Source organism: Prionailurus viverrinus, unplaced genomic scaffold (assembly GCF_022837055.1).
Source record: "Prionailurus viverrinus isolate Anna unplaced genomic scaffold, UM_Priviv_1.0 scaffold_60, whole genome shotgun sequence".
NCBI lineage: Eukaryota > Metazoa > Chordata > Mammalia > Carnivora > Felidae > Prionailurus > Prionailurus viverrinus.
This window is the reverse complement of record NW_025927622.1, coordinates 921,009-1,052,500: the sequence shown is the minus strand read 5'-3', so window position 1 is coordinate 1,052,500 and position 131,492 is coordinate 921,009. Positions and strand designations below refer to the sequence as shown.

Genomic DNA, 131,492 nt, shown 5'->3' with positions numbered 1-131,492 from the left:
TAAACTTTGATGCACCCAACATGCGATCACCAAGTATATAAAACATTTAACAACAACTATAAAGGAACTCATCTATAATAATATAACGATAGTAGAGGACTTTAACACATCACTCACATCAATGGACACAACCTGTAAACAGAAAATCAACAAGGAAAAAATGGCTTTGAATGACACACTGGACCAGATGGATTTAACAGATATATTCAGAACACTCCATACTAAAATGGCAGAGTACACATTCTTTTCAAGCGCACATGGGGCATTCCCCAGAATTGATCACATTCTAGGTCACAAATCAGGCCTCAAGAGGTACCCAAAACAGAGGTCAGACCAAGCATCTTTCCTGACTTGAAGTCAACCACAAAAAAGCAGGGGCGGGGTGGGTGGGGAAGGCCACAAATAAAGGGAGGTTAAATAACATGCTACCAAATGAATGGGTCAAACAGGAAATCAATGAGAAAATACACTGAAACAAATGAAAATGAAAATACACTGGTAAAAACCTTTGGAATGTGACAAAAGCAGTCTATGATGGAAGTATATAGCCATACAAGCCTACCTTAAAGAGCAAGAAAAATCTCAAACAATCCTAACTTACAACTAAAGGAATGAGAAAAAGAACAGCAGAAGGAAGGAAATAATAGAGATTAAGGCAGAAATAAGGAATATAGAAACCAAAAAGACACTAGACCAAATCAATGAAACCAGGGGCTGGTTCTTTGAAAGCAGTAATCAACTTTCGGGGCGCCTGGGTGGTGCAGTCGGTTAAGCGTCCGACTTCAGCCAGGTCACGATCTCGCGGTCCATGAGTTCAAGCCCCGCGTCAGGCTCTGGGCTGATGGCTCGGAGCCTGGAGCCTGTTTCCGATTCTGTGTCTCCCTCTCTCTCTGCCCCTCCCCCATTCATGCTCTGTCTCTCTCTGTCCCAGAAAAAATAAATAAACGTTGAAAGCAGTAATCAACTTGAAAACCTCCTAGGCAGAGTTTTCACAAAGAAGACAAAAAGGACTCAAATAAATAAAATCACAAATAAGAAAGGAGAAATAACAGTCAACACCACAAAAATACAATTAGAAGATAATATTATGAAAAACTATATGCAACAAATTGGACACTCTGAGAAAAATGGACAAATTCCTAGAAACAAACTACCAAAACTGAAACAGGAAGATACCTAAAATCTGAAAACAGAAAGAAATCAAATCAGTAATTTAAAAAATCTCCCCCCAACACAAGAGTTCAGGGCCAGATGGCTTCATTGATGAATTCTACCATACATTTAAGGAAGAGGTAATATGTATTCTCCTCGAATTATTACAAAAAATAAAAAAGAAGGAAAACTTACAAATTCATCTTATGAGACCATCATTACCCTAATACCAAAACCAGATAAAGCCTCCACTAAAACCGAAAACTGCAGCAGAGCCTGTGTGGCTCGGTCAGTTTACTATCCAACTCTTAATTTCGGATTAGGACATTACCTTGCAGTGTGTGGGTTCGAGTCCCACGTTGGACCCTGCCATGACAGTGTGGAGCATGGCCAGGATTCTTTCTCCCCCTGTCTCTCTGCCCCTCCCTCACTTTTATGTACTCTTTCTAAGTAAAGAAATAAACATTTATAAATGTTAAAAATTTTTAAATAAAATTGCAGACCAATAGCCTGATGACTATGTGTGCCGAAATTCTCATTAAAATACCTTCAAATTAAAGTCAACAATACATTAATAGAATCATTTACCATAATCAAGTGGGATATATCCCTGGACTGCAAGGGTGGTTCCACATTCACAGATCAATCAACATGATGCACCACACTAATAGAAGAAAGGATAAGAACAATATGATGCTTTCAACAGATGCAGGAAAACCATTTGACAAAATGGCACATCCATTCATGATAAAAACCCTTAGCAAAGTACATTGAGACTCAACCTACCTGCACATAATAAAGGTCGTCTATGAAAATCCCACAGCTCATCTCATCCTCAATGGGTAAAAATTGAAAGTTTTTCTTCCAAAGTCAGGGACAAGCTAGGAATGACCCCTCTCACCAATGTTATCCCACATAGTACGGGAAACCCTAACCACAGCACTCAGACAACAAAAAGAAATAAGAGGCATCCAAATCGGCAAGGAAGAAGTAGCACTTTCGCTGTTTGGAACTGACATGATAGGTTCTATAAAAAACATGAAAGGCTCCCTTAAAAATTGCTAGAATCGATATATGAATTCGACAGGTCACAATCTACAGAAATCAAGGAACATAGATGTATTGAATTTCTAACACAAATCATGAATTAACACAGAGAGAAAGTAAGGGATCAATCCCATTGACAGGCTCGCAAATACCACAAGAAACCAGGAATCAACCTAACCAAAGAGGTGAAAGACCTGTACTCTAAAGACTATGAAACACTGATGAAATAAATGGAAGAGGACACAACGAAATGGACATACGTTTCATGTTCATGGATGGGAAGCACAAAATACTGTTAAAATGTCTACACTCCTCAAAACAATCTACACATGTAATGAAATCCCTATCACACTAACAAAAGCATTTGTCACAGAACTAGAACAAATAATCTCAAAATTTGTATGGAATGACAAAAGTCCCCAAACAGCCAAAACAAACTTGAAGAAGAGAAGCAAAGCTGGAGACATCACAATTCCAGACTTTAGGTTATATTACAAAGCTGTACTGATCACAACAGTATGGTACTAGCAAAACAACAACAACAAACACAGAGGCATAGATGAATAGAATGGAAACCCAGACATGAACTCACACCTATATGGTCAATTGATTCTCAACAAAGCAGGAAAGAATATCCAATGGAAAAAAAAGATAGTCTTGGGACACATGGATGGCTCAGTCACCAAAGCGTGTGATTGTGGATTCAACTCAGGTCATGATCTCAGGGCAGTGCAGAGCATGCGTGGGATTCTCTCTCTCCATTTCTCTCTGCCCCTCTTTTGCATGCTCTCTTGCTCTCTCTCTCTAAAATACATACATAAACTTAAAAAAAAGTCTCCTCAACATATGGTTTTGGACAAACTGGACAGCAACCTGCAAAACAAAACAAGACCAACAACGGACCACTTTCTTACAACGTACACAAAAATAAATCCAACATGGATAAAGACCTATGTGTGAAACCTGAAACCATAAAAATCCCAGAGGATAATTAACACAGGCAGTATCTTGTTTGACACTGGCTGTACAAAACGTCTTTGTAGATATATCTCCTGAGGTAAGGGAAACACAAGCAAAAATAATGGGACTTCGTAAAAATATAAAGCTTCCGTCACCAAGGAAATAATCAACAAAACTAAAACACCTACAAAATGATATTTGCAAATGACATCTGATAAAGGGTTAATGTCCAAAATATATACAGTCATACAGCACCCAAAACAGGAGAAATCCGATTAAAAATGGGCAGAAGACACAAATAGACATTTTCCCAAGGAAGACATACCCATGGCCAAGAGACACATGAAAAGATGCTCAACAATACTGATCTCCAGGGAAATACAATTCAAAAGTACAATGAGATAACTCATCACATCTGTCAGAATGACGAAAATCAATGAATGATGAAACAGCAGGTGTTGCCAAGGATGTGGGGAAGGAAGAACCCTCTTGCACTGTGGGTAGGAATGCAAACTGGTGCAGCCACTCTGGAAAACATCATGGAGATTTGTCAAAAAAAAAAACCTGGAAATAGAACTACTTACGATCCAGCAATTTCACTACGAGGTATTTACACAAATAATACAAAAATAATTCTTCAAAGGGATACATGCACTGTGATGTTTACAGCAGCATTTTCTACAACAGCCAAATTACGGAAACTGCCCAAGCATCCATCAACTGATGAATAAACTGAGATGTAGTGTGTGGAATGTAATATTATTTACCCATAAAAACATGAAATCTTGTCATTTGCCAGGAGGCGCATGGAGAGAGAGAATGTTATGCTGGGTGAAATAAGCCTGTCAGAGAAGGACAAATACCCGATGATTTCACTAGCACATGGAAATGAAACAAAACAAAGGGGGGCAGGGGAGGAGACAGTGACAAACAGACTCTTAACTAGGAAACAAACTGAGGGCTTCCACAGCGAGGCGAGGGAATGGGTGAAACAGCTGCTGGGGATTAGGAAGCGCACTTGGGATGAGCACCGGGTGACGTGTGGAAGGGTTGCTCTATATTGGACGCCTGAAACTAATAGTACACTGTGTCTTCACTCAGTGGAATTTAAATTAAAAGGTAACATAAGGTTAATGACAGGTACCTACCAGGTTTTCTGTAGTTTTCAATCACTTCACTAGGGTGGAAAAATAACCATGAAATTTTTTAAAAAGCATGTATGATGTGGGGGACAGTTTGTGCCCTTACCTCGGTCTCTGGTTCCAGCAGGACTCGGAACGTGGGTCCCAGCTCATTTTCTAGAAGGTCCTGAGACGAGCATTTCATATATCCACGTGCTAACTGAATGCAGCTCCCGTTCTTCTGAATTTCTGTCAGGGTTTCTTCCCGGAAACAAGCCTGAATCTGGAACAAACCATCGACTGCATCGATGAGGTGATGTCGTGGGACCCCGCAATCCACGAGTACTTTAGTAACATACGTCGTGTTCAAATACTGTCCGGGAAGGGGAGGAATGAAACACGGGAAAAGCCCAGAAAATACAAGGGCCTGTGCTGCTCAGCAACCAGCTTGCCCAGGGAAGCCACCCGGCGCCCCCTCCTCAGCACTCAGTACTTACAAGGCAGCTTCTCTCTGGCGACTCAGGAGACGCCAAGTTGCTGCAAAGCTCCCAAGGTCTCCCCTGGGTCGGGCGGCAGAACCCACTGGAAAAGCAGCTCTGCTCTCTGTCCTGAGGCAGCAGCAGAGGCCCTGCGTCCTCTGGGAGCAACAGAAGCCCTTCCTGCTCTCAGGTGCCCTGGGTCAGAAAAGCCGATGGTGCGCCCTCTGCTGGCCATCACTGCCGGGCAGAGGAACCCGCCCCTCCGGGTCTGTGGTGCTCGAGCTCTCTCTGCTGGCCACCATGGGAATTCCTGCAATGTGGAAGGCCCTGGTGCTCTGGGCACCTAAGCCTGTTCTCCACATTGGGAAGGGTTTTAGTGACAGGGCCTGGGACACAAAGAAATCTTTTCCTTCTCCCTTCTTGTGAGTGAAGAATGAAACCGGATTTATTAACGTAATGACATAATTTGTAATGTTTTAAGCAATGTTCACAGAAAAATAGACTGCCAATTTACACATGCTGAACAAGAGGTAATTGTGTTTACCACCAATATACTTAGGTTAGATAAAGAATGGACACCTTTGAGAGAGAGATACCGGCGTCCAGCTATGGAATGAATGAGTCCTAGGGATACAAGGGACAGCCAATGGAATGGAGTCAATCCTGTAATAATACTGTTGCATGCTTTCACAGGATAACCTACACTTGTGCTGAAGTACAACATAATTTATAGACATATGGAATGACTGCAATGCATGCCTAAAACTAATACAACAAATGTGTGAACAATATTTCAATTAAAAATAGACATCCTTGGGGCGCCTGGGTGGCTCAGTCGGTTGAGCGTCCGACTTCAGCTCAGGTCACAATTTCGCGGTCCGTGAGTTCAAGCCCCACATCGGGCTCTGGGCTGATGGCTCAGAGCCTGGAGCTTGCTTCCGATTCTGTCTCCCTCTCTCTCTGCTCCTCCCCCGTTCATGCTCTGTCACTCTCTATCTCAAAAATAAATAAATGTTAAAATAAATTTTTTTTCAAATTAGACATCCTTTACACTATCTTTAATTTCTCCTTCTTTGCCAATAAACTATCATTCCTGGGGCGCGTGGGTGGCTTAGTCGGTTAAGCGTCCGACTTCAACTCAAGTCATGATCTTGCAGTCCATGAGTTTGAGCCCCATGTCAGGCTGTCCTGAGAGCTCAGAGCCTGGAGCCTGCCTCAGATTTGGTGTCTCCCACTCTCTCCCCACTCCCCAGCTCGGGCTCTCTCAAAAAAAAGGAAAAAAGAAAACATTAAAAATGAAAAATCATTCCTCATTTAGAATCTGTGAAATTCCATTTATACCAGATTCTCTAACATGACCATCTTGATGTTGAGAGCTTATCTGAAAAGTCACTAATAATACCTTTGATGACACATATGTGACAAGGTCAGAATGCAACTTACAGGGAGCTACACATCTGTTGCGAATTTACAGTATGTATCCTTGGCTAATATTTCCAACGAAATGTGCTTTAGGGATATGGATGGATGAAATAATGTCCATCAGTCATATAGGTCAAATTCCAATAGGACCATTATGCCTTCAATTACTAATTGTCATCTCTTCAAAATTAAAGCTGGGACAAGAAAATGTCTTTGAATTTGATGTAAGAGAAGACTATGGTGTTTTAAAGGGTCCACCTACCTTCTGGAATCCTCAGATTGGTTGTGGACAGGAGGATAGCAACCCACGATTTGGATGCACACCGCTAGTCCCAGAGGGAGGATATGGAACTTCTTGTCAAATATTTTTTTATCAATATCAGCAGTCCACCTCTGCCAGGTCCAGACTGCAGCACCTGGGGGCAACACAATGCCTGATGCCTGGCTTCAGAACATGAGGAAGGCCAGCTGGTGGGGGGAGGGGGGGAAATCCAACAGGGCCTGGGGCAGTGAGGAAGATGGCCCCGGGACACCTCCCCACAGGGAGTTTACCTGCCAAAGAGGAGCACACTCTCCCTCAAGACATCCCTCCCCATGACAGAACATGAGGCTGAGCCTCACAATTCCAGAAGAAATGAGGGATACCCATCTTTTTCAATTGCAATGGCTTCTGCAGAGCTTGGACCCAGGGATGTTGGAGTCTTGGGGTCATGGAACTCTGTTGCCCATGATACAAGCCCTTTCTGCCCCAGCACTCAGAGCCACGTCATACATCCCCTCTCCCCTGGCCCATCTCACCCCATCCACATACCTGGACCAGGTCTCTACTTTCCTCCTTGTACTTCCTCTTTGTCTCTGTTTCTCTCTAACCACATCTCTGTTTCTTCCTTTCACTCTCTAGGGAGTGGTGTAACATACGGTGCTAAGCTTTATTCTTATACATGTGAATATCCAATTTTCCCAGCACCAGTTATTCAAGAGACTATTCTTCTCCACTGTGTATTCTTGACTCCTTTGTCAAATACTAGTTGACTGTGCATGCATGGGTTTAGTTTGGGCTCTCAATTTCTGTTCCATTGTCTTGTGTGTGTGCTTATGCCAGTGACATAACTGATTTCTTTCTGTTAGAATGAAGCTTGAAGTCAAGAAGTGTGATGCCTCCTGTTTTGTTCTTTCTTGCGTTGGCTACTTGGGGTCTTTTTGTGGTTCCAAATACATTTTAGGATATGATTTTCTAATTGCATAAAAATTGCATCGGAGTCTTCATAGAGATTGCACTGAATCTCTAGATGACTTTGGGTAGTATGGACATTGTATCTATATTAATTCCTCCGAAATGGACATGGGATGGCTTTTCACTGACTTGTGTGTTCTCCTGTTTCTTTCATCCAAATTGGATTTCTTCCATTTCTGCACACAGGTTTTATAGTTTTATGTAGAGAGATATTTCACCTCCTTGGTTTAATTTATTCTTATAAATTTTATTGTTTTTGATGCTATTGTAAGTGGGATTGTTTTCATTACTTCTTCTTAGATAATTGGGTTAGTGTATAGGAATGCTACAGAATTTGATATGGTGACTTTCTATTTTGGAACTTCACTGCATTTCTTGATTAGATATTAACAGGTTCTTTTACATTAAACTTTTTATTTCAGTCCTTTACCTTGTTTAAAAAAAAAACATGTTATTTGGGAATAGCTGACACACTACGTTACATTAGTTTCAGATGAACAACATAGTCATTGGACAAATGTATACATTCTGCTACCCTAACACAGGTGTAGCTATCATCTGTCACCATGCATCACTACTCCAGTACCATTCTCTATGTCCCCTATGCTATATCTTCTATCTGTGATTCATTCATTCCATAACCAGAAGTCTGCATCACCCAATCCCCTTCACATATGTAGGGCATCCTTGTCTTGTGCCTGATCTTAGTGGAAAATCTTTCACAATTTCACTACTGAGTATGATATTAGCTGTGGGCTTCATATACATGGCCTGTCTTATGTTGAGATATGTTCCTTCTACATTGAATTTTTAAAGAAGTTTTTAGCACAAATGAATATCAAATTTTCTCATAACTTTTTTTCTGTGTCTATTGACATCATCACATGAGTTTTCTTTTTTTTTTTTAATGTATTGATTTTAGTTTAAATTTATTTATGTATTTCTTTAGTATTTATTTTTTCAAGTTTTTATTTAAATTCCAGTTGGTTAACATACAGTGTAATGTTAGTTTCAGGTATAGAATGTAGTCATTCATCACTTACATACAACACCCAGTTTTCCTCACTACTGGCGCCCTCCTTAGCCCATCACCCATTTAACCCATCCCCCTGCCCACCTCCCTTCTAGTAATCCTCCGTTTGTATTTATAGTTAAGAGTCTGGTTCTGGTTGATTTTTATTTAGTTCAATTATGTGAGGGGTCACTTTGATTGATTTCCATTTCTGAAACATCCTGCCTTTACAGGAAGAAAACCCTTCATCACGTCAATGATCCTTTTAAGGTGATGCTGAATTTGGTTTGCCTGTATATTACTGGGAATTATTCATCTATATTCATCACGGGGATACTGGCCTATAGATTTCTGTTCAGGTAGTATCCTTTTCTGGCTTCCTACCAGGGTAATTCCAGTCTCAGGAAATGAATTTGGTGGTGTTCATTCCTTTTGAATCAGTGAGACGACTGCTGTTAGTTCTTCTACAAACGTTTGGTCAAATTCACCATTGAATCCACCTGGTCCTGGGCTTTTCTTCCCTGGGAGAACTTCGATTACTGATTCAATTTACTTGCATTGGTTATCTTCTTGTATTGATACAGTCTTCCTTTAATGGGTCTGTGCAAACCTTCTATATCTTCCTGATACAGTCTTGGTAGGTTGTGTGTTTCTAAGAACCTATCCATTTCTTCCAGGTAGGCGGTTTGCTGGCATCTAATTTGGCCGTAGTCACCTCTTTGCCTGCTTTATGTTTCTTTGGTATAAGGTGTAATGTCTTCTCTTTTATTTATAATTCTTTTGAATTGGGTCCTCCCTCTGTCTTAGCATAGTCTAGGTATAGTCTTGACAATTTTGTTTCACTCTTCTGAAAACCCACTGTTGGTCTTCTTCATATTTTCTATTGATTTCATGGTCTCAGTTTCATTGGTTTGCACTCTCATATGGATTACTTTCTCCCTTTTGAGAACATTGGATGTACATTGTTGTTTTTTTTCTAGTTCTTTGAAGTTAAAGGTAGGTTGTTCATTTGAGTCCCAAATCTATCTTCCACGCATGCAAATCCAGTGACTCATCAGAGAACCTTCAGTAGGTCTTTTCTGTCCTATTTCTCATTCTCAGAACTCTGAGAAATAGAACCAGAAAATTTATTTGAAGACACTATAGATGGAAACTTCCCTAATGCAGGGAAGGAAAAAAATCCAGAAGCAGGAGGCACAAAGAACCCCCAATATATTCAACAGAAGCAGATCCACACCAAGTCATATAGTAATCAAACGCAAAATGTCGTGATAAAGAAAAATTTTCACAGCAGGAAAACAAAAGATGACATTTTCCTACAAGGGAAACCCCATAAGGTTATCACTGGATGTTTTTCAGAAGAAACTTTGAAACTGTAAGTGACCAGCATGGTATGGTAAAGGTGCTGAATGGAAAACATCTGCAGCCAAAGAGAGTCTATCCAGCAAACTATCATGCAGATGGAAGGAGAGATCAAGAGGTTCCCAAATAAATACTAAGCGAGTTCACAACCAACAAACCACCCCTGCAAGAAATGTTAAAGGGGACTCTTTAAGTGGGAAAGAAACACCTAAAGTGACAATATTAAAGTGCAAAACGCAAAAGCAATAAAAGTGAGTATATCTGTAAAACATCAGTCAAGGTATTCACGATATGAAAGGTTTTGAAATAGGAACACTACATAGCTACAACACGGGGAGGAGAGGACTAAAGAACTAGTTCAAACTTAAATAACTATCAACTTAATATAGACTTCTACATGCAGAAGTGGTTAGGTACAAACCTAATAATAACCACAAACCAAACACCACTAATACATATGCAGAGTATAAAGGCAAGCAATTTCACCTGTGAAATTATGAAGAAACCCAGCAAACCAAAAAAAGAGAAAGAGAAGAAAGGATCAGAAAAATTCAGAAACAACCAACATCAAGTAATAATAAGACAAGTACATGTCTATCAATTACTTTGAATGGAAACAGAATAAATGCTCAAATCAAAGGCACTGGGTGACAGATAGGGGCAACTGGATGGCTCAATCGCTTGAGATTTCGACTCTTGATTTCGGCTCAGGCTATGATCCCAGGATCATGGGATTGAGCCCCAACTGGGCTCTGCACTGAGCATGGAACTTGGTGAGGATTCATTCTCATTCTCATTCTCTCTCTCCCTCTCTCTCTGTCTCCCTCTTCCCCCTTTCCCCCCACCCTGCCCTCCCATGCCTGTGCTCTCTCTCTTCATAATAAAAGGCACTGGGTGATAGAATGAATAAAATATAGGACCCATCTATTTTCTACCTACAAAAGACTAATTATAGAACTAAAGTATCAAAAGAAAACTGCAGTAGCCATACCTATATCAGACAAAATAGATTTAAAAATAAAACTGTAACAAGAAACAAAGAAGGACACTATACTAATAAAAGGTACAATCCAACAAAAAGATAGAACAATTGTAAACATACATGCGCTCAACCTGAGAGCATCCAAATACACAAAACAGTCCAGAACTAAAGAATTAATAGTCACACAATCATAGTAGGGCACTTTAACACCCCAATGACATCAATGGAAAGATCATTCCATCAGAAAATCAACAAGGAAGTAGTGGCTTTGAATGATAGAGTAAACCAGATGGACTTAACCCATATATTTTAGACATTCCATCCTAAAACAGCACAATACACATTCTTTTCACGTGCACATGGAACATTCTCCACACTCTATAAAATATTACGTCATAAAACAAAGCCAAACCAAAATCAAACTGATCAATGTCATACCATGTGTCTTTTCAAACCACAATGCTATGAAAGTAGAAGTCTACAACAAGAAAAAAACATCTGGAAAAGGCAAAAAACCATGGAAGTTAAATAACATGCTACTAAACAATCAATGGCTCAACCAAGAAATCAAAGACAAAATCCAAAATGAAATGGAAACAAATGAAAATGAAAACACAACAATCCAAACTTCTGTAAAGCAGGAAAACTGGTTCTAACAGGGAAGTTTATAGCAATACAGGTCTGCCTCAGGAAAAAAAAAAAAAAAAAAAAAAAAAAAAAACCAGAAGTAAACTCCATAACATTATGACTATAAAAGCCAGACAAAGGACAAAAAACAAAATCCCCAAAGAGCAGAATGAAGAAAATACTTAAAATCAGAGGAGAAATAAATGATAAAGAGAAGAGATTAAAACTATGCACCTGATGCACTAAAAACAGATGAGACAGTACGTGAAATCCTACCAAACCGAGAGACGGCAGGCTGACGGTGTGAAACACTCCAGAGCCAAACTGGAATGGGGCAAGGCAACCTCCAGCGCAAAGAGACAGGGGCGATAAAATGAACGCAATACCTACAGATGGAGGGCGGTGTCCACACATGAACATCCTCCCGCTCAAAGTGGGAGTGCAAGCATGACCTACTTCTTTCCGTAGCCCTAATCCTAACGCTAACCCAAATCCCAACACCTACACCTAACAGCGAAACCCTCACCAAAACACTAATACTATACCCTGCCCCTGTCCCTATGCGTAAACCCAACCCCAACCCTACCGAACCATAAAGTTAAACATAACACAAATTAACACTAAATTGACCCTAACCCTATAACTCTAACCATAAACTCTTAACCCTACTGCTCTAACTCTACCCACTACCCCTAAAATTATAAAAACCAAAACTAACCCTAACCCTAACCATAAAACTCTAACACGGACCCTAATCAAATCCCCTAACACATAACCCTAACCCTAGTCCTAGACCTAGACCTCACCTTATCCCTAAACCTAACGCAAACCCTAACATTAACGCTAACACCTAAACCTAACCTTACCATCTAACCATAACCCTAACTCTCAAACCCAAACCATAACCCTAACACTAAGCCTAACCCAAGCCCAAACCTAACGCCTAAACCTAACTCTAACTCCAAACCCTAACCCCTAACCGTAACCCTAAACACTAACCATAACCCTAAACCAAATCCTAATGCATAAACCTAACTCTAACCCCTAACTCTAATCCCTAACACCAACCCTAACCCTAACCCTAACCCCTAACACCAAACCCAATCCCAAGCCCTAACTCAACGCACAAGACACACAGGAATGGTGTCACATCGGCATTGGTGAAGTCCCCGGACAGAACATTAACCCTAGTTAAGGACCTCTCTGGATGGGGACCCAATTCCTATCTCTGAGAACACCACAAACAAAGGGCCCAAAGCAGTGCAGAATTACTCGGCATGGAACATGGAACATCATCATGACATTTCCAATGCCCACATGGAGCTGCACAAGGGGGTTGATGAGGCCCAACTGAAGATGGCACACACACGAGGCTGGCCCTGGCACACAAAAACTAAGCCTGAACAGCCTGCTTTGATGAGGTCTACACTCAATCCTCTGGGGAGACCACTACCCTGCTGGAGTTTCAGCGCTTGGAGCTTCCTGGGACCTAACCCTAACCTTAACTGTGACACTCACATACCGCTCAAACTAAACTTCACCCTAACTCTAAACCTAACCCTACACATGACCCGCAACCACGCATGGACCCTCATTCAGTCCTCCAGGGTGATCACGGCACTGGTGTCGCTTTGGCCCTGGCAATGTCCATGGAACGAACCTTAACCTTGGCTAAAGCTTTCTCCTAATGGGGACCCAATTCCTAAGTCTGAGGACATGACAGACATGGGGCCCAGAAGTGGAGGAGGATTACTCGGTATGGAACCTGGAACATCACCATGTCATTTCCAAAGACCAGAAGGAGCTCCACAGGGGACTTCTTGAGGTCTAACCGAGGAGTGGCCATGGCACCCAAAACTCAGCCTGACTGGGACCCTCCTTAGACCCCTCTACTCAGCCCTGCGGGGAGACAACTGCCCTACTGGGGGTATAGCGCCAGGAACCTCCTGTGACCAAGCCCTAATCTTAACGGTGACCCACAGTATACACGTGAACCTAAACCTCACCTCACTTTAACACTCACCCTACACCTGGCTTGCACCATGCATGTACCCTCACGTCATCAATACAGGGAGATCACAGGACTGGTGTCTCTTCGGGCCTGGAGATTTCCCTGGCCCAAACCCTAACTGTAGCTAAGGCTTTCTCCACATGGGGACCGAATTCCACACTCTGACAACAGCACGCACAATGGGTTGAGAAGTAGTGCAGGATAATTCTGTGTGAAACGTGGAACATCACCATGTCATTTCCAAAGCACGGCTTCCGATGCAGAGGAGGATTCCTGAGGCCTACCAAAGTGTGCGGATATAGATGTCTGGCTTGGAACGCAAAGACTAAGGCTAACAGGTACCCTCCCTTCTGCACTCCAGTCAGCCCTTTGGGGAGACAACTGCACTGCTGTAGGTTCAGGGCCTGGAACCTCCTGGGAACTAATCTTAACCCCAAACAGAACCGTAACACTACCCCTAAACCTAAACCTAACATGATCTCTCAACTAACTCTACACGAGACCCACACCCACCCATGTGCCCAAATTTCAGCCTTCCATGGAATTCATAAGAATGGTGTCGCATCGGCCCTGGCGACGACCCTGGACCGAACCCTAACCCTAGCTAAGGCTCTCTCCCCATGGGAACCCAATTCCAAGTCTGACAACAGCATGAACATGGGTTCGAGAATCTCTGCAGAAATACTCAGCATGGAACGTGGAACATCACCATGCCATTTCCAAAGCGCGACTGCAGCTGCACGAGAGGATTCCTGAGGCCTACACGAAGGATGGGCCACACATTTGTCTAACCTTGGAACCCAAAACTAATCCTGACCGGCACCCTCCGTTGTGTACTCCACTCAACGCTTCGGGGAGACAACTCCTCTGCTGTGTGGTCAGTGCCTTGAGCCTCCTGGGACCTAACCCTACCCCTAACCAGAACCCTCAACTGAAACCTAACCCTCTCTCCAACCCTACAATTCACCCCTCGAGGGAGATCACGGGTTACAACCCTAAACCTACACTTCAGCCGCACCGTTGCGTGGGCCCTCACTTCAGCCCTCGAGGGAGATCACGAAACTGGAGTCGCTTCAGCTCTGGCGACGTCCGTGGACTAAACCATAACACTAGCTAAGGCTATCTCCCCATGGGGACCCAATACCAAAGTCTGACAACACCACACGCCTGGGTCAAGAAGCGGTGCAGGATCCCTCCACATAGAACCTGGAACACCATGTGGTTTCCAAGGCCCGGCTACAGCTGCCCGAGAGGATTCCTGAGGCCTACCCGACCAGTGGCCCATACACTTGTCTGGCCTTGGAACCCAAAGACTAATCCTGACCGGCACCCTCCCTGGTGCACTCCACTCAGCCCTTAGGGGAGACAACTGCACTGCTGTGGGTTCAGCGCCTGGAGTCTCCTGGGACCTAACCCTAATCCTAACCCTAACCTTAACCCTAACCCTAGTCTTCTGCAGAGGGTCAAGGGTCAGTTCCCAGGTCTGAACCAGGTGGCCTCAGGGATGCGGCTCTGGCCTTGGAGTTGCTGCTGTTGCTGCTACATCGCAGCTGAATGTGGCGTGGCTATTTGTCTCTGACGCTGTGAGAGGGAGAAGTTCCTCTGGCAGCTAGGAGTGAGACATGAGAGGAAAGAGCTGTGTGCCTGTACAGAGCAGCTGCCTGTGGTCAGCAATTCTGGCCTTTTACCGATTGGAGATTCCCATCCAAAGTCCTGGATTCACCCAAAATTGGGCTATTAAGTATATAAACTGGGCCACTTCATTCTACAAGTCTCAACGGTTAAAAAATAAGGCTAACAGAAAAACCGGGGAGCGTGTTTATGTCTGACACAGAAGGCGTCCATGGGCTGGTAGAGAAGCCCTAGGAGCTGTCCAGGTGCTGAAAATGTGTTGAAAGAGGGTTATAGTTTTTTTAGTCACAGCTCCGTATCTCCTGCCCTCTCCATCTAAATCCAAGTGTTCAGAGTGATAAGGGCATAGATGTGTCACCACTGCTACTAATGAGTGGGGAAAAACTGCCCTCTTATATCAGGGTGGTAACCAACACTAAGAATTATAATAATCTTGTTTTTCAATTAGGATTTTATGTTGTTGCAGCTTAAAAAGGGACTCATTTGGGAAATGAATGGATACTGTTGACTTAGGAAAATTCACTCGAGCAGAATTTTCCTTTTTTGAATATGAAAATTCTCAAAATATACTACAGAGAGTGACATAATGAATACCTACACACAAACACAGACTTTGCAATTATTATAAATTTGCCATGTTTGCTTGACATCTTCTATTGTGAAAGATTGTAGGTTATAGACATCACAAGATTTCACTCCTAATTAATTCAGTATTCACCTATACCAAAGGAGACATGATCTCCTACAAAACCACACTAGCATTTGCGCATAAAAAACTTTAAAAAAAAAATTCCTGCATATCTTCTAATAGTCAGTTAGGAAGGGTTTTTCAAAAGACAATTAACATCAGAAAGTGGGGGAAATATCGAGCATTGAGAACAGGCCATGAGAAATGATACTTCCATGGCTAAGAATTTAGGAGTTTCAAAGAATCAACAGAAAAATCCCCTTTGTAAAAAGAAAAGAGAAACTACTGTTTTTCCATGAAACTATAAGGATAACCCTACAATTATGTGTGTGAGAGCTTGCCTGTGTCTCTGCCTGGTGTACCAATATGTCCTAACTTTCCTAACCTGTAAGAACCACTGGGCCCAAGAAACTGTATCTCTGCTTTCTCATTGATGCATACCAGCATGCCAAGTGTCTGGGTGGTGGTTACTCAAACAGTAAGCAGACTGTGACTTTTATGCCTTTTGAGGACTCTGGACACAGGTCTGGGCAATATAGCACTCTATTTTCACGGCTGTGGTCCTGGGGTCTTCAGGAAGCACCGAGGCACTCTCCCACTCAGAGCCAGCAACAGGGCCCTCAGCTACATGCTGCTCAACTCCCCCACCTTACAGTTCATCGGCCGTCCCGACACAGCCACCCACATGCTCCAGCAAACCGCATTTGGAGTGGTTTTTATTGTGGCTGTTTCCACTGTTACGGCCCAAACCATCACTGTGGCCTTGGTCTTCAGGGTCACTGCACCAGGGAAGAGAGGGTGGCTCCCTGAGCCCCAGCTCCCTGTGGGCTCCGGCTGGGAACCTCGCCCCGTTCCCTGACACAGACACAGTCCGAGCCTGGGTATGTCCTCCTCCTGTGCAGCAAGGGCTCCGCCATTGTCCTCTACTGTGTCCTGGGATGCCTCGGCTCTGGGCCCGGGGCTCCATCACTGCCCTCTACTGTGTCCTGTGATGCCTCAGCTCCCGCGCCCCGGGGCAGTTTCATGGTGGCTTTCCTGACGCCTCCAGCAAGTTCCTGACATCCAGCACGCTGGCGTTCTGTGGCATCCAGGCCACCCTCCTGCCTGTCTCTCATAGCACCAAGGGCAAGGTCACGGAGGCCAGAGAGATGGTCTCCATCCGGGGCTTCAAGGCTGCATCTGTGCCCCCAGGTGCTACATTATCCCCCTGAGGCCTGGCCAGAACACCCCAAGAGGGGTGTGGCATAAAGACATCTTCTATGGGCAAATAAAACATTAACAGTTAACAGTAAGTCACCCATTTTGCAAATATTTAATGTTTTTTAATGTTTCTTCTCATTTTTGAGAGAGAGAACGAGAGAGAGAGGGGGGCAGGGGCAGAGAGAGAGGGAGATGCAGAATCTGAAGCAGGCTCCAGGCTCCAAACTGTCAGCACAGAGCCCAACGCAAGGCTCCCAACCCACGAACCCTGAGACCATGACCTGAACCAAAGTCAGACGCTTAACCGACTGAGCCCCCCAGCACCCCTGCACTTGTTCAGTACAAAAGTCAAACTCACGGGTCACCTGGGTGGCTCAGTTGGTTGAGCGTCCGACTTCGGCTCAGGTCGTGATCTCGCGGTCTGTGAGTTCAAGCCCCGCATGGGGCTCTGTGCTGACAGTTGGGAGCCTGGAGCCTGCTTCGGATTCTGTGTCTCCCTCTCTCTCTGCCCCTCCCACGCTCACGCTCTGTCTCTCTCTCTCTCTCTCTCTGTCAAAAATAAACATTTAAAACATTAAGAAAAAGTCAAACTCACTGCTGACAATGTCACTGAAAAGGTGAGCTCTAGATGCTCTGCATCATTTGAAGGCGCCAGCCTCTTGGACGCACGCAGGATCCGCCACTCGCGGTGCGTGCCGCTTCGTGAGCCACTGCTCTGGCCCAGGCCCCAGGTTTGCCTCAACTTCATTTTCTGTTTTCCCCAATTACAAAAGCCTTCCCTACACTAAGATTTTGATCATGTCTCCTTTTTAAAAGCATGCACTTCTCACGGTTAGTCTCCATCTATTTTACGTCTATTTCACTTTGGTGAACGGTGGGGAGTCGCCATTCCCGGACCGAGTAGGAGCTGGTTCCGAAGCCCCAGGTGAGTGACCACAGGGGAAGAGTCAGGACAAAGGAGCTGCAGCTTTGTGAGCCCTCCAGGAACACAGTATGTGGGCAGACTCGGAGCCCCAGGAACCCCAGGTATGTCGGTTAAAGGGGGGGACGTCCGAGATGGGAAGATTTAAGGGCAGGGTCCCAGTCAGTTGGAGGGGATCACCAAGCAGAAAGGGGGATAAGGAGCCCAGTGCCAGGCCCATGCCCCATGTGTGACCTTTCCGGCTCCACCATAGGAGGCCTGGGGTACAGCTCTGCAGATTCCGGCCCCTCTGACTATACCTTAGCCATATGTGAATTTCTTCCCAGGAGTTTCCGTTTGGGGACCTCTACTGGGGGAGCAGGATGGGGGAGGGGTGCTTTCAGGAGAGGCCTCCCTATTGTGAGGGGAGAGCCATGAAGACACCTTTCTCCACTGACTCGGCACTTGGTCCTAGCCCTCCGCCTGGGCCCAGACACCTGCAGGAGCCTCGTGCTGCTGCACCCGACCCCTGACCCAAGCGCCGTGCCGTGGGGAAAGTGCACCGGGCAGCTGGTGCATTCTCCAGCTTTCCCCTTGCTGATAGGACCAGAGGAAGCCAGTAAAGGCCTGGCTGTTACTTTCATTTGTCTTCTTGACTAGATGGATTCATAGACAATTCTTTCAGTTTCTGGACCCAATTTCAACGTCCAGGAAGTGCCCCTCCTCAAAAAAAAAAAAAACCACAAAGCAATTCTTGGACACCACTGGGGTATCCAAGAACTCAGTTCTGACACCTTCTACCTCAAGACAGCATCAGGTTCTACAGGTTAAGGACTCGGTCCCACCCCCCACTTCAGATGCCAGTCACAAGCCCCAGGCTGTTACCTGTGCTTCTAACCCACTGCCTAGACCGGAAGGTCCCAATGACCTCCTCCTTAGGGTCTCTATTTGCTGGAGTGGCTCACAGAAATCAGGGAACACTTAGGTTTACCAGTTTATTAAAGGGTGTGATAATTATGAATCGACAGCCAGATGAAGAGATACACAGGGTGAGGCCAGGGAAAGAGTGTACCACTCTCCCCGCATCTCCAAAGGGCAACATTGCCACCAGCCACTTTGACTCCTGAGCTCAGCTGAGCCCGAAGCAAGGAAGTGTCTCCCCCTCTGCTGTACGAACAGTGCTCAGAATGGCCATAAGGAATAGAGGCTATCATCAGTTGTCGAGCAAACACTCTATTTTACTCAAAGTCCACATATACATTACACTTTACAAAAACAGCATCTAGCTGGGTCTCTTGGTCCCCCTCTAATCCAACAAAAGGGAGAAAAGAGGACAAAGTCCCTCTTTTAAACGCTGGGGCTGCCCTGTGCACCCCCAGACCCCTGGTCCAGTGCACAGCAGGCAGGGTTAGTGGAACGCCCACCAGCGGCCAGCACAGGGCACCCGGAGCCCTCACCACCAGGCTAGCGGAGGTCCCTGCCAGGACCATGAACACGCAGATGCACAGAAGGACCCCGCCTCAAGAGGAGGAGACCGGGTACCCATAGTGGTTGCGGTCAGCTTCACCCAGGGTCAGCGTCAGTGACAGGCTGGGCTTCCGTCCCAGCTCCTCCTCCTCCAGGCAGCGCTGTGGGGGCCGGGACTTAAAGAAATCCGAGACGTAGCGAACCTAGGAGACAAGACAAGGGCTGATGGGGGCAGGGGAACGGGAAGGTCGTGGGGGGCGAGGGATGGGCTCTGAGGGGGAAGAGTGGAGTAGGGAGGGCAAGAGGATCCCCCCACCCAGGGTGGGTCTCCTGACCCAGGAGCTCACCGTGAGGCCGGCCACCAGTGCCCCCTGCAGGAGGCCAACAAGGACATCACTCCAGTGGTGCTTGTGGTCAGACACTCGGGTGTAGCCGACGTAGAGAGCAAAGGCCAGCAGGAAAAACTGCACTGTGGGCCGCAGAAGCCGCGCCCACTTCCAGCAAAGCCGTGCCTGCACGTAGAGCTGGGGGCCGGAGGGCAGCCATCAGCCCAGGAGCCCGCTGGGCTCACCCCACACCCAGGGCGCAGACGGGAGTGGAGGCCAGGAACACAAAGCCAGCAGGCCGGGAGCCTCCAGTTTCTAAGAACAAACCAGTCACCTCGACCCATCACCACCTCCCCTTCCCCCTTTTGCAGAAGGAGAAACTGAGGCCCAGTCCCACAAGCCAATCCTGGGAAACAGACTTACCGCCAAGAACATCATGCAGTACATCCCAAAGGAGGAGTGTCCAGAATAGAAAGACAGTCTAAGAAAGGAGAGCACAGGTGTCAGGAGGGGCTGCACAGGGAACAGAGCCCAGGGCCCAGGCTCAGAGACCGGGAAGCTCACTGACATCTCTGCCTTCGAAGTCCCCGGGCCCCTGGCCCCCAGCCCCCTGTGTATCCCACAGTCTGGGGCCCAGCATAGGGAGGGTTTTATGGGGAAACGTGGCCCCTTTTCATTTCCCTGACCACACAAAGCAAAGTCTCCAACTGGGGCTCACAGTCTTTAACAAGGATACCGTAGGCCACAAACTCAGAACCAGGGCAGACAAACAGATAACACCACAGTTTGGGGATCATTTCCCATCTGTGGTTCTTGATGCAGGAATTAAGCTCAAGGTTTAGCAAAAAGGACACCAGTGGACAAGAGAATGGCAGATTAAGGAACTCCAAAGGTCCAGCCCTCCATAAACATAATGGAATCACACTGGCAGTGGCCACCACCAGGACTAGCAAAACAGACCTCTTTGCACGGATTTGTGATTGTCTGGACCCATCTGGTGGATCTGCAGAGCTACGCCACTCTCCTGTGGCCGACGCAGCTACCTGGGGGATTGCTCTGAAGCCTTTACAGCAAATGTCGGTCACTGCTGCCCAGGGCAATGCATGGCAGCCGAGGCACAGGGACCCACCAGGACGCTCAGGAAAGGAGCCCTTGGCTCTCACCTCTGGCTGACCTTCAGGTGCTGCGCAAACAGGAAGCCTGCCTGAGCTCGGAAGGCAGGCCCCGACACAGCACACACAGCCCATCGGCAAACTCAGAGAGAGGTCTTTCTCCCAGTGCCAGATGTTTAAGGAAATCTCTGTCCAAGTACTAGCTGATCGTGCAGCTAACAGAAAGAACTTCATGGCCACACAGGACAAAGAATACAGAATTTACAAAATTAGTTCAAAAGGTCGCTAACCAACCGACCGACAACTGCAACAAAGAGCAACAATGATCGCTGGGTGGGAGAGCACAAGATATTTCCAGAGTTGCTACATGACAACATTAAAGATGCCCAGTTCTCAACCAAATAGTCACAAAGCATACAGGGGGAAAAGTGTGGCCAATACACAGGGTGAAAAGAAATCTGTTAACAGAAGCTGTCCCCAGGATGCCCAGGTGCTAGACTTACTGGACAAAGACTTTTCTCTGGCCATTTAAAATCTGTTCAAAGAGGGAAACAATGTCTCACTAAACAGAGAATATCAGCAAAGAGACAGAAGTTACCCAAAGGAACCAAACAGAAATTCTGGAGCTGAAAACAGTAAGTAGTATCTGAAATGAAAAATCACTAGCAGGTCTGAATGGGCAGAAAGAACCGTGAGCATGGACACAGGTCAACTGAGACAATTCAACTGGAGGGGCACAGAGTAAGAAGGGAGAAAAAGAGGTAGGCACCAGGGATGCCCACACACACGGGGGAGCCCAAAGAGGGGAGGAGAGACAGACAGGGGCAGAAAGAGTATTTGAAGACATAATGGCTGAACACTGCCCAAGCCGGATCAAAGACACGAATCTACACATCTAAGAAGCTTGAGAACTCGAACGGGAGAAGCTCAGAGACACAGCGTAATCAAACTGCCAAGGACAGTCAAGCAAGAACCGTGCACACGGCAAGAGAAGAGGCCGCTGTGGTACGAGGGTCCTTAGTACGACTAGCAGCCAGTTTCTTGTCAGAAGCCATGGAAGCCATGGAGGCAGTGGAGGCCAGGCACCCCATGGAGGCAGTGGGGTGATACTTTCAAAATAACCAAGAATTCTAGGTCTGGCAAAATCACCTCCTAAAAATGAAGGAGAAATTCGGACATTCCCAGATAAACACAAACTGAGAGAATTCATTACTCAAACACCCGCCCTATAAGAAATTCCAAAAGGGAGTCTTTCCAGGAGAGATGAAGGGTGCTAGACAGTTAGCTCAGGCTCACACAAAGATCTGAGATACACGAGTCAAGGTAGTTACACAATACGACCATCAGTATTCACGTACTTGAGCTCGTAATTCCTGATTTTTTTCTAACAATTTTATGGGATGCCTGCGTGGTTCACTTGGTTAAGCATCTGACTTTGGTTCAGGTCATGATCTCGCAGTGTGTGAGTTCAAGCCCAGTGCTGGGCTCCATGTTGACAGCTGAGAGCCCGGAACCTGCTTCAGAGTCTGTGTCTCCCTCAGTCTCTACCCCTCCTGCCACTTGTGTGCTCTCTCTCTTTCTCTCAAAAATAAATAAATTGGGGCGCCTGGGTGGCTCAGTCGGTTAAGCGTCCGACTTCGGCTCAGGTCATGATATCACGGCTCGTGAGTTTGAGCCCCACATCGGGCTCTGTGCTGACAGCTCAGAGCCTGGAGCCTGTTTCAGATTCTGTGTCTCCCTCTCTCTCTGACCCTCTCTTGTTCATGCTCTGTCTCTCTCTGTCTCAAAAAAATCAGTAAACGTTAAAAAAAAATTCTTTTTGAATAAACAAATAAAAATTAAAAAAAATAATTTTTTAACTGCACATACAGATGGGTGTTAGCTAGATTTATTGTGGTGATCATTTCAAGGTAAATACAAATGTTGAACCATGTTGCGCACCTAAAACAAACATCGCATCATATTAATTATGTCAATTATGCCTCATTTTTCAAAAACCTGAGTAAAACAGTAACTATAAATCTGAGTTGATGAACACACAATGTATAAAATATAATTTGTGAAAATAATCTCATAAGGGGGGCAGAGCTATATAGCCACAAACTTTCTGCACAATCAGTAACTAACGTAAAAGAAGGCAGTAATGAAGAAATTCTAAAGCCAGGAAAAAAGAATATGTGGAAAGCAAATAACAAAACACCAGAAGCTCTTTCCTATGGGGGATTACATTAAATATAAATGTATTAACCTCTCCAATTAAAAGGCGGAGGTTGCAAAACAAACTTACAAAGTGACATAACTTTGCATATGCCGTATACCTTCAGACGCACAAACAGGCTGAAAGTACAAACGTGGGAAAAGCATTCCATTCAGACAGCAACCAAAAGACAGCCAGAGTGGCCACGCTGCTATGGGACAAAACAGACGATGAAAAGAAAAGAAAAAAACCGTTCACAGAGACAAAGGACGTTACACAGTGATCAAGGCACACGTGTCAAGAACACATCACAATCACAAAGAAAACGCACAGAACAAGAACCCCGAAAGAAGTGAGGCAGAAACGCACACACCTCACATGTGAGCACAGACACGGGAGAGGCCAGACAAAAGGCTGCACGGTGTGTGACTCCACGTGCGTGAAGCGTCAGAAGAGGCACACCCACCCACAGGAAGGGGGTTCGTGAGTGCCGGGGGCCTCGTAACTAATAGACACAGAGCTTCTTTCTTGGGATGATAAACATATTCTGGAATACGAGAGTGGGGATGGCGGCACGACACTGTGAATGTACTAAGAATCAATGAATTGTACGTATTGAAATAGTTAAATTCGTGATTTTTAGGGATGTGAATTTTATTTCAAAATTTTAAACAGGAAAATAGATGCCAATTAATTGAGAAGTTTATCAGAGAATGTGAGAGCACAGAGCAGAAGCCGGACAGCGGGGCCTGAGGTCTGGGGGGCTGTTCCTCTCAGGACCCCGCATCCCGGCCCCACCTCACATCCCCACACCTCCCCAACCCAGGCCCACGGGCCCCACCCGGCCTCACCCCACCTTACCCTCCAGGAAGCTCACCCTTCCACATCCAGCGCCTGGGGGTCCTGCTCTAGCCCCGACTCCTCCCCCAGGGGTGGGGACAGCCGTGGCTTAGGGTCCCCAGCATCGCCCCGAGTGAAGGCGGCCGATCCAGCACCCACCTGGACTCGGTGACGTTGGCGGGGCTTCCCCTGCACACCTTCTCCACCTGCACGTACACGGAGCAGTTGACGCGGCTCCAGTCAGGGTCACACACCGCCAGGAAGTTGGGCCGCAGTCGGCCGATCATGTACTTGGCCAGGTCGGTGAGCGACTGACTCACCGCAGCCCCAAACAGGAACGTCCCCAACACCTTGTAGACGGCCGCCACATAGTTGTTGAAGTCGGAGCGGGAATAGAGGCGGTCTGTGTATACCAGGTAGGCCTCCCCGGCAGAGACCTGCACAGGGAGCCGCTGAGGGCACTCATGGCTGGGCTGGGGAGGCAACTGTGAGGGTCTCCACCAAGCCCTGGCTCGCTGGGCCTCGGACTCCCCACAGAAAGGGCTTCGGGGTGCCTGGCCTCCCTGAGTCTGCTGGGATTCTGGGAACTCCAAAGGGGGGGCCCCCTTCCCCACATACCATTCAGGGCAAAACTTGGCCCCACCCCCAGCACCCAACCTACCACCCTCCAACCTCTCCTGCCTTACGAGGATGATGGTGGCTGTGATGGTGACCCCAGCCATGAGCCCGTGGGTGATGGTGTCTGGACGGTAGGGGTACCGGATGGAGTCATCTCCACAGTAGAACCCTCGCTTATATGGTGCGTTCACAAGCGTCAGGATGGCAAAAGGCAGAGAGGCTGGGGGCAGGGGAGAGAAGCCAGTGGCCACACGGTTCTCCCCATGCTGTGTGGTCCCACCAGCCAAGCCCAGGGGCCACAGATGCCAGCCTTTGTCGGGCACTTGGCCACCTGCCTCGGCCTTCCCGCCCTGGTTTCCTCACCTCCGCGTCAACCTGACAGCGAGAAGGAGCTTTCCCCATGGCGAATGGGAGTCTGCTCCCTCATTAAAACCCCCTCATGGTTCCCCATCGTCCTCAGATAAACACCAAAATCCTCCCCGGGCCCATTGTACAGCCCCCACCCCACCTCCCCCCTCACTCACTCCCATCCAGCCTCCTTTCTCCTCCCTGAGCAAACTCCATAAGCATGCAACCGAGCTCCGTCCCCGAGCTACCTTCCCATGCAACCAAGCTAACCCTAACCCTAACCCTGAGCTCCGTCCACCCTTCCTGACTGCCCACACTGGCGCCCCTTTCACAGAACACAATTTCTGTTCTCCACGTCTCTGGGCCTGTATGCACTTCTGCAACATAGTGTGATACTTGATTGTCAGCCCCACCCAAAGGGCTTGACGGACACCTGAGGGGGGCCCACCATGTGCAAGGCTGTCCCCGGAGCCTGCCCAGGGCTTGGCCTAGGCAGGTGTTTTAATAAGCATCTTTTAAAAGAAGAGAGGCCCTCCCTGCCCCTCACTGTAAGGCAGGCCAGAGAGACCAGGAACGCACCACAGAAAGGGCCAGAGCTGAGACACCTGCATTCCTGCCTTTAACCCTGAGCCGGCCAAGGGCCTCGACGCCTCAGTCCAAAGACATATTCAGGAGCCACAAGTTCTGGCAGAATAATGAAAGGCATTGCTGTAGTACTGGGGTCCCAGGACCCCGCTGAGCCAAGGGTGACAAACGAAGGCAGGGTGCCCTTTGCCCCCCAGCAGGGCAGGTGACAAGTGTAAAAGGGTGTGACTCTTCTTTGGCATGAATACCGCAGGAGGCAGGGCCAACTCCTCCTCCTAAGACACCGAATTTAGTGCTGAGTCAAGGGAAACACAGAGGTCTGCCCATGGAGCCGAGTGTTAGGGATAAAGAATCATGGGTCAACGTGACTGGAATCGGGGAGGCCACACAGAAAAGAAGGTGGATCAAGGGAGCTGAGGAAGTTCAGGGCAGATCTGGGGAAGAGCTCCAGGCGGAGGGAAAGGCAGTCCCAGAGAACAGCAAAGGACCCTGCCTGCACGGCTGGAACACTGGGACTGGAGGGTATTGTAAGAACGGGAATCTCGCTGTGAGTGAGGTGGGAGACAGCAGAGAGCTTGGAGCAAAGGAGCAGAGCATGCGTTCAACGGGTTCCCTCAGGCTGCTGTGAGGTAGGGCAAGGGTAGTGGCAGAGAAGCCAGGCAGGAGACCCCCAAAGTTGGGGGGGAGCGGGGAGGCGGGGCTAGAATATGCTGAGCCACCAAGTCAAGCCCCATCCCCGCAACCCAACCACGGCAGGGGCTGGCGCAAGGGGCCTCAGGCCACAAGGTTAGCCTCCGCCTCCTGTCCCCCAGCCCCAGCCCCAGCCCCTTCCACTGGAGGCTCACCACCCTCAGCTGGAAGCAGAGCTGTGGATTCAGGAAGCAGAGCTCAAAGCACTGAACTGGGGGGCCTTTCCCTGCCTGGGAAACTCTGGTTCACACCCTCATGGCAGACACTTCCAGAACCTCCCTGCCTTTACATCATCCCTGCCCCCCATTTTTTCATCAGGGTCCTTGTCACCCAATGAAACCCAACTTCTTATATCGTGAAGCTTCAAGAATGGTAGCGGGGTCTGCCTGGGCCTCGAGCGCCTGGCACAAAGAAGCGACACTTGCCTGCAGCAGGTGCCTGAACCTCTCTGGGCTGAAACAGCACCTCCCTTAGACTGTTCCGTGGAAAAGACTTAATTATTTGCATGTCACTTAGCGCCTGGGATACATAAGTGCCACACGGATGTTTAAATGTAAATAACAGGTGCTCAATAAATGATGGCTAGGGCTAGCGGATGGCTAGTCCCCCCTGTGGACCTCTTCCCGTTACCACCTGGCCCACTCCAAAGAGCTTAGGGTTAGGGAGAGGGTTGGGGCTGGCGCGCGATCCTTCAGGGCATTACCCCTCCGCCCTTCAGCGACCTCCGTCCCGGCGGAGGTGCAGGAACCCCACAAGGAGGGGGTGGGGGGTGCGACTTAGGCCCGAGGGGGCCCCTCCCCGCGCCGGGGGGGGGGGGGGGGTAGAATTCCGGGGCCATTGTCCGCACCGCCCCGGAGCAAACACTCAGCCTTTGTTCCCGGGGCCCTGGGGGAGGGGCGGGGAGGGGGGCGGCCTCGGGCCACCCCCTCCCCCAGCCTGGCCCTCAAACCCGCCCGACAGGTTTGGTCTGCGCCGCCGGAGGCGACGGGTCCACCCGTAGCCCGGGGCCCAGCCTTTCTCTCCACCTGTGCACCCCCTCCCCACACACCCCGCCTGGGAAGGGGGTTCGAATCCCACCGAGCGGCTGAATGTGCCCCTGGGGAACGCCGATCCCGGGAGTGGGGGTGGAGGTCCTCCCGGCGGTGCCCCGCCCCCGGCCGCGCCCCCGGCCGCCCAGAACCTGGACCGCCGCCCGCGTGAGTCACCGCCCCGGCCGGGGGACGCAAACCCTCCGCGACTCGGGACGGCCGAGGGGGTGGGGGGGGCACGCAGAACGATGTGGGCGCCGAGGTCACCCCAGAGCTCCCCCGCCTGCGGCCCCCACCCCACCCCACCCCACCCCCGCTACAAACCAGCCCTCGGGGCGCCTGGGCGCGCACCGCCGGGGAAGGGGTCCGCCCCGCCACGCGCGGGGCCCCGCGGCTCTTACCGACCAGCACGCACAGCACGTCGAGCAGCACGAAGACCCACCTCCGTTCCATGCCGCCCCCGCCCCGGGCCGCGCCCGCGCCCCCCGACGCCGGTCCCAGCGCGTCCCGTCGCGCCCCGACCTGGCAGCGGGGTCACATGGGCGCCGAGCTGGGCCCAGCAGGGGCGGGGCGGGGCGGGGCGTGCAGGGGAGGGCAGCGGAGGGCAGGGGAGCGGCGGGAGGGCGGGGCGGGGCGGGGGCAGAGTCCGGCCGCGGCGGGCAGGGAGGGGCCGGCTGGAGAGTTCCTGCGCGTGGGGGCGGGAGACCCCAGCCCGGGTCTGGAGGGCGGGGAGGGGTCGTCCGCGCCCTGGCCGGGAGGCTGAGGGACCGAGGCCCAGAGTCACCCTCCGACTGGGCCGGCTGAGTCGGGGAAGGGCCGGGTGGCGAGAAGGAAGGAAGGAACCAGCGAACCAGCGAGGGAGGGAGGGAGCGGGCGAGGGGCCAGGCCCCTCTCTGAGCATCGGTTTCACTGGGGGGGCGGCGCTCGCGCTGCGCACATCTTAGTACGTCTGAGTCAGGAAGTGCCTAAAAAGTATGAAAACCGATGGGGTGTCATGGCTTAATCGCGGGGTTTTTTTTCTCTCCTCCTAATGCTGGAAGCCCTGGCATTCCGGTGATGCGTGGCGTTTCAGGTCAGGCCCCTCAGCACCCACTGTGGAGGCTGTTGGCGCTGTCCCCACTTTACAGAGGAGGAAACGGAGGTGGCAGGAGGTAGACGTAGGAACTCGCTCACAAGCTGGTTAGGTTCTGTGCCCCGTGCCCCCACTAGGTCCCAGGGAGCCCTGAGCTGGGAGGCGCCCAGGAGTCAAGAGCATCTAAGCTAGGGAAACTGAGGTCCAAGGGGCCATCACTAGATCCTTTGGGCTGAAACCATCTGAGAAGCCTTGGTGAGAGCCCTGCTTTGACATGGCAGGAAACATGACACAAACACGAGGTTCTGTCACTCAGGGTCACACAGTGTAAAGGGGGAGGTGGGGGAGAGTCGAACCCAGGGGGCCTGGCCCCAGGGTCTGCTCCCTTGACTTCTCAAACACATTCACCCTCCAAGCCCCTCCAACAACCCTAAAACAGGATGTTTCCCAACTCTTTAAAAAAAAATTTTAACATTTATGCATTTTTGAGAGACAGAGCATTAGCGAGGGAGTCTCAACCCTTTTTAGAGATGAAGGGAGCCAGACCCAAAGAAAGACAGGGAGCCCCTGATCCAAAGGCGGCTGGGGCTTAAACTCAGAGTCCCACTGACCCTGCTCCCTGGGAGGGTGACCAGGCACAGGCACTTACAGGGTGCGGGGGACCCAGGAGGGAGCCGGGGACCTTGGGGAAGAGGGGCAGTGTGCAGCAGACCTGGAGCTCCTTTGCTATTAGGGTTGGGGGCGGGTGTCTGAGCGCCAGCTCCTCTGCGCCCTGGGACAACTTCCCTCTTCTGAGGGGCCGGCAGAGACACTCCCCCACACACTCACTCAAAATAACTCAGCCCACTCCCAGGACCTGGCAAAGGCTAGCATGGAAACTTCTGGACCCGGATTTTCCGTCTGTGGTGTGCCGGAAAGATAGTGTGATAGGCATGTCCCCAGTATGGCTTCCCCTCTTTCCAACCGCATTCGTTGTTGGGGGCGGGAGTGATGGGCACATCCTAAAAAAAAAAAAATCCAGCTTCCTCCCTCGCCCCTAGACTTCTTCCGGTGGTGGGGGGGGGGGGGGGGGGAGATCATATTTACTTGCCCAGAGGGATTTTCCAGTGTCTGGGCCGGGGTGGGGCTGTCCCAAGGGTCCTGTTTCAGGCTCAGCTGGATCCAGCGCTCCTCGAGCTGGTGCGCCCCCCCCCCCCCCGCCCCCCAGGTAGGCTCCGGCCCTGCTCACTGGGGGGGGGGGGGGGGCGCCCCGGGGTAAGGCAGGTCCTGGGCTCCAGCTCCCGTCTTTCATTTGTTCACTCATTCAGGCAATGCCTAATGAATCACGGGTTTTGTGCAAATTACCTGACTTACATGCGATCAGCATCCGCGATGCCCAGCAAAATGTTCCATAAATGCTAGCTAGCCTCCTCATTGCTGTATTTAACTCACTTTAACCTCAGGGTGAGTGCCCAGACATGTTCAGTTAAGGTAGACGAAGGGCAATGCTATACCAGAGTCCAGGAAATGCGGGGTTCTTACTGAGCGCCTACTACTCGCTGGGGGGAGCGTGGTCCTGGGGGTGACCTGGGCAGGGGCTGCGAGTGGGACCCAAGCAGTCTCTAGGGGAGGCTCCTGCGGGCAGAGGCCAGGGGTAGGAAGAAGTAGGCCTGTGCTCTGATGAGCCATCAGCCCTCCCCGCTGACCTCAATCCCACCCTGTCCTTAAAACACCTGGATAGGGTCAGGATTAAAATCTAATGTGGGCAGTAAGGATTAGGATTAAGGTTAGGAATGGGGTCTGCTAGCTGGGTTCCTTCACACTTCAAGGAGGCTTTGCACTTGGAATCCGTCTTACATCCTTCTCGGAGAGAATCCGAGGCTAGTGAGGCCTGCTCTGGGGACAGAACCTGGGCTGGGAGCCAGCCCTGGAAGGCTTCTCCCCACCTGCAGGTGCCAGGGACTTGCCTATGTCCCCTAGAGACCACACCAACCCCTTGGTCCCTTATGGTCTACCAAGGAGTGGCGGTCAGTTTTCATCAACCTCATGGGCTCCAGGTGATGAAGTTGAGGGCGCGATGCCCGGGGGGGGGGGGGGGGGGGGGGGTGGGCAGAAAGGTGCCGCCCACACAGTGGGTGCCACCTGAGTGCCGCCATCGCTCCCAGGTCTTTCTACACTTCTCTCAGAGGCTCAGGCCGTACTGGGAGTTCTTCCAGAACTGGGGCTTACCCCCTGCTAAGGGTCCCAGAGCCGTACACCTGGGGAGCTGGGACAGGCCGGTCCACGAGCATGTCTGCCCACCTAAGCCCTGAGGTGGCACTGAAGTACTTCACCAGGAACACCTGACTCACCAGGAACCACCCCGGAGGGTTAATCAAACAGCAGTGGGGAGGCAGGTACTTGGAGTCCCCTTCAAGTTAGAATCCAGCAGTGGTGAATTCTGAACCCCAGGTTAGGCTGCCACCTCAGGCAGACCACCCTGACTGCACAGTCACCCGCCCAGACACACACGCACCTCCGTGTCCAGCAGCCCCTTGAGCTCTGGCACTATCTGTGTCTGTGTACCATCCTCTCCTCCCCAGCCCTGAGCACCAGGGGCAGGGGCCGGCACACAGCAGGCCCCCAATCAATGCTTACCCAATAACGAATGACTGAGGGCCCACAGCCTGGGGTTATCAGGGTGACTCCCACTCCAGGGCCCTTCAGCCTTAGCACCCCTCCGGACTGAGCTGCCGCTCCTGCCCCCACGTGCTCCCTGCTGCTGTCACCCCTCCACCCAGACCGACCGCCAGACCCTGCCTGGGAGGCCGCTTCTGCCTCCGAGGGTGAGCAGCTGACACAGGCCTGGCCGGTCACTAGTTCAGTTACAAGACACTAGAGGACATACTATTCAAGGGCTTCTGCTGGCGCTACTGGGGGAGGGAGCACAGACACAAGGCCCGGTTCCCTGCAGTTTCTGGTGCCACCGCAGGCACCAGGGAGGAAAGCGCACCTAAGGATGAGCATCCAGGAAGCAGAACACCGCACCGGCGATGCCCGGCCTGAGCGCTGCCCACACAGCTGGACCGTCCCAAGAGCACAACTTCCAGCCCTGAGAGGTGCTACCGTCTCAAAGCTGAGGAAGGCAGGAGGAGGACAGCTGCCACCACAAACAGGGCATGCTGGGCAGTGCCACGGTCACAGGGAAGACTGGCAGGGGCCTCTGTATGTCCAGATCAACACTAGGAATAGGACTCATTTACAAACAACAGGCAGGGCTGGAGAAAGGGGGACCCCCAACCCAGAGGAAAGTGCATCCAGAAACGACCCAGAGGCTGAAACAGCAAAGATCCCAGGCGACTATCATAAAAAAGTTAAAGTTTCGACAGGAGAAGGTAGAAAATGGGGAATTTCAGTAGAGAAATGGAAAAACCCAAGTACACATACCGGAACCAAAACATACGAGGTGTGAGCGAGACAACGCTGGGGGATGGGCCACACGCAGTGCGCGTAGCAGCTGGGGGTCCGCAGGACGGAAGGAGACATGTGCGGAGGCCTGCGGGGCAGGGAGCACCCAGCGGTCTCGCGTGTGGCCGGACACTCGGGGGCAGCAGAGATGTCAGGAGAGACAATGGCCAAGACGTCCCCAAACTTAGGAAAGGCACTAACCAGCGTGCCCAAACAGCTCCGCACAAAAGCCACACCTCCGCGCACCCCAATCAGACTGGGGGCGCCACATTCGAAACAAAAATCACTGTCAGAGGAAAGAGACAGGCTCTACCTGGGGAAACCCTGGAGTTTTTCATCTGAAGCAACAGAAACCAGGGGTAAATGGACCATATTTAAAATGCTGAAAGAAAATAAATCAACCCAGAATCCTGTATCCAGCAAAAATAAAACACAGCTAGGAAGTACTTCAAACACGGAGAAATCAGGGCCTGGTCAGGCCAGCAAAGCTGCCACCCACAGACACTGAGCGCAGCGCCTCACAGTGACAGACAAGGAGCCCGCCCGGAAACCCAGAGTCCAGTGAGGAGTGAGCACAGGGACAGACACCCACCTTCAAAGGCCACGCAGAACAACGAGCTCCCACGACACCCGTCTCCAAACCCGGAAGGCAGACACCGAGGGCTGGGGACGGTGTGGCACAGCTGGGGATTTCTCACACAACTGGACACGCTCTTGCCATCTGATTTACCCAAACGAGTTGAAAACGTGTGCTTGAAAACAAACGTGCACACGGATTTTGCAGCAGCTGCCTCCAGAAGTGCCCAAACTGGATGCGACCAAGACAGCCTTCAGCAGGAGGCGATGCCAGACGTGGTCCACGCAGAGGCTGGAATACTACTCAGCACTAACAGAAACGAGCCATCAAACCACAGACTTGGAGGCGCCTTCAATGCACAGAGGGAAGGAGGCCGGGAAGGCCCCACTGCACACACACACCAAGGGACACCCTCATCAAGCTGCTCAGAACCGGCAAGAAAGTCCAGTTTTAGGTTTCAGTACAATCACACACTTATCTGTGAAGCCTTCACTAATCTCCCCAGAAAAGCCAAACATTTTAGGATCCGCTGCACCAGGATTAGAGAGCCGTGTCAGAATGCTGCAATTACAGGTGTATCTGCAGGTCTCTTCCCTTGTGTAGACAGAAGCGCCCTGAGATGAGAAACATCTTACTCATTTCTTTACCCAAAATATAATTTAGCGCTGACCATACAGGAATGACCAAAAGAACAAACAGGTGAGTGACACCCCAGGGCCTGGGCGGCTCAGTTGGTTGGGCGTCCGACTCCGGCTCAGGTCACGATCTCACGGTTCGTGGGTTTGGGCTCTGTGCCGGGCTCTGTGCTGACAGCTCGGAGCCTGGAGCCTGCTTCGGATTCTGTGTCTCCCTCTCTCTCTCTCTCTCTGCCCCTCCCTGGCTCTCACTGTCTCTCTCTCAAAAATAAACAAACATTAAAAACATTTTTTTTTTTTTAAAGATACTTCTAACCTCTAATTCTCCAGAAAGGAGAAACAAAGAAACAAAAGGCATGTTATTGAATACTGGGAAGCAAAAAATAAAAAAATAAAAAGATAAAAATCTTAAAAGCTGGGTAAAAAAACTAAGATAAGCAGATTTCTTGTTGTAAACAGAGCCAACCAGAAGACAGCAGAGCAACTTCTCTAAAGCACTCGGGAAAATGTAACTACACGAAAACGCCTCAATCAAAATCATTCTCAAGTCCCTCTAGGTGCCCTGGCCCCTGTGCCCTGGCTTCCAACACTGGACAACCAACCCTGCAGGAATAAACCCCAGATGTTGAGACCCTGACTCCCCCCACCCTCCCAACATACCTGGTACCTGATTCGTCCTCTCTTGGACTCCACCCCCGTCCCAGCCAGGCTGCCCCCCTCCCCGCTGTCTCCCGCCCCCCCTCCCAGTAAGGCGCCCCACCTGACTCTGACTCCAGCCCCCTCCCCTCTGCAGTCACCACAGGCAACTATGAACAGTGGTCTTAAGCCCCTGCTTACTCCCCCAGGGACTCCAGACCCCGAATGAAGCCAGCCATCCCTGACCTGCCCAGCCTCTCCCACTACCCTCCAGCTCTCACCCTGGGCCTCTTCCCCGGGGACCTGGGGCTTTTCTGTGGCCTTGGCCCTCATGGTGGACCGGCCCCCCACAGCCTGACTGCTGCCAGCACAGGGCCCACCAAACGACCCACGGTCCCCAGCACCTCCTCCCAACAGCACAAGGCACCCATGGGCTTCAAATCAAGTTTAATAAATAAAACAGCAAGGGATTCAAGGCAGTTATCACTTCACAGTGTGGTCCTTGGTGGGGTGAGGGAAGGTCGAGGCCAAGTCTGCAGACGGGCTCGAGCCAAAACCCTCTCCTGGTGACACCCGGGGGTTGGGGAGCACTGCCCTGGCCCCATGGAGGACCCCACTCCAATTTGTAAACAGAAACATAAATAAAATGAGGAAAGCTGGGAGAGAGAAGGACCGGGCCCCCAAACCATCTTGCTGGGGAGCTTCAACAGAAATATGACCCACGGGGTCAGGGGAACGGACTGGAGCCAGCCCCCTCGGTGCCTTGGTACCAAGGGGGCGGGGGGGTGGGGGGTCACCTGTCCCCTCGACCCCACCCCCGAGGCTACTCCTGGCTGGAGAGAGGGGGTAGGCAGGTGTGGGGTAAAGTGCGGCTTTTCCTGACGAGGAGAGCAGGGCAGAGGTCGAGGGTGGGCGGGGCCGACATCGAGGTATATGGCTCTGTGCCCCAAGGGGTTTGGCACCGAGTAGCAGCTGCCCACGACCCCCGAGCTGGGGCAGCCTGAGGCCCTGCCAGGTGCAGGGAGACAGAGCCAAGCGGAGGGCTGAGGGCGCCCCGGGCGGAGGCTGCTGGTGGGGCAGCATCCCGCCCCATCTCCCACCTCCCCGATGGGGCAGGGACACCTTCCTCTGCTGGCTAGACGGGGCCGGGCCCTCTGCATCCAGCTGCCTGGCGGGTCCTGCGGTGGGGGCAGCGGCCTGGACAGCACGAACAGTGGTGCTGGGCACTGAGAGCGCCAGTCTGTGTGTGAGGAGGGCAGGGCAGCGTCCCAGCCACCGCTCACCCCCGTCCTTGACGCGTTCTGAAGCAGAGGCGGCGTGACCCGGGACCCACAAGGAGGGGAGGGGTCGGGAAGACTGGCAGAGGCAGGCCCCGCGGTGGCCCCGCGTCCTGTCCGGGCCACACGTGCCGCCCGCGGCCAGAGCTCAACACGTCATCACGTTACAGCTGCAGGGGAGAGACCGAGAGAGGGTGAGGGTCAGTCCAGTCCCACTGAAGGCACGGCCTCGGCGCCGTGGGCTGAAACCATGGCTCCCGACCTTGCCGCCCCCAGCAGACCGTGTTTTCACTCGTGCTGGCTGACAGGCTCCCCAAGGCAGCACTGTCCTTGGCGCCTGGGGAGGGCTGGTGGCCGGGGCAGGGGTGGGAGGAGCCTGGCACTGGCCCCGTTTGTACCTTTTTGGGTTTTGAACCATATGAGTGTATTACCTAGTCAAAAAAATAAATAAGCCAAATTAAAAGTAGAGAATAAAAGTAAAGAAACCAACAGAGCCTGCTCCACATGGCCATGCCATCCTCGGGCCCTCGGGGGCACATCCCTCCCCTCTCCAAAGCTCAGCCTAAGGCTGGGGGACACTCCAGCTGGGCATGGGGACCCGGGGCAGGGGCCGCACTCACTGTGACAGGGGCTCCGAGTGCAGCCCGGGGGCTGGGCACGCTGGGTGGGCGGCCAGGAAGGGATTCACGTCCCCAATGCCGATGAGTCCAAACTCAGTGACCGACAAGGCCACCTGTGCTGGGGCCACAGCCTCCTCAGACTCTCCATTCATATCCACGTGGCTAGAGATGAGGGGCAGCTCCTCGGGGAGGGCCCCCGGCAGGGCCAAGTCCACAGCCAATCTCGGGCTGGTGCTGGGCTCCGGAGTGGCTGTGGCCGGGGGGTAGAAGGCTGGTTCGGCCAGGGCTGGGGGCCGCCTGGGCAGGGGCACAGCTGGGGGCGTGTCCAGCTGCTGAAACGGACAAGGCCCTGGCTCCGAGGACGGGAGGCTGTCGGAGCTCTCCCCAGGCTCACCAAGACTGCCGGCCGCGCTCTCTACGCTCAGCGGCTCTGCGGGGGAGAACACAGCTGAGGCCGGGCCCCCAGTGGCACCCCACACCAGCCCTCCTGGGACCCAGAGCCATCCTGGCTCAGGTGCACTCAGTTAAAATCACACTTATGCCTCCTACAACCTGTGCGGGGCTCCTGCCCAATCTTTGCGGGGCCCAGCAAAGCCTGAGGACCCCTCTGCAAAAAGGCGTTCTCATGCAAAGACAGAAAATACATACAGACACAAAGGAAACCGGTCGTACTGAAACTGTGTGCCTGGGCTAACAGCCCTGCCCTGGGAGGTACTGACCCCCATTTTTTAAACCAGATCAGAGCGAAACAGGTTCAAAGGAAAACGCCTGGATGCCAAGTACAGCTAAACATGGAATTTGAGAAACCTTTGTGCACAGGTTCATGACGAGCAGTCCCGGGGGGTAGGTAGATGTGGTCCCCCTTTCAGACAAACCATGGAACCTGCCAGATTCAGGAACGAGGGACGATCTAAAGCCCACAGGACCACAGGCTCCCAGAACCAAGGTCCCCACCGTTATCTCTGTGGCCTCTGTCAGAAACTCAGTCCTGAGCCAGACCCGGTCTTGCTCTCGTGTGGCCCTAAGCCCAGGACGCCAGAGAGGCTTGGACACCCATCTGACCTCCCACATGGCACCTGGGGCCTGCAGAGGGGCCCCCACTTCAGGCCGTGGGGCACAAGGTTCCCCTCCACGTAACAAGTCCCCACGGCCACTCGTGCGTGTGGCTGCCCACGTATGGTAACGTACTGGGGTAGATGGGCACCGGCTGGCTCCCCGAGCCCAGCCCTGAGAGCTCCTGGGGCCCATGTCAGGGCACCAGTGAGGAGGGGGCTCCCCCAAGAGCAGGGACCCACCCCGTATTCTCACCTGTGTGCATCCGTGCCAGGGGGTCCTGCTCAGAGCCCAGGCTGTCGGCAGTAGGGGGCAGAGGCGGTGAGGAGTGGGGGCGGCCATCAGGGTCACTGCTGTCCAGGTCCTGGTCTACATCCCTGTGGGGGGAGCATACGGTGAGGGGCTGTGGGAGAGACAGCCCCTCAGGTGGGAGGTGTCCGCCTGGGATGCCCACCCCCGGCACGCACGTGGCTCCAGACGGGCCGTATTTCCTCCGGCCCAGCCTCGTCTGCTGGGAGAAGTAGTCGTAGCGCTCGGACTTCTTCCACAGGTAGTAGTACTCCACACATTCGCCCACGGACCGCGTGCGTACCTGCGAGCGAGCCCAGCGGTCACCGTGGCCCCCAGACCCCACTGTCCTCACCTGCCAGCCCCTTCTGCCTCCAGAACAGCAGGGACAGGTCCTGGCCCCTGCCGCTCCTGGACAAAGCAAGACTCTGCCTGCAGCCCCCATCGCCTGCTTCCAACCCGCCCCCGGGGGGCATCCCCTCTCCTGAAGCAGGACGGCGCCCCATCCCACCACCTAACTGGTGTGGAGCCAGAACCCCATTACTCACCCCAGATCCACACATCCAGTGCCCACCTCCCTCGCTCCAGACCACTAGCTCCCAAAGGCAGCGGCATCCACCTTGTCGCCCAGCAGAGAGGGGGAGCAAAGGTGCTGGTGCAGACACAGGGACGGAAGCCTGCTTTTCCCACCAAGTGCAAAGGGTCACGAACAGCAGGGGAGAGCTGCCCACGAGGGCAAACCAGACACCACTAAGGCACACGCCACGGGTTCGTGAACCCAGCTCAACAACACAGCAGGGAAAAGCGAAAATAACTTTGTGTGTACGGTATCCCGGGAGGGGAAGCACACAAATACGTCTGGCGGGGAGCTGGACCCTCCACTTACAAAACCTCTTGTGGGGAAGAAAAGTCACAGGAATGAAATGTACAACCCAGGGAACATGGTCCACGTAGCGTAACAAGGTTACAGAGCAACAGAAAGCGACTATGTTACTGGGGTGAGCGCTGACTGACGCACAGAACTGTCCAACCCAAAACCAATACATATCCCGTGCCAACTATACTTGCGTTAGAAACAAATGTTTAAAAACCCTCTCTTGACAACACAGGGCATCTTCCCACTTTGGAGGACCAGCCCACGGCAAGCCCAGGGCTGTGCCTGCAGAGGGCAATGGCACCAGAGTCCACACCACTGTTGGCCAAGATGAGGGACCAGACACTGGTGCCCAGGACGAGTCTGCAAACCAGCAGGGACAGGGGCACACGTAGATGGTCTCATCTTCTCAGTGAGACCCCTTCGCACACCCATCTTGCCAGGGGATGAAGTCCTGTGCAATCTCCCTGGGGCCAACTCCAGCAAAAACCGGAAGTGCCCGGAGAAGGAGGCCACAGCCGTAACCAGGGTGGACAGGCACGTGGCTGACGGCACGCGAAGGAAACAACAGCACTGCGCCGACAGTGCCGTGCTTACGAAAGCGGCCTGGGCCGTGGTGAAAACGCGGTGAGCAGGGAGCTGCATCAGGCCACAGGGCACAGATGTGACAAGAGAATCAAGCACTGCCTGTCACAGCGCTGGGCATGGTCGGCTGAGCACCATCAGCCCCCTGACTCTCCACAGGCCTCTGGCCCCCAGCAGGCACCTCATTCACTCCAACCTCCCGGGAGAAGACGCCGAGGCCTGAATGCGAGCCTGGCCTCAGCCAGGCCCTTCTCTACTACGTACGTCCCCATGAGCAGCGGGAAGGAGCCACACTAGTAGCCCTAGACAGAGGACAGCAGACTGGATGACGGGTGAGGTGGGGGATCCACGGTGAGACGGAGCCACAGGTATGTGCCCAGGTAGATGTCCCCCAGGCTGCACACCAGAGGGGCCAAGGCTCTGCCAAGAGGTCAATCTGGGAGTCATGACGCACGAAGCCACGGGCAGATGGCATCACCGAGGGATATGCAGGGACCAGCAGAGACCCAGGCCTCGGGGGGGGGGGGGGGGGGGGGAGGCAGGGGAACCTGGCACTCGGCTGTGCCCCTGGTCATGAGTATTTGCCGTGGGTGGGTCCTCTGAGGAAAGCAGAGACCCTCAGACCGCAAGGCAAGCGGCGGAGGGTGGAGTCCAGGCTGGGGGTGGGCACCACACCAACCAACAGGCTCTACTTCAAGGAACAGCAGGGCAGTACCGAGGAATCGCGAGCAGACAAGACTGCTAGAGTCCACCTCGAGGCAATGTCTCTCCCCAAACTGGAGCCTTCTCTTGGGGACCGGAAGGTGGCCCAGCAAACGTCAGCAGAGGAACCAGAGCAAGACATCAAGGGACGTGTGGCAAGCCAGAGGCAGGCGACAGGGCTTCAGCCACGGCTCAGAGGGCCCCGCCCTGGGCCTGGTGAGTCTCAAGCTCGCTGGGGGGTGAAGGCGACGTGCCTGGGCTCCCAAGCCGCTCGCAGCCCCAAGGCGTAGCTGGTGGAGCCCCGGCGGGAGCAGGGCAGGCCACACCCTCACCTTGTTGGCCTGGATCAGGTGGAAGTTCTTCCCGTGCACTCGGAAGCCATGCTCAAAGTTCCTGCACTCCTCCTCGCTCCAAGCACAGAACCCATCTGCAAGCAGGAGGGAGGGCACAACGGCATCAGCAGTGCCCAGGACGTGACAACAGAGAGAGCGGGAAGAGCTGGCGCTGCACGCTCACCTCGGATCACCTTCACGTTGAATCGCAGCCTCCGCAGAGCCTCCTCTGCGTTGAAATTGCATTTCACCAGCTCATAAAGTGCCTGGGGGGAAGCCACGCTCACTCTTCCAACCTGCCCGCTTCATCCCACCCAACCCACCCCGGAGTAACAGCCAGGGATGTTCACACCACCACGGTCGGGGGGGGGGGGGGGGGGGGGGGACGACATCAGGGGGCATTCAGACCCCCACCGGGGCAGGGATACCGGGAGCGCTCACACTGCCACCGGGGTGGGGAATGTCAGGGACGTTCACACCGCCACCAGAGTGGGGGACAACATCAGGGAGCATTCACACCCCCATCGGGGCGGGGATACCAAGAGCGCTCACACCCCCACCAGGGTGGGGAATGTCAGGGATGTTCACACCACCACCAGGGTGGGGATATCGGGAGCACTCACACCCCCACCGGGGCAGGGAATGTCAGGGACGTTCACACTGCCACCGGGGTGGGGATATCGGGAGCACTCACACCACCACTGGGGTGGGGAATGTCAGGGACGTTCACACCCCCACCAGAGTGGGGGACAACATCAGGGAGCATTCACACCCCCATCGGGGCGGGGATACCAAGAGCGCTCACACCCCCACCAGGGCGGGGAATGTCAGGGATGTTCACACCGCCACCAGGGTGGGGATATCGGGAGCACTCACACCCCCACCGGGGCGGGGAATGTCAGGGACGTTCACACCGCCACCAGGGTAGGGATATCGGGGTGTTTATACCATCATTTCCCCCTTGACAAGTTGTTTTTCATTCCAATTTGCCACCATCACACGACCACACTGGCGCACCTCCCAAACCCCCTCCCGCCCTTGCGTGGGCCCTGCCCTCTGACTCAGGGTGCTACAGCGCCACCGCCCTCTGCGCCCCTGTGGCAGCCCCACCTGCTCGCTGTCTTTCACCGTTTCTCCCTCCGGGAGCTGAGACCCAGCCATCTCGTGCCACCTGCGCTTCACTGCCCGGTACAGGAACTCCTCCACCTCCCTCTCAGGGAGGACGTTGGGGTCCCAAAGCAGCTGGTCGTCATTCTCATAGACTGTGGAGAAGGAGAGCCAGGGTCACATCACAGGCACGCGGCCTGCACCCACCTCCGGAGCTCACGCGCCCCTCTTCCAGCGGCCCCGTCAGAAGCACCTGTCAGGGCAGGCCATCTCAGCTCCTTCCAGGGGACTCCCCTGGTTCTTCCACAACGAAGACCATACGCACAGATATCAAAAGATACTATTTCACGACCAACTAGCGTTTACTCCAGAACGCGAGGTTGGTTTAATGTTTGAAAATCTATCAATATAAAGCATTACATGAACAGGATGGAAAAAAAAACAACCATCTCAAGAGACTCAGAAAAAATACGTGACACGAGTCCAACTCGTTCACGGTAAAAACTGTCAGCTACTAACAGGAGGGAACTTTCTCCTCTACAGATAAAATTAGGTTTGTTTGTTTATTTACTTTTTGAGAGAGCATGAGCGCAAGTGAGGAAGGGCAGAGAGAGAGGAGGGAGAGAATCCCAAGCAGGCTCCAGGCTCTACACTGTCAGCACAGAGCGCAACACAGGGCTCGAACTCAGGAACCATGAGATCACGACCTGAGCTGAAACCAAGAGCTGGACATGTAACCGGCTGAGCCCCACAGGCGCCTTATCCAATACAGAGCACCTACAGAAGCTTAGAGCCAACAGCATACTAAAGGGGTTACTGAACACTTCCCCCAACTTTGGGAACAAGAGAAAAACGTCCTCTATCACCTCTAGATCCTAGAGGAAACACCAGTACAACAAAGCAAGGAAAAAAAATAAAAATACAAAGATCGCGAAGAAAGCAAGCCATCGCAAGTTATGCCACTGAATACCTAAGAAAATACAAAAGAACCTACAAAACATTAAAGTTGGTAAATGAGTTTAGCAAAGTCACTCCGCACAAGATCAACTAAAACAAAGTGCACTTCTACTGACAGAAATCAAGTACAGACGAAACTTCTGAAAACCTCTCGTAAAGCAGCACAAATAGGAGCACAAAGTATACACAGGACTGCTGCAAAACCACGGCTGGCCCCGCTGGGGTTCGAGAGGGAACCACACGTGTGGACGGCGAGTGTCAATACCACAAAGGTCACTTCTGCACAAATTCATTTCAGGGTCCAGGGCACCCCTGATCACAATCCTGGCAGGCATCTTGAGGCAGCCGACAAGCTGTGCACAACTTGTGTGGACAACAAGGCTCCAGAGGGTGGAGGCCTGGCGTCGTCTCCCACTTCCTCTGAGCGGCAACAGTAAGACAGCGTGCTGATGGCCAGGGTCCCGCTAGAGAGACCGGCAGGGCGGCGGCGGGCCATTCCAGAAGCGGTACTGGAGCAGCGGCACGCCACATGGGTTAAAGCAGTCCTGACCCACACCTCCAACCACACCCTGGACATGAAGCCGAACCTCGGCTTTCTGTGCAGCAGGGAAACAAAGCAGAACGTCTTGCACGGAAACTTCTCACCGGCACACACACTGTGGGCAGAGTGAAAGCTTGGCCGCTGCCTCCCGGGAGGGACCGTGGCGGCACACGCGGCAGATGACAGACTCGTACCCGGAGCGCAGGAGGGACTGCCACAAATGAGAGAGAGAGGCACACCGGTTTGAAAGGGGGGAAAAGCCTTGAGCAGGTGCCTCACAACAGACGCCACAGCCAGTAAACGTGTTCGCCCTCAGAGAAACGCCAATTACAGCCACAAAGAGACGCCCCTCCACACCCGCTAGGAGGGCTCCAGTCAACATCACATTGTCACGTGTGCACGGGGACGCGGAACGTCGCCGGAGGGGCCCCTGACAAGTGTCTCCTGACCAAAACATGAGCCAACAGTGCAGCTCCCAGCCATCTGTCCGGGAAGAGAGAGACACACACGTACACGTTCGCGGCCACACGTGCCAGCCGTAGCTATCGACCAACAATAGAAGAGATGGGCCATGCGGTCCGTCCACACAAGGAAACAGGGCACAGCACAATCGAGGTTCTTCTCGGGTGCAGCACAAAGGGAGATGCCAGCTCCCAGCCCCTCGGGGTCAAGGGCCGGCTTGCAGAAGAGGAAAAGGCCCAAAGCCCAGATGCTACTGAGGCTGCGGTTCCAGACTGGGGTCCACCCGTCCTCAAGACCCTCCGAGGGTGTAGCTAAGGAGTGCGCACTGGTGCCTCTTTCTGGCGGACGGTCTCGGGTTCTCTCGCAGACCGCCCTCCACCTGACCTCCCTGTGACCCAGCCGACCTGAGCTTTCCCGGCCCCTCCTTTACCCAAACTGCTTATGGTGCAGCAACCACGTGCCACCAAGCCCACATCCCAGCCACCAGCCAGAGCCCCTGACATCTCCCCTGCCTGCCCCATCTCTCCACCAATCTCAGCTGCTGAATCATCCTGGGAAAGACCCCTGGCCATGAGTGCCAGCCCCAGGCTCACAGGGGCTTTGGGGCCCGGAAAACAAGACTCAGGCCAATAGCCAGGTGACTTCACATCCCATTTTCTTCACCTACAGCTGGAGGTGTCAACGCCTATCTGGAAACACAACAAGCCTCATCCCATGTTCTAGGGGGATCGGGGACAGACAGATATCAGGTCCGGGACAGCGAGCGTCCTGAGCCTCACCCCATGTTCTAGGGGGAACAGTGCAAGGCACAGAGACCCTAGTCTCTGGAGGACACTTGGGACAAGGTCCAGACACATGAAGGGCCAGGCGGGGAAAGGTGTGCATGCCCAGAGAGACGAGGACAGTGACCTGGGCAGGGAGGAAAGGGGCAGAAGGGGCGAGCCGAGGGCAGCAGAGGGGTACCAGCTGCACAGGGTGGCAGGACCACACAGCACTAAGCTGGAAGGACAGTGAGCAGGGATGGGGCGCCAACTGGCCCACCTCTTCCTGCCCTGGCCTTGGCCCCAAGTGTCCTACAAGCTCAGGGTGGTGCAGGGGGCACCTGGCCTGAGCCTGGCCCCTCAGATCCCCCCACCAAGAAGGCATGCAGCAGGTTCGTTCCTGACGGGACTGGGGCTCTCCTCTCTCCTCCTCCCTGTAGCCCACACTCACCAGGCCCCACTTACTTTTCTCACCATGGCGGTCCAAGTGCAGGCTGCTGAGGTCAGCTTGGAACTGAGGCCCAACCATGATCTCCTGCAAAGGCAAAGGCCCAGGACACTCAGGGATGATGGGAGGCCAGGCCACAAGGTGATGACATGGGCCCCTGGGTGGCTGCCTAGAGCCCAGGGCTCATCTGTGCAATCTGCCCACAGATACCAAGTCCTGTGATCTTGAGCACAAGAGGCAGAGGTGGACGTGTGTGCGTGTCAGTGACTCTGTCTACATCCACTTATCCATCTGTCTGCTGTAGCTGTCATGTGGCCGGGGCGGGAGGCTCGAAGACCCAAGGGTTCTGAGGTCCAGTCTGTAGGCCCCAGAAGGACCTCCAGGACAGGACCTTGGGCCACATCACAGGGACAGGACTCCGGGGACAGGTCCTCAGGCCACATGATGGGGACAAGAGCAGCAGGTGTGAGTCTCAGTCCCCAACAGCACGGTCAGGCCACAGCCCAGCTCCCCTCTCAGAAACCACGTGCTCAGCCTTGCCCCCAAGGGGCACGGATCCAGGTTCAAGGCACCGCTGGGTCAGAGCCACTCACCTTCTTACACTTGTTGGCAGGAAGAGGGTCCTCCTCTGTGTCGGACGAGGTGGAGGAGCCAGGCTCTTTGTCTCCGTCAGCCAGGAAGCAGGCTTTGGGGAAAGGGGAACAGCTGAGTCGCGCCCACGGCAGTCTGAGTGGCCTAACTGGCTAGTGGGCCCTGGAGGGCCACTGCCTGCACTTCCCCCCGACTCTCCATCCACCTGACCCCACACTTTGCCCTTCCAGAAAAGGAGCCTGACCCTGGACAGGCGATGGGTGTGAGATGGGCACAGGGCACAGGACAGGGGAGTCAGGAGGCACCTCACACTGCCAGGCCTCACAGGCAGGCAGAGTCGAGGGGACGGGCTGTCAGCTACAAGAACCCGCACATTCCCTCCTCATGTAAACCAAAGCCATTCGTGTCAGCGCACAGGCCAAGGCAAGGAGACAGGAGCCCCTGAGGAGCTCAGACTGAGATCGGGACACATCCAGGTGCAACAGACATCCGTGCACAAGTCCTCGATCCCCAGCATCCCGGGGCCCCTTCCCCTGCATCACCAGAGCTGTGCGTGGCCCGCCCCCAAGGACAGTGCAGGAGCGGGCGGGACACCTACGTCCACTCCGGTTAGGAAACAGATCGGAGGCCTCATGGGAGGTCACGGACGGGGTAAGGTCGTCAGCCGAGGACTGTGTCTCTTCCTCTTCTTCCCCTGAAAGCAAATCCTTCGCTATTTGTTCCTTTTAACAAGAAAGCAAAGAACGTTTTTGTGGTTTGTTTCAACAACCTCGAGACGACACTTAATAACAAGTGACCGCGCTAACTCAGCGACTACCAGCAGCAGCCTCACGCTGGAAACGCCCCGAGAGCGCCCGTGGGTGGTTCCTTCCGCTCTGAAGATGAAGGGACCAGGCACAAGGACAGGCCGGCAAGGGGACCACTCCTTACACCCAGGGTCAGCAGAGCCCCTCCCTCCTGCACCTGCCCCAGAGGGCCCGGCCCAAGGGCATTTCTCCACACCAGTCTCCACTCGGCCCCTTCTCTAGCCCCTGCCCGTGGCCACCCGAGCCATGGGTGGGAAGCCACAGCCACTGAATCAGCTCTGACTCTGGGGAGTGGGGCGGGGGAACAGACAGGGCTCTAAAGAGCAGTAGGCCTGGCCTGATGCCGCGACAGCATATCTGTGAGTGCCAGGGCCTTCTCGCCTGTCCTCCCTGAACCCTGCTCCCAGTCCACTCACCTTGTCCAGGGTCATGTCAGGGAGATTGGCTGTGGTGTCACTGCCCTCGCTCTCCCGCTCCGAGATGGGGTCTGACGCTTCATAGCCATAGAGGGCAAGCAGTTCATCAAGGGGCATGTCGCTGCTCTGCAGGGGCCAGGGCTGAGTCAGGAGGCTGCTCGGGGTTCTGAGCCACATTGGCCACCACAAGCAGAACCACCTCGTCGCACTCACAGCAGCTAACTCCAGCCAGACCCCAGGCCCAGTCCTTCAACCAAAGACTCCCTTACGACCCCCAGTAGATGCAGGGACAAGACACCTGTTCCCAGAGAAGTCAGCTATTTGCCCAAGGTCACCAGCCTTGAAGGGTGGGGCCAGGATTGGCCTCTCCATCCTCACGGCACTGCCCAGGCTTAACTCCAGCAATGCAAGGATGGCTCGATACCTGTAAATCTACCCTCACAACTTATGATGTCAATAAATCAGATGGGGAAAAACAAGACCATCTTGATAAACGCGAAAGAAACATCTGGGAAAATCCAACATCTGCTTCTGATTGAAAAAACCAAAACAACAACTACAATGACAACGACAACTCAAGATGCTAAGTAGAGAGATGTCTGCCTCGTCAATGTGACAGAGGTGCCATGAGCCCTCAAGGGGTTGGTAACGAGCCACCAGAGCAACCCCATCCCATCTGAACAAGAAGGGAGGCTCAAGCCCACCGTAAGACACTACACGCCAATGCAACAGGACAAGAAACAGGAATGAGACATTTGATGACTGGGAAGGAAGAGACGAAACTACCACTGCCTTCCTCTCTAGGGCTGGTCGCTGTTCCTCACACCCACCTGTCTGCTCCTGAAGCCAGTGTTGTCCAGCCACACTGCGCCCTGACCCTGCGGGTCACAGCCAGCCTCCAGCTCCCTGGACCTTCCTCTCATTCTCTCAAGATGCCTGCCTCCCCTGTACCCCAGTTCCTGCCCTGCCCTCACCCCGGGGGGCTCCAAGTCCACGTGGAAGAACACCCAACTTGTGCCCAGCCCCCTCCCAACTGACCCCGAGGTCCCCCTTCCACCCTCACGGGACCCCACTGACAGGGACATTCGTTACCTCCACCACAGTTTCCAACCGTGCATTTGTTGGGGGATTAACACAGTGGCCCAAAGACCCCCTGGGCTCCCGGGACCCTTTCTGGGGGGGTCCCAGAGGCACGGCAACTTTCACGGTAATAGGACGTGACTTCCGGCTCTCGCTGTGCTGGCGCTGGTGCCAAGGGAGCGAGCCAACGGCGGGGCACAGCACCCTCCGGTCGAGGCAGGAGCACAGGGTGTGCGAGCGGTTAGCGTGCGCACCTCCCACCACCCACTCAGCTGTAAACGTGCCATTCTCGCTCCAGAACATCCGGTACAAAATCACTGCTTTCATCAACTCTCCCTCTGAGCAACCGTGGTTCAATCTGCCGCGTGAGGAGACAGGAAGCACGCGGAATGGCTGCCACACCCTGCAGTGAGGGTTTGTGCAGAAGCACCAGGGTCACGGCCGTGCCGGACGCACACCGTCCCGAGCTCGCCGCTGCATCGTACCGGACGGCACGGCTGGCAGGCGACAGTGGTCTGGCCCGGCGCAGACGCCTTCGGACACGGGCCAAGTTGGCCGTTACGTCCAAACAACTATGTGCCACAAGGGTGAAACTCCAGTCCCTGAAGAAAAAATTAGAATTTTGGGAACTCTGGATCTGACGTGTGCCTGACAAATTCACGATCCTGTTAGGTAAGGTCATACAGAACGGCAGTGTTTCCACAATTACTTTGGATGTTATATTCTTTCCTGATCAGTTTTTAAAAATTACGTCTGAAGAAAACCTAGATAAGGTATTCAAGTAATAAACGGCTGACTTTAGTTTTTGGTTAGATTTGAGAAGTTTTAAATTCACGTTAAACTTTTGTTTTTTTCTTTAATGTCTATTTATTTATTTTTGAGAGAGACAGAGCATGAAAAGGAGAGGGACACAGAGAGAGAGAGAGAGAGAGAGAGAGAGAGAGAGAGAGAGAGAGAGAATCCCAAGCAGGCTCTAGCTGTGAGTGCAGAGCCCCAATGTGGGGCTCAAGCCCAGGAATCTTGAGATCATGACCTGAGCCAAAGTCAACAGTCAGATGTTTAACCGACTGAGCCCCCCAGGTACCCATGTTTTCTTTTTTGTTTTGTTTTTAACTTTTTTATGTTTGTTTATTTTTCAGAAAGAGACAGAATGTGAGCAGAGGAGGGACAGAGACAGAGGGAGACACAGAATCCGAAGCAGGCTCCAGGCTCCGAGCTGTCAGCCCAGAGCCTGACGTGGGGCTCGAACTCATGAGCCGTGAGATCATGACCTAAGCCGAAGTCGGACGCTCAACCGACTGAGCCACCCAGGCAACCTCCGTGTTTTCTTTGCTGAAGAGAAGACTTGCCTTTGGTCCTAAGACCAAATTGACACCGAGCGATACATAGCACCAAACTGCATAAAGTGCCCGCGATTATTGCGTTAAAAAAAAAAATTCCCAATACTTGAAAGATGTTTGATGAGATCAGTGTAGATACTGAACAAACCAAATGTTCGTGTCTCGCCAAGATGCACATGCCAGAGCCCCAACTCTCAATGTGACTGCACGTGGGGATGAGCGTTTACACAAGGAATTACAGGGAAATGAGTCGTGAGGATGGGGCCCTGATCCAAGAGGGTCAGGTCCTCAAGAGAACGGGCCCCAGACAACCCGCCCTCGCTCCGACACGAGCACAAGGACACAGCGAGAAGGCAAGGAACCGGAAGTCAGGATGAGGGCCCTCGGCAGAAACCACCATGCCTGAGCCTGGCTGCGGACTTCTGGCCTCCACGATTATGACAGAAATAAATCTCTTGTGCAGAAGCCCCCCGGGTGTCTCGGATCCTGTGGTGCACAGGCTGCAAACACCTCACGATGAGGAGGATAGAGAGCCGCCGCAAGGTCGCCACCAACAGGTCCTGACACAACCAAGCACGGAAGGTCACAGGGCATGTGGCAGAAGCCCCTCTGCAATCCCCTTTACAGAGCCACCACTGACTGACTCTGGGGGCAGCGTCCAGGAATATCCACCACGATCTGGGAAGGCGCTCTCCTCTTCCAAGAACAGACGTGTATGAAGCTAGGTTTACCCTCCAACCAAGAGAACAGATCACTGCTCATCAACGTCTGCCTTCAAGACAGTGGCTGGGCTCTCGGATCCGCTTCTGCATTTACAGAAACACAAAGCGGTTCCACTCTTCTCCCCAACTTGCTTTAGTTGGGGAAAAGCTGTTTTCTCATTTTCACAAAAACACGCTATTTCTATTAACAACGGATTTACTGCATAACCCGCACAAAACCCCTTGAGATCCTCCAACATTTGAAGGCCACAGAGGGGGTTCTGAGGCCAAAAAGTCTGATGACAGTGGGTTTTGTGCCTGGAACCCTAAAGCCCCAGAGGCACGACCGGGTCTGGCCCGGCCCCCACCACCTCAGCTCCTAGCACAGTGCCTGGCACTTTGCAAACAGATGTGCACACAGCACCTGTCCCTGTGAAATCTGAGCTTCGAGACTAATTCAGCAAATGAAGAAACTGTGACCTTGCCCGGGGGCTCCCCCTACACAGGGGCACAGGGGACGAGCTCAGCCAAGCACCTGGGAGATGAAGTCCTTCTCCAACTCTCCCTCCGGCTTCCCTGGGTCTCCTGCAGCCTGGTCGCACTCCTGCCGAATGCCGTAGTTCTGTGACAGGATCTCAACAAGGTTGAACTGATGGTCTGCAGAGCCCATGGACACCACTGTGGAGGAGACACCCACCTGCGTGAGCTCCCCACCCCTCACCCCACGCACACCAGCCATCGTGCAAGGCTGAGGACGGCTGGGGTAGGACGCAACAGTGGCCCGCTGTCACCTGGGACAAAGCCCACAGCCTGCAGGTACGTGCACGTGTGGGTACATGCATACACGTGCAGAAGGCTCTGTGTGTGTGTGTGTGTGTGTGTGTGTGTGTGTGTGCGCGCGTGCGCGCACGCGCACGCACGTGCGTGCACGTTCAGACGCGTGTGCACACCAGTGGCCAGCATGGTCAGTCTACCACGTGGGAACTCCCAACAGAACGACCCCTGAGAGAAGAACACACCTGGCTAACTGGACACACGGATTCTGGACATTTGGGGGGATGTGTTCTCCTGGGCGCTTGCTTGGTCCCCCAACCACAGACACCGGTGAGGGTGTGGGCAAGAGCCCACACACTGGGAAGAAATGAGCACCAGGCGAGCGAGGGCAGGAAGAGCGGAAGGCCTGGCGGGGCCCTCAACTCCAGAAACGCACAGGTGACTGCGCACCCACGAGGGCCTGCGGGGCCAGCACGGTGCGGGCAGGACGCCCGCAGGACACACGCAGCAGGCCCGTCCGAGGCCAGTCCTTTCTGCTGCCTCGGCAGAGCAACACCAGTGCCACCCGCACAGGCCAATGTGTGGTGCACGTCACCGGATTTCTGGTTTTCCCAGAAGAAGCAGGATGTGATCATTGCTCTCTCTCTCCCCATTCTGGTCTTCAGTAAGTCAAATTTAAAGAAAACAAACACAAAAGGAAATGGCTAGAGCTCAATCCCCCCAGGCCAGGGAGCGATGAAGGCTGAGGCTGGACGGGAAGGGGGCCAACAGCCAGCCTGGGAGGGGTGCACAGCACCCGGGAGCTCACCCACAGCAAAGCCCCCAGTTTTCCTGCGGCCAGCGGCTCCAGCCCGAGGCCTTGGCTAAGGTGCCTGCCAGGCCAGCGGGACACGCCAGGAGTAAGGCACTCTGGCCCTCTCCTGGGCAGCCCTGCCCGCACCAGAAAATGGGGAGAGCCCTGGCCACTCTGTCTACATACCTGTCCCTGGACCCTGGGAGCCAGCACACTGTGTCTGGCTCTGCCAGGCTGGGTGGGACTCTGTCTGTCACAACCACAAAGGCCCTGGTGGCCCTGGGCAGGAGGAAGGAAGGGGCAAGGAATGTACCTGCTGTTGTCTGCAAGCTGGGCTCCCCGGGGCACAGGCTGTGAGTGAGGCAGGAGGCCACGCGAGGGCTCTGCCTCTCCAGCGAGGAGGCCTGCAGAGAAAGAGAAGCAAGGTTAGCCCGGTGGGCCCAGGACCCGCTGGGGCACATCTCTGCATCCCGCCTGGGAGCAGGTTCAGGTCAGAGCCCAACTCCCCAGACAGCCTCAGAAATGGCCTCATATGGGAGGAATCTCATCTGGCTTCTGTGCAGAAACTGACAGAGTCCAAAAATCACATGAGGAGGGGCAGGCAGCAAGGGAGACACAGAATCTGAAGCAGGCTCCAGGCTCTGAACTGACAGCACAGAGCCCAACGCAGGGCTCGAACCCACGAACCATGAGATCATGACCTGAGCCAGAGTCGGACACTGAACCGACTGAGCCACCCAGGTGCCCCAAGACATAAAACTATGAAACTATAGAAGTCTTAGAGAAAAACACAGGAATACATCTTTTGTTACCCTGGACACAGGCCGTGGCTTCTTAGATAAGGCACCAAGAGTTAAACTACATGAACCAGATTTCATCTAAAGAAAAACTTTTCTGTTTGAAAGGCCATCACTGAAGAAGGCAATCCACAGAGCAGGGAGAGGCCTTCGAACCGTGCAGCTGAGAAAGGACCTGTGTCGAGAACACACGAGGAACTCTTGCAACTTGTTAATGAAAAGATAACCCAATTTAAAAATGGGCAAAGCAGGGGCGCCTGGGTGGCGCAGTCGGTTAAGCGTCCGACTTAAGCCAGGTCACGATCTCGCGGTCCGGGAGTTCGAGCCCCGCGTCAGGCTCTGGGCTGATGGCTCAGAGCCTGGAGCCTGTTTCCGATTCTGTGTCTCCCTCTCTCTCTGCCCCTCCCCCGTTCATGCTCTGTCTCTCTCTGTCCCAAAAATAAATAAACGTTGAAAAAAAAAAGTGTTTAAAAAAAAAAAAAAAAATGGGCAAAGCATCTGAACAGACATTTCTTCAAAGAGATACCCAGACGGCCAATGAGCACATGAAGAAATGCTCATCAGAAGAAAGCAAATCAAAGGCGGAAATGCAAAACGGAGCCAGCACTTTGGGGAGCAGCTGGCGTAGGAGTTCCACTGATTGCTAGACACCTAGGGGTCAGAGTGTGCCACCCCAACGTGTGCCACTCTGGCGTGAGGGCTACTCTGGGACGAAGACACTGAGCAAGAACAGACACAGGACGACCTCTGTAAATCACTGTGCGGGTGCCTCCCCTCCCGAACCAGGAAGGGAGCAGGTTAGCACCGAAGATGACCGGGCACCCAGCTCACTGAACACACACACCTTACTAACTAGCCTGACCTCCTACTAGTTCCCTGCACATCCACCTTCCCACGACTTGCTGCCTGGACAGATTCAAAGTCCTCCCGTGTCGTAACAGTCCATACAAGTTTATCGTTCTTTTGTGCAGACGCTCTCAGAAGTCCAAGCCCTAGCCACCCCCTTGGGTTACTCATCTGACTTCTCCGGCACATGTGCTGCTGGGTTAATAAACGGTGTATGTTTCTCCTTTGTTCATCTGTCTCTTGACAGTCTAAGTCCCCACCTGAAAACCTAAGAGGGGAAGGGAAAGGGTTAAGCCCTGCTTCCCCTAAGACACCCAAGGGAGAAGAAAACACACATCTACACTAACACTTGCACATGAGCATTCGTGGAGAAACCATTCACGAGAGCCAAAGATGGAAAGAACACGAATGTCCATCCGCTGATGAACAGACAAACCAAAACTGAACAATGGAACGTCCCTTGGCCCCGAGCAGGAGCAAGGCGCCCACACCGGCCACCCCGCGGACGGACCCTGAACACACGACGCTCAGGGAGGGAACCAGACACAAGAGGCCACACAGGGTGTGAGTCCACGTGTGTGAACGTCCAGAATAGGCCCATCCACGGACAGGAAGGGGGCTCGTGGGGGCCGGGGGTGAGGAAAGATCAGGGGTGACGGCTGATAGAGACAGGGTTTGCTTCAGGGGAGATGGAATGTTCTAGAGTTGACTGCTGATGGTCATACAACTCTGAATGTACTTAAAACCACTGAATTGTACACGTTAAAATGAGCAAACTGTATACGAATTATACCTCCTTAAAGCCATCTGTACGTGCGCGCGCGCGCACGCACACACGACTGGAGTATTTAATAAAACTTTTAGAGCTTAGAACAGCAGTTTAGTAAGAATTTCCTCAGAGTCCTCAAGAAAACCTCAAGAGGTTGTGTAACCCTCCTCCTAAGAGAAACAAAGGGACTGAAGCTCAGAGAGATCGAGCCACATACCCTAGCTCACACAGCACATAAGGAGAGCGACTACAAACTCCGACCGAGGCCCTTCAAAAACCTGGCAGCATAAATGAAGGAACAGCACAGCCAGGAGAGAGAGCTGGCAGGCAAAGCCAAGCCACAGGCACCGGAGCACAGCAGGCAGGGGCTCACAGGGACCGTGGTGCAGAAATGAGGGGCACAGGGCTGGTGGGCATGGGGCCCCAGCTTCTCCAGGAGGAAGTGTAGCATGGTACACGGCCTCTGCCGGGAGCACCGGGAGGTTCTGGGCTGGAGCAGGGAGTAGGGAGTTAGGGAGCCCGGTCGGGGCAGCAGAGGCAGCACAGACAGAGGGGAAAGGAGCCAGTGGGGTGGAGCTGACACGCGGCAGCGGGGGCTGGAAGCAGGCAGGGGACACAGAGCACCGTGGCCTGCGTGGCCTGCGTGGCCTGCCACAGATGGCTTCACCTTCAGCCCGCACCCTAAGTGTCCTCTGAAACCACACGGACCCTCTCTAGGACCCTCCGCAGTGATGAGTTTCCAGCCTCCCTGGGCTCCCTCCCCCAGTGCAACTAGGCTGGCTTTCTGTCTCTTGCTACCAAGAGCTCTGATGGGCAGGCCGAGAGAGGCCAGCGTGTGCACGGCTCCTTTTCCAGACAGAACGCTGCTCCCAGTCCAGACCTGAGGTGCAGGGTCTGAGAAGGATGTGGCCCTTATGTGACTTGCCCTCTGACAGAGGAGCTCAGGCAAAGGAGCAAAGACAAGTGTCTGGAAGGCTCCTTCCCACCCCCCCCCCCCGCAAGGAGGGGGCAGGACTCTGAGCATCCTGCTCCCCACAGGGGACTCAGTGGCCTCAGATCCCCAAGTTCATTTCCAGAGGACTCCAAGTTCCTCAAAACTCACCAAGAAACACTGACTTTGTGGATTCTCTTCCCTCCCCCCGTCCCAACATCTGACCTCTCAGTGCAAGCCCTGGGGTTCCCAGGGGTTCTACTTCCTCTGTTCAGAACACTCTGGATGTCTCCATCAGAGTCAAAGCCCTCCACTCTGCCAAAATGGAAGAAGAAACAGGATGGGGAGTGGGTGGAGCACATTCTGGGTAAAAAACAAGGAAAGGAGGGAGGAAGAAAAGGAATTCTAAAGACTTGATCACAGAGGAGTGGGCGACCCCAGCCTCGGGAAGGACAGGCATGGTCACCAGTCCTGACTCAGGGGACCCTGACTGCTCAGATGTGGAGGCCAGGGCAGCTCTTCTCCCGGGACAGCGTACGACTCCTCCCACAACTTCCAAGCAGAACCCACAATGATGCCGTGGCAGATTCCACTCTGCAAAACAGCTGCACCCACACATCCCGTCCCGCAAGCTCTTCTGGGACACTGACACGCCACCCCCTCCAGAAGTGGGATTCTGTGCCCCTCCCTGGGGATCTGGATGGGCCTGGGACTTCAGGCAGGGTGGGGGATGGGGGCACACTCCATGTGACTTCCAAGGCTAGGTCTTAAAATGCAAGTCAGGTTCCATCTGGTACCTTCTGGCAAAGCCATTCAGCTGCCATGCTGTGAGGAAGCCCAAGCTACACAAAGGTCGTGTGACCATGTCCCAGACAACAGCCAACACCAACCACACGTGAGCAAGGAAGCTTGCCTCCATGGGGGTCGGCTCCAGCCCCGGCCACCAACCATTGCAACCGCCAAGAGCAACCCTGAATGAAAACCGCCTGGCTGAGCCCAGCCAGCCCTCAGCACCACAAAAGACAGCAATGAAACAACTGTAATTTTAAATTGAATTTCAGGGGTGCCTGGGTGGCTCAGGTGGTTAAGCGTCCGGCTTCGGCTCAGGTCACGATCTCGTGGTCTGTGGGCTCGAGCCCTGCGTCGGGCTCTGTGCTGACAGCTCGGAGCCTGGAGCTGATTCGGATTCTGTGTCTCCCTCTGTCTCTCTGCTCCTCACCCACTCACGCTCTGTCTCTCTCTCTCTCAAAAATAAATAAAAGATTAAAAAATTTTTTTTCAATAAACAAATAAACAACTGACTTTCAAAGTGATTCCTTACACGGTGACAGCTCCCCAGAACACCTTCCACCCACAGCCAGTTGCACTGCCTGGTTGCCCACTGACTGCTGTGGCGCCACCCTCCCCCAGCTGACCAACGCTTACGGAACACGTGCTCTGGGCCAGGTGCACCACAGTCCATCAACAAACAGGTTCTGCCCGTCTCCTCCCACACACGTCACCAGTCTAGCTGGGGACACGGACAGCAAACGAGTGGGAGTGGACATCCACAGGACTGAGGGGACACGATGGGGTTCTGGGACAACACCAGGGCAGCGGAGTCTCCCCAAGGGCATTACGCCGCAGGGGGGAATGGAAGGAGTGGGGGCGGGGGGAGGTGGTCTGTGAGGGTCGCGTCACTGGGGTGAGATCACGGGGAGGAGATGCACTTTACCCTAAGGACAAAGGAAAGGCGTGGAGGGTTTTAAGCACAAGACAAAGTGTACTTGGGTCTTTCAAAGACCGATATCCAGGAGGAAGACAGTGTGAAACGCTCCCATCTTTTCTCCTGGTGCTGACAACTACTCCAGCAACTACACCAATCAGGCGGCTAATACCGATCAAGCACGTACCAGTAGCTTACAAACTGCCATCTGTACCGGTCAGACACAGCTGATTGCCAGCAGCTTCCCCGTACAAGCCACGGAGCTGAGATCTTGGGAGAGCTCTCGACTGGAGGGTCTCATTTCAGAGATGAGGAAACCAAGGCTCTGAAACATTCAGTCACCTGCCCAAGGTCACACAGAACTAAGAGGTTCCAGCGCTGCAACAGGTCCCCTGGGCAGAGACTGGCTGTGGCTCACCGCTTCTGACATCTGCACACTTCTTGGCCCTTTACTGACCAGGCTCTCTCCGACCGGACTCTAAGGCCCTTCATTTAGGACAGGCACCATCAGGTTTGTGCTCACGGCCAGACGCTCGGGCCTTGCACCGAGCCAGGCACGTGGGGGATCTCACACAAAGACCTTCTCCTAGGAAACCAACTCAAATCCACTCAAATGCACCACTGCACACTGTCAACATGTGGGACGGGGACACCCTGGGCAGCTGGCTGCTGTGAGGGTCTAGGGCCTTTGCACCAGGCAAGACAGAGTCAACAGCCAAACCCAACAGCTCCCAGGGGAGGCCAGCTGGGGAGTCTGCCCCGTCCATCCACAGCACACCTGCCAGGCCGAGAGTGCTGACCCAATGCGGGGCTGACCCAGCCCCTGAGCCGGGAGCACACACAGACCCAGACACTACCGCCACAGCCCGCTAGGCCACTGAGACACCTAGCTTTTCTGCCTTTGACTCCCAAGACCAGCTTCCCTAAACGCAAAGCAAGGAGAACTAAGAAACCTTCGGGTCCAGCCACCCCACACAACTGGCTGGTGAGGCCCCGCCTTGCACCCAGACACCCACACCACCTCTAGCGCCAACCAGGGCCTGTTGCTGCCCCTCAGAAGGTCACTGGTGGGAGAGAATGGCCATGTCCGCCCTGCACAGCACCTACCCACGTCGCGCCAGGACAGAGAACTCACCTTGGCCCCACAGCCATGCCGAGTATCCCACGACCCTGCTGCGCCTCACTGGGTGGACCCCTTCTCTTCTCTGGGTCTCGGGGAGGGGGGGGCGGGGCTACCCATTTGATGAGGGTTGCGTGCTGAGTCTGACAACCGGCTGCATCCCCAGACTAAAACGTCGCGCGCTGAGAGTCACATTACTGAGCCCTGGCAGCTGCAGTCTCCTTTAATCCTCAGTAGGGCCCCAAGAGCAGAGCAGTGCACCCAGTCTTATCCAACATTCCAAAGTTTAAAAAAGGCCCAAAAGTGAAAGTCTCCCGTCCCTGGTTTGACAGGACTTGAAACTACTTGCTGACTGTGTTTTCCCAAACGATCCCAGGCGTTATCAGATCAGCCCTCACAGCTCCACACCCCACAAACCCTCAAATCGGAAAACCTCTGCATCGGAAAACACATCTGGCCCCAAGGACTTCGGGGAAGGGTTCGTGGGCCTGCTTCACGGCCCGAGACAGGAGGCTCCGAGAAGTAACTTGAAGCAGCCGGGCCAGGCTGGTCTGCCCGCCGGGGAGGCGGGGGGGCGGGAGCCCCGACGCCGTAGGCCCTCCCAGCGCACCCCGGTGCCGGCGCTACGCAGGGCGGGCCCTATGTCGGAGTTCGAGTCCCGTTCGGGACCTGGTGGGAGCGAATGCGCGGTGCCCAGCACGGGGGGGGGCTCACGAGCGGGCTGCGGTGCCGGGTCTCACCCGGGGTTCCGACGGGAGAGCGCGGCGCGCCACGACCGCGCGCCCGGAGAGCGCACTCCGCAAAGTTGGCCAACGCCGGGAGGGCAGGGCTGCGCGCCGCCGGGAGCCCCCGGGGGTCCAGGGCCTAGGAACGAGGAACCCGGGAGGGGGGTGGGGAGCGGGATGGGGGTCGAGTGCCGGGGAATCCCGGCCGGAGAGCAGGGCGCGTGCCCCCACCCCGCGTCTGCCCTCTCCCCGCAGGCCCGCCCCTCCCCTCCCCACTCCGCGCCCCCGCCCCCTGCCCGCACATGCGCACTGCACCCCGCGATGTGGCAGCCGACCGGGGGGGGGGGGGGGGAAACAGAGCCGGGGGCGGCCGCCGACGGAGCTCCGCGCCCCTCGGGCCCCGACGGGCGCGGCGCCCCGAGCCCAGCCTCCGCGCCCCGGGGCAGGGGTCTCCGCGCCCGGGGCCCCCGCACGGCCGGGCCCAGGGGCGGGGGGTGCGGGCGCGCGGGGGCGGGGGGCCGGCTCCCCCGGCCCGCTCACTCACCTCCGCCATGGCCGTGTGTGCGCGGGAGGCGGCGGCCGCGCCGGGATCCCCGGATGCGGGGCCGCGCGCTCATTGGCTGCGGCGCCCGGGAAGGCGGGGGCACCGGGCGGGGCCGGGGCGGGGCCGGGGGCGGGGCGCGGGCGGGGCGCGGGCGGGCGCGTAGTAGGTGCGCGGAGCTGGCTATGCGGGGAGCGCGGAGCGGGCGCGCGGACGGGGATGCGCGGGGCCGTCGCCGGACCCCGGCCTGGGCCGCGCCTGGGCGGCGGGCTGTGGTGGAGGGAGGCTGATCCCTGAGAGCCACACCTGCGCAGGGAGCCCTGTCCCACTTCCTCCTTCCGATCCCAGGGCCGAGTGCTGTCCGCGCCCCGAGTTAGGGATGAGGAAACGGGCCGCCCGTGCGCGGGTGTTGAACCCAGGATGGAAGGCTGGGCAGCGTGGTTCTGGAACTTTCTGCACTTTTGGCCCGGGGATGACCCACCTCGTGTGCCGGCAGAGTCGACTGGGGCTTGCGAAAATGTGCCTGAAGACGAGCTTTGAGAAGGCGGCTCCCTGTGCTGGGAGCCGGTCCTGGGGTGGGCAAGAGGGGAGGATCCCAACGCAGGGCCATTTGGCTCCGAAGTCGTAGTTGTTGTGTTTAGTTTATTGATTAAATGTCTGTGGACCTAATGCACTTCCCGAACCTTTGCTAGGCACGGGGGCAGAGTTTGAACGTGACAGCCCCAACATTTTAAATTTCGGACTGACGAGGGCTCTGAGCACGAGGGCAGAAGGTGTACCAAGAGTGTTGTAATCAAAAGCAAGAGAGGACGGAGGCAGGCCAGTGGCAAGGCCCTCAGCCTGCAGAGACGTCAGCCGCTGACTAGGATGGAGGGGTGGGGACAGAGGTGGACAGCTTGGAAAAGTAGACCCCACAAGACCCCCTGATGCAGTGAAGGTGGCGAGAATGTGACGATGGCTCCCAGATTTCTGGCTGGCACAAAGGGTGGTGGTTCCAAGACCGAGGAGGTGAGGAATTCAAAAGCCTAGTTCCTTTCCCAGCCATCAGCCAGTGGGGTACTGAGAAGCTGAGATCCACCAGGCGTGATGCTTGATAAAAAGCATTATCCCCAGCCCTCTGAGAGTCTACCAGCCAGGAGACAGAAGAACCACTTTTGAAAGGTCTACCCTAGGGCCCCTCGGTTAGTTGGGCATCTGACTTTAGCTCAGGTCGTGACCTCACCATTGGTGAGTTTGAGCCCCGCATCGGGCTTTCTACTGTCAGCACAGAGCCCTCTTCGGATCATCTGTCCGCCCCCCACCCCCACCCCACTCTCTCTTGCTCTCTCAAAAGTGAATAAAAACGTTAAAAAAAAAAAAAGTCTACCCTGCCCTTCACAGTTATATGAGTCAGTGGGCTCCCTACTCCTTGTGTTAGATACACCTCATTCAGATTGGAGGTTCAGGCGCTTGTGTCTGAGAGTCCTCACTGATACCTGGAGCAGTTGATCATTCATTCATCCCCTTATTCATTCAGTTAATCAATGAACTAAGCGCATGGCCCCTACAGCCCTCAACTAGGTGCTGGGCTTGCAGGGATCCAGTGAGGCAGGGAGACGGCCAACAGATACAACGAGGGGGGGGTGTCTGTGTTTATAACGTGTGCAGAAGCCAAGGCAAAGGGTTTGAGTCAGGCTGAGAAACCAGAGAAGACTTCTCAGAAACGGCTTGGACAAGAATCATCAGAGAGGTGCGAAGGGGCAGCAGGGGATCCAGACGAAGGGAAGAAGGTTTTTAAGGTCTGAAAGCCTCTCTCCACAGGCCGATTATTAGGGTTACAGTGTAGAAATGAGGCAACATTGGCCGGCTGATAAAAAATTAACATGGTAGTGAGGGCCAGACGAACACCATGTGCCTTCCAATGTGATGCTCTTAGAAGGACACTACATCACTTAATCTGGCCAGAAGTGCGTATCCTGCACATTTTTTTTTTAAATTTTTTTTTTCAACGTTTATTTATTTTTGGGACAGAGAGAGACAGAGCATGAACGGGGGAGGGGCAGAGAGAGAGGGAGACACAGAATCCGAAACAGGCTCCAGACTCCGAGCCATCAGCCCAGAGCCCGACGCGGGGCTCGGACTCACGGACCGCGAGATCGTGACCTGGCTGAAGTCGGACGCTTAACCGACTGCGCCACCCAGGCGCCCCAAATCCTGCATATTTTTGAGAAACTGCAGACAAACCCCGAATAAGGAACATGCTGTTAAACAAACAGAGAAGGACTGTATTCCTCAGAAATGTTACTGCCATAAAAGACCACTTTTTCCGACAGGACAACTAAATGCAATATCTGATCCTACTGGATCTGCCAGTGTGGACGGAAAGACTATAAGGACCATTATTGGAAACATAACTGGAACATGAATGACAAAACTGGAATTCAGACGTGGATTGGATAAACGTGTTACATCAATGTTAAGTTCGGGGACATTGATAACAGTCCTGTGGTTCTGTAAGAGAATATTCTTATTCTCAAAAAATTTACACTGAAATATTTAGAGGTTAACATAGACTGAATGTCCGTGTCCCCCCGAATTCATATGTTGAAACTGAATCCCCGATATGATGGTATTTGATGGTGGAGACTTTGGGACGTCATGAGGACGGAACCTGCGTGAATGGGATGAGTGCCTTATTTTTCTTAAAATTTTTATGTTTATTTATCTATTTTTCAGAGAGAGACAGAGGGGAGGGAAGGGTCAGAGAAAGAAAGAGAGAGAGCCTCCCAAGCAGGCTCCGTGCTATTGGCACAGAGCCCAATGTGGGGCTCGAACTCACAAACCTCGAGATCGTGACCTGAGCCGAAACCAGGAGTTGGATGGACGCTCAACCAACTGAGCCACCCAGGTGCCCTGGGATCAGTGCCCTTATGGCAGAGACCCCAGGGAGCACCCTCGCCCCTCTGTCCCCATGAGCAGATGGTGCAAAGACAGCCTCTGAACCAGGAAGCAGGTCCTCACCAGTGACCAAATCTGCTGGCACTTTGATCTTGGACTTTCCAGCCTCTAGAACTATGGAAAATACTTTTCTGCTGTTTATAAGGCACCTGGTCTGTGACGTTTCTGTTAGAACAGCCCAAAGGGACTAGACAGGAGTAAGGTGCCATGACACCAGCAACTTAGGTGGTTCGGAACAAATGATAAAGCAAACGGAGCAAAATGCTAATAGCGGAACCTGGGAGAGGGTATGTGAAGATATCTTCCTACGCTTCTTCTTGCAATTGTTCTGTATACCTGAATGGTTTTCAAATAAAAAGTAAAAATAATAAAGCTAAGAAAATAAAAAGCAGTGTCTTTAGCCGAGTCTTAAAGGAGGAAGAAGAGGCTGGGAGGGTGTCCTCCCAGTAGGGACCATGAAGACAAAGGCCTGGAGAGCTGATGATTGGGCACCTGCAAGTGCGCAGGCCCTCCTGGTGCAGACGGGGAGTGCACAGCACCCTTAGTCTGACGGTTGCTGACAAAGCACTCGGGCCCCTCAGGGACTGGGGTCTGGGCTGGGCTGCCCCAGCAACTCAGCCTCGGAGACAGGGAGAGAGGGAGGAGGGTGTGGCTGCAGGTGGGGGGTGATGAGTCCAGCCCAGGGTGGCGCTGGGGGCTGTAGCTCACCACACTAATCTTTTTCTTACAAGTTTCCCTGCAGAAAAAGAAGCCTAACAAGGTCCTGGGTGAGGTGTTTCCAGAACATACATCGAGCTGAGCAGTTCTGGGTGGACTGTACTGGATGCTGTGTGCACCATGCAAACCCCCCAAACATACAGAAGCAGCATTTCTCTCAGCTGCTAGGGGTGCCAGTGGCTGGTGGCTCGAAGCTGAGTGTCTCCCAGGTCCCCCCTCCTTCACAGAGGCTGCCCACACCAGGACTTCCCCATGCAAACGCATAAAGGCCAGCACCTGTGGCTACCGGGGGACAACTGTGTAGCTCCAGAGGCCCCCATAGGGTCAGCCGAGACCATCTTCTCAGCCCCCTGTCCCTCTGTCCAGGCCTGCTTCCTTCACTGCCTGGCACGCTCCAACCACAAGGACGGTCCCCAGGAACCCCCCTGTCCGTGATCCCTGTCTCAAGGTCTGTTTCCCGAGGGCATAACCTCCGAGTCCTATTCTGAACGATTTAAAGGACAAACAAAAGGAGCTATACAATTTTAAAGCGTAACATAAAACTGAGGAGGAACTAAGACCAAGTGTCCAGTCAGGAGATGTAATAGGCCAAACTCAGAAGGACTCTCAGAACAGGTGACAGGGCAAATCCCAGCCACGTGCTCTGCATGCTGTCTAGTAAGGACAAGCTGCGTGGAGACAAAGCTAGTCACACTCTTCCACAAGTTTACCATGTTCTAGAAAATTCCAAACCGTGGGGACAGAGAACAGATGAGTGGTTGCCAGGGCCCTGGGGTTGGAGGGACCGGATGACAGCAGAGCAGCGTGAGGGAAGTTCAAAGGGGGACAAAACCCGTCTCTGTCAATAGTGGTGGCAGTTATACAGCTGCCTGTGTCAGTCTCGTCAAACTGTATCCACAACAGTCCGTACATCTCGATAAAGCTGACCACAAAACACAGTTGTGACGTGCAACATATATGATTCTTCATTCATGCCTTAAATCACAAGATAATAATTTAAACATCACTATCCACAATAGCCAAAGTATGGAAGGAGCCCAAATGTCCATCGACGGATGAATGGATAAAGAAGATGTGGTATATATGTACAATGGAGTATTACTCGGCCATCAAAAAGAACGAAATCTTGCCATTTGCAACTACGTGGATGGAACTGGGGGTATGATGCTAAGTGAAATTAGTCAGAGAAAGACAAGTATCCTATGACTTCACCCATAGGTGGAATTTTAAAAACTTAACAGATGAACATAGGGGAAGGGAAAGAAAAATAATATAAAAACGGGGAGGGGGGGCAAAATACAAGAGACTTTTTTTTAATGTTTATTCTTGAGAGAGACAGAGACAGAGTGGAAGCGGGGTGGGACAGAGAGAGACACACACAGAATCTGAAGCAGGCTCCAGGCTCTGAGCTGTCTGCACAGAGCCTGACGTGGGGCTCGAACTCAAGAACCGCGAGATCATGACCTGAGCCGAAGTCAGACGCTTAACCAACTGAGCCACTCAGGCGCCCCAAGAGACTCTTAAAGATAGAGAACAAACTGAGGGCTGCTGGGGGGGTTACAGGTGGGGGGATGCGCTAAATGGGCGAGGGGCATTAAGGAGGACACTTGTTGGGATGAGCACGCAGTGTTGTACGTAGGGGATGGATCACTGGGTTCTACTCCTGAAATCACTACTGCACAACATGCTAAGTAACTTGGATGTACATTAAAAAATAAATAAATAGGGGCGCCTGGGTGGCTCAGTCGGTTAAGCGTCCGACTTCAGCTCAGGTCACGATCTCGCGGTCCGTGAGTTCGAGCCCCGCGTCGGGCTCTGGGCTGATGGCTCAGAGCCTGGAGCCTGTTTCCGATTCTGTGTCTCCCTCTCTCTCTGCCCCTCCCCCGTTCATGCTCTGTCTCTCTCTGTCTCAAAAATAAATAAACGTTAAAAAAAATTTAAAAATAAATAAATAAACAAATAAATAGATTGTAACCCTAGAAAAATACCTGGCTACTCATGTTACAAAGGGCTAATTTCCATAATTCTGTATCTAAAGACTTTCTACAAATCAATGAAGACCAGCAATTCTCATTTAAAAAAGATAATAATTTAAACTTCGGCTGGTTAAATTTTATGTTATAAAGATACGTCGGTGTGAAGTTTGTTTTTTCTCAACTTGCATAAGAACATTAAAACACGAGATGGTCTTTGACCAGAGATCATACACGTCATTTCGGACCCTGAGTTGGTTCAAAGCTTCTGTTTTGTCTTGTTTCGAAGGTCCCTGAGGTTGAAAATGCCGGTTCGCCCTCCCTTTCCCGGTGGAAGTGTGCCTGAACTGCCTGCGGGGCCGCCAGCTGCGCGGCAACCAAGGACGGTCCTCGCCCTCCGCCTCCTGTTAGGAGTCCGGGTTTAGCGTCGCTACTCTGTACTAGCTTCCTCTCGCTGCTGTAACAGATTACTGCAAAACCAGCCAATAGAATCCACACGCACGTGTCATTCGGGGGACAGAAATGAAGGGGCCAGCAGGGGCTTGCTCCAACCCGAAGCCCTAAGGGGAGAATGCGTTTCCTTCCACAGCTGCGTTCCTCCATCAAAGCCGGGGCTTGACATCATCTTGCTCTGGCGGCAGAAATAGTACCTTCTTTTTCTGAGGCCAAATCTCCCTTTGCCTCTCTAAGGATGTGTGACTGTATTGCACAGGATAATGTCTTTACCTCCGAATCTTTAATCTCATCCACAAACTCCCTTTTGCCAAACAAAATAAGATTCACAGGTTTCGGGACATCTTTGGGGCATTCTTCAGGGAACCACTCTGCCAGATTCAGGATGGGACCTCACGACATCACAGGCGTTTGAGTCTTGCTTGTTCACTCGTGCTCTTCCTCCCAAACACGTCCTCGGAAGGTCTTCAGTGGTCCCAACTGTGCCCCCCAGAGCAGCATAGAAAGTCAGCGGGTCCACCCATTAGAGCAGGGGCGCCTGGCTGGCTGGGTCCAAGGATTTCAGGTTTGTGAGTTCAAGCCCCATGCGGGGTGTAGAGATTACTAAAATTAAATTAAATTAAAGTTAAAATGTGTGCATATTTAAGCAACAATTGCCACAGGCTCTGAGCTAGGGTCCCAGCCTCCTGGAATGTCAGTTATTTGCTGGTTTATGTCATCGTATCATTCAAGAGGGTGAGGATAGATTTTTGCTGTTAACTTTTTACTTCTGAGCGCCTGTCTCGAGCACCTGTAAGTATTCACTAAATATCCTTTGTTAGTGAATGAATTAGTGTCTTTAAGTGACTTAGAGCCTGTTAGCAATTTTGTATTCTCAGACTCATGGCTCAGGACCCGACACTTGGCAGGCGCTAGGAGAACCCTTGTGGAGGGCTGGCCTAAGGGGGTCATCACAGCACACTGTCAGGACCCAGCAAATAGCCCAGAAGTAGCCTGACCAGAATCAGCAAAATATGAGCCTTTGTTTAGAGTTTCGGAGTATCTCTCCGGCTGTGGTCAGCTGAATAACAGCTCTCAAAGATGCCAATGTCATTGTCCCGGGACCTGGGATTTGTCACCTCAAAGGGGGACCTTGTCAAGACCCCCGAGGCAAGAGTGACCCTGGGTTCCCAGGGGGCCCAGCGTCCTCACGAGGTCCTCACAAGAGGGAGGCAGAGAGCCGGGGGGACCCCATGCTGTTGGCCGTGAGGATGAGGAGGGGCCGCGGGCCCAGGATGCGGCGTCTCTGGCAGCCGGAAAAGGGGGACACAGGGCTCCCTGGGGCCCCGGGGGAACCGGCCCTGCCCACGCTCGGGTGTTAGGACTTCTGAGGCCAGAGCCGTCAGAACCAGTGTGTGTGGTGAATTGCTCGAGCGGCGCCCCCACCCTGGAGGCTCGGATAGGGGCTGTGAATCTTTCCCAACCTCTGAGAGCCTCAGTGTCCACTTCTGTAAAATGTGCACAAGTACAGCCCCCCCTTCACTGGGCCACTGGAAAGATCAGTAAGTCATGCAATAGGCATCAGCTGGTTTTATTGTAGGGTCACTGAGTTTGAGGTGCATGGGGACACCCAGGAGGCTCAGAGGGAACGAGGGAGGGAAGTGGGCACCTGAGAAGCGCAGAGGGCAGGACAGCGCGATCTGGAAGATAACAGGGCCGTACAAATCCCAGGCTGAATGTAAGCATGAACATTATCATTTTCCTCCTTGTCCTCGATTTGGCCACCAGCCTGCCCTCCCGCCTTCGGGCCAAAACACTCAGAGCCGACGACACACAAGGTTAGGGCGCAGTTGGGTGTTTACTGGGAATGGGATCTCAGAGGCCAGGCCTGGGTCGCTCACACTCTTTTGGTGATGCTCTTGGGGGTGGCCAGCTCGTACAAGCGGGGGGATGCCTGAGCCACCAGAGACGCGGGGGAAATGTGGTAGGGGTCATAGCCCTCGTTGAGGTCTTTGCGCACTTTGGGCTTGGCCAGGGAGATGATCCGGGGACTGGCCACTGCCTTCTTGGTGACGTCCAGCACCTCCCAGCGTGGATCTCGGTCAGGAACACACTGGTCCGACTGGGCCTTGGGCACTGGAGAGGGCAGGAGAGAGGGACCGAGTCAGGCACTGAGACTTCAGACATGTGGAGGTCAGAGCTCCCAAGTTCAAAACAGATACACACGACATGGTCCATCCGCCTGCTGGACCACCACTCAGCCAGAGCGGAGCGAGGCGCCCACCCCCGCCGCCCTGCGGACAGACCCTGGACACACGACACTCAGGGAGGGAACCAGACACAAGAGGCCACACGGGGTGTGAGTCCACATGTGTGAAACATCCAGAACAGGCTCATCCACTGACGGGAAGGGGGCTCGTGGGGGCCGGGGGCTGGGGAGGGGGTGTAACCTCTCATAGGGACGGGGCTTCTCTTTAGGGAGATGAAAATTCTAAAATTGATTGTGGTAATTGATGCACAACCCTGTGAATGTACTAAAAACTTTTCAAATGTATGCTTTATTTTATTTTTTACTGAGGTATGTTGAATTGTACGCTTCAAAAGGGTGAATTGAAAAGAGAAACAATATTTCAAGTGGCCACAGTTCCCAGACAGGGGCACACAGAGGAGCCAGCCAAAGGAGGGAGGCTAGCGACCGAGGGTGAGGGGGGTGCCTGGCCGGCCCCTTCACCTCCTCCCCTCCCTGCTCTGATGCCTCAGCCTCTGAAGCAGACGGGTATGAGAGGCATCTCCTCTCCCTGGCTGGTGCTGCACGCCTGGTGGGGGGATGGAGGGCAGCTCCCCAGGACAGGGCCCCCTGGGGACTCGGCACCAGCCTCCTGGCCGAGACTGCCCTGATCCTCTGGGCTCCTGCCGGGCCCTCTCAAGAAACGCAGCTTTCTGCACTGGGTAACGTGGCTCCCACCAGCCACGTGTGAGTACAGAATGCCTGATTTGGGCTGCAGCTTTATTTGATTCAATTTTAATGAAATCAATCAACTAATTTAGATCAACCGATAGGTTGATTTCAATTTCATCGAAGTGGCCACACCCGGCCAGCGGCTGCGGTTGAGGACTCACGGCTCTCACGCGCAGAGGCCTGTGGCTCAACCAGGCTCCTCCTTCTCACCCCCGGCGGCCCCCGCGGAAACCCCTCCTGCTGGTCTGCCCCTCCTCACCTCCTCCCCACCACCCCTTCCTGCAGCACGTGGGCTGTCTGGGGACTAGAAGAGAAGTGGTCACCGGTGGTCACTGTCTTAGCCTTCGGTCTGTGCGAGCTTCAGGACCCTGGGGTTGCCTCCTTTCCACACCCGCTTGGCCCAGAGCCTCCGTGCGAATGGAAACGGGCCGTCCGCCCTCTCGGCGGAGCAACCCCAGCTCAGTGGGGTCCCTCCCACCAGGCAGGCACAAGTCCACGGGGGGGCCTGGCGGGGCAAGGTCACCAGGGTTGGACACAGATGTGCCGGGCAGGTGACCCAAGAAGCGGCCTGTCCAAGGGGAAGGGGCCGAGCAGAAGGGCCTCAGCGCCCCTCAGGGCTAAGAGGACCGTGCCCAGACCCAGGCTTCTTTGAACTCCTCTGAGAATCTAGGAGCACGACCACCATCGTGACATCTAGACTTCCGACTCTGCCCGGGACAACTTAACAGTGGTGACAGAGTGTGTTTCCATACAATACACAATGGACACACGGAGAAGCAAAGCAGCCATGGACTGTGCCCACACCTGTCTAGATTCACGTGCACTGTCTCTCCCCTTCAAGTGCTGGTCACAACCATCAGTGGACGCGAGTCTGCAGTGTGAAAAACACAGCCTTATACCCTCCTTGCAAACACACGACACACACATGTGTGTTTATATCCCAGATGCGGGTGTGTGACAGGGACAGAAAGACAATGTGGCCTAACACCGTGGTACGTGTTCTCACGTGTACATTCACTTAACTGGTCTTTTCATGAATATTAAGAGAATGGATAAATGGATGGGCAAACAAAAGATCCCGTAAGCACAGTTAAAAGAAGAGAGACCAGGAAAAGGTTATGTTGCCATGTGCTCAACAAAGGGTTGGTGATTATCTTATATAAAGAGCTGCTCTAAATCAATAACAACAAAAAAAAAGGGGGGGGGGACTAGAAAACCAGGAAAATGATAGAACAGAGTGAACCAAAGTGGCCAATCGGGCTCTCTGGTGACTAAGTGCCTCTGACACTGTTGGCCTGGCACATAACAGATGCAGAAATATACTGGAAGGTCTGTTAGAAGGTGACGGGTGCTGAACAAGTGGTCCCCAGAGGTGGGCTGACTTGTGGACTGAGACAGGGCAGTGAGGGCCCTCACCAAGGGGGCAGAGAGGAGCCAAGCCCTGTGGGAGGCAGAGGGGCATCTGGGGAGCGCCTGCCAGGCTGTAGGAAGGGCCACTGGGGAGGCGCAAGCAGAATGGAGTCAGGTGGAGGAAGCCAGGGCACAGATCGCAAGGTCCCGTGGGCCACACGGAGAGAGGCAGGTCCCCTGAGTGGGTCATGAGCAGAGGAGGACAGAATCTGAAACAGGCAGGGGTGGCGCCCAGGATCAGGGCAGTCCTGGTCTGGTCCAGGGACGCACGGTGGGCCCACAAGGGTTGTGGGGGTGGAGGCAGCTAGGGGCCTCCATAGCTCAGAAGGCAGAGCCGACAGGAGTCCTCCTTGCCTTGGACGTGGACGGTGTCATAGAAACGCCGGGCAGGGAGAGCATCTGGAAGGAAGGGTGCACGCAGGCAAGCACATACATGTGGCCACACAACTTTGCGGATCTGTGTGTGCACACCCAGAAACACACCAAACTGGATTATCTTTGGTGTGGGGTCCAGTTCTCTACCGCTCCTGTGTGGTTGGGGGGCCGGGTACCTCATGTGTTTTAGAGGAAAGGGGAAGAATCAGGTAGGTGCCACCTTAAAGCTTCCCTTGGACCTCAGCCTGGCTCTTGGGTTGGCGTCTGGCCTTGCACCCCACCTTGCTCTCCTGCACCCACTTGCCCTTGCCAGGAGACCCAGTCAGGCCACAAGCCCTCTCAGTTCTGCTCCTGGGGAGTGGTCCCCTCTGCCAGCCCCCAGGGGAGCCCGTATGGGCCACACTGTGAATGGTCTACAGGTGTCTGGACAACTGGTGTGCAGTCTAGGGAGAAGATAAAGCAAAGGGGGAAGGGCAAATCTAGAAGAAGCAGGCCTGTAGCCCAGGTCTACTGACTGACCCCATCCCCACCCCCACCCCATGGCCTGTGGCCAGTGGGGAAGGACACAAGAGCCTGACAAGGAGGCAAGCCCCAGCGGAACTACTTACTGGCCAAGTGAAGGAGGCGATTGTAGTCCGACACGTGCGGCTTGGGTTTTGGCATGGGGTCCCACTCTTCCAACAGGGTGGCTGGGGCCCTGGGCTTTGCCAGCTGTAGGATCCTTGTGCTGGGGATTGCCATCTGGGCTGCCTTGGATACTTGGGACACCTGGAAACAATTACAAGGGAAGAGTAAAACAGCCCATGATTCCTCATAGGCCCCTGGATCAGAAAGACCCCTTTAGTGTTCTAAAAAAAAAAAAAAAGAAAGAAAGAAAAAAAAAAAAAAGATTGGGAAGTTCAGCAAAGGATTAGTAGCTATCATATATAAAGAGTTCCTCTAGGGGCGCCTGGGTGGCGCAGTCGGTTAAGCATCCGACTTCAGCCAGGTCACGATCTCGCGGTCCGTGAGTTCGAGCCCCGCGTCAGGCTCTGGGCTGATGGCTCAGAGCCTGGAGCCTGTTTCCGATTCTATGTCTCCCTCTCTCTCTGCCCCTCCCCCGTTCATGCTCTGTCTCTCTCTGTCCCAAAAATAAATAAACGTTGAAAAAAAAAATTTAAAAAAAAAAAAAAGAGTTCCTCTAAATCAATAACCCAAAAATCACTATGGGTTTTTATGATTTATATGACTGGGCTAATCATGTAGGAGAGTAAACCTAAATGGTGAATAATCATCTCCTTGACCAGGGAAATATAAATTAAAACCACAAAATATTACTTTATGTAAGCAGACTCGGAAAAAATTAAAAAGTCTGAAAAATTATCATGCCCTGGCAAGAATATGGGAGGAGAGAAATCCTCATGCATGGCTGGTAGGACAGTAAATTAGTACAAACACTTTGGAGAGCGTTTGTCCTTCTCAGGTTGAACATGTGCACTGTTGAAGACTACCATATAGAGAAGCCCTACCGAAGCACAAGGGAATGAGTGATATTCACCGTAGCTTGAATATCATGGCAAACAGTTGGAAGCAGCCAGGTTGTCTACCAGTAGGGGACTGGGTAAATCGATTATTCTATACTCGTATGGTAGGGTGCAATCCAGCATGTTAAGTAGTGTTTCTATATGAATCACATGCAGTGTTCTAGAAAACAAATATTGAGAGGAAAGCAAGAAAGTTAAGATGCTGCGTATGTATATGGCTACGATTATAGTTTATGGGTCTATAATAATAAAGTTTAAAATTATGCATATGAGGCAGAGCTGGAAAGAGTGGGGATGATGGAGGGGGAAACCCTGGCAGACATTTCACTGAGAAACTTGACCCACTTCCTCCATAGACAACTTCTTAGTGTTTTCCAGAGAATCCAGACACAATCACAATTGTCGGCTTGGCTACTGTGCATCAGCCTACACAAACGCAGTGCCTAGACTGAGCTCTGTCATCTCAAGGCTAATCGTTGTCTGCCCCCACCCCCAAAAAAGTGCATACAAGACATGCTCTTCCCAGGCTGCGCTCTCTTTAGTACATGTCCTGCTCCCCCCCCCCCCTTTCCTTACCACTAGCCCACCAGCTGGCTCCTGCACATGTGCAAACAGTCTGCCCGCAAATGAATCGAAGGGTGGGAAAAATAACATTCTGAATGTGTCTGGCTGTGACAAAAGGGGAAGATGAGCTGGCCACTCCTGCCACCTCTGGAGCGGGAGGAGGAAGCAAGGGTAGTTGTTGGGATGTTTTACTCCTTATAGAGGAGGCGTAGGTCTGAAATAAACCTGTCGAAGTGTTGGAGTAGGTCCAGGAATGCTTGTGATCGGAGGCGCTGTGTTTTAATGTCTCGTGTCATACGAAAGCTCTCTGCACAGTACAGTTTTAGCAGGAACCTGCTTGGAAGCAGGGGTTGGCCGAAATGACCTCCAGGGGTCGGTCTGAAATTTGAGTCCCTTTCCTCTTAAAATCGTCTTCCTTGAAAATCACAGATGCTACTCCTATCAAAGACATCTTGGTGTTTACAATGTTATGTCCCATTCAACCCTCTATTGCCTCCCTCCTCCCCACTCCCTGCCTCTCCCCGCCTCCTTTCTTCCCCCACAACTGACATAGCCCAGGCCTGACTGCTGAGGTAGACACGGGCCCAACGGCAGTCCTGCCTGGAGAGGTGGGCAGGCAGGTAAACTTTCACCTACCCATGCCTTCAGCGAACACTGATTACCACTCTGTGCCCCGCACAGGGTAAGACAGGCTCAGGAATGCTGCCACAATAAACAAGAAAGGTGCAGTCTCTGTCCTCAGGCTGCTCACAGTCTGGTGGAAGGATCAAGGGTCCATCCAGAGACTATGCTAGGGGCTGGGAAGCAGGCTGAAGGTGGGGTTCCCACCAGACTGGCCGGAAACGGGAGGGTTGGAGGAGGAGAGTTCATTGAGCTCATTGAGTACACAGGGGCCACATGTAGATGGCAGAGGTGTTCCAAGTAGCGGGACCCGAGTGGGTACAGGCCCAGAGGGTTGTTGAGGGACCCTGCAATGGAGCCCGGCAAGGCAGGAGCATGAGGGAGGGAGGTCAGGGAGCACCAAGCCTTGTTGAGCCTTCACTCCTCAGCCCGGGGATGTGGACTCTCCCAGGGACCGGACCGTGCCAGGGTCAGGTGCACAGAAGGGAGGAGGTGTCAGGGCAGGAGCCCAGAAAACAGCAGATGCGTCCCTGGGTAAGAGGTCGGTGGGACCGGTCGAGAGGACAGTGCCCTCCTTCGGATCCTGGTTCAACCAAATTGACCATAAAAGGCCTTTTTGGGGACCACTGAAAAAGTGAACACAGACTGAGTATTCTGATATTAAAGTATTACTGTTAAACTTTTTAGTGTGATCATTGTTATTATGGTTGTCAGTTAGAAGTACATCCTGGAGTGCCTGCAATGGTATGACGTCTGGATTTACTTTTAAATATTTTTGAAGGGCGGGGGCCCGTCCAGAAAATAACCACGTGAAAAAATCCATCAACACGTTCTTTGACGCACGTTAAAACCGCAGTGAGATACCAGCTCCGAGGCAGCTTTATTGGTGCCAGCCCCAACCGGGAGACAGCTCAGACCTCTTCAGTGGCCGAGGGAATAAAGTTGTGGCCATCCGTGGGACGAAACAGGACTCGGCAACTAAGAAGGCATGAACTGCTAGCAGGCGCGAGCATCTCGGAGACGTTAGCTGAGCCGCGAGGGCGGCCACGAGTCTGCGGCTCATTCCCGGCCCCGGGGAGAAGGGGAGGCGGGGGAACGGGGGTCACGTGTCCGGCCTGAGCGGGCAGCAGACCAGTGTTTGGTTCGGAACGGACTGAACGGTTCCAGGCCCTCTGAGATGCCCGCGTGTGAGCCGAAGGCCTGGGCCCCACCTTGAGCCCACGCGGGCAGGGAAGGTGTCCCCGCGCAGGCTTCAAGCGAAACGAAGCTCTGTCCTGAGCAGACACCTGTGAATCCTGCGTGTTCACCTGCGCGGTGACACGCAGGCCGCTCTGGAGTCTGTTTGTCCCTTCTGCCGCGGACCTCCGGCCCCCGGTTGAGGGGGGCGCCCCAGAGGATAGCAAGGCACCTACCTCAGACATGTTTATGCTCCAAATGTTATTCCGGACCCTCGGGGTGGCCAGTTCCCTCAGGCGACTCGAAGCTTGGTATTCCAGAGTAGGGCGAGGAACGGGCCAGACGGAGGTGCTCCTGAGGGACATCCACATTTGAGACAGCAGCCCGACCAGGGGCATGTCCGTGTGCTTCTGTCACCTCTTCTCAGCCCATCTCTGACTTGGGGAATAAGGGACAGCCCCCGGGGGCCGCGGAGGGTTTTGAAAAACACCTCCAGGAGGGGATTCCTTAAACGATCCCCAAAAGAAGGCCCCTAAGTGTTCTCAAGGATAGAGCTACCCTCTCCCGAGGTCGTCGCAGCTCTGTGTGCAGTGGCCGCCTCCCCATTCAGCACTCCCATGTCCCCGTCTGTGGTGACAGCATCTCCCGGGGCCTCTTGCCCACACACCTGTCACCGGGGCTGGGGTCAGGATAGAAGGGATAGAAGGGCGTGTCCTGTTCTTGCCACAGGAAGCTGGGGAAAGTGCACTTGTACTGAGCTTGAGGGGCTCGCATCTCCTTAACTCAGACGTCAGCTCTGCCTGTGTCCCCGAAATAAAGCCATGTTTCACCTTTTCTCATCTCTGAGGTTGGAATGCGGCTGATAAATGCTGTCAGCCAAACGTCAGAAGCTCCACGGGTGCCCCTGCCCGCATGTGCTCTGCATAGTTGTTGGCACAGAAATGGCCTCCGCCGAGTTACATGCATCCCTCCACGTGCAGATATCAAGTCTAATCGCACTTTACATTATCTTCAGATTACACGGTGAGTCAGCATTAAAGTGAAAAGTTACTGTCACAAAGACAGGCATAAAGACAGCGTGTGGGGGATGCCTGGGTGGCTCAGTCGGTTAAGCGTCCAGCTTCGGCTCAGGTCATGATCTCATGGCTCATGAGTTGGAGCCCCGCGTCGGGTTCTGTGCCGACAGCTCAGAGCCTGGAGCCTGCTTCAGATTCTGTGTCTTCCTCTCCCTGCTCCTCCCCCACTCTCTCTCTCTCTCTCTCTCTCTCTCTCTCTCTCAAAAATAAATAAATGTTGGGGCGCCTGGGTGGCGCAGTCGGTTAAGCGTCCGACTTCAGCCAGGTCACGATCTCGCGGTCCGGGAGTTCGAGCCCCGCGTCAGGCTCTGGGCTGATGGCTCGGAGCCTGGAGCCTGTTTCCGATTCTGTGTCTCCCTCTCTCTCTGCCCCTCCCCTGTTCATGCTCTGTCTCTCTCTGTCCCAAAAATAAATAAACGTTGAAAAAAAAAAATTTTAAAAAATAAATAAATGTTAAAAAAAATACAGTGTGTGGAACTTGTCAACATCTGAGTCAAAAAGTGATTCAAAACATTCAGACGCATTTCAGCTACTTTATTTCCATTATTATTTTCCCTTTTGTGTGCATAAAAGTAGGTAATTAAAAATCTGTATCTAAATAACTCTAAAGATCACTTTTAACAAAATTAAAGTTCTGAGTGATAAGAAGGAATTGTGTTAAAAGTTGTACATAAAATAATGTCTTAGGATTCCTAGCTTTTGGGGGCCAAAAAAATCCATAATGGTGATAAGTAACATTTATTGAGCACTTGCTAGGTCTGACGCTGTACTAAGTACCTTTTGTGGATGCTCCCCACCTCCACCCATCCCACAGGTGCATAGCTGTGCCTCAGGGGTCGAGAACCTGCCCATGGGCCTCCAGCTGGGGATAGCCCAGCCCTGTTTGAAGTCAGGTCATCTACTCCTAGGACCTGGACTCTCCCCATACTACAGCTTGTCGAGGAAAAGGGGAGGTTTTCTGCCCCACTCTGCCTTCCTTCCCTTACCTGTTGTTGTTGAAATACTCCGAGTAGAACCTTTTAGGTCGAGCTAGCTCCTCCACTCGGCGCGTCACCACTATGCAAAATAGGAGAAACAGCCCCAACTTAAAAACCTGCCCACCCTCAGGGGTTTCCTTCTTGCTGAATCCAGCGTTTCACTGGCTACGGCAAATGGCACAATGTACACACTGAGCGCCTAGAGAGCTGAGCACCAGTTACCTTGCAGAGGAGTGACTTTTGCTGCCCCCATCCTGGGGACAATGGTCTCAGGGGCCTGAAGCCCCTTACTCAGGACACACAGGATGGGAGCCACAGGGCTGGCATGGGAGCTCAGACCCATCATCAGTTCCTCAACAGAACTCAGTGTGGCTCCAACAACCCACTGGCTGGGAAAGTGGATTTTGGTCTGCAGTTAGTACAAGCGTAGGGTTTACAGGGGCTTCGTGTTCACTGCGAGAAAGATTCTAAACCCCCAAGAGAGAACTTGCCTTATTACTTCTCTCCAGGAAGAGATTTCTTGAAATATTTTATTTGAAGGAATCCATTTCTCTCAAAAACTATAGAGACCATTGCAGAAGGGAAGGCAAAGAGTCTTTTAATAAATTTAGTATTAATCCCCATTTTGGCTGTAGTGCAAATTTGGATTCCCCCTAGAGAGTCTGCCCCACACCCCCTCACCCCAGGACCAGCCTCCTGAGGCTCTGGCTCCTCAGGGGACTGAGGCCAGAGATGACACACCTGGGGAAGGGGGATGGCCGACGAGGGAGGAGCAGCAGGGAGTCCTGTCCTGAGGTTAGGGCTAGGGAAGCCCCAAGATCTCCTCCGTTGGAACGAGGCATGGGTTGGAGTGGAATGGGGGTGACCCAGCCCCAGGAGACCAGGGGCAGCACGTGAGACAGTGTGGCCACGCACCAGAGCTGGGACAAGGGCTACCTCTGGCCAACCCCTGAGCTAGGTGACCCCTGATGGAGAAGTGGGGGTGGTGGGTGGGCTCAGCCTACCTGGCACCGTGACAGTGAGGGTGGTGTCTTCAAGAAACCTCTCTGTCCAGTACACAGAAGGCCTGGAATACACCAAGGCGTGGCTCAGAGCGAAGGAAGCCAGGGCACAGGACACAGACAATGGGGCACAGGCAGGGTGGTTGGAGGAGGAAGGAAGTTGGAGGAGGACAAGTTGAGAGGATGTGGAAAGGGGCAGGTCAGAGAGGCTCGTGGGAAATGTGGTTTATTTTGAGCAGGGCTGGTGTTCAGAGAAAGGGGAGGTGGGAAAAGAAAAAGGCGCAGCTAAGGGCGGAGCCCAGGGGCCCTATCACAGCAGCAGACCCACTCCTCAGCTGGGTGGGCTGGCGTCCAGAGCATCAGGGTGGTTGGGAACAGCCCTTGGGGTGAGGAAGCCCTCCATCGGAGGGCCCTTTCCCCCAGTTCTTGCCCCTGGAGAGGAGGGCAGATCCCCCCGTGGCAGGAGATGGAGAGGCTCCCTGAGACTCACCAGTAGACACAGAACTGCAAGTTCCTCTTGCACGGGGACACCCAGGCATAGCCCTTACAGCAGCACCCCATCCTGTGATGAGACGGCCCAAGCCCCTGCCTTTGCTCTGCGGCTCCATTCGCCCAAAGGCCTCACTGTCCTCAGGCAGTTCCCAGAGGCCACCCCAGTCCTGCCTCTGGAACCCTGACTTCTCACCTCCCTCTGCACCTGCCCCCAGGTCATCATGTGAGTGACAGAGAGCAGTCGGGACGGGCAGCCCAGGGGGTGAACACGGGGGCGGTGGGGGGGGGGGGACCGCCAGGAACTGCCCTCCTCCTCATGGACCCCCACCCCTGCCTCCAGTGAGGCTTCCCACAGGCCTCACCTGTCTCTTAGGGCTTGCCAGTTGGTCTTGGGCTTTGCCAGCTCAAAGACCCGCTTCCTCCTCCTCCTCCTCCCTCTGGCTGAGGCAGCACTGGGGAGCCTCTGGGTGATGGACAGCCGGCTTGGGGAGAGGGGCGTGGTGAGCGGGTCGGGGCCTGTGCCCAGTGAGGCTCCTGGCCTGTCTGGGGGCGGGTCTGGCATCGCAGACACCTGGGTGAAGTCCTAGCTCCCCCAGCCCGGTGTGCAACCCCGGCCAGGTCACCGCCTCTGTGAAACGGCAGGAGACCTGCTCCCGGCTCCCTAAATCTCGTGAGCATGCATGAAGTGCCTACTGTGTGCCAGACCCCTGGAAACCCAGGGAGCGGGAGGAATAGGATGTTGGGGGCTCAGACGCCCGCCTGTCCCCTCGCTGGGTGCTGCCCCTGGCCGGAAGCCCCCCCGAGGCCCCTCCCACCGGCCTGTGCCTTTTTTCCCACGGCAGGTGTCCCCGGCCACCGCCCGCCACACCACAGGTCTGGATGTGTGTTTATCACACAAGCTCCATGGGGGGCGTGGGGGCTGTGCAGGGTTCCAGGGGGGCCACGGGGAGCGCACACGGAGTCCACCAGGGCTGGCCCACGGGCGCTCCCGCTGGAACCGGCTGAGGCTGGCCAGGGCCGGCGGAGGGCAGGCGGGAGGCCCACAGCGCAGAGCCCCGCTCGTGCGAGGGAGCACCCGCTTCTTTCCAGGACACACAACTTGCCAGAAACCAGCCCCCGCAGGTTCGCAGGCCACCAGTTACCACTGTACCCGAGCTGGCGGGGACTTGGAATGGTTTCAGCTTCTGAGCTGCGCCGGGAGACCCTCCCGCTTGCTTTCCTCTCTGACCCTGACTCCTCAACCAGGTCTCCACCCCTGACTCCTCAACTCGGGGAAGGTCTCCAACCCCAACCCACCCTCCGCCTGGACAGGGCTGTGTTCGCTGGCTCCTGCCTCAGAGGCCAGTGAGCGGCTGTCCCCCAGTCCTCCCGCCCACAGCGGGGGCACCTGGGGCCTCGCTGGGGCTGCTGCCCTCCCCCCGCTGCCCCTGCCCTTGCCACAAGCCCCACTCCGTGGTGCCCACCTCATCTCAGGTATGCCCTCCGCGTCTTTCTCCAGAACCCTCTCCAGCGGCTCGAGGGCCTCCTCGGGGGCCCGGGGGCCAGGCGGTTCTCCCCCAGTCACCTCCTCTGGGAGGGTCTCCGCTTCTCGGTCTTCAAAACTCAGCTCCTCGTCATCCAGGCACGTGGTGTCCTTGGTCCCTGGACTCCTGAACACTGTGCCCTGCACGCCGAGGGCATCATCGTCCTGTCCCCAGTCGGGCCCGCCTTCGGCCTCCGAGCTGTGGTGGCTGTGGGACAGACTTCGCCGGCGGTCCCCCATGTACTGGGTCCTCCCCAGTCCTGCAGCCTTGCTCCCCAACACCCGAGTGTGTCTGTGGTCGCGGTCACCGGGCAACAGGAGAATGGCCCGCCCGCATTCGCATTCTCGGGGTCCACATTCCGTTCCCAACAGGTCTGCCCCTCCCCATGGGGGCTCTCCCACCAGGTCCTGCCAGGGGGCTGCTTAGCCCCTCTCTCTGTCTTTTCCTGGCTGAACCAGGAGTAGGACCTGACCCCATCCCACATTTCTTCTTAGTAAGAGGCCCCAGTTGTGCTCAGTTCAAGGGGCCAGTGCTGGTGGCTGTACCTTCCCAGGACTGGCTTAGGAATGAGACCCGAGGGGGAATCTGCAGGGGGCTTCGAGGAATGGTTTCCTCTCTCTTGAAAGGACACATAGGGGGTGCCTGGGTGCCTCAGTCGGTTGAGCGGCTGGCTTTATTTAGCTTAGGTCATGATCTTGCAGTTTGTGGGTTCGAGCCCTGGGTCGGGCTCTGTGCAGACAGCTTGGAGCCTGGAGTCAGCTTCGGATCCTGTGTCTCCCTCTCTCTCTGCCCCTCCCCCGCTCATGCTCTCTCTCTCTCTCTCAAAAATAAATAAACATTTAAAAAATTGTTTAAGTAATAAAATTTATTTCCCTTCTTTTTTGGGGGGGAGGCATATGACACAGAGAAAAGACAGAGGTACGAGGGCGTGGCGGGGGGGCTCTCCTGTGGTGGATGGAGTGTGGTGAGGCTGATCCTGACGGTGCAGGCACACAGGCCTGTGGGCCCAGGACGGGAGACACGTGCGGTCCCACGTGGAGGGTAGTCCCTAGGCGCTCACGCCAGGAACGCGATGCCCCTGCACGAGACCTCCCACGCTGCCGTCTGCCCCCCGTTCGCCCGAGGTTCTGCAATCCAAGGTCCATGTGCAGAGTGGACAGAGCAGGTTCCTGTTCTATATCTCCGGCTCCAAAACTCCATTTAATATGCTGTCCTCCGATAGAGGACGTGTCACATGTTAAACTGATAAGAACAGATGCTACAATTGATCTTAGCCAAAAGGCTGAGAAGCGATAAAATTCCTTGTTAAGTCCACTTTCCTTCTAGAGACAGCTCATTAAACCTGCTTCGCATGAATTCAAGTCCATATTGGGAAGGCCAGGCATCCCTTCGAGCTCACGGGGGGAGCAAGGTCTCCAGAGCCAGGCGCACACACGAGGTCAAGGAGAGGGCGCTGAAGAGGCCAGAGCTCCACCGGCCCTGAGGGAAGGGCTGGACGGTCCACTTCTGCTGCCCAAATATGCGGAAAAGCAAGAAAGTTCACAGCCAAAGGGCTGAAGGCAGGGTGGTAATCTCTGGATATGCGGATGTTTCGAATGGAGAACAGGCCGCAGCCTGCCAGGGAGGGTCCGTTCCCTGCCCCTTGTGGCGGTAGGCCTGGGGTCCCCACTTCCCATGGCTGTCAGCCGAGGGCAGTCCCGGCTCCCAAGGGGCACCGCAGCGCTGGCCCGGGGCCCTCCTTCCATTTCTAGCCGGCAGCGAGGCCTGCCCCTCTCCTGCCCCTCACGTGTCTGGAGTCAGCCGAGAAAGGGCCTCAGTTCCTAAGGACCCACGTGATCACATGAGGCCCCTCCTGGGTAACCCAGCGCAGGGTCTGCAGCCTTAACCACATCGTACAGTCCCTTTGGCTACACAGGACACTGTGTTCCCGGCATCTTTGAGGCTACTATGCTTCCTACCACACCCAGCTCACTCCACACACAAAAGTCCACTCGAAATGACTTCAGGGCTCGAAAGGCAATCGGTAAGAAAAAGCATGAACCAAGCGTGAAACAGGAAGCAGACAGGAGCAGACATTTCACAGGAGACACGAAGACATGACACGCGGTGTCACAAACAGGCAGGGAAATGAAGGGAGCACTGGTGAGGTCACAGTTCACACCCATCCGGCCGGCGAAACCGAAGACTGGCCGTAAGACGTCGGAGAGAACGACCTCTTGTACACACAGGGACGCGGCCCAGCTGTGGAGGACAATTTGGCATGAAGTCATAAAGGTGCATCTGGCGACACCCAGCTGGACACCGGCAGAGCTGACCGCGGGGGCCCGCCCGGCAGCACCACTCACAATGGGGAGAAGCAGAGGGCAGCCCAGGAGCCGGCTCACAGGGGAAGCGGAGGAGGGCCCGGCAGCGTGAGCGCGAGCAGCACCCGGAGAGCACGGACGTGGCTCAGGAGAAGCAGGCGGAGCGGAAGGAGCGGCCTGCAGGCACCCGCGTGCCCACAAGGAGCCCTGAGGGCGGTGCTGGTGGGGTCGTGGGGGGCAGGTGGCTGAGTCCTTCCCTCCCTATTCTGGGGTTCTGAGTCGAGCTCACGGGTGCTCGTTATGTGAGGCAGGAGCGAGCGCCCCAGCGGGCAGCCGAACAAGAAGTGAGACGTAAGACAGGGTCACACCGGACTAGTAGCGATGGCATCTCAGGAGGGACACAGGACCCTTACTTACCCGGATTCCGAACACAGGCCAGGGCGGGGGGACGAGGCGGGAGGAAAGAAACGAAGGAGCGGTGGCATGACCAGTACTGTTCCCTAAACTCCCTCCACCTGGTTTTAAGTGACTTCGAACTAAGCCTGCAGAGAGAAGACACAGCTACTCACCCCGCCGTGCCTGCGGGGCGCAATGCAGGCCAGAGCCCGGGACCCTGCCTGGACCCCGTGGTGGCGGGAGGGAAGGGGGGGATGGCGTGGGGAGGGGGGGCGGCGCAGGTGCGCGGCGGCCCTTCGCAGGGAGACGCGGCAGTGACGCGGCGTGGCCACCAGAGGTCGCCCCTCTCAAGGGCATGTCGGGCTCCCCGGGAGCCGGGCCGATCGGGCGCCCTCACCGCCTCGAGGCCCCGCCCCACTCCTCATCTCTTATTCCCCGCCCCCACTTGCCTCCGGGAAGAAACGTGCTCAGGGAGACAAAGTCACCGCCCAAGACTGCGCTGGACTCGCACGCACGGCGGCTGCCTCCGGTGGTGCCCCCAGCTAGGACCACACTTGCAAAATGCAGTGGTGATGGGGGATGCCCTAAGACTACAGATGAAGCGGGTAGCTTCCTCGGGCTAAAGTAGTCGCCCTGAAGACCAGCCACAACTATGCTCTTCCCTCACACAGCAACCTTCTGTGGCTCCCACCTTCCACAGAATGTTTCCTAAAGCAGGGACACAGACTGGTATCTTCAAGGTGCCTGTAAGTGAGATAAAGGCCCAGAGTTCAGTACCATCAAATATGGTGGTGATAAATCACTCCCCTTTTTGCTGAATTACAATGCTTCTGGGTACCTCTAGAGGAAAATCTCAGCTTGCGGCTAACCGAAGTTTGACTTGCTCAGTTTTATTAATCCTTTTTAACCAAAAGAGAGCAGGCCCATGTCTGGGGGCAGGGAGGGAGACCCAAAAAAGCTGGAATTTAAGAACCTTATTTTGTTGGTACTGCTGTTTGTTTACACACCTTGTTTCTGGTTTTGTTCTGTGATTGTTTCAAAATAACTGCCTAGAAAAATTGCAAGCGTGTACTGAGAACCGCCATGGACTTTTCACCCGGATTCACCAACTGTTAACATGTCGACACATTGCTTTATCATTCCCTGAACATTTGAGGACAGTCGCAAGCATCACGCCCCTTCACCACCCCCCCCCCCAAGACTTGAAGACTCGGCACGTATTTCTAAGAACGAGGATGTTCTCTTGCATAACCACAGCAGGTTATCAAAATCAGGGTGAACATAGCATTGATACAACCCCTTAGTTCATCAAGATTTCTTCCCCAAATTTCAGAGACAGTCCCATAATGTCCTTTCCCACTGTTTCTTCCCCTCCAGAGGCAGTCCAAGCGAGGCATCACACCTATGAGCCTCTTCGGTACCCTGTCCTCTGACAACCCTTCACTCTCTTTCATGACCTAAACAGTTTTGAAGGTTTGGGCCAGTTATGTCACACTGTCTGGGTTTCTCTAACATGTTCTCATGATCGGTGAAGGGATGTGCATTTTGGCAAGAATCCCTCAGCGGGTGCTGTCCGAAGGCGAGCGGAGCCAACAACACATCCCGTCGCTGCGGACGCGAGCCTCCCTCCTTTGACTCAGGTGGTCTGTCCAGGTTTCTCCACAATACAGTGCCATGTTCTCCCCCTTGAAGGTAATAAGCATCTTTTGAGAAATACTTGAAGACTATTCAGATACTGTTTCCTCTCATCAAACTTTCAGCCACAACTTTTACAGCTTCTTTCTTTTTATGGAAAGTTGTGCTGGTTTCCCACTTACAGACACGGTACACTCTCTTTCGTACAAATGTACTCAGGAAATGGGTCAATGTGCTGACCTAAAGAAATACATCAGGCTACAAGAGTACGCGTGGGTCGACCAAAATCATGACGGCGACTCGAGTGATAGGGACGCAAAAGCTGTGTGTTGTCCTCCAGGCGACACTCCAGGCCCCTCCCCCCAAATCCCTCCTGCTCAGTGGGAACATGTGTCCCCAGTTCCCAACACAGGCTTTGGGGATGTAGGGATGGCCGGAGCACAAGCTGTACAGGGCGGAGTGACGTGTTTCTGCCGGGGCCCCCCATCCCCCCCAAAACCCGGCACCTGGGGGCATCTAGAGTCTCCTGCGGCTGCTCTAACAAATTGCCCCAAAGGCGGTGGTTTCAAACAACATACATTTATTCTCTTACAGTTCTGGGGTCAGAAGTCAACTCGGTCTCACTGCGCTAAAGTCAGGGTGTGGGAAGGGCTGGCTCGCTCGGAAGGCTCCAGGGGAGCACCTGTTCCCACAGATCCGAGAAGCCACACGGGGGATGGGGTGACAATTTAAAGAGGAGCTACATCAAGGAGCCACTACTGCCACCACTGTTAGGGGCTGCAGCAGAAGTCACATGATGGAAGCTGGGACCTCGGTGGCCTGTCCAGAGAGCCGGAGCCACAGCGGGGACACCACCTAAAGCCAGAAGAAAGGGAGAGGGACAGACACCCGGCTTCTCCCTCTAGGGTTCCCCCAGATCTCCCACTGGCGGAAGAGACAGGGCAGGGGTTCTCCGAGGTGTCGAGTTTTTTCTACAGCGCGGAGCAGGCGGGGGGCGGGCCGAGTGCAGAGGGGCCAGTGACCTGCTCTCCAGGTCGCTTGCTCTGCTCTGTTCAAGGAAGCCGCAGTGACACTGAAATCCTAAATCCTTTGGTGTGCGGTAGGATCGTATTTTGTTACAGTGACTAGGGGAGCCTGGGTGGCTCAGTCCGTTGAGCGTGTCTGACTCTTGGTCTCAGCTCAGGTCTTGATCTCAGGGTCGTGAGTTCAGGCCCCGTGCTGGGCAGCACGTTGGGCATGGAGCCTGCTTAAAATCCTATCATTATTATTAAACTCGTCATGTTTCCCAAAACTTTGTGATGGAGGGAAATCCTTTATACAGAGGCCCCGAGGCCTCACCCGCCCTCTGCTCGTGCCCTTTGTCAGGGGACTCTGAAGTTCTTCCTCTGATGGCTGACTTTGGCAAACAGAAGATGGAAGACGTGGGTGGCTGCGCCTGTTCCTACCCTCGCCGTCTCCGCTGGCCATTGAAAACGTGCCTGGGCGAGCCTGCTGGAGGATGAGGACATGCGGGACACAGCGGGGTCAGCGCGGCCAGCCGACCCCAACACGCTAAGCGCCCGCTGCTGAGCGCCACCCCCGAGGTGTCACCACTGACCTCACGCTGGTTTCCTAGCAAAAGCCGAGGGATGTGATGCCTTCCTCCCTCCGGGCGGTCGGACCATGAAGTATCCATCACATCATGGAAGGATGTTCCGGGGGGACTAATACAGCCTCCTGACGCCTCCCAAGACCCCCACCTCTGAACCCTCTGAACCCTGCCTACCACCACCGCGGCCAAAGCTTCCTTACCCCACCCTCACCTAAGACTAAATTAAGACCTCCCCAAATGGGAGGGGTAAGTGATCGGGCAGTGAGTCCGCACTGGGGGTCCTGGGGAAGGTAGCCCATGAGCCCTACCCACCTACCCCCCACCGAGGTGGTGCCTGCAGGATCGGAGATTGGGGTCGGCTGGGATTTGCTGGTCTGAAGGGCCCTGGAGGAGGCGGCCTAGGACCTCCCAGCCTTCTGCACGTTTTACAAAACAGGGTTTCCCCAGCATTCCTGGCCCTGGCCCCACCTACCTAGTGCCAGGAGCGCCCCAGATGTGACCCCAGACAGGGCCCCGTGGTCCCTGGGGCAGGACAGCCCCCATGTCAGGACTGACACGGGGGTGAGGCCTGCTGCAGGGAGTCTGACCAGCAGGGTGAAGTTCATGCTGTCTGCTCTCATCCGAAATAGAAAAGCATCCTTCACTCATGTTTAAGAAGCTTTGACCCTGAGGAAGACGCTTGTCGTGGCTTTGACATCTCCGACCCCGGTGAGGACAGCCTGTCTGTCGTCACAGATGCAACATAGCTTCATGGCTGCGACAAAGACCCAGCAGGTCTATGGCTTATTGAAATGGAGGGATCTTTTCTCTCTCACAAGTCGGGGTCTGTGCATTGCAGCTCAAGAAAGAGGGCGAGGGGAGGCTGTGCCCCCTGCCCTGGGTCCTGCACTTTACTTTCGGGGCTGGATAGCATCTGTCCTAACACAGAGCTTGGCGGATTTCACAGCAGACCCCCAGACCCTCCACCCCCTCTCCCTCATCCACGGGAATAACCACTGTCCTGCCTTCTGTCCTCATACATGACTTTTCTTTATCAACGGGATCCTTCGGTATTCGTGTTCATTTGCGTCTGGCCTGTGAGGCTCAGAATGGTGCCCGTGAGACGCCCTGTGTTCACACAGCTGGGCAGGGTCCCACCGAGTGAACACACCTGGGTCGTTTGCCCAATCCACAGATGGTAGGACCTGGGGCGGGGGGGGGGGGGGGGGGGTCCAGGCCCAGAAAAGACGCTGCCACTCTTGTTCATATCCCATTGGCTGGAACTTAGTCACATGGCTACACTTGGTTGCAAGGGAGTCTGGGAAAGGTAGTCTCTCTCTCTCTCTCTCTCTCTCTCTCGCACATGCGCGTACACACACACACACACACACACACAGCTAGAGATTCTATTTCAAGGGCATTTAAGGGGTGGCTGCGGTTCTCCTCTGTGATTGCCTTCAGCAGCCAACAACAGAAGATCCTGCCTCAAATGGGCTTAAGCAGTGAGGCAACATATTATCTCCCCCCCAAAACGGCTCCCGACGCTTCCCAGCAAGCCTCCCTACTCAGAATCTCCTGGACTTCTCTCCGCTTTGCTGCTCTGTGATCCTCTGGGTTCTGCTACTTTTTGCATTGTTTTCTTCCTCACTGGGCACTAGTATGGCTGCAGCTGCTCCGGACATCTCATCATGAGGCTGCCATAGCCAAAGGCACGTGGTCAGCAAGGAAACCTTCTGCGGTCAGCTGAACAACAGCCCCGAAGATGCGCTCCAAATCCCCACCACCTGTGAACACATTATGCTGTGGACAAGGAGGATCACGGTTGCAGATGGAATTAGGGCTGTGATCGGCTGACCTTGAGGTGGGGAGATCATCCCGGATTATCTTCGCGGGCTCAATGTAATCGTAAGGGCCTTGATAAGTGAAAGCAGGAGGTGAAAGAGAGAGAGCTCCAGAGCTGGCAGCATGAGGAATCAGCCCACATTGCTGAAGGGGTATAAGCAGAGGACGGCAGCGGCTTCCAGAAGCTGCCCCCCTCCAAGACCTCTCCCCCATCTCATTGGCCAGGAGGGGGTTACACGCCCACGCATAAACCAATCCCCAGCAACGAAGTGGACCGCCAGTGAAGACTTGTGCCAGCACCACACAGAACGGGCTTCCCCGAGTCACACCATGGGGAGGGCACCCAAACATTAGGCTCTGTCCGCAAGGAAGGAGACTGACAGGTGACTGGCGACCAGCTGTGGGACCAGGAGCGTGACAGGCTGGAATGAGAGGAGGCAGCGCGGTGTGCAGGCAGCTGCAACGCAGACTTGCAAGGCAGGGGCAGCTCTGAGGCAGGTGCCCTACACGGGGTGGTCACCACAGAAGACACGACACGCGCTGCCTTGCCCAGCAATGTCTTGGCTAATATCTAAACCCCGTGCCTCAGGCATTTGGGCTCTGCTTGTACCGGCTTGAATTGTGTCTCCCCAGAAAGACACGTTCAAGTCCCAAAACCCCCTCCACGCCAGCGATCTGAGAAGACCAGGAGGAACTTCACTCTGTGTGGTCCCCAAGGCTCCATCAACCCTGACCCAGGGCGGGGGCCGTCTCCAAGAGTAGTAGGGAACGCTCTCCTGCCTCCTCTGGGCCCTCCTCCCCCAGGCTGCCCCCCCGGAGGCACAGCCCAGGCTCCTCTGAGCTGTTGCCTGCTGACCCGGCTGCCAGAATCTGCTGCCATGGCAACCTGCTCATTACCAAGTCCCCCCAGTGGGACATCATTGGAGCAGCTGGTGACATTTGAAGACGGACAGTGTGTTAGAAATGAGTACTGTATTGATGTGAAAGTTCCCGATTGTGATGACCGTGGTGGGTTGTAAAAGAGAATCCTGGTTTTTAGAAAATATACGGTGATGTGTTATGGGTGAAGGGGCATTACACTTCCAGTCTTAAATGGCTCAGAAAAGTGCATTTGAATATAAGTATATGCATACAGATGATAGATAGATATAGACACAGAACACAACAAAGCAGACAGGACTAAATGCAACCAATTGGTGAGTCTGTGCCGAGTCTATGAGAGTTTCTGGTATTAACCTTGAAAGTTTCTGCAAATTTGAAGTTAGAGCAAAATTAAAAGTTGAGAAAAACAATACCCAAAGTGCAGAGCGCTGGACCCCATCAAGAGACTTGGCTGCACAGGCCCAGAGTCTGAATTAACCAGCAGCTGAGGACAAGAAAGCTGTTGTGGGTCGGACTGTGTGGCCCCCAAACACGTTCACGTCCCAACTCCCAGAACCTGTGAATGGGACCTTATTCGAAAACGGAGTTGGGAAATGAACTTGAAACGAGACGAGGTCATACGGAAGTAGAGTGGCCCCAAGTCCAGTGACTGGTGTCCTTATAAGAAGAGGGAATAAGGACACAGACAGAGGAGGAGGCCAAGGAGGATAGAGGCGGAGACGGGAGGAACGTGTATGCAAGCCAAGGACCCCGAAGGCTGCAGGTACGAGTGTGCAAGGGCGGGCATGCGCTGGGACACGCGGACCAGGCAGGCACCCACACACCTGCTGTGTGTGCCCCCGAAATCCTGGGTCTATTTGCCTATCAGCCCGCCCTTATTATTGCGCGATTAAGTAAGTGGAGGCGGCCGACCACGCAGTAAAAAGGTCCTTCCCAGTCAGCTGGAGAGAGTCTGCGTGTGAGTGTGAATGGGGGTCTGCTGCCGCCTCTGAAGGTGGGAGGAGGCCTGGCCCTGCACCCCCTCCGGCTGACTCCTCCGAAAAACACAGCATCTTAGAGTCTCGATGGCCATTCCGTGGCTCGTTCGCTCCGCAAACGTTTGTGGGGCACCTGCTGTGAGCCAAGCGCTGGTCTGGGCCTCGAAACTCAGCAAGGAGGCAGTCCTGGCCGACCCAGAGTGCTAGAAGAAAATGAAGAGTAGGGGGAAAGGAGGGGGAGGGGCGTTTTGGATGGACGGCCAGGGAGGGCCTTTCCTCCGCGAGAGTCCTGTGGAGATCTGGAGAAAGAGCACACCAGGCAGGCAGAGGGCGCAGCCCGTGCAAAGGTCCTGGGACCGGACCGACTGACTGCCTCGTTGGGGTGCAGCCGGGAGGCAGGCCCGTGTTGGCTGGAACAGAATGAGGGGGGGGGGGGGCAGGGGAGGAGCAGGTCGTGGGAGGGGGGAGGCAGGGCCACCGGACGCCCAGGGAAAGGTGCTTTCTCATTGACTCTGACACTTCAGCTTGTGGGGCCGGTTGCTAGTTGCTAACCTGAAGACTCACAGCTGCAATCAGAAGAATTCCATCCCCAAGGCTACACTTTATTGCCCCGGAAGGCGTTGACTAGTTTTGCTTTACCTTGAACTCGGAATTTGTAAAATTTGAGTCTCCTTTGAAGCAGCTTTGCACTCAGATAAATCTATGACGAGTGGTCACTGCATATTTGGATGAGGTTTACGTTGTGAACGTTTTGCAAGTTTGACTTTGCCGCTGCCCCACCCCCAGAGCTAAAAGCTAGTTTAGCACTTTATTTTACACATGGGGAAACTGAGGGCAGGGCAGAGGGTTTTGCCCAGGGTCCTCTGGGCAGTTCAGGGAGCCAGGCTGCCAGCCACGATGTGAGTGGCCTCCCTGACTTCAGGGAACAAAGAAGGGGCTCTGTGGCTTGGTTGGGGGGGCTAAAGTAAGGATGGGGATCAAAGGGGTAGCCTCATCCAGGGGCTCAGGGATTGAGTCCTCCCTCCGGGGAGGTAAAGGTAAGCGCGAGTCAGGGGCTGGCAGGGAGTGGGGAGGGGTGGGGGAGGGGAAATGAGTGGTCACCATGGCAACGTGAGCTCCCAGGGAGGGCGAGGGGCTGGCGTGGCGGGTGCGGGAGGAAGCCCAGCTGGAAAGACTAGATGACACCAACTGCAAATCCAGGCAACCCCAGAACCCCCTCACGCTTGGTGACTCTCTGGAAGGGAATCACAGAACTCACTGAACACGCGGGCGAAGCCTACGCGGGCGAACAGGGCCAAGGGAGAAGCGTGGGGGGCGGGGCGCGGTTCAGCAGGAACAGCCAGGCTGGCCCCCTGCCACATCCCCCCCCCCCCCCCCCCCCCCCCCGCCAGACCCAGCAGGTGGCCCCCTGTGGCTGAACTCCGCCTCCAGGTCCGCGGATTTGGGGACCCAAGGCCGCACTTTAAACCACAGGCATGGGCTGTGTCCCGGAGCCCTCCGGGCAAGCTCAAATTCCCCGCCAGGCAGCGGCCCTAGCAGCGCCCGCCTTGGCTGCACACCGGTGCCAGATGGGACCTTCCCCCAGCCGCCAACAGCATGGGGTAGGACGCAGAGTGCGGGGAGGAGGCCGAACCACAGAGAAGGGACTTGACTTGTCCTGATTCAAACTCAGGCCAGAGGCCCAGGCAGGGCCTGGAAGGCAGGGGGTGGCGCCTCCCTGAGGAGGAGGCTGTGAGGGTGTGGGAGGGCAGCCTGGCCGAGGCTGAAGGCTTGGGGTCTGCACCCAGCGCTGGCGGAATCGCCTTCCTGACACCTGCCAGCTGGGCCTACCGCCCTGTGCCTCAGTTTCCCCCTGTGTGAGTCGGGTCAGCAGAGTCTAAGGGTTCAGCAGTCCATCCCTGTCACCCACTGCGGGCTTCACGACGGGCCCTGCGCGGTCTGCATGTCCACGCAACCCTGGAGGGCGGAACATCTCCAACATACAGGTGGGGCGCGGCCCCAGCAGGCCCTCCGCGGAGGCTGGCTTGACAGGGGTCGGCAAACGCAGTCCGCTCCCTCCCCGAGGTTCCTGTTTATTGAAGTCGTTTTTCTCCGTGGTAGCCGCTCCGTCGCTGCCGCGGAGAAGCGGGGGAGGGGGGGGGGGGAACAGCTTAATTGAATCCCACACGGCAGAGGGGGTGCCGGCAGCTGGAGGGAAGAGCAGGGGCGGGGGAGCGAGGTCCGGCCCCCGGCTGCCAAGGGGGAGCCCGACCTCGGTGGGTCTGGAGGTAGCCTACAATTATCACCCTAATGTGATTATATTAATTATCATCGCAAAACTGTGCCTGCTTCTGCAGAACGCGCCTGTGCGTCGAGCTCTGCCCACAAAGGCGCCCGGGCCTCATCGCAGCCCAAGCATCGGAGACCCAGACATGCCCCGGGACTCGCTGGAGGCCGCGCCATGGAAAAATCCGGGGCTTGAATTCCAGCGTGGAGCGCTGCCCTTAAGCTCCTCCCTGATTAGCGTTCGGATCTCCAGGCCCAGAAAAGTACAGCGCACGCAGAGAACAGGTTCACAGACAGTGGGGGCCTGGGCACAGGGTGGGTCTCCAAGGCCAGGATATGGGGCCATGAGGAGCCATAGAAGGTTTGGGAGCAGGGGTAGCAGGTGAAGGCAGAGGGCAGACTGGGGTGGGATGCAGACCCATGGTGGGCCCCATCCCCAGGCCCCTTCCCTCCACCTTTGGAAGGTCCCTGCTGCCCCAGTGCCCTTCCCTGTCTCAGATTCTGCCCCTTCTGCAAAGCCCTCCTTGGTTAGTGCCACCTTCCCCAACGCAGTGGGATGTCCAGCTCCCAGGCCTTCCGGGCCTGCCTGCCTAGGTCAGGGCTGTTTCTACTTCACCAGACTGAAGACTTGGCCTATCAGTGTTCTTTGACTACAAATGGAAAAACAACAAACAAACAAACAAACAAACAAATATTATCAAGCTGGCTTACACAGGGAAGGAACTTTACTGGCCCTCTGAACTGCAATGGTGTGCAGTCGTGGACTTCAGGCACAGTCAGATCCAGGTGCCCACAAGGTCACCAGGCATCTGACTCCTCATCTCTGGCCTCTGTTGTCAATAGTAGCGGCTCGGGTCAGACAAAGGGGCACCATTTTGTGATTTGCCCACTGCTAGTGGTGGCCCTGGATGTCCATGGCTCTCCTGGGTGTAGGGGCACTCAGTGTAGCAGCCAGGCTGGAGGGACAGAAGACTCATGCCTCCCCCGCCACCCTGCGGGTTGCACCCGGGGCTGAGCGCTGGGCGCACACAACAGGCCATTCCTATCAACTTGCTATCACAGGCGGTGCGTGACAGAACCAGGGTTATGAAGGGGGATCTGACCTCACCGGGGGGCCGGCCACCCTGAGAAGGAGAAGGCGGCTTGATACCTAAACGCAGAGTGAGAGCACATGGCGAGGGTGTTCCCGGCGAGGAGCCAGCACGGGGACAGGAGGCAGGGGCCTTGTTGAGCTGCTGGTCCCATCTGGGCACGTCCTCTTGAGTGTCGTGAGGCATGGGGCAGCCACAGCACACGCACACTACATGGTGACACGTGCACACGGTGCGTGCACAGAGAAGCACACACACAGCCCCGCGCAGGTGCGAGGGCAGCAGGTGCACACGTTCGAACACACGCGCGCTCCTGCACTTACCCCTGCACTGTGTCCTGTGCACGCAGCAGGCATGTGGCCACACTAACACGCCCACAGAGTGAACATGTGCACAGACGCCCATGCGCACACGCACAGCACACACCTGCGCACGCGCGCACACACACACAGCACACAGGCTGCCGGCAACGAGTGGCTAGTGGGGAAGAGGCAAGAAGGCGCCCGGTTGCCCTGGCAACACATCCTGGGACCAGCCGTGCCGGACCAGGCCTCGTTAGTGCGGCTCATCTGGCGGGCTGTCAGCAGGTGGAAGGCTGCTCAGGACGCCAGCTCCACACAAAGGCTCCTGGTGGTTTCGTGGTGGGCCTGACAGTCCCGGCCCCGTGAGGGTGAGAGGAGAGAAAGGAGCCAGGCCTGGGTTCAGACCAGGAGACAGGGCCCTGAACTGGCGCACAGGGCACACTCACAGTCTGCTCAAGAATCCCAGAGGAAACCAGCTCTGGTGTTGGGGCGGGGGGGCGGGTCCTAGTGGACCCCAGCTCTGAGCCAGCGGTCGGGGGTGGGGGGGGAATCCAATCCAGCCCTTGGCCACGCACATGGGTTCAAGGCCAGCTCCTTCCCGGGCTCCCTGCGGTCTCGTTTCTCTGCCGTGAAGTGGGTGCCAGAGGAAGAGACCAGCAGACAACTGCGGGCACCCAGGGCGCAGGAGCTGCGCACAGTAGGGCCACACCCGGATCCTCGCCTCTGGTCTGCGACATGCAGCTTCCCGGCTGGGATGTGGTGGCCTTGTTCCCAGCATGCCCCGGGAGCTCAGCTCTCGCCCCCTTCAGGCAGAAAGACTGAACACTCGGATGTGTTTGCTGTCCCCACAGCCCACCGGGTCTGGTGGGGCCGCTCGGGCCCACCGGTTCTACAAGGACACTGGCTGTGCCAGGTGGGGGTGGGCGGGCCCCACACGGGCTTTGTGGAGGAAGGGGTGGCAGGGAAGCACCCCCAGGGCTCAGCCGTGCCCCCTCGACTGCAGGCAGTGGCTCTGTCCCAGAACTGGTGCTGAGGAGGAAGCACACCCTTGTTGAGCAGGTCGCTGGAAATGCAGCTGACCTGCTTCCGTTCTCCGGACCGGTCCCCCCGCCCCCACATCAGACGGAGCGAGTCTGGAGTAAACGGAGCGCACGTCAGCCGAGCTCCCACACTCCCCGAGCCTGACCTGCTCTCCTCCTCGTGATGCCCCACCTCCGGCATTCTGTGACGGGAGCTCCCGCACGTCCCCCAGGTCATGGATGCCACCTCCCATCACGCCTCGACGCGACAAGGGTTCTCCGCATCCCATGCCAACTCAGCTCCTTGGTGAGAGCCAAGCTGGGGTGAAGGGCGGGTGCCCCTTCACGGCCGGCTTCCCTGTTCCCCAGCTACCCTGCAGGAGCACAGACGTGGGGGGTCAAGCTGTGGCTTTCCAATTATTCATCAGTCGCCGGTCAGGCACCTCTTGGGAGCCCAGCATGGTTTTGGACCTGAAGACACCACTCACCGAGATGAACCTGTCCCGACCCTGGAGTCGGAGACAGACAGGACCCCATGCAGCATGTGAGCCGAGGTCGGACGTAGGACATACTGAGAAAAGCCCCCCTTCCCAGCCAAGAGGACCCGGAAGGCTTCCTGGAGGAGGCACCATCTCAGCGGAAGCCTGAAAGTGGAGAGGTTGGGGGCTGGGAGGCATTCGAGGCTGAGGGCACAGCATCGATGTGAATGGCCTACAGCCCGGGCTGTTCCTGCCGCCCTGGCCCGGGGCTTCTCCAAGTGGCATGACAAGCAAGGGTGGGGGTGGCCTCCTGGCTGAAGTGCTGGCTTTCTATTCCTGTCTGACCTCAAGGCCTAGGGCTTGAGAGTGAGGGCTGCGTCAGCGGGGGCATTCCTGCCTTGGCAGCTCATGGCATGTGAGGGGGGGGTCCTTATCGGTGATGACACCTCAGTCCAGTTTGCTCCATAGCCTGGAAGTGGCAGGCCCGAGCATCCTTCTGGTGGCCACAGTGGGTTCCCGTCCTGGCTCTCATTAGCTGGGCTGCCACGGGCAGCTTACTGAAGGTCCCCAGCCTGGCCTGTGAGGTGGGATGTCATGTGTGCAGATGGGGGACGAAAACAGGACCCCGCTCACTGACCTGCTGTGACTGCGAGAGGGCCTGGGGGTCCCCAGGGCCATTGCTCTGCGGCATTCCCGCCTCCCCCACAAGCAGGAGACGGTCCCAGAGGATGCAAAGGGCTGAGAAAACTCCACCGACCCTCCCTGGAACTCAAGGCAAAATTCCTCTCGTTACTAAACAAGCAGATCTCCACCCCCGCACTCCCGAAACACCTTTATTGCACTAAAAACAGCATTTATAAACAAACACACTTGGGGGAGGGTGTCTTGAAGATTTACCCACAGTCGACACGGAACACAAAGATATCGAATAGTGCAGGGGTGTATAAAACACCCCCCCCCCCCAGACGCAAAGCAGGGATGAGAGGTCGGGGTCAGAGGGAAGGGAGATAGTGGAAGCCCCAAGCATCTGACTCAATGCAGGGTCCTCTGTCTGCCTGTTCCAGCCCACAAGCCTGGTGCTGGGTGGTCCCCAGGTTCCAGAGTAAAGGGGAGCCCCTCTGACACTAGCAGCAGGGAGCATGAAGGAGCAGGCCTAGGACAGAGGTAGGGGCAAGGGGGGCACAGCAAGGGACCTCAGCTCCAAGGGCCCCAAATTCTCCCCAGAGTGCAAAGGGGACCAAGTGCTTTCCCAGGCTATGGGGGAAGGGTCCTCCGCCCCTTCCCCAGTGGGATTTGGGAACCTACTTAGGAGAGACAGTGTTTGGATGGGGAGGGGCGCCCCCATCCTGGTCTGCCCTGGTCCAAGGGTGCCCACCAGGTGGGCTAGGAGAGGCCCCTGCTTCAAACCATACTGTTTCTGTCCTGTTAGGCCAGAAACTGTCTGCAAACGTCATTCAAGGAGCCACGTACTGACACAACACTTAAATCCGTGCAGCGGCCTAGCGGCACGAAGGGGCACAAGCAGGGTACTCCTGGCCTGCCAGCTTCATCCCTCCGTCCCACCCACACTAACCACAATCATTTACCACGTGGAGTAAAATCCAGCCATCAGTCCCTGGTGTCCAGCTGCCAAGGGTGCAACGCAGGAGGCTGGCAGGGTGGCAGCTCCCAGCCCCAGAGGGGCAGGGAGGAGGGGGTCGGGGGGCCGGGAGGCTGCTCTCTGGGTCTGTTCTGAGCAGCCCCTCCTGGGGAAGCAGGCTCCGGATGTCCCAGCAGGGTCTCAGGTGAGGTGAGTCGGGCCAGGGAAGGCGCTGGAGGAAGACAGCACACAGGAGAGCTGTCTGCTTTCCACCAGCCCTCCTGGGGCTTCCTCTGCGTCCGGGCCCCCTTCTCTGCCTGTCTTTTGCCAGGTCGTGGCTCTCAGACCACACGTGGCACCCTGCTCCCCGGCGGGCTCTGGCTCTGGGGCCCTGTGGGTGCTGTTGGCAGATCCCAGGCCTGCTACCGCTCTCTGGCGGGGGAGGGGGTGTCTCATGGGCCGGGCCAGGAGAACTCCCATATGACCAAGGGAAAGATGGGCCTCAGCCTCAGGACTGGTCACCTCTAGGCCTGTGATCCACACCAGCTGCCTCCAGGAACAGGTTCCGGCCCCCCACACCCCACCCTGAGAACCCCTTTCCAGAACTCTTGAAGGGGTAAGGCCGCGCAGAACTTGGGCACGGGGGGGTCGGGAGGGGGGACGCTCAGCCCTGCCAAGTGTCCCTTTCTCTTTGCTGGCAGCCCCCTCTCTTCCTCTTCCAAAAAAAAAAAAAAAGGAATCCGTGAAAAATAGTATCCTGGCCACCCCCGGCATCGACTGCAGCCCCAGGCTGAGCTTGAACACGCCACACCCCAGCCCCCGCCCCCCACCGGCCTGGCCACGCGGCCTCCCGCCCATGGGGACCCGGGTGGGGTCTTCCCCCCACCCCCCCACCCCGCACCCTACCCTCCGCAGGGAGGCAGGGAGGGGCCTTTACAGGAAAGGCAGCAGGGAGGCCAGGGGCAGCTCCTTCTCCCCGAGCAGCGTGTCCCGCTTGAGGCTGCCACCCTTGTTGACCACCTTGATCCGGAGGGCCAGCTTCCGGACGCTGGCCGGCCCCAGGCCGTCGAAAAAGAAGTCCTCGTTGAAGACGGGGTGGCGGCTGTTCTTGATGATGGTGCTGCGCTGCTTCTGCAGCTTGCCGGGGACCAGGCACAGGCCCACACAGCAGTTGATGCTCCGGGCGTCACACAGGCGGTCATAGAGGCCCTCGGCAGCCAGCAGGCGCACCCGCAGGCGGGCCTGGGCCGCCTCATACTCTGCCAGCAGCCTGACGCTGCCCCGAGGGCCCATCCGGACGGCGTGCTCCGCCCGGGGCGCCTGGCCAGTCTCAGGGCCCGGCTCCGGGGTGGCCCTGCGGGTCAAACGGCGCCGAGCCCCGGGGCTGGCGTCTGGTGCACTGTCCTCAGCAGACAGAGAGCCGTGGCGGCCCGCCGAGTGCTTGAGCTGGCTCACTTTGGCCTGGCTGTCCTGGGCAAAGCCTTTCAGCAGTGACACAGAGCGAGAGAGCAGAGGGGACCCGAATGGGGAGGACTCGGCCGAGGACCCAGTATCACTCTCCCCACCGCTGAAGTAGCGACTGGGGCTCATGAGGGCCCCACCAGCCTCCCTGGGCACCCCATCTCCCCCATTGGCCTTGGGGGCCCCCCGACGGCGCCCGGCACCTGGGGACCCCACCTGAGCCAGGGCTCCATGTTCGCTGTGGAACAGGGACTCCTTGCGCCGCGTGTGGGGGCTCTCTGCCAGTGTGGCAAAGCCATAGGACGTCTGGGCTTTGGGCACAGAGGGCAGGGACATGGCGCCCTGGGCCTGGGGGTCTGCGTTGGTGGCAGCCTCCTCCGCTGGCCAGTCCTCCGCACTCTCAATCTGGATCACGTGCCGGGTGGCTGCCTTCAGCAGGCTCTTGCTCTCAGCCGGCAGCTTGGCAGACAGCCGGGGACTCCGGGGGGCTCGGCGGGGTGTCCCCGAGGCCAGGTTCTGATCGGAGGTGGCGGGGCCCAGCTCTGCCTGCGCGTCGGGATCTGTGGGGCCAGCGGGCAGCTTGGGGGGTATGAAGAAGTCAGGGATCTTGTCGGGTGTGAGCACATTGCTGTACAGGGGTCCCTTGGATCCCCTGTCCCCTGCCTCACTCCCAGGGCTGGCGTTTTCTCCGGACCCCCGGAGACGCTCCAGGAACCACACGTTGGTTTTCTTCATGGGGGCAGGCAGAGGGGAGGCCAGGAAGCGCTGCAGAGTCTGAGAGGACAAGCGGGGTCAGGAGCTGCATCCCAGGCCCTGGGAGAAGGGAACAGGGGCTCCCGACGCCTGTGTAGGGGAGCCACAGGGGCAGGTCCCGGCCAAGGGGGGTTGCGCAGGATCACTCAGAGCTCATCACCTCTCCCCCGTCCTCCCTCCCCAGGGAGATCGAGCTTAACTTCCCAGAACCAAGGCGAAGCGAGGGAGGTGGGGGCGACGTTCGACTCTTGGGAAGCTCCCAGGGGACAGCGACCCCTCTCCCGCCCCCACCCCGTCTTGAGGATCTCAAAGCGCTTGCTAAAGGGTCTGTGCTCAGTCCAAAGGGAAGGCACCCCTGGTATGCGCGGATCCCCAGGATGTCCCCGCTCCGCCCCCCCCCCCGTCCCCCCTCCCACCCCCCGCCAAGCTCCCACCCACCTGTGGCTTTGCCCAGGACTGAGGGTCCAGGCACCAGGGTCTGGGCAGGGAGAGGAGGTCAGTCGGAGGACTGAAGGCGCAGCGAGCTGACCCCTCCCGCGTGTCTCCCCGCCCCCCCCCCCCCCGCCAGACTCAGCTTGGGGTGGGGGCGGGGGTCCTAGCAGACCCCCGCGGACCGTGGCGGGGTCCCCACACTCACCTGCCCCGGGGTGGTGACCCGAGGCTGGAGCCTGTCCCGCGGGCACGCCGGAGTCGCAGCGCGAAGGGGTCGGGGCCCGCGGGGGGACGCGGTCGCAGCTCCAGCTCGGGCGGCGGCGGCAGCGCAGCAGGGACTCATTCACCGGCGGCGGCGGCGGGAAACCGCCCAGCCCGGCCGCCGCGCCGCCGTATTCCTCCTAGTACAGCCGCACGCGCAGCCCCCGCCCCGCCCCCAGGCCCTAGGGGCCCCCGCCCCGCCCCTCCCCGCCCCCAGGCCCAGGCCCCAGGGGCCTGGTGGGGGTCGATGGGAGGCAAGCAGGTGGTTGCGCCTCGTCGAAGGCCAGTCGTAGCTCTTGTGCCTGCGGATCCGCGCTGTAGGGCCCCCGGAGGCCCCAAGCCCCTGCCTCAGCTCACCTGGGCGGGACACAGACCCGCACCTGCCGTGGGCCGGGGCTCCAGAGACAGGCCCTTCCCGTCTCACGCGATGAGTACAGTAATGGCAACAATTGGGGCGCCTGGGGGGGCGCAGTCGGTTGAGCCTCCGACTTCCGCTCGGGTCATGATCTCACGGTTGGTGGGTTCGAGCCCCGCGTGGGGCTCTGGGCTGACCGCTCGGAACCTGGAGCCTGCTTCGGATTCTGTGTCTCCCTCTCGCTCTCTGCCCCTCCCCCACTCGTGCTCTCTCTCTCTCTCAAAAATGAACAAACATTTAAAAAAAAAAAGTGAGGCTGAAGGTGTCCCCGCCGGCCCCCAAGGGTTCACCAGAACCGGGTGGGTCTGTGCAGGGGAAGTGAGGCTTTCCTTCCGGAAATAAGGACATGGCCGCTGAGACGCGCTCCTCCCCAGTAAACGGGCAGGCGTCCGCACCCTGCAGCCGTGCAAGAAGCGGCCTTCATTTCGAGAACAAATGTTTATTGAGCAGCTGGTGGACGCCGGGCGGGCAGCAGTCTGGGTGCTGAGGACGCGACTGTGATGCGTGGACACAATGTCCAGCTTTCCGATGCGTCCCAGTGCGAGGGATGCCAGAAGACAGACACCGATGAAGTGTTACGGGTTCGGTGGTTCCTGTGACACACGCATAACAGGAAACCGTGACCCAGGGGAAGAGGGGACAGCACCGACATGCTGTTCACGGATGGAGAGACAGAGGAGGGGTGAGACCAGGACAGGGCCCCAGGCCTGGCAGCTCCTGAGCACACAAGGGTCTGCTGGATCCCAGCCCCTCCCGACTTGTGATCTGCTCCCCTCAACCTCTGCTTCCTCATTCCTGGCCCTCCCTCCCAGCCTCGATGCCCCCTTCTGAAACCTAAGGCCTACCCGTCTTGGGTGAGGAGACAGCACGATAATGTATGGCCAGGACTGATCCAAAGCCTGAGCTTTATTTAATTACGATTGTCCCAGAGCCTCCTGTGTTCCAAGAGTGTCCCCAAGCCCCACCGTGGCCCCAGCTTCGGCTGGGGCTGGTCTGGAGTGACCACTGGTTCAACAGCAGAAGGGGGTGCAGGGGGGCAGGTGGGAGCCGGACAGAACTCCTGCCCCTCCAATGCCTCCACCTGACCTTGGAGTGAGGTGGGCTTTGGAGTTCCATTGTCCAGATGAGAAAAGCAAGGCTCAGCAGGGCCCATGACTCCCCCCCAAAGGTCTGTCTCAGCTTTGCTCTCTCTCAGCAAATATTAAGGCCCCTCTTTGTGCTGTGGGCAACACTGGCACGACCACAGAGTCTGACAGGGGAGGCAGATGCCAATGAATGCGTCATTTCACCACTGCCTCCAGGAAGCCTGCCCTGCCTGCCAGCCTGGGCTGGGCCAGCATCACGGCCCGGCAGAGCCCGCTGAACCGCAGCTTGAGCTACCATGAAGAATGCCCTGGAGCGCATACTTGTTTGACATCCGTTCCCCCTGCCAGCCTGGAACTGCAGGGAGGAAGGGGTGTGGCAGCCTTGTCCCTGCCTTGTCCCCAAGACACTGGGGTCTTTAATAACTACCTGGCAGACAGATGGATGAACCAGCACCACAGTAAGAGGGATGACTCCTGGAAGCGCACTCCTTCTGGAAGCAGGCAGGAGGGAGGACCTCAGAGGCCACGGGCCGCCTTGCTCCATTGCACAGACAGGGACAGTGGTGCCCACTAAGGTGGAGTGACCATCTCAGGTCTTCTGACGACAAGCCACGCTGCGTGCTGGGGGCTTCACTCCGCCCTCACCCCTACCCAGCTGAGGCAGGTCTACTCCCAGTTGGGTTGAGGGAGGAGGCAATGAGTTTATTCTGTGCCGGTTCCTGTGCTAAGCAACTGGGGATGCTCATCTGGGGTTCGAATCCTGAGGCCAACACTTCCTGAAGTGTCCAGACCTCTCTGCCTCTATCTCCTCGGCTGTCCACCAGCATAACAGCTGTCCCTGCACCACAGCCACAGAGCAAGGACAGACAGGTGCTGACAGGCAAAGTGCTCACAACAGGGCCTAGAGCAGTGATGTGAGCGCCAGCCTTCACTTCTTGGACGTTGCTCCTGGTGAGAAAAGGGGCTCAGCTGTGGGAGGCCTGGCCGGGCCTCGAAGGGAACCCCAGAACCTGAACCCCACCACTGCTAGCTCAGCCGAAGCCACACCCCTGTGCCTCCACCCCATCACCTTTGGGGGCTGGGGAAACTGAGCCCCAGACAGAAAAGGTACCTGGGGACAGGTCCCAAACACCTGCCTTGGGAGGGGCGGGGGCCAGGAGGCTGGCCCTTCCTGCTGGTTAGTGAGGCTTGCGGTCCGTACAGAAGAACCTCTCTCAGCCGACAAAACCTACCTCCTCTGCAGAGCCCTGTGGCTGACCGGCGTGGCAGACCCCCCGGGACTCCCCCACACCCCAAGTTGCAGCCTTCCTGGGATCAGAAAGGGAGAGGTGCAGGCTTCCAGTCCAAGCTGGGGAGGGGGACCAGGCGATATTGGCCAGCACCCCACCCCTGACCTGAGTCATGCCACTGCATGATGGATGGCCTTGGTCTTCCACTCCCACCCCCCAGGGAGCTAGCCTCATGGGAAGGAGGAAGGACAGGGTGCTTCCCAGGAGCTAGCCTGAGTCATAGGCCGCCCCCCACAGCCACCGCAGACAGGTCTTGAGAGAAGGACAGGGAGGGGCCTCAAAGAAGGAAGCTCCAGTCCAGAGGGCCACCTTGTACCCACACAGCTGTGGCAACAGCTGCTCCTCTGAGCTCTGTCTCCTCCCCTGGAAAAGGAAGGCCCGTCTGCAAGCTCCCAGGAGAGACCCCGACCCAACAAGGCTGAGGTTAACTCTCTGTGGGGGAGGGCCACCATGCCCAGTTTCCAGGTAAGGAAACTGAGGCACACGGGGCAGCCCAATTCCACAGGGTACGCAGTTCGGGGAAGGGAAGCAACCAGTCTGAGTTGACACGGTGGCTGCCTCCCACCCCAAGACTCCCTGAGGGTGAGGCTGGCGCAAGGAGCATCTGTTGAACAACTGAAGGTAGAATGGCGCAAGAGACGTGTGGGGGACCCAGCTGAAGCTAGGCTCACAGCTCCCGTCACTGTGTGTGCACCCCAGACCTGGCTTTTCCAGCGCAGAGAGCAGGACGAGGAGGTGATGGGGTGCGAACCCCAGCTCTGCTACCCCCCCCCGCGGTGAGGCCTCGAACAAGCTCTGTCCTCCGCTCCACCTGTAGTCACACACAGGTCATCCTTCTGGTCCCTAAATGTGCTGGGAGCCACACGCACCACAGGGCCTTTGCACATGCCATTCCTTCTGCCTAGAACTCTGTCCTCGTCATCTGGGGCTCTCATCCTCCAGATCGCAGCCCCTGTGTCATTCCCACAGATCACTAAGTTCAGGACCCTTTCCTTTTCACTGTTGTCATTACACGCTTAGCAGTGATTTGCTGATTAACGTCACTTGGCTGTTCACTCCACAAGGACAGACCACAAGGACCAGTCTCGGTCCTGCTGCACCCTTGTTACTCCACCAGAGGTCCAGGCAGGTAAGAGGAGAATGCAGGCTTACTAAAGGGTGTCAGGATGGGGGGAAGGGGTGGATGGACCAGTGAATGGAATGCCCAATAGATGGCTGGATCGATGGGTGGACGTGGGTTGGGTGCACACACCGGTGGCTCTCTGCCTCCGTGTCTCTAAAGTAAGAGGCACGGCGTCTGTCTCCTCGGGCTCTGTTTTTTGACGGCTTTCCCCCTGGTTACAGACAGAGCAGGGTGTGGGCTGCTCCCCTCGCCCTCACCAGGCTCCCCCAGGGCAGGGGGTGTGGCCTGCTGACTGCAGAGAAATCTCATCGGATCTCTCAGTCTCCCCAGAGATCCAGACCCTGGGCAGGGGTGTGGCCCTGGCAGGGCGGCCTCTCCAGGAGGGCCAGAGGAGGGGTTCCGGGAGAGATGGCGGTCTCTGGGAAGGAGAGCCCGGAAATCATGTGAGGCAAGGTCTGCAGAGCAACAGCTATGTGCAGGGGCTCTGTCGGTGACAGGGGTGGTCTGAGAGAAGTCAGGCCACATTCGGGGGGAAGTCAGGAGCAGTTTGGAGGGAAAAGAACTTTTTGCCAGACATGCAGGGGCATCTTGAAAGAGGTTTGCAGCATTCAGGAAATACAGATGTTTCCAAGGGGAAGACGGGGGTGTTGGGGAAGCTTTATCTCGGGGTAAAAACAGGTGTGAGGGAGATGCCGGGGGTTCTCGGACAGCAGACCACTGCCCCACAGGCCCAGCGCCCTCTTCCCCATCCCCCCCTCCAGTCCCCACATCCTCCAGCCCCGAAAGGCCACACCGTGGGCCTTGGCTCTGCCCCTGGGACACTGGCCTCAGCCTTCCAGCCAGAGGGCCTCTCAATGTGCAGGTGGGTTCGTTTCCTCATGGTCGTGTTACCAGCAGATCCCAAATGTCCATGCAGGTTGGCAGCCGGGAGGGCAGAGTCCCACAACCACCCACCGCCCCCCACCCCCGAGCCGGTTGTGCTGGCCTTGCCTGGATGCCCCCCATCCCAGCTGGGCCCCAAGGCTACCCGCCCCTTCAACATCAGCAGGTGCCCCGGCCTGAGGACCCAAAGCATCTCAATTCTTCCCCATAAAAGACAACTGTGCACTGATTTTTCAGGTGGAAAAACTGAACCAGTCAAGGACAGGAATCCCTCTTTCCAGGGAGAGAAGCTGAAGTCCATCTGGGAAAAGAGGTGGGCCTCCTTAACCCATCGGGGGCCCTGGCCAGGGCTTGGAGATGGAGGACTGCTTGTCTTTAATGTATTTTCTTTAGAGGTGAGAAAAGGTTCTGTCTTTGGTATGGACACCCTCACTCCAGGCAGAGGGTGGAGGCAGGCAGGGCGCCAGCAGGATAAACGGGTCGCGGGCCCCCATTTCTTGGCCTTGTTGACCCCGCCCAGGGACGGCTGGAGAGAGGCCTATGCGGGGGAAGGAGAGACAGTGGCGGTTCCAGCCTGACCAGGGTCCGGAGGGAGAGGCTGAGGAGCCCGTAAGGCCACAACAGGGGCATCTGCGGAGCAGGACAGGAGCTGGGAGCTGAGAACCATCACCTGGGGAAGAAAGAGAAGGAGAGGTCAAGGGTCAGCTGAGACGGCAACCAGAGACCCAGGCTCCGGCGTCCGGGACCCTGAACCTCAGCGACAGGGCCCAGTGAGGGCCTCCAGGCTGAGGGACCGGGGTGAAGCTCCCCACGTTCTTACAGTGTGACCTAGGGTAGTGCTCTAACCTCCCTGTGCTATTTCTTCTGCAAAGCGACAATGCTAACGACAGTGCCAGTTCAGAACCACGGGGGAAGCCTGTGGAGTTTCGGGAGGTGGGAGCATAGCTATTATTACTGCCATCAGCATTGTTTCTCGGGTCACAAACACCTTGGGGAAGGGAAGCAAACGTGCAAACACACAGCCCCCGACCTGCTGATCCTTTCAGGTGTCCCATGGGCCCACCCCCAGCCCCAGAAGCCCTTCCCTAGACTGGAAACCCCTTCTGTGCCTGCAGCCTGAGGCCCGGGCGGGGGAGGAGGCAGGAAGGGGACCGTTGTCTTGGGGACAGGAGAGCAGCCCAACCTGGCCAGAAGCTCCTCTCTGCTGAGCCCTTGGGGAAATTCCACAACCCTCTTCCTATGCAGCCCCTCCCTCCCCAGCTGAGCCCCCAGCTCCTGGCTTCCAAATCCCAGGTCCTGCCTCTCCCTCCTCCCCAAGACAGTTCATGCCACCACCACCCCCTGCACCCGCAGCTCACGCGCATGTCCTGCCTAAACCACCCCCCACCTCCCCCAGAGGCCCCAGTCTCTCACCAAAAGGTCCTGGAACCACCCAGACCCAGACCTGCCTGTCCCTCCCCAACACCAAAAGCAAAAGCCCAAGGGTGCACCTTTTCATCTCGCGCACCTCTCCTGAAACACCCATCGGACCCAGGCTACGCTAGCCCCTCCTCCAGAATAGTGCCCCCCCCCCCTCCCCGGCCTCCCCGTTAAACACGGAGTTACCATAGCAACTCAGCAATTCCACTCCTGGGTATATGCCCAAGAGCCATGAACATAGTCCACGCAAAAACCTGGACGTATGTGTTCTGAGTGGTCTTCCTCGTGATAGCCAAAAAGTGGAAACACCCAAATGTCCACTGACAGTGAGTGGCTAAACACGTGCCCACCGCGCACGCGCACGTCCACAGAGGACCGCATCCCCCGCGCATGCACACGTCCCTCGGCTGCAAGCTGAAGCGAGACGTCCACACCTGCTGCCCGTGGGCGCACCCCGAACACACGACACTCAGGGAGGGAACCAGACACGAGAGGCCATACGGAGTGTGAGTCCACGTGTGTGAAACGTCCAGAACAGGCTCATCCACGGATGGGAAGGGAGCTCGTGGGGGCCGGGGACTGGGGGAGGGGTGATGGTGACAGGGTACCTTTTGGGGTGGTAGAATGTTCTGGAATTAGGTAGAGGATGGTTGCACATCTCTAAACATGCTAAAAAACAAAACAAAACAAAACAAAACACTGAGTGGCACACTTTAAATGGGTGAACTGTGTGCTTTGTGAATTTTCTTAGTTTCTAAAGTGAGAGAAAAGCTGGCGACGGGAGAAGCTGGGATCCGTGGGGCCCACTGCGCACCTGGCTCAGGGCTCGCGTTTGACCACGCCGCGAAGATGCAGCTCGCTTTCGGCCGCCACGATGGGTTGCCCATTCTGCAGGTGGTAGTCGATCAGATGGCTGATGCTCTCAAAGAGCACATCCTTCGTCCGCACCTGTGGGGCCAGAGGCCTCAGCGTCAGCAGCACCGGGAGCTGGAGAGGCCTGCTGACTGGGAATCTGCAACCTCAGGAGCCCGCCCCGTGGGTCTGATGCACGCTCCAGTCTGAGAGCTGCTGCGTCAGAAGCTTCCAGGACTTCAACCACAGAATCAGACTCAAGATTCCAGAGTAAGGTATGCACACGGGCCCCAAAACCACCAGGGTTCTGTGGTCCCCAACAGACCCCTTTTTGGTGGTCCCCAAAAAGTCATGTCCGTGTCCCAAACCCTGGAAGCCGTGGACAGGAACTTATTTGGAGAAAGTGTCTTTGCAGATGTGTCTTTGATGCAGTTCAAAGACACAGCTGATGGTTAAAAACCACGCAGGCTTCAAAGACGTCAAAACAGATGAACGTAGGGAAAGCGGGTGGGGGGGGGGGGTAGGGTAGAGGGAAGCAAACCACAAGAGACTCAATGATAGAGAACAAACTGAGGGCTGAGAGAGGGAGGTGGGTGGGGGTGGGCTAGATGGGTGATGGGCACTAAGGAGGGCATTCATTGTGATGAGCACTGGATGTTGTATGTGTTATGAATCCCTGAATTACACTCCTGAAGCCAATTTTACTATACATGTGAACTAACTAGAATTTCAGTAAATACTTGATGTCAAAAAATAAAACTTGAATTTGAAAAAGGAACTAAGCTTAGTCTCTTCAAAAAAAATGAGAGAGGGGTGGCTGGGGGCTCAGTCGGTTAAGCATCTGACTTTGGCTCAGGTCACGTTCTCGTGGTCCATGGGTTCGAGCCCCACATTGGAGTCTACGCTGACAGTTTGGAGCCTGGAACCTGCTTGGGATTCTCTGTCTCCCTCTCTCTGTGCTCCCCCCCGCCTCAATTGTTCTCTCTCCTCTGCTTCTCAAAAATAAATAAACTTTGGGGCGCCTGGGTGACTCAGTCGGTTAAGCGACCGGCTTCGGCTCAGCTCATGATCTCGCAGTTTGTGAGTTTGAGCCCCGGGTCGGGCTCTGTGCTGACAGCTCAGAGCCTGGAGCCTGCTTCAGATTCTGTGTCTCCCTCTCTCACTGCCCCTCCCTGGCTTGCAGTCTGTCTCTCTCTCAAAAATAAATAAACATTAAGAAATTTTTAATAAATAGATGAAAGGAAAGTGTGCATCATGAAGAAATTTACTAACTTGTAGACCCTAGAACTCCTTGCAAATTGACATGTTTATGAGGCTTGAAATACATTATTTAAAAAAAAACACTCAAAGACATCATTCTTTGTAAGACACACAGTGATGACATGAGACAAAGATAATGTAAAAACGGGGTGGGGGGACAAAACAAGAGACCCATAAATATGGAGAACAAACTGAGAGTTACAGGAGGGGGTATGGGAGGGGGGATGAGCTAAATGGGTAAGGGGCACCAAGGAATCTACTCCTGAAATCATTGTCATACTAAATGCTAACTAACTTGGATGTAAATTTTAAAAAATAAAAAATAAAATAAATAAATATATCAAAAAAAAGAAAAAAAAGACGCATAGTGATGACAGACTGTAGGGGCAAAAGCGCATCTTATAATTGACCAAATACAGCACTTTGTAACGCCTGAAAGGCCTCGAGGCTAGAAAAGGTTTTGTAACCCCTAAAACGCCGTATAGACTGGGAACTCCCTTGTAAACCCTAAAATTCTTCTTAAGCGGGAAAATACTTTGTAATTCTAAGTTACCTGGTAAACGGAAACAGAATCTGCTTTGTAACCCTCAAACTACTTTGTTAAACCTAAAGGTGCTAAGGCCGTCCATCGGGCCATGCTCCCGGCCCCGGCCCCGCCCCCTGCGGCCCCGGCCCCGCCCCTGCGGCCCCGCCCCTCCGCTCTCAGGCCCCGCCTCCGGCCCCCGCGCGCCACCTTACCACGCCCTCAGGGTCCACAAGTAGCAGGTGCTTGGGCTGCCCCGCGTGCATGCCTGTGAGGACGTACTGCCCGGGATTGGTGACGCTGTCGCGCACCAGGAAGTCCCCGTCGGCTCGAAGCAGCTTCTCTGCGGCCCTTCGGCTCATCTGGCCATGGTACCAGGGCTCCTGCCGCAGCTGCTCCTCCGTGGGGGCGATGGGGGCCCGGCGGGTGGGGGGGCTGGGCCACTGGTCCTCCAAGGGAAGGGGCGCTACCGCCGCCCCCGCCCCCGCAGAGCACTCGTGCAGCTTCAGAGCGTCCTCGAAGGGTCCTGGAGGCGAAGATGAAGTGCAGGAGGCGGGGTTGGCAGCTGCCTCCTGCTGGAAAGCGGAGGGGGGTGGCCTGGGCTGGGAGGAAAAAGCTCCAGGTGGTTACCCCCCCACCCAGGACCTGAGCAACATTGAGCACCTAGGGTGCCTCAGACCTTGCCCTAAGGCCACAGTACGTCACTGGCCGTGCGCTGAGTGGGTGTGTGTGTGCTCTGTGTGGTGCCAACCTGGTCACCAGTCACCTTCCTGCCCCTCTAATGGGTTCTATTAGTTATGTAGTATATTTTCACGGATTTGGTTAAATCTATGCAAATGAGGTCGGCGTTTCTTCCTCTCCAATGTTTATGCCTGTTTCACTAATTGCCTGGTGACATCGCCAGCTCCTCTAATACGACACTGCATCTCGGTGGCAGGCGGCAGGCATCCCTTTCTCTTACAGACGTTCACAGAAAAGCTTCCTATGATCTGCAGGGGTTTTCTGAGGCTTCCAGCAAGCACCAGTGTGACACTGGACAAGCCACTCGCCCTCTCTGAGCCTGTCTCCTCACTGTAAAGCTGGATGTGGAGCTGTGGAGCAGTATAGATCAGACACCCTGGAAGGCAGAATCCCAGCGCTGACCCCCGCACTCCCACATGCCTTCCACTTTCTCGCCCTTGGGAATCCCTCCTCCCTGACTCCTTCCATGGTCTGGGCGCAGCCAACCCAGACTCCAGCCACCAGGACGTGTGACCGCACGAATCAGAGACAGACCCAGAATTTTCAATGGAAGCCTGGCCAGAGTTGCTGGGCCGCCTGATCACCCCGGGGGACCACCGGCCTCAGAAGCCCCCACACTGGAGCAGCTCCTTTCCCAGGTGAGGACTGCTGTGGGGAGGCAGCGGGGGCCACGCCTTTAGTCTGGCAACTGCTGCACAGTGGGCACTATCAGCCCATGTCCTATTGCGATAAGAAATCCAGTTGGGGGGCCTGGGTGACGGCACGGAACCTGCTTAGGATTCTCTCCCTCCCTCTCTCTCTGCCCCCCGCTCACATGCACACTCTCCAGTTGTCAGGTGGTGGGGAAGGAGGCTTGGCAGACTTTGTGAAGGAAGAAATTTCCAGCCGGCTTCCTGGGGCACTCCCACTAGGGAGGCGTCCCGAGGAAGGGAGATGACCATGCCTGTGGATGACCACGACATTGGCGTGGTTGCAGATAATGACGCTGTTTGGATCGCAAACTTCCCCCGTTAGACTGACCACCCCCTCAGGCTGGGGCATCACAGAGGGAAGAAAGGAATCAAGTGTTCACTCCATCAATATGTGGTTCGGCCCCTCTCATTAGACTGGGGTCCCCTCAAGGTTGCCTCCCCCACCAGGCTGGGATTCCCAGTGGAAGGGGCTTGGGCCTACTGCCTTGAGCCACAGAGTCACCTGAGGAGGGAGCTAAAATCCCCTTGTCAGTCTGGGAGACCCAGAGGTAAGGAGCTACCCCCCCGCCCCCAAGAGACTAAGGAGTATCATGGAGAACAGGGGCCTGAGCCTCCCCCATCATACTAGCCACTCTTTCCAGGCATGAACTAGGCCCCTCCCCTCAGACTAGGGACCCCTATAGAGAGGAGGCTGGCTTACTCCCAACAGACTGAAGAGCCCCGGGGAGGGGGGTGGGGGGAGGCCACCAGAGCCTCCCCTATCACACTAGGGAGTCCTGTAGGAAACACTCCCCACCCCACCCTCACCACTTTGCAAAGTCCCAACTGGAGAGGGCTGGGCCTCCCCCATCAGACTACAGCTTGCTAGGGGCATGGCCTCCCCCCTCAGGCTGGCCTGCCCCTACATACGCATGTCGAACAGGTCCTTCTTGGGGCTGTCCTCCGGCTGCAGGGGCTCTGGGGCATCCAGACCCTGTGTGTTGACGTACAGGTGGTCCTCATAGTCTCTGGGGCCCCGTGCATCAGCCTGCACGTAGCCATCCCCTGGTGGGCCTGGGGAGGGTAGGAGGAGTGGAGGGGGCAGCTGGGGGAGCAGCGGACCCCACCTGGGAGCCCCGCCCAAGTCCCCCCTCCCTGCCGGGTGGAAACTTCACACCCTCTTGCAGAGCCATCTGGAGTGAAAACCCATAAATGTCCAACCAGGGGCTGTGGGGCACTAGAGGGCCACTCTCGGGGAGGGGACTAGGCAGGACGATGGCAGAAACCCCCATGTTTCTGTTAAATGTCCCCATCTAAAAATTACTAACAACGAACTGTCCCCCCTGTAATTATGCTGTCCACATGACACATAGGTCATGTGTTTCTGTTTCTGTCCTATTGTAGGATTTCCTTTCTTCTCAAGCTTAATTGTAAGTGTGTAACGCATTTGCATGGTTCAAAAGCCACAACCACAGTAAAAATTGTCCTTGGAGGGATTTCTCACTTGGGTCCACTCAGTGCCCCATTCAGATTCTGCTGGATCCTGACCACTTTGCCTCTGCCCTGTTCCCCTGCCCTCACCCCTCCCAGGGTGTTGGGTTTTTGCTGGTCTGACAGGTTCCCAGGTAAATGGCGTCTGGGGGACCTTACTTCCCATTTCTCTTATTTTGAGCAAGGCTGAGCTTTTCCCAGGTTCAAAGGGCATTTGTGCGTACTTTTCTCAGAACCGTCTCTTCATTTCCAGACGTCACCGCTTTTAATCCTTGGCAGAGAAATAATGATTTTGGCACACTGCGTGGCCAAATCCAGCCCAAGGGCCCTGCTGTTTGCAATCCCCATGGTATGCCAACTACATCCTTAAACTCATGGGCATTGGGCTCACAGGCCAGCTCCACCTGCCCTCTGTGGACAGGGGAAAGTTCGCCACCCTCTCTGTGCCTAACTCTCTTCCTCTGTAAAACAGGGAGAATGGGAGTCTCCTTCATAAGCGGGGTGAGGACCAAAAGCGTAGAACAGCGTCTGGCAAACAGATATGATTCCATACGAGTGCTGGCCATGTGCCAGGCATGGATGGCTGATGGGGGCAGAGGGGTTTCAGTGCAGGCTTCCCGGTCTGCCTGGAGGAGGCATGGATTCTCCCAGCCTTTCGTGGCCAGGGCCAGGGAAGAGGGAAGAAACTCAGGTTGTAGAATCCGGACAGAGAGAATCCCCAGACACAGGAGCTGGGGCATCGATGTATTGGAAGGAGTTCTTGGCTAGAGAATTGGGAAAGGTGTAAAAAGAAGCCTTAACAGTGTGTGCAAAGGCTCGGGGCTGGGAAGTGCCTATGAACCCTGGAAGTCATGGGTGAGCAGCCCATGTCCCAGACAAACAGCACACAAGGGCCACGTTATAGCTTGGCACCTGGTTCTTTAACCACTGGGTGCTGGCAGTCGACGAGGGTTCTGATGCTTGGCAGCGAAGTGCCCAGATTATCTGGGAAGATCTAAAAAAAAAAGCCCAGCACAGATGTTAGGCTGTGAGGGGACAGGCAACTACAGCAGGCTGGTGGGCGAACCGACGGGCACCCTCGCTTCGGAGAGCAGCTTAGCGGCCTCCAGTAACGTGACTAACAGGCTCTGATGTCAGCAGCCTCACGGCTCGGCACCCACAGGAGAAACACGGGGCTGCACACCGTGTGTGTGTGGGGGGGGACCCTCGGTGCCCACCAGTAGGGGCTACGTAGGCAAGCAAGCTCCAGGAGGCTGACACTGCAGAACCTCAAAGCGACCAAGACGCCCACAGCACGCCTGGAGAGTCACCATGTCTGCGGGTGCCTGTTCTTACCGAGCCCGAGAGGAGACACAGAGGAGCCGGGGGGCTGAGCGCCCCGACTGGGAGCGGAGGGCCAAGGGGGTGCCAGCCTTACGTCACTTCTCATTCTGTGTAACAGGGCAAAGTGCCCGTGGGCCAAACACCCAGTCGATTCGTGAAAGCCAAAGCCTGAAGTGCCGGGCGGCGGGGACACGCGTGATTTCCATCACAAGAACAAGGAGCCGCCCTCGGGGGACCGGACCGTGTGGAGACCAGAACCAGCGGAATGACGAACATCCGTGGCCCTTCGTCACACCGCAGACGCCACAGCAAGCACCTGGAGTCTACCCAAGTGTCCGTGAGTCAAGTGCAGGCGAGATAAAAGAGACCCTCTGCGCGGGGGGGTCGCGGGCAGTGCGAACAAGAACGGGCACGGGGCGCGTGCTGACGTGGAAGGAACTTCAGGGTGGATTGCTACATGGGAAAAGGTAGGCGGGAGCGAAAGACATAGTTCATGGATTGGAAAGCGCTTGAACGTCCGTGGAAAATACTGGAAAAATAACGGAAACTGGTACTGACAGTGGTGGCCTGACTGGGGAGGTGGATAGGCAGACGGGGCCAGGGTGACACCACGACTTCTCACTGAAGGCCTTTCTGTGCTCTGGCATTTTGAACCACGTGAATGCTGTGTCCCTCCCAAAATGCAACGAACCTAGTCTGTACGGAAGAAAGACAAACCAACTAAGAGTGTGGGGGGCGCACAACATCTCACGGGTGAAAGTGAAGTGGGGCAGAAGAGAGGAACTGGGGGGGGGGGGGGCGGGGGCCTCCCTGAGCCTCCAGGGCATCTGCTGTTACCTGAGGGGCCCAGGTCCCACGGCAGACTGCGGGTGTCCCTTCGAGCAGGCGATACGCCCTGAAAAAGAGAGTGAGGGGTCCTTCTGCCACGTGCAAGCCCCTTCCCAGCCCAGCACCCCGCCCTCCCGGAGGGCTGGACCTTCCCAGCCCAACACCCCACCATCCAACACCCTGCCCTCCTGCACGGCTGGAGACCTAAGTCAGATGCTAAGAGGGAAGCTCTGCACCCTGCCAACCCTGCCCCCAGGCCCTGGCTGCTGCATGCTGTTCCCTTCACCTGGATGCCCTTCCCTGCACTGCTCTCCCGGGCAACGCCTATTCACCCGTCAGGGCCCAGCCCAAACACTGCTTCCTTGTGGAAGTCCTCCGACCACAAAGTCAGTCTCCCGGTTGTACATTCTCATTACCTCCCCTGGAAACCTGTCTCGTCTCGTGGCCCTGATTAAACTGCCAATAGAATTCTCTAATCAGTATCTGAGGGTGGGAGTCACATCTGGAGGAGGGCCAGACCCATCTGTGCAATTTGGGGCAGGAAGGAGGGAAAGGAAGGGCAGGGAAGCATGAGATACCCTCCCCTAGGGTCAAGGAGAAGGGGAGCAGAAGGAGAAGCCAGGGTCAGGCCCAAGGAGCCAGTGCCTAGAGATGACCTCCCACCATCCCTCCCCCATGAGAGCCACAGAGGCTGACCTGGCCGAGGGCGCCGACGGCACAGGGTTGAGTTAGGGCGAGCCTGGAGTCCACCAGCCCACCCAGGGGCGGCTCCTTCCCTGGGATGCTGTTGTAGTAATTGTGTTCCGTTTCCTCCTCGTCCCCCCAGGCCGTCTCCTCGGGCCTGGTCAGCCTGGGGACAGACAGCAAGAAGGAGCACAGGCAGGGACCCCAGGTCTCAGGGGCAGAGAGAGAGGGAGCTCCTGCCAGGACGCCAAGGCTGCGTGGCTGGAGCTTTGCTCGGTGCGCCGGGCTGAGCCCCTTCCTGCTCTGGGCCAGTGCGCTTTCCTCCTCTGTAAGATGGGACCTCACACTCTTTCCAGTGCCTTCTAGAAACCACAGCTGGTCTCCACTCCCTTGCGCCCACCTCTGCCCACCCCACCCCCACCAGGCAGCACACACAGGGTGCCGGTCTGGCAGGATGGGAGTGCCCTCAGCACCATCTGGCCCTGCAAGGGCCCCTGTAGAAATTGATCAGGCGACTGCGGTTCCTGACAGCCAGACGGGGGAGGCTGTTATCAGTGTTTATCAGGCACGAGGGTGCAGGCAGCAGAGGAGGGCCCCGCGAGCGGACACGATGGACACGTGAGCCCGTGTGGCGCAGGCATGCTGGTGAGGGGCTGAACGGAGGAGAAGCGCACGGCAGCACGTACGCCTGCAGACGCTCCCTATTCCTTAACGTGAGCACGTTCGTACGTCTAACACGCTCACCTGTCCGTCACTTAGTCTGGCAAGTTTCCACCCAGTGAGCTACTAAGTAGCTAAAAGCAGGGCTCAGCAAGTCTGGCCCCCGCCTGCATGCGTGCAGCCTAGGAGCTAAGAATGCTTCCTACTCTTTTAAACCACAAAACTTTTAAGCGATTAGGAGAACATCCAAAGAACAATGTTTGGTGACACGTGAAAATTACATGAAATTCCGAATTTAGCGCCTATAAATACGGTTTTGCTGGCAGGCAGCCCATTGATCCTTTCACGTATGGTCCCCAGCCGCTCTTGCTACAATGGCTGAGGCAGGTGTTCTGGCCCAGCAAGCTGAACACACCGACCGGCCCTTTTGCAGAAGCGTCGGCCACACCCGTCCAGGCTGGTGATGACCACAGCCGCTGACTGGCTCCCTAATCCTCACCTCAGCCCGAGCGCGGGCTGTTTTCACCCGGGTTTTATAGAGGAGGGTGTGGCGACCAGGGGCAGTGGAGCCGCGTGCCCACTGGGAGCAGAGAGGGAAGGAGGGACAAAGCGAAGGCCCACACCCGGGGTGGAGATGGTGAGCGCAGGGACTGCGCATCTGGCCTTGGTCGGGTGGCACGATGTCTCTGAGAAGACGTGGAGGACGTGGCCTGGTACCTTTCCGGGGGCAGGACCACCCTGGGGGGGCTGTGCAGGTACTGTTTGAAGCGCAGCTCGAAGGCTTGGCCCACGGTGCTGATGATGCTCTGGGCGAGGCCCTCACAGCACTCCAGGATGTGGCAGGCTGCAGAGGGTCACGGTCACGTAGCATCAGCATAGCCTCGGCCCACTGGCACAGCAGCCCCCAGGGCCCCCGGCCGCCCCCACTGGGACCTCACCTCTCTGGTTGATGGGATCCTTGGCTACGTAGGCCACATAATCAGTCATGTCCTGGGGGAGAGAGAGGACAAGTGGGAGGGCTGGACCTGCCGGGGCCACCCCGGCCTGGTAAGGGGGCAGGGGTGGATGGGCATGGGGCCGTAGGGCACAGACAGGACCAGAAGTCTACCCCCCCCAGTCCCTGGCCTTACCGTGTCACCTCCCGACGCAAAGGAGATAGACTGCATGTGGTGGTTGGCAATGACCTGGCGGGAGAGAGACACAGTCATGGGGGGCCACAGTCCTGGGGCCGGGGAAGGGGGCAGGCTCACCAGGCCAGGGCCACAGAGAAGCGACCAGGAAAGGGCTGGAGTCAGAATGGGTACCAGGGTGACCAGGAGAGCAGCTGGATGGGGAACGCCCACCAGCCTCACACGTGCATACTTCTGATACCCAGACACAGACGCACGGACATGCCCGCAGACGTGCACAGACACACGGACAGCCCACAGATGTGCACAGACGCACAGAAATGCCCGCAGCTGTGCACAGACACAGACACGCCCGTAGACGTGCACAGACGCACGGACACGCCCTCCTACACACAGATGCTCACACATGCAGTCACACACACTCAAGCCCATCTTTGCGCCCTCACGCCTGGTGCTCTGGCCCGCGCGTCCGCCCAGACACACACCGCGGACGGCGCACTAATCTGGCACAGCCAATGCAGCCATGGAGGCTTGGAGGAGACACAGGAGAGAAGAGCCGGAGGCTCTGTTCTGGCACCAGCGCCCGGGCATCGTCATCTGTGTGCTCATTTGCGTGCTCATTTGCATGCTCATTTGCATTTGCTTGCTCATTTGCATGCTTGCTTTTGGTGCACACTTGCAGGCCTGTTTCCGTGTTCATTCGCGTGCTCGTTTGCATCCATTTGCCACCTCCCATTGCTGTCCTCAGTGCTCATGTTCCTCCAGGGCCCAGGGAGCAGTGGCCGCCTCACCAGGTGCTCCACAGATGCCCTGTTTGGGCTCCTTCCGCGGTGCCCCCACATCACCGCTCTTCCCAGGCTCACAGTGCTGTCTGGACAAGTCCTAACTCCCCACCACGAACCTCACTGACCTCTCCAGCTCTGTCTCCCCACAGGGTGACCTATGCCTGGGACATCTCTCCTCACCTCCTCCCTTGGAGCCAGCATCACCGCCTCCAGGAAGCCCTTCGTGACACCCCTGCTAGGTTACAGTGCCCTGTGCACACGTACAGCACCCCCTTGCCTGGCCTCACAATGCTTTTTAGAATTTGTAATTATTCCCTTATCTGTGCAATATTATTTTGCTGGATTGTTTCCACTAGAAGATTCCCGGCCAGGGCTCTCACCCTCAGCACTGCTGACAATGGGGGGGGGGGGGCCCATCTCGGCGGGGGTGTCCTGGGCACTGTGGGGGTTCAGCAGCCTCCCTGCACCCCACCCCCGCACTCGTGCCAACTGTGAGTGCCATGAGGGCAGCTCGGCTCCTGGCTCGGGCGGGGCCTCGGCACATCTCCAGGTGAACATGTTCACACACAGCCCCACACCTGCCATCTCTCCAGCTTTGCCCACGGGACCCTGGACCTGCCCTGCACGGGGGGCTGCTGGGGGCTGAGGACACGGGTGGCGGCACTCACCTGGCGCGTGGCAGGCACGGACAGGTTGAGGCCGTCGGTGGAGATGCTCACAGCGATGCTCATGCCAGCGAAGCGCAGGTTGGTCTTGCCCAGGATGGAGGCCAGCGCCTTGTTCGGGGCCTGGGGACAGGGCAGAGGGCAGTGCTGGGCCTGCAGAGTGGGGAGCCCAGGCACTGGGAAAGGTGGGGCAGCAGAGGGGCTCCAGCTGGGGCAAGGTCCAGGAAGGCCACGGCGCGCCCTCCCCCCCCCCCCCCCCCGCCCCGCTCCAACCACACCCACCAGGACCACCAGCCCGTCACCCACCTTCTTCTTCCAGGAGCCCCGGATGCCAGGCACTGCCTCATGGAGCCGGTTGATGGCTTCCCTGTGTGGGGGGTTGTAGGAGGAGGCTTAGTGAACTCGGAGAGGGGCTTGGGGAGGGGGTAGGAGCTCAGGGAGTGTGGGGGGCAGAAGCCATGGGCAGAGAAGGTACTTGGATCCTGAGCTGGGAAGGGGCTCACAGGAGGGAGGGAAGCGGGCACCTGGAGAGAGGAGGGAGGAACAGAGCCACGGACCGGGGGCTCTCAGCCCCCAACCCGTTTGTACCCGGCAGATACCCATGCACATACCGACCTCAGCTCTTGCCCTCTGGGGCTTCCTTCTCAGTGATCAACACATCCCTGGGCCATGGCCCAACTCCAAACCACAGGGGTGAGATTCAGGGGAGCCAACGACATAGGGCGTCAGCCTGGACCCCAAGTGTCATGCGGCCACAGGCCAGCCAAGATCCCCAGCTGTGGCATGAGAGCGTGACCTCTGCTCTGGGCTCGCCAGACTAAGAGACAGACCTCTGTGAAACCGCTAGCCCCGGGGAGGACTGGGACTTCACGGGCCCTGAAGGTCAGAGGGACCGTGCTGGGCCCCAAGTGGCCGGGGCCCTCACACCCGGCAGGCGCGAAGGCAAAAAGGCGCGGCGGGAAAGGTCTTGCTGCTCAAACAGCGAGATGTGGAGACACCACACAGCCCGACACCCCACCTCCCGTCCCAGGAGACATGGAAACACACGTGCACACAAAACCTGTGCACGCGCGTTCACAGCAGTACGAATCACAACAATCACCAAAAGGTCGAAGCCACCCAAGTGTCCATTGACAGGTTGACAAACAATGCATCCACCGCGCAGGCAAAGGTCCACAGAGGAACGTGTCCATCGCGCACGCGCACATCACTCAGGTGTGTCCACCGCGCATGCGCACATCCACAGAGAAACGCGACCACCGTGCACGCACGTGTCACTCGGGTACATCCCCCGCCCACGCGCACGTCCACAGATGAACGTGTCCACCCCGCACGCGGACACCCCTCCACCGCGCACGCGCACATCACTCAGCCCGGAGCAGGCGCGAGAGGCACCCGCACCCGCCGCCCCGCGGGCAGACCCTGGACACACGACGCTCAGGGAAGGAACCAGACACGAGAGGCCACACGGGGTGTGAGTCCGCGTCTGGGAAACATCCAGAACAGGCACACCTCTGTGAAGAAACCAAAACACATCGAGTTGTGGACTTTAAGTGCGTGAATTGTTTGATGTGTGAATTACAACTCAGTAGAGTGTTTTTATGTCTACAGTGAATGGCCTGTTTTCACATGCAAAAAGTCATCGATCCTGGGACGCCTGGGTGGCCGAGCTCAGGTCATGATCTCACAGGGGTCCATGCGTTCCAGCCCCACGTGGGGCTCTGTGCTGACAGCTGGCAGCCCTGCCCTTCCCCCGCTCAGGCTCTGTCTCTCTCTCTCTCTCTCTCAAAATAAATAAATAAATGATAAAACATTAAAAAACAAAATGGACGTGGATCCCTAAGCCTCTTCATGACTCATTCCTGGCAGCTCAGAGCATCACGAGATCGATGTGCTTTGCACCAAAAAAAGCAGGGACAACGGAGGTGCCACCCAGAACCAGCTCCTAGCCCCTTCCAGGCCTGACCTGAGTCCTAGCCGGACACCAGCCAGCACCCGCGGGTCCAGCACGCCTGTGGAATTCGCACACGGCAAGGCGGCAGGTGTCATTTCTATTAGAATCCAGGGTCTGGGGAGCAGAGACAACTGGACGGCAGGACAGAGCTGGAACTCAGCTTATGCCCCGCCACAAGGCCATTCTCAGTCCCACCACACTGTTCTCCAAGCTGTGAGGCAGGAGGGAATGTCGCTGCGCAGACTGTCTGAGCGGCTACTGCCACCTCTCCAAAGCCTCACATCAGCCCTCCCTCAGCTGCCCCGAGGCCCTGGCCCCACAGCAGCCGGTCTCAAAGGCTCACCTGGTCACCTGGGTGCGAGTGTTAAAATCCAGAGAGCGCATGGAGCGGAGGACTTCGATGCAGCCCATGTACTAAGAGAAGAGAGAAGAAGCAATTAGCAGGCAGGCCCTAAGCACGAGCCCAGCAGAGCCTGGGTCAGGTGACAAGTGAATCCAAGCCCCCCCTGCAGCGAGCTCTTCACCCTCGTCTCCAGCCCCGTCCTCAGCAATGTCCAGCTTTGCTGCCTCAGGCCCTTTGCACCTGCTGCGCCCCTGCTGCTCCCTTCCCCCATCTTCGTGTGCACTGGTTCCTTCCCCGTCTCCAGGCTCAGTGTCACCTCCTCAGAGAGAACCCCCTTCTCTGATGCTAAGCACGTTGTTCCACGGAAGCTGGTTGGCCCTCCAGGCTCAGTCTCGCTTTGGCTTAACCATCAGCTGCTCGTTCTCCCTTCCTGTTGCATTAGAGTGTGAGCCCAGGAAGACCAGGATGGTGATGCTCCTGTCACTACTGTAGCCCCAGAACCCAGCACAGGGCCTGCAAGCAGACTGGGAGGAAAGCATCTGGCCTGTGAAACCCAGCTCATTGACTGTCTGGCCCTTCACAGGGAAAGTTTGCTAACTCCTGCCTAGGCCACCATGTCCACGGAAAGGTAGTTCAGACCCTCCAAGAGACAATGCAGAGGGACAGAGGAGGTAGAAACAGTCAGCAGAGCTCCCAGACTGCTTCGACCACAGCCAAGGGAGGGGGAGCGGGGACCAGACTAGGGCCACAAGCCTCTTTCCAGCTGTGCCTGTGTGCTGGGGGGCATCTTGAGGGCCACGTGGCCTGTGGTTCCCTGTCTGTGCAACGTCCCGTGATTCCCTGTGATTCCCCGGGCCACAGCACCTGTCCTGTGATTCCCTGTCTGTGCAACGTCCAGACAAGTAAATCCACAGACACAGAGAGGGTTGGCAGGTGCCAGCAGTTAGGGGAGGGGAGGGGATGATGGCTAATGAGGACAGGTTTCTTCTAGGGTGACGGAATGTCCTGGAACCAGATAATGGTGATGGTTGCACAACCTTGCGAATGTACTGAATACTATTAAACTTTGTACACTTTAAAATGGTTAATGGTCGGGGTGCCTGGGTGGCTCAGTCAGTTAAGCGTCCGACTGCAGCTCAGGCCATGATCTCGCGGTTTGTGAGTTCGAGCCCCATGACGGGCTCTGTGCTGAAGGCTCAGAGTTGGGAGCCTGCTTCAGATTCTGTGTCTTCCTCTCTCTCTGCCCCTCCCCCACTTGTACTCTCCCTCTCAGAAATAAACATTAAAAATTGTTTAAATAAAATAAAATGTTAATTTTGTCAATTTTACCTCAATTTTTTAAAAATCATAGATGCCCATACATTTTGACCTTGAAACTCCATTTTTAGGACTTTAGCCCCCAGATACATCAGCCCAGGGACTGCCCGTGTGTTCACAAGTCACTGTGCGGGGTGGCCCACGCTCTGCCCGCTCCACGGGGCTCCGAGCACAGGACTACAGGGAGACAGCTGGACGGGTGCTTGGTGCTTGGTGCACCCGATGGATCCGCGCTTACCCACTCCCTTTGCCCTTGGGCCCCCCCCTGGTGCTGGCACCAGGGGCTGGCTCCCTACACCTGGCCCTCTTCCGTGTCTCCTGCCTCAGTCTCCCCTCAGGGAGAGCTTTTGCACACGCACCCCCCCTTGCTGCTGGGACCTGTAGAACTGAACAAATCAGCAAGAAATTAGAGACACCCTAAAACAACACATTTGGGCTTGTGCGATCCAATACATGACTGCAGGCCAACCGGAATTCCCACTAAACAATGAATATTTCTTAGTGTAAGTATGCCCCAAATAGTGCAGGGGACATACTTACGGCAAAAATTATTGGTATTCGTTGGAACTTTAAATTTAACTGGGGGCCCTGTATGCTTGCTAAATCCAAACAAATCGTTCTTGAAATGGAAGAGTATGCATTTGTAAAAAGAGACAAGAATTGTTTATTTACATGAAATTATCTCCAAGGTATATTATTAAACAGCAGGAACAAGGTGCAGAATAGAGGTCATGGTGAGTCACGACTCCCTCGGACAAGGGGTCAAGGGGGAAGATGTGCACACATGCGAGTATACACAGTGCGAGTAGATGAGTAATTCTAGCAGATTCTAGCATGGTAAAGTGGTTGTTTCCAGGGGAGAAACCGCATGCTGTTGGCAGACTGAAACTACGCTCACAAGCCGTCCCTCACCCCATTCCCTCCTCCCCTCCCCGTCCCTACCCACCCCCATCCCTCCCTCTATCCCTCCCCCTATCCAGGCCCTTGTATGTCAGGAAAGATGACACATGTCACGAATGGCATGTCAGGAAAGGTGACGCAGCCAAGGCCTAAAAGGCCCTTGTGCCCTGGAGCTTGTCCCCTCACTAGTCCCAGGTCCCTGAGACCCTGCTAGGCCAGCCTGCTCTGTGAGAACAGACACGTCCCCATCCCTATCATCCCAGCTGACACTGGCCAACTGCCGTGGGAATGAAGAGATCGGCCAAGCTGACCCACAAAACCACAAAAAAATAACGTTTGTTGTCCTGCACTAGACTGTGGGATGATTTGCTACACAGCGACTGCTACCTGAGGTAGTGACCAGAAGACAAGGGGCAAGGCAAGCAAAGACCCAGGCAGAGGGAATGGCCACCACAAGGCCCACGCGTGAGAACAAGTTTGAAGAGGCTGCAGGCTCACTCCAGTGCAGCTAGAGCAGAGCACAAAGAGCTAAGAAGGGTAGCAGGATCTGGGCGAGAGGCTGCAGAGCCCCGGGGCTGTGCTGAAGGTCTGGGTTTCATGCTGGGCAAGCTGGGGAGGCATGGGAGAGTTTTAAGTAGGGAAGTGAACAGATCTGTTTCACCTTCTCTTGGGTGGATGGATGGATGGATGGGTGGATGGATGGGTGGATGGGTGGGTGATGGATGGATGGTGGATGGATGGATGGATGGTGGATGGATGCATGAAAGGGTGATGGATGGACAGATGGATGGATGAGTGAACAAATGGATAATGGATGGGTGGAAGGGAAGATGGCCGGCTGGCTGGCTGGCTGGCTGGCTGGCTGGATGATGGATGGATGGATGGATGGATGGATGGATGGATGGATGAACAGGTAGGCCGATGGACAGATGGACAGATGGACAGAAGGATGGGCACGGCCTATATGCCAGGCATGTGTTACACACAGGGGACCTCAAAGGGAATTTGCCGTGGTCGCTGCTCCGAGGAGTGGATCTGCACACTGAGAGGACAGCTTTGGTGGGTTTCGGTGTTCTAGGCCCAGGTTCTGATTCTCATACCACCTAATTCCCTAGACTCACCTAATTCATGCCAGCCCTCCCTAGCTGTGAGGCTGAAGTCCTCCAGTGTGCCCCCGGCCCTTCCTTAGATGAAGGGAAGGGGGAGCTCACACAAGAGGGGATACAAAGGGGCCGCCCTGGGACAGATGCCTACAGGGCCAGGCGGGCGAGGCCTGCAGAGAGGTGAGCCCCCCCACACTGATGGATCACAACCCACTTATCACACAAGCATGCTGCACACATTACTTCTCTTAATGACAGCACTCACGTCCCCGTGCTGGAATGACCACTGTTAGGTGGAATGGCCACTCCCAAGAAACAGAGGCCCAATGAGGCTCAGTAAAAGTCATAAGCTGGTAGGTGCAGATGCGGGGTTTGAACCCATGCCCTTAGGCTCTGGAGTCTCCCCACTGCACAACAGGAAGGAGTGGGGACTGGGGTAAACTGCATATTCCATAGCCAGAGGGCCCAGTGCTCCCAGACACCTGAGTCTTCTTTAAAGAGCCCCTTCTTTAAAGAGACAAGAAGTCCAAGACTTTGGAGCCAGAGCAGGCGCCAGGCTCTGAGCTGTGAGCACAGAGCCCGACGCAGGGCTCAAACTCACGGACCAGGAGATCGTGAGCTGAGCTGAAGTCGGACACTTAACCGACTGAACCCCCAGGTGCCCCTTCCCACTGCCTTCTCTTTAAAAGTAAAAATTCAGGGGTGCCTGGGGGGCTAAGCCTCTGACTTCGGCCCAGGTCATGATCTTACAGGTCGTGAGTTCGAGGTCGGGGTCAGGCCCGTGCTCACAGCTCAGAGCCTGGAGCCTGCTTCAGATTCTGTGTCTCCCTCTCTCACTGCCCCTGCCCCACTCGTCCTGTGTCCCCTTCTCTCAAAAAATAAATACACATTAAAACAAACATAAAGACAAGGCCGTGGGAGAAGATCCAAGGTCAAATTCAGCCTTGGGTCTGCCAGCGAGTGTGACCTCTGTCCTAGAAGCACAAACTCACCGAACGTCAGCCGTGGTGTGTTGGAGGCTGGCCCCCTGAAGGTGGACACACGTGCTCACCCCCCGAGCCTGTGGATGGGATGGGCCCCAAATCCAAGACATGTGTCCCAGTAAGACACAGGCAGAGGGAGGTGTGTGAGGCTGGAGGTGGAGTGTGGAGAATTCGAGAGGCCGGCACCTCCAGAATCCGGGAGAGCCGGGACAGGTGCTTCCCTCCGGGCCTCAGAAGCAACCAGCCTGCCCCGGCTGGGTCTCAGACCCCGAGCCCCGGGACCAGGAGAGAACACTCTTGTGTTTTAAGCTGCCTCGTTGGTGCTAATGTGTTGCAGCCGCCCCAGGACACTAACACGGAAGGTCAGGACACCCCTGAATGGCCCTGCGTCCCACCTGCTCCTGTGCACGTGCAAAACCAGGGCAGCCCAGAGCCCACCCCAGGACGCCACAGGGAAGGGGTGATTTACCAGTCGGGGAACTGAGGCCCAGAAGGGGACGGGGTCAAGCTCCCACCACCCTCATCTACCTCCTCAAGTCGTGCCACACGGCACATACTATTGTTCACTTAACATTTCATTTTAAATAAATTCCAATTATAAACATAACTGGGTTTATTTTTCAAGGAAATGGCAGGAAATGACTCAAATTTTCATCAATGGATGAACAAATCGACACGACGCGTCCCCCGAGCACACGCACATCCCTCGGCCGCGAGCAGGAGTGAGGCGCCCACCCCCGCTGCCCCGCGGACGGACCCGAACACGCGACGCTCAGGGAGGGAACCCAACACGAGAGGCCACACGGGGTGTGAGTCCATGTGTGTGAAACGTCCAGAACAGGCTCATCCACGGACGGGAGTGGGGCTTGTAGGGGCCGGGGGAGGGGAAGGGGAGTGAGGGTGAATGCTAATGGGGGCAGGGCTTTCTTTCAGGGTGAGGAATGTCCTGGGATTAGATCATGGTGAGGGTTTCACAACTGTATAAATGTACTAAAAATCTGAACTGTACAATTTAAGCGGGCACATTTTATGGTACTGAATTATATCTTTTTTTTTTTTTTTTTTTTTTAGCTTATATGAGGAAGAGAGGAGACCTCCTGTTGCCACCATCAGACTCCGGTTTGATGCGCAACAGTGTTTTCCTAACGGCCACTGACGTAAACATCATTACCGGAACGGGAAGCGTCCATCCAGGCAAGAGCTGTCGATTTCTGCTACGACAAATCAGTGGGAGCGTGTTGGGAACCAGGCTGTTTGCACAGCCTCTCAACCCCCCTCCCCAGAAAGGTTCTAGAACAGACAAAACCAAGCTATGCTGGTGGGGGTGGGGAGGCTGCAGGCCCCTGGGGGGACGCGCGGGCACATCTGATTTGGTGTTGCTGCACTACAGGTGCCCAAGCAGACACGATGAGCTTGACACGCCCTCACACGCTTTATGCTTGTCATCCTTAAGTTTTAAAGGTCGGATTAAAAACACACACACACACACACACACTACATCCCCGCAGACACTTACTAATTACAAAGGAAATAAATTCACCAGTGTGACGATGTGTCAGTGTCCTGGGGCCACCGTAACAAAGCACCACAATCCGGACAGCTTAGAACAACAGGAATTTATTTTCTCTCAGTTCTGGAGGCCAAACATCGAAACCCAAAGCGTGGGCAGGGCCACACTGCAGCCGAGGGCTCCAGGGGAGCTGACGCTTTGCGTCCTCCAGCTTCTGACGGGGGTGGCCGGATGTCCTCGGCTGCCAGGCACACTCCAGTCTCTGCCCCTGTCGTCACATGTGTGTCTGTGTCCAACTTCTCTTTTAGGACACCGGTCGTGTAGATTTACGGCATCCTGTCATCTAAACTAGATTACGTCTGCAAAGACCCTATTTCCAAAGAAAGTCACATTCTAAGGCTCTGGCAGACACGAATTTGGGGGAACGCCATTCGTACCAGTACACCAAGCGATCCAAGTTTCCGGAACCGGTATCGGGACTGGCACCCGTCCCTGCCTCCTGCTTTGCTCAGTGGGGAAGACACAGCTCTGTGCTGCTCGCCCAGAACGCACAACCTGAGCCCAATCGTGAGCAAACACCAGTCAGACACAGACCCAGGGACGGCCTGCAAGACGACCAGTGTGAGCTCTTCAGAAAGCGGGGGCGCCCTGCTCCTAACACGGGAAGTCTCCCACTGATGCCAACCGCCCTAGGTCCCCAGGGACCTCAGAATGGCCTGCAGGCTCTCGTGTATGTGGGAAACCCTGTGTGACCACCGTGCTTCCAATCTTAACTCGTCTCAGTCATAACCCAAGCCATGGGAGGCAACTTCTGTTCACTTCCTGTGGTAGAAAACACGTAAGATTTGCCACCTTAACCATTTCTTTTTCTTTAAAGATTTTACTTTTAAGTAATCTCCACACCCAATGCGAGGCTCGATCTCACAGCCCCAAGGTCAAGAGTCGCATGCTCCACCAAGCCAGCCCGGCGCCCCTCACCGTAACCGTCTCTAAGCGCACAGCTCAACAGCATCGAGCGCACTCACACTGTCGCGCAGCCGCCCCCGCCACCTGTCTCCAGAACTTTCCGTCTCCCCAGACTGAGACCCTGTCCCGTGAAGCACTGACTCCCAGCCCCCTGCCGCACCCCTGGCTCCCAGCGTCTACTCTCTGTCTCTCCTCTAGGGACCCCCTGTGAGGGGGGTCACGCAGGACGTGTCCTTCTGTGTCTGGCTCCTGTCACTGCACACAGTGACCTCCAGGTCTGTCCACGTGGTGGCAGGTGGCAGGACGTCCTCCCTTCCTGGGGCTGGGTCATCCTCCGGGGTGTGGACGGACCACGTCGTGTTCATCCTTCATCCACCGACGGACACTTGGGGTGTGTCCACTTTTTTTTTGTCTTTGGCTGTTGTGGAGTGTGCTGCTGTGAACACGGGGGTGCAAATCCCCGTTTGAGTCCCTGGTTTGAATTGTTTGAGGTGCACTCCCAGAAGCGAGATTGCCGGGTCGCGTGGTGATTCCATGTTTCACTTTTCAGTATGGGTTTTAATACCCACGGAATTAACAAAACCATCACACGTATTGACACGTTATTTATTCTGTGTAGCTCAGACTTTACCAAGAGGTGCCCCCTACTTTGGAACGCCAAGTTGCATACAGCACCTCCAACGGTGTCTGTGGCTGCCACGTGCATGGTGGGTCTCAAAAGGCACTGGACCCTGTTGCCATCACGGTGCTCCTACAGGACGAAGCGTACGTGTTTGCATCCTGAAACACCCCCTAGGTTACCATCAAGCGTTGTCCTTGAGCTTCTCTTTTCGCTGTTGCTTTATTACATCACATGAATTTTAAGGGGAAATGAATGTGCAGGTAGGTGTTATATGTATCTCAAGTTCATTTCAGGGTGGAGGGTTTCAAAATACCAGGCATTAGTAAGTCGTGGTTAATCCAACAGGATTGCAAGCAATTGTCTTAAACTGCTTGTTCCCAAACATTAATGGATGTTGGAATCACCTGGAAACGTCGATTGCTGGGCCCACTCGCAGAGTTTCCAGCTCTGGGGTGGAGCCCAAGAAGTTCCCAGATGTCTAGGCACCTCACACTGCTCATAATTGGTTTAAGCCTCTTTGATAATCCCATTTCCCTTACTGTGAATGGATTTTGCCATTTGGGGGAAATGAGGGAGGGGGTGGGGAGGAATGGTGGAGAGTTTCTGAAAAAGAGAATTAGGGAAGAAATGGTCTTTTCTTCCAGTACATGTGACTGCATCCACATGTGATGCCTGGTGCTGTGGCTACCGTTTTGTGACCACGAGGGCGGCTAAGCCAGCGTGCTGAAGATGGCAGTGCAAACAGATGGAAAGACCTAGGTCTTTAGGGATGTTGTCGAGCCACTGAGCTAGTCCACCCTGGAGACACTCTGCCCCTTTCCTTCAAGGAATAAGCTACATTTGCGGCCAAAGGACAGCTCTACTCAGTCAGCCTCCCATGGTTCCTTGCATATTGCCGGGATATGAGAACCACACTTCAGGAAAGACTGGGCGACACGGAGTCCTAGTCACTTCACTGACATGTGTCCGGGCTCGAGCTCCCTTCCGCTCCCAGAGTCAGTCTGCCCGGGCAGGGTCACTGTCTTTCTGTGCCCCACAGCACCTCGAGCAGAGTTGGGCACACGCTGTAAAAACCTTCATTCAGGAAGAGCTCCTGAAAGGACACGAGCGAGGGCACCTCAAAAAGCAGAAAGGTCTCATCGGGGAAATTCTAGTGAATGGAGAGGTCGGTGGTGTCAAAATTGTAGGAGTGGGAGGAAAACAAGGCTAGCAGTCCCCGCAGCTTGGTGCAAATTCTGGCTTGTCCACATCACAGGCTCACTTCTGCTCAGATACCCACCTCTTCAGACAAGGTCCAAAGACCAAAGGAAACTAGACGAGCCGCCCAGCACAGTAAGCACATGCCTCGTGGGACCAGTTGAATTTAGTTAAGTAAAATTAAAATTTAGTTTGTTAGTCACACCGGCCACATTTCAATGGCTCAGGGTCACGTGGAGCTACCATGCTGGACAGCACAGATCTAGAACATTCCATTATCTCAGAAAGTTCTTTGGGCAGCGATGACCTCGGTTTAGGGAAAGTCACAGGACACAAGTCTGGCCAAAGAGACATGAGGGGAAGCTGGCTAGGGATTTCTGGGAATGGTCCCCTTATTCAAAAAAGGCCCCGCGGGAAGAGGGTCTTTTCTGCAGGCTGACGGGACAGGTGGAGCCACAGCCACTACTTTGCAGCCGGGAAAGGAACTAATCCGAGAGGGAAGTCACGTCAAGGGTGGTGTATTCGCCTCCTGGGGAGGCCGTAACAGGGCACCACAGACTGGGCGGCTCGCAACAACAGAAGCACGTGCCCTCAGAGTCTGGAGACCAGAGGCCTGACATCCAAGTGGTGCAGAGTGCTTCCCTCCGGGGGCTCCGGGGAGGGTCCTTGCCGCTGTCCAGCCCCTGGTGTAGCCAGGTCACTCCAATCTCCGCCTCCCTCGTGTGGCCTCCTCCTCCGGCCCTCACGCGGCTCTCAAGGACACCGGTCACCGATTCAGGGCCCACCCTCCTCCAGCATGGCCTCATCCTCGGGTCATACATCTGCAAAGACCCTACTTCCAAACAAGACCGTGTTCTGAGGTTCCAGGTTGACCTGAACACGGGGACACCATTCACCCCAACGCAAGAGAAGAGCCTGAATCCATGATGAGGCCACCAAGCTGCTGAGGTAAGCGCAGCGCCGTCCACCCGGGGTCTCTTCTCACATACGACAATCGACATCTTTTACGTCTAAGCCCCGAGTCAGGGTGTGGTGACACAGCTGAAGGCATCGCAGCTGCCAGGACCCTCACCAGGACAGCGCTCCTGGCAGGTTCCTGGACGTCGCCGTGCCTCGGCTTCCTGATGTATAAAATGGGTGGGAACCCTCAGAGTTGTGAGGATGATCCCCCCCCCCGATCTACACACGGCACTGAACACGGTGCACCTGGAACTCAGATGCCACGTTCCCATCTCTGCTCTCCGGGGCTGGGCCTTCTCATCTCAAACAGGGATCATTCTAGGCTTTTGTGACGGTTCTGTGACGTCAGGGAGGCGAGCCGACTGAAATACTAGCTTCTTCTTGCCGCTACAATAAAAGACTACAAATTTAACATAAACTTATCCCCTTATAGTTCTGGAGTCAGGAGTCGGACCCGGGCCTCCTGGCTAACACCCGGGCGTGGGCAGGGCCGGTTCCCCCGGGGCCCCAGGGAGCCCCGTGTCCCCCTTTTCCGGCTGCCAGAGGTGCCGCATCCTGGGCCCGCGGCCCCTCCTCATCCTCACGGCCAGCAGCGCGGGGTCCGCCCGGCTCTCTGCCTCCCTCTCGTGAGGACGCCGGGCCCCCAGGGCCCCCAGGGTCACCCCCGCCTCAGGGGCCTGGACAAGGTCCCCTCTGCTGTGTGAGGGGACACATCTGTAGGTCCCAGGACGGGATGTCTCTGGGGTTGTCAATCTGTCAACTGCCCTAGTATCTGACAGATGGGTGAGTTCAGGCTCTGTGGGAGGGACCTTAGTTCCAGGTCTGGTACTGGATTTTCACTCCGCATCTGTGGACACGCTCTGCCGCGCTGTGCCTCAGTTTCCCAACTTACAAAATGGGAACCATACATCCTCTTCTGCCGTCCCAGGGTCCTAGTGTGAAAGAGTCCTGCTCAGACCAGCCAATCCCGGTGTGACCTGAGGGATGCCTGCCCCCTGCCTTAACCTCATGCCGCTCTGTAAACCAAAAGGCGCTACTTGGCTCTGTGACGTAGACGCGTGGAGAGAGGCTCCCAGGCAAACACGGCGGGGGGCCGAGGCTGTTTCGGACCCCACGGGGCCCTCCGACCGGCCGGGGTCAGGGCCCTTCATCTGTCAGTCGGAGACCCCTCTGGGCTGCATCTCCAACACAGACCCTGTCCCCACCTCTCTCCACCCTCACGTTGCCCGGGTCCAGGTCTTCTCCCCTCACCCCCTCCTGGGTCTCTCTGCTGCCCTTCCAGCCCCCACTCCCACCCCGTTTCCATAGAGCCACCAGAAAGACCCTTTCAAACCCCCAACTCCACCCTGCGACCCCTGCTTAAAACCATCTACAGCCACACTTGCCAGCAAATCTCTTATCTCTCCTTCTCTAAGCCCCATGTAGGTCTCCTGCTGTTACCCAAACACGCCAAACTCATTCCCTGCCACTGGGCCTTTGCACTTGCTTTGCCCCTGCCTGGAACTCTCTTTCCCAAGTTATTTCGTGCCTGGGGCCTCACAGCTTCAGGTCTCAGTTTAAATGTCATCTGCCAAGAGACGCCTTCTCCTTAATGCCCCTGCTGAGGTGACCACCCAGTCTCTCACTCTGGTACTTTCGTTCCTGCATCGTAATTTAGCACCTGCCTGCACCTTCCATTTATGTGTTCTCTTGCTTAGTTACTGTCAGTGTCTCCCTCTAGAATCTAAGCCCTGTAAGGGCAGGCACCAGATCTTCCCCATTTCCGACCAGATTGTCAGTGCCTGGCAGGGTGGGCATGCATTAAATACCTGCTGCATTGACAGAAATGTCATGATCACTGGAAGAACCCAACACCCCGCACCCCACAACGCAAGCATCTGAACTCTGAACATCCTACACGCCTGCCCTCACAGCCAGTGGGCAGACACAGCTCCCCTGTCAAGTCCGCAGCACTACCCACAGACACTCTTGCTACAAAGCCACTTCTGAATCCAGTCAAGCCTGTGGACCCACTGCCAGGACTCAGGAAGGGAAAGGGCAAAGAACCCAGTTAAAAGACGCCGTGAGAAAAGAGATCCAGAATGTGGGGCGGTCCACAGCCTCAACAACTCCACGTTGGGCCTGAGGCTCTACACATCTAACAGGCCCCCCTGGGATGTGATGTCGCACACCTGGCCCCACGTGGAGGGAGTGTCTGGGACATCGAGAACGTCCACCCTATCGGGGGCACAGTCCTCTCCTGGGGCCGGCCCTATCAAAGTACCACAAACTGGGCCACTTACAACAACAGAAACATACATGCTCCCAGTTCTGGAGGCCCAGAAGTCTGAGAACAAGGTGGAGGCAGGGCCGCACTCCGTCTGCAGGCTCCAGGGGAGGGTCCTTCCTGCCTCCTCCAGCTCCCGGTGGCGGCGAGCCACAACCCTTGGTGCCCCCAGGACTGTGGCTGCATCACCCCAGCCTCTGCCTCCGTCCTCCGTGGCTTCTCCCTGTGCGTCTGTGTCCTTATGCCCTCTTCTCATAAACACACCAACCATTACATTAGGGCCACCCTCCAGGATGACCTCATCTTAACGTGATTGCTTCTACAAAGACCCTATTCCTAAATAAGGCTGCATTCGCGGGTCCCCACGGACATGAATTTAGCGGGAGACACTACTCAGCCCAGTCCTGGGAGAGGTGCTGGACACGGTTGTAAAGGAAATGGACAGATAACCAAATGCAATCACATTAACTTCCAGGCTCCTGGTCCCCAAAGGCCAACTGACGGGGTGTGAATGACTACCAGTTTGATGACACTTCGGGATCTCTGGTAATTTCCCAGACGTAACCATGAGCTGTGCGTGTGCAGGAGGATGGCTATCTAGGGAGACGCGTGCGGGACATCTCACAGCAAGCGTCACACTCGGCCGCTTACTTCCTTCTGCTTCGTGGAAAACTACACGCCAGGATAGGTATTTTGAGTGGAGAGGCGAAAATGTTGACCGTCGTAGGTGCAGGTACACAGGGGCTGTTCCGTGCGTTTGCAAGGTTCCCAGTAAAGCACCAGGATAAAAGAGGGCCCCTCTCTTTACACCGCAGCGCGAGTCCCCTAGTCCCACTGCGGTCTGGCTGGGCGCGGCCGGGTCCGGATACCCCTTCCCCGGGCCCCCCACCTGGGCCAAGGCCTCTGCAGGTTTCGATTCCGCCGTCCGAGAAAGAGCTTTGAACGGGCTCGGGCGGTAGGACGCGACCACCCGCGACCGCGCTCCGCAGACCCCCGCTCCCGGCGCCAAAGGGAGCGCGTCCACCCTACACAAGCGGGCGCCAACGGAGCGGGAGCGCGTTCACCCTGCGCATGCGTGTCCCCCACCCACCTGCCTCCCTCGCCCCGCCCCTCCCCACGTGACGCCGTGGGAACACCGAGCCCGGAGCCTCCCGGTTGGGGGCGGCCGGCGCAGAGCCGGCTGGAGGTGGGGGTCCGGGGTGGCAGGGAGAGGAGGGACGAGGGGGCAGAGGGGTCCGAGGGTCCAAGAGTGGGAAGTGGGGGAGGGGCGCCCCCAGCTGGGGTCCGGGGGAGGTGTGGTCCGCGGGATCCCGGCCGGCGCACTCACCCGCACGATGTAGGAGACCCCGGGCCCCAGGACCCTGGCGTCTGGGTGCAGCCAGCCGTGCGCCGGCTTGTGGATGAAGCTGCCTTTGCGGATCCACTCGTCGGCGCTGGCGTCCGCGGGCCCGGCCGCCCCCCGCGCGCCCCGCGGGCCCCTGCCCCCGGCGGCCCGGCAGCGGCTGAGCGCCGGCAGCGGACAGGGCGCGGCGCAGCGCGGCTCGCAGGCGCCCAGGACCGCGGCCGCCAGCGCAGGGACGCTGGCCGGACCGGCCGGCTCGGACTGGGAGTCGGCGGCCCCCGCGCCCCCGGCCGCCCGAGCTGCCGCGGGGCCCCGGCCCAGGAAGCCCGCGGGGGCAGCGAACTTCCACTGCGGCATGCGCGGCAGCAGCGCGCAGAAGGTGGTGGGCGCCTCGGGCTCCGGGGGCGCGGGGGGCGCGGGGGGCGTGCGCCCGCCCGGACCCTGCGTCATGGCCGCGGTCGCCCGACCGAGCCCGACCGGGCGCTGCGCCTGGCGCGGAGGAGGCCCTCCCCTCCGTCCCGCTCCCTCCCGCTCCCTCCCCGCCCCCGGCCCGGTGATGTCATCCGCCCGGCCCAGCGCGCAGCCGCGGGGGGCTGCGCCCCTGGGACCCGGGCCCTGGGCGTCCCGGCGCCTGCGGAGAGGCTGGGGAAACTGAGGCCCAGAGAGGGCACGGACCCTGCCTGGGATCCGCCAGCCAGCGAGGGAGCGATGTTTCCAACCCAAGACCCGGACAGCGACCCCAGCGTGGCCCCTCCACCCGTTGTCCAAATTCCTAGAAGGACCGAGGTGGGAGAGACTTGGAAATCACTTGTCTTCTCCCGGTTTTGACCGATGGGAAAACTGAGGCCTGCGGAGGGGTGGGGACGCGGTCAGAGGAGAAAGCCCCAAACCCTAACCCCAACCGCTGTTCCAGCTGCAAAGTACTTGAAAATCACGCCCTGCCCTGTGTCCTGATGGGGAAGCTGAGACCCAGAGAGGGGCACGCGACGGCCGCTCGTACTCGGAAGTGTGAATTGGGCCAGCTGGGTCTGGGAGGGGGGACTCAGGACGAAGCCGAGGCCCCCCTTCTGCCGCTTCCCCGTGGGCTTCACTTTCCAAGGCTGTAAGCCGGGGACGCGGGGCTGGAGGGTCACGGGCTCCTCCTCCATTTCTGGGGAGCTCTGTCCCGCAGCGACCCAGCTGAACTCGTGGGCCTCAGCCTCGCAGGCGGGCCCGCCCTTCGGTCCCCAACCTCTCTGTCCCCCACCCAGACCTGAAAGGGTGATTCTTTCTGTACTGGGGATCAGGGATGCCACGGTCACCCCAGGCCTCTTGGCCTCTCTTGACAGACCTTCCTTCCCCTCCCCCGGCTGGGGTGGGGCTGACTGCCGGGAAACAATGGGAGGGGGCCGGGCGCGCGCGCAGGTGGAGGAGGGGTGAGGCTGTCTGGAGCCCGATCGATAAATCAGAGAAATGAGATCACAGACTGGCGGTCGCCGCGGAGCTCGTGGAGGAGGAGGCGAAGCGGAGGAGGGACACGCAGCCGATTGGCCGGCGTTGGGGTGGGGGTCGGGGATGCTGCCCCAAGCCTGTGTGTCTCACACTGGGACGCTCTTGTGCAGGGTCGGGATGAGCCCCCATAGAGCGGGCGTGGCCTCTGGGTCTGCTGGTGGACCCGGGGGGGGGAGGGGGGGGGGACGACGACGTTTGTCTGGGTCTGGAGCCCCCGTCTGGACGTGTTTGTGTCTATTATTGTCTGCATACATGTGGGACTGTGTGGGAGTGTATATTGAGTGCAAGTTTGAACATGCGTGTGAGGAAGGCACCTGGGTTCCCCTGAGGGGTGTGTGTGTGTGTGTGTGTGTGTGTGTGTGTGTGTGTGTGTGTTAGGG

General features: G+C 55.8%; 5 protein-coding genes and 1 non-coding gene across 18 annotated transcripts; all 6 read right to left on the bottom strand.

The window, feature by feature from the left end:
• Positions 1–18,811: 18,811 nt before the first annotated feature.
• Positions 18,812–28,326, bottom strand: PLPP2 (phospholipid phosphatase 2). 6 transcript variants are annotated; one of them, XM_047848361.1, is made up of 6 exons: positions 27,443–28,326; positions 24,459–24,610; positions 23,932–24,257; positions 20,047–20,104; positions 19,645–19,821; positions 18,812–19,500 (listed from the first exon to the last, which is right to left on the bottom strand). In XM_047848361.1, exons 1-6 carry the CDS (start codon positions 27,492–27,494, stop codon positions 19,351–19,353), a joined length of 915 nt encoding a protein of 304 aa, XP_047704317.1. In that variant the 5' UTR covers positions 27,495–28,326; the 3' UTR covers positions 18,812–19,350. The 6 variants fall into 6 exon arrangements, with proteins under 6 accessions (XP_047704317.1, XP_047704318.1, XP_047704320.1 ...); XM_047848362.1 differs by having other exon boundaries at positions 23,932–24,245; positions 27,443–28,325; XM_047848364.1 differs by having other exon boundaries at positions 23,932–24,122; positions 27,443–28,320.
• A 5,491-nt stretch (positions 28,327–33,817) lies between these two features.
• Positions 33,818–57,378, bottom strand: MIER2 (MIER family member 2). 5 transcript variants are annotated; one of them, XM_047848330.1, is made up of 14 exons: positions 57,333–57,378; positions 50,209–50,299; positions 48,864–49,006; positions 45,208–45,333; positions 44,584–44,707; positions 43,988–44,079; positions 43,412–43,481; positions 40,229–40,380; positions 39,303–39,384; positions 39,119–39,213; positions 36,805–36,929; positions 36,593–36,714; positions 35,285–35,714; positions 33,818–35,095 (listed from the first exon to the last, which is right to left on the bottom strand). In XM_047848330.1, the coding sequence occupies exons 1-14, from the start codon at positions 57,339–57,341 to the stop codon at positions 35,092–35,094; spliced, it is 1,665 nt and encodes a 554-aa protein (XP_047704286.1). In that variant the 5' UTR covers positions 57,342–57,378; the 3' UTR covers positions 33,818–35,091. The 5 variants fall into 5 exon arrangements, with proteins under 5 accessions (XP_047704286.1, XP_047704285.1, XP_047704289.1 ...); XM_047848329.1 differs by having other exon boundaries at positions 33,818–34,834; XM_047848333.1 differs by lacking the exon at positions 57,333–57,378 and adding an exon at positions 56,804–57,025 and having other exon boundaries at positions 33,818–34,834.
• Positions 57,379–64,963: 7,585 nt separating this feature from the next.
• THEG (theg spermatid protein) lies at positions 64,964–91,621 on the bottom strand. Its single transcript, XM_047848250.1, has 13 exons — positions 91,561–91,621; positions 90,924–91,112; positions 90,064–90,105; positions 88,600–88,877; positions 84,720–84,789; positions 77,026–77,458; positions 75,925–76,044; positions 75,561–75,632; positions 75,074–75,135; positions 74,079–74,148; positions 72,253–72,370; positions 68,741–68,900; positions 64,964–65,524 (listed from the first exon to the last, which is right to left on the bottom strand). The coding sequence occupies exons 1-13, from the start codon at positions 91,619–91,621 to the stop codon at positions 65,286–65,288; spliced, it is 1,914 nt and encodes a 637-aa protein (XP_047704206.1). The 3' UTR covers positions 64,964–65,285.
• On the bottom strand, positions 78,188–78,379 carry LOC125159761 (U2 spliceosomal RNA). The gene has a single exon (XR_007149897.1). It is a non-coding gene; the product is annotated as a U2 spliceosomal RNA (small nuclear RNA).
• A 2,728-nt stretch (positions 91,622–94,349) lies between the features above and the next one.
• C2CD4C (C2 calcium dependent domain containing 4C) lies at positions 94,350–95,636 on the bottom strand. The gene has a single exon (XM_047848353.1). It carries the CDS (start codon positions 95,619–95,621, stop codon positions 94,359–94,361), a length of 1,263 nt encoding a protein of 420 aa, XP_047704309.1. The 5' UTR covers positions 95,622–95,636; the 3' UTR covers positions 94,350–94,358.
• A 5,377-nt stretch (positions 95,637–101,013) lies between these two features.
• SHC2 (SHC adaptor protein 2) lies at positions 101,014–130,105 on the bottom strand. 4 transcript variants are annotated; one of them, XM_047848385.1, is made up of 14 exons: positions 129,607–130,105; positions 116,456–116,526; positions 114,465–114,525; positions 114,162–114,311; positions 112,709–112,762; positions 112,517–112,568; positions 112,296–112,422; positions 110,931–111,084; positions 110,244–110,301; positions 107,523–107,666; positions 105,396–105,706; positions 103,360–103,493; positions 103,154–103,214; positions 101,014–101,796 (listed from the first exon to the last, which is right to left on the bottom strand). In XM_047848385.1, exons 1-12 carry the CDS (start codon positions 130,069–130,071, stop codon positions 103,365–103,367), a joined length of 1,776 nt encoding a protein of 591 aa, XP_047704341.1. In that variant the 5' UTR covers positions 130,072–130,105; the 3' UTR covers positions 101,014–101,796; positions 103,154–103,214; positions 103,360–103,364. The 4 variants fall into 4 exon arrangements, with proteins under 4 accessions (XP_047704341.1, XP_047704343.1, XP_047704342.1 ...); XM_047848387.1 differs by having other exon boundaries at positions 114,162–114,281; XM_047848386.1 differs by lacking the exon at positions 103,154–103,214.
• Positions 130,106–131,492: the final 1,387 nt, after the last annotated feature.

Bases quoted from the DNA above. Each gene is read 5' to 3' on its own strand.
- MIER2 (XM_047848329.1), bottom strand. The intron at 49,007-50,208 runs GTACATTCCTTG...TCTCCTCCACAG, and splicing joins CAGCTTGCAGACAACAGCAG to TGGTGTCCATGGGCTCTGCA. The intron at 36,930-39,118 runs GTGAGGGTGTGG...GCTCGCTCGCAG, and splicing joins ACCTGATCCAGGCCAACAAG to GTACGCACGCGGTCCGTGGG.
- PLPP2 (XM_047848361.1), bottom strand. From the start codon at position 27,494: ATGGAACGGAGGTGGGTCTTCGTGCTGCTCGACGTGCTGTGCGTGCTG. The intron at 24,258-24,458 runs GTAAGGCAGGAG...AGACCCTCACAG, and splicing joins TCACAGCCACCATCATCCTC to TTGCCTCCCCAGCCCAGCCA. The intron at 19,501-19,644 runs GTGAGCTCCTGG...CTTGTCTCCTAG, and splicing joins CACTGGTGGCCGGCCTCACG to GTTCGCTACGTCTCGGATTT.
- SHC2 (XM_047848385.1), bottom strand. From the start codon at position 130,071: ATGACGCAGGGTCCGGGCGGGCGCACGCCCCCCGCGCCCCCCGCGCCC. The intron at 112,569-112,708 runs GTAAGGCCAGGG...TCTCTCCCCCAG, and splicing joins TTGCGTCGGGAGGTGACACG to GACATGACTGATTATGTGGC. The intron at 103,494-105,395 runs GTAAGGTGGCGC...CTGGCCCCACAG, and splicing joins TTGTGGACCCTGAGGGCGTG to GTGCGGACGAAGGATGTGCT.
- THEG (XM_047848250.1), bottom strand. From the start codon at position 91,621: ATGGGAGGTGGCATCCATGACCTGGGGGACGTGCGGGAGCTCCCGTCA. The intron at 77,459-84,719 runs GTTTCCTTGCTG...GGGGAGGGGCAG, and splicing joins TGTTCAGCTGACCGCAGAAG to ACCTGTTGGGAACGGAATGT. The intron at 75,136-75,560 runs GTGAGTCTCAGG...GGTGTATTCCAG, and splicing joins TTGCAGTTCTGTGTCTACTG to GCCTTCTGTGTACTGGACAG.
- C2CD4C (XM_047848353.1), bottom strand. From the start codon at position 95,621: ATGAAGAAAACCAACGTGTGGTTCCTGGAGCGTCTCCGGGGGTCCGGA.